The 144,179-nt window shown below is 38.3% G+C and overlaps 2 long non-coding RNA genes across 2 annotated transcripts; both read left to right on the forward strand.

The window, feature by feature from the left end:
- Window positions 1-10,163: 10,163 nt before the first annotated feature.
- On the forward strand, window positions 10,164-27,227 carry LOC129737316 (uncharacterized). Its single transcript, XR_008735036.1, has 4 exons — window positions 10,164-10,222; window positions 22,777-25,497; window positions 25,764-25,931; window positions 27,135-27,227. It is a non-coding gene; the product is annotated as an uncharacterized LOC129737316 (long non-coding RNA).
- A 2,472-nt stretch (window positions 27,228-29,699) lies between these two features.
- On the forward strand, window positions 29,700-88,905 carry LOC114016601 (uncharacterized). Its single transcript, XR_008730649.1, has 16 exons — window positions 29,700-30,314; window positions 31,305-31,384; window positions 46,154-46,226; window positions 46,647-46,808; window positions 54,045-54,124; window positions 54,611-54,705; window positions 56,017-58,021; window positions 66,890-68,916; window positions 70,340-70,463; window positions 70,567-70,628; window positions 75,228-75,381; window positions 80,237-80,418; window positions 82,728-82,816; window positions 85,331-85,456; window positions 86,395-86,529; window positions 87,004-88,905. It is a non-coding gene; the product is annotated as an uncharacterized LOC114016601 (long non-coding RNA).
- Window positions 88,906-144,179: the final 55,274 nt, after the last annotated feature.

Genomic DNA, 144,179 nt, shown 5'->3' on the forward strand with positions numbered 1-144,179 from the left:
TCATTTCAATACTGGAAAACAAATGCTAATATTAGAGTAACCTGAGTTTAACCTCACAACACTGCTGTAAGGGGCAAATATATCATTATCTCCCATTTACCAGTGGTGGCCTGAAGCATAGACAGATTTTTTTGTGTCTGGCCCAAGGTCATGTAGAAATGCTGTAGCAGAAGTATAATGAGATGCAAGATCTTCTGAGTTCTATTCTAATACTTATTAGCTATCCTTTCTATGTCATTAATGGTAATGGGAGGCATTTATACTTACCTAGGAGAACATTAGCCTGAAGAAATGTTTTTTTCCCAAGCATGGCAGAATAGAATCTTGTACTTTCTGTGATGGCTGCTCTTGATCTTAGCACAGAGTTATCTAAACCTGTCTGGGTTTAACCTCAGTAATAAAAAAATCAAAGAGGTTGCAAAGAGAAATTCTGCTCTCTGCAGATTAGCATTGTGAGGTTCCAGCTTGCTGTTGCTTCAGTGTTCTGAGTCACAAATACTCTGTTGGAAAGTAGAGAGGAATTTTCTTTCTACTGGTTTCAACTGCTGGCCTTCCAAGTCCACTTTAGAAATAGGAAATCAAGCTAGTTACTGGTGGCCTATGCATCAGCAGTAGCAGACGTTATGTATGTGATAGTTACTGTAGTCAGCTAATGTTCTCCTGGGCTGCAAGAGGTAAAACGACTTCTTGCTCTTTTGAAAGCTAAGAAAGAAGAGAAACAAGAGAACCCTGATTAATCAGTGTCATAAATTTATGGCAACAGACAGAGTCAAAGAAGGGGATTTGACAATCTTTTCCTATTGTTCTCTGTTGCCATTATTATTTGTTTGCCTGTTTGCTGTAGCAGAACAATGCTTTCAAGGCCTCTGCACTGCTAGAACTGACAGAGCACAGGGGGACACTTCTCCAACTTATTTAAAGTGTGCAGTTACTCCCATGAAGTCCTGCTAAGTACAGGGCTGAACTACACAACTATCAAAGCTCATATATAAGTTTTCAGTGCCTGTTCTTTGGACACCTGTATTCTTCATGAAAATGCAATTTTCATGTGCCTAAGATATAGATAGCTACTGCAGGCATGTCACAAAAGAAATCAGAACTTCAATTAAAATTTTATAAGAAAATAAAATCAATCTTAGATGGGCAAAATATTTCTTTGAAGCTTCACTAGGTTACTTTAAAAAAATATCTGTGAAGTCTCTGTATATCACAGGAAACTCTTTGTATTGCAAAAGATTGCCACTTACATGGAAATGAGACCCTTTATTCCAACACAGCAAGTAATGCAGTTCCACTCACTGACACTGTGCGTGAAAACATCTCTATGAGATCTTTCTGAGATGTGAGGCAATATTAAGGGGTGGGTTTGGAGTGGTTTTTGTTGTCTTTTTATTTTTCTGTTGTTCCAGTGACACATCATTAAATTCAAGTTTATCACTATGCTAAAATGTCTCTCCATCTAATTTGGTAATGGTAATGAAGAGGGGACCAAGCTCTTTGTATAAGACACACGTTATACACTAAATAAAGGTCGTTACAATCTAGTTGCTAATAAAACTCCACAGAAAATCAGTTGAATCATATAATTTATATGTCCTTGCTGAATCCAGAGAGAAAGGACATAATTCTTTAGTATAGTAATGTCACCCAATAGATGGCAGTATCATCTTTATAATAAAATACTTTTTTTAGCCAGTACAGAGACATTTGGGATGAATTTCAGCTTCTGGCTGCCAATTGACAAAAGAAATATGGGACTTTTTGTTTTAAAAAGTGGCATTATAGGAAAACATAGCAGAGTGCATCATTTTCTAATGGGACTTTTGTCAGTTCTACTTAATACAATCACAATTTCGTTCATTGGGAGTGTTGTTATTCTCACTAATCAGGATTAAAAAGTACGGCTTGAATAGTTCCAAATGATCATTGATTCCTGACTATAAAAGACGTTCTGTTTATTGAACAAAAGCTTAGACAGAGGAATCTGTACTCTATTATTAGGGTTAGAAATATGTATGCTGATAATGTACATGCATGTGAACACACATGCTCGTGCAAACACATAAGTGTGCAGTCTTCAAGCTGTCAGTTGAGAAAAAACATCTTTTTCTATAGGAAAAAAACGTTTCTAAATATACTGTTGTTGCATAGTTATTATTTTGGAAAGAAAGATGAACAGATCTACATATGAATGCTAGGAAAGATGAATCTATATAGGTCTAAATTCTTGACATGAGGCAAAGATGAACACTAAAAACATGAACACTCCAAATCAGAGATAACTTCATTTATGAATAATTTATAACTTTGACTACAATTATTTCCTAATTTAGAGGAAAATTGAATGTTAGGTGACTGATTTTCAAATTTTGTTTGAGGAAAATGCTTTAAACTCATTGACCATTCTGATTGCCAGCACTGCTATATTTAGAGCAAGAAAGATATACTATTTGGGCATAAAAACAAAAGCAATTTTGTGATCACTTTCAGAGTAGTCTTTTTTTTTCCCTCAGGTTGAAAATGTCATTAGTTCACTAGGTGCTTTGTCTTATTTTGTGTAAATGTTATGGGTGCTTCTAGTTGCTGATTCAGAAAATAATAGGATGTGGTTATGAGAACCACCACCACCATGCACAGACCAGTGTTATTGTTTTCTCAGTAATAACCAGACTACGTAACAGACTGTCAGCAAAATTATCCTGCCACATCCATTCTACTGAGTACACAGCTACATATGGATATCTGTATATGTTTTTTTTATGGTTCCTAAAATAGATCAGCAGCTTTTAAAGACAGTAAAATGTTAAACTTTAATTTGCAAATGGTGTTACTTTCTATCAGAAGAGCAAAGCTTTCTGTTCAGCATATCATGTGACATTTTATGTCCTTCCCCAATGAAATACCTTGACTTTCAACAGGGCACTTTGCATTAAGCAGAGAAACCCCTATGCACCCATAATTACAGACAGTTGTTAATTATTGTAAGTAGTGCATGATTTTGGAATTATTAAAACCGTTAAATCCATTCTGCAATACTGCTCTGATTTGAAAAAGCAATTTTCAAATTATGATAATTAAGATTAAAATATCATAATCTCTCATATTGACAAGTCAAATCACATAAAGCAAGGAACAGTTGGCTGAAGTCTTTTCTTTTTAAACGTTCTCTAAAAAATTGATCAGTTATAGTTCAAATTGATGCTTGATGCTTAATTAGTCATGTATGGAATTACTATGCAATGATTGTGGCAACACGCAAATAGCTGGTATACGGTATATTCTTAAGCTTATAGTGTAAGCATAGGAAATAAAAAGGGCAATCAGAAGCAAGATGAAACTCAGATTTGAGAAATTTGACAAATATGCGGTAGGGAACCTAATGACTGTAAGTTCCTATCCCCATCTTCTAGGAAAGCTATGGTAAGAATACTAATGAACAACTGAAATCATAGAGCACCAGAAATGTGGGAGGAGACTACAGTTCTTTGGCTGAAGGTGAGAGGGGGACATGAGCAGGCGTGCTGGGGGCTCTTCGCCAAGGTGCTTGCCTAGGTGTGTTAATGTCAGTATTGAAGGGGTGAGTCTGTATCCTTGCACTCTGTATCGCTGTGGTTTTGTACAGGAACAGTGGAAAACACAGAGTAGGGGTAAATCCTTCAGCAGAAGGGAAGGCAAAAAAGAACACTATTGCAGAGGCCATTTTAGCTCCCCAAAAGGTCCCTGAAAACCATTTGTTTTCAGTTAAGATGTGATGTAGCCCTCTATTTGTACAAAAAAGTGAGGGTAATTGCTTCGGTTGGCATTGATCCCACCAAATTTTAAGTACTTAATTGAGGATCCTAATTAAGAGTGTAGTTGTCCTAAGTTCTTGTATAATCAATAAAAAGAAGCTTCTAGAGGGCAATTCAAGTCTTGCATTAACTCAATCACTACAGAAAAAACAGTCTTTCTCCACTGAGTCTTAATCAGCTTTTTATTAACAAATGTTAGTTAGGTTGCTTCACATTAGGAACAGTAAGGGTAGACCTTTAGTTTTGAAAACTGGACTCGTTAAGTGGTTCATTTTTCCTTTTCATGCCGTAATGGAATTTGTTCTTTCCCCCATCTGCCTTTTCTATTGTTCTTTAAGTTGAGTTGCTCTTCACGTTTGGGTGAATGCAATGGTTTGACCCTGGCCGGACACCAGGTGCCCACCGGAGCCGCCTGTCCCTGCCCTCCTCAGCCGGGCAGGGGGGACACAGAGCGGAACGCTCGTGGGTCGGGGTAAGGGCAGGGAGAGCGCCCACCAGTTACCGCACGGGCAGAACGGACTCCGCTTGGGGAAATTAGTTGAAATTATGACCTTTCAAATCAGATTTCAAATTCCCTACCCTCCCTTCTTCCCGGGCTCAACTTAATGCTGGATGTCTCTCCCACCTCCCCCTGGCACAGCTGAGGGCAGGGACAGGGCGAATTCGGTGGGCGCCCCTCGCCCCCTGCCCTGCCCCAGCCTGCGGCCCCCCCACGGGAGACAGTTCCCCGGGGCTGAAGGGCACAGCCTGCCCCTCCGGGGGCTGCACCAGGGGCTGCCGGGGGGATCTGCTCAGGGCCTGGAGCCCCTCGGCCTCCTGCACCCGCCCGGGGGCTGCGGGGCTGCTGCTCTCACAGTCTCACTCTTCCCCCCAGCTGAAGTTGCCATTGCGCCATTTTCCCCCTTCTTAAACGCGCTGCCCCAGAGGCGCTGCCACCATCGCCCCGGGGCTCGGCCTCGGCCAGCGGCGGGTCCCTCTCGCAGCCGCCTGGCATTGGCTCTGCGGGACATGGGGGAAGCTTCTGGCAGCTCCTCACAGCAGCCACCCCTGTACCCCCCCCGCTACCAAAACCTTGCCATGCAAACCCAGTACAGTGAATTTACAAAAATTAAAACGTTTGGCTAGGAACATAATTTCCAAGGAGGAAAAAAAAAAAAAAATAGAACCAACAGGAAACAAAATTGCACCATCAGTGCCTTAATGCATCTGACGAAATCCACTCTTGTTGTGACGACCTCTAAACAGAGGCATGAAAGGTAATGGACACATGGACACCTACTCTGTCTTGAACTGAGCTCTCTCAGGGTATTTCATCCTTAAAGTAATTTGTAGTTCTTGTTTTCTAGGAATCTCGTGATTCTGGGTTATATATGCACACTGAACTCTCCCATTCACAAACATAACCTCACTGCAGATAATAACCTGTGATGGAGTTATTTCCTATTTTTGAGCAATTACATTAATCATTTCTTGTATTCCCTGCTTCAAATTCCCTGCTGTTATCAAAGCCTAGAGAGTCTCAGACCTCAAGAGAGGAACTGCAGACAGACTTGACAAGATACTGACATCCGTCTCAGCTCGATGTTCAGCTGGGGAGATCAAGAATTTTCTGTTCCCTGCCTTTAGCACCGAAAAAGAACTTTAGGTTTGATGTGAGGTTTTTGAATTGTTTGGACCAGGCTGGGCTTTCACTCTAAGGTCTAGCTCAGGTTGCTTAAAGTGGTACAGGCATTTATTTTATTTTTTTGCCCCCTTAACAAAAGAAACAGAACATTATTTTTAGATGCCTGAAGGGTTGGCTGTCTGACTCACAAACCAACCCATATAATCAGCTTCAGAACTTAATAACATTTTTCAAGTGAACAGGGATACAGGCTGCAAGATTAAAGAGAGTCAAATGCACATAACAGCTCACTTCAACTCTGCAATCAGACAGGTAATTATTATTTCTCAGGATGCCATAGTCCAGCATTTATAAAATTTAAATATTAATTTTAGAAGTCTTAATTACAGCAACCAGAATAATTCTGTTCAAAATAGTCCCAAAAATAACTTAGCAAGAAGCTAATAGCAATTTACCTGATTGAGGAACAGGTAGAGATGTAATTAGAAACAGAAAGTGCGGTTTGCTTCTATTTGCATAGTAAATAGAAAAAGAATTTGCTCTTTTGGGGGAAGTTTTTACTTGGTTTTCATTACTGAAATAATAGGTTATCAACAAGTCACAAAAAATAAGGTTCAATTGATGAACATAAACATATGATTTGCATTGATTTATGCCTGATCTGTGTCTCTTTTATTTATCTGTAAATATCAGGTAAATAGATTACAGTATGTAAACAAAGATATTTTACAGTCATTCCTTTTTCTGATATACGGGAATAACATAATGTGCTAATTTGCTTCTCAATGTAAATCTAACTTTAATCATGTCCTTCACCAGGAAGTAAATACCGTGTAGTTTTCTCTGTCTGTCTCAGACAGTGGTTGTGCAAGGCAAGGTCATGTGCTGGTTCTGTGGCTGGCACATCTAGGGAATTTTCTTGTCTTCGTGCTGCTGCTGAGGAGCTCTCTATACTGACTCTCAACAGCAACCTGATTGAAATGTATTGTTAGTAAATTCGGCAGTATTACCAACCTCACTAATACAGAAGACCATGCTATCATAAGTACATAACAAATAAGATTAATTGATGAATACTGTAGAATATAAAGACTGCAGCTGCGATCTGGTCCAACTGTGCTGGGTTCCATAGACTCTGCTGTGGAGACTTCATATTATAAATACAGAAAACAAGAACATATACCCACATTTTACAAAATGACAAACCCAAGTCATATAAATTTTGAATAATTTGTTTTACGTCATACAGAAGACCATTTCTTGATTATTTTCTTAACTACACTGTTTCAGTCAGTTCAGATCTTTCCCCCTTTTCATGCACTACATGGAACTATCAGTCATTTTCCTTCCCTTCTTTAGATAGCACAGTACATAAGCTCTTCCATTTTTTCCTCTTTTTTCCCCCTTTTTTTCCCTGTAGTTGTCAGGGTTTACCTTTCGGGATGTCATTCACAACCCAATGACCCCTTCTCGAGTTACCAAAGCTGTTATGTGTCTGAGCTGGTGCGAGAATTGTTGCAATACTTCACATTAGTCGTAATTTATCTTTGATGGGTACAGGGAAACTATTTTATGATAAATGGCTTGTATCCGTTTATCCAGCGTAGAAGTTTGCTGTACAGCAGAGAGGATACTCAGAATCTTATAGTGTTAGAGTTGGTGTTAGGTGCTCACTCAACAGTTCAAGAGGGTGCATATTTATTCGCCTGTATTACCCAAAGAGAAACTTTACTTGAAGGAAAATCGTTATGTCTGAACTTAAAGATTCAATACAGTGGGCTTGGGGTTAGAAAAAGAAGACTGAGCAGGTGAAATACTTTCTAGCTTGGCAATTTTATTATTTTGCTGAGATTCAAATATTTGCTCCAGGAAGTAATTACCAAATGCAAGGTAGAGTAAGACTTGAAGGGTGTGAGAGAGAACAGTGAGCAGGGGACCCTGGAGAATGGAAAAGGGGGTTTGGCCCTCGAAATTAAATCTACTGCTTTGTGCGTTAACAATAGACAGCTGGGCCTTCTTCATTGCTTTTGTTCATCATGACCATCAATTTTATTCTGGGCGTGAGATATTTAACGCATTTTAGCAACTGAATCTCTTAATGAATGGATGTTTTCTGATGAACGCGTTTAACTGGCAAATTTCTGAGTGCCTATAGACACTAGAGGGGGTTGCTTCAGTACTATACAATATCAGTATACAACCCAGCAACCTTGACCATGCTCCTCCCTTAAAAAAACAATGGTCACTTTTTTGCTGCAGCTGAATTAATCAGCATAGACTCAGTGGAAATGGTGGCAGTAAATTGCATAAGCTATGTGTTGCCCCAAGCCTTATCTGAATTAATCTTCTCTGAGCTGTGTGCCCTGAATTTAGATCACCATACTGGCCTTTTTTGTAAATACTGTAGAAAATGTAGAATACAAATACTGTGTGGAATACAATATCAAAATAAATGACCTGTTGACTTATCTTTAACACAAAACATGCCTCCTAAAAATAGGAGGAACCTTTCATGGCTTTGGAAATGGCTTTTCACGATCCCTGATAAATTAGCCCCTCTTTCTGGAATTAGAAACCAAGTGAACGGTGTTGATCACCCCCAAAAAGTGGCATGCTTTACCATTGGTCAGAAAATCACTTCAAGACTGAGAAAGCTGCATATGTTACCCAGATTAGTTTACATAGCACTCACTTTACAGTGGTATCCTATTTTATACAGGTGTTGAAACAACTCGGCAATGGAAATAGACAGAATAAATATACCATCAAACATAAAAAAGGAGTAGTCACCAAAACCCAAATGGTGACACTGCCTGAATGTACCATCTGTTTCCATTGCATTATACATTGATGCAGAAAATTGATATGCAGTGCTATTTCTGGGTAGTTTCTCATTTGCTTTTGTTAAAAATGGGCCTCGCTGAAAACCATCATGCTGAAACCCGCCAGAATTTGGAAGGAAGTGTTCAAACCAGCCTGGGGTGTTCCAGCCCGAGCCTGGATCCACAGCTAAATGGTGCAGCTGCTCACATATGTATAGTGTGCTGAACCACAACATTGGATCTAGACGCCACACAGCTTGTCAGATGTTCAGGCTCCTGGTCCAAATTGTCCACTTTTATTTAGGACTGTAACAATTGAATCATTATAATGACATAAGGGTTACCACCTAGCTACATTAAATAACCATATAATCAGTTAACTCAGGCAGCCAATGTGTAATAGCAGCAGTGTGGTTACCTTCAAGCAATACCAAGAATACAAACTCAGTTGTCTTTTGACTTAGTACGTGCAGGACAATCAAATCACTAGAACAAAACAGGATCACAGTTTGCCATGACCATGATTGTGATTAATCTCAATGTAAATCACCATGCCAAAGTAACATTTTACCCTACAGCTAATGAAAACTGAGTTACAGCTTCCTAACTCTGTATAATAGTCCAAATCACTTGCAGGCAGAAATGGAACAGCCAAATAGTTCCTCAGACCTGAGCTGGTGACATATTGTCTCTGTTGGAATCTCTGCTGGGTACAAGCAGATGTAAATGAAACTCCTCTCTGATATCCACTTCTTTCCCTGCATGACCTGTATTGGAGAGGCTTAAGAGACAAGAGATGCAGGAACCAGCCCCAAAAGCTACATGTCTGTGGTGGATATGTCTGTCCTCATCACCAGATGTATTTGTGAAGCAAGCATTGACATGATTTTGCCTCACAGCACAAGGGGCTTTGGAATGTCTACTTTATTCCAAAAAGCACCGTGCTATCTTTCCTGTCCTCCGATTATTCTGAAATAAGATTTTTCTTTGGTTTAGTACTCTCCATTCATTATTATATTTCTTTCATGAGCTTCTAGGAGGAAGAGAAAGGAGAATTCAGCAAAGATTTCTCAAAGAAACTTCTTGCTTTACTGTTTGAACACGCTGTAGAGCAGGGGTGCTAGAACCAGTGTGAATGCAAACCTTGATGTCTTGTGTATTTGTGTTTCCAGAATGTAGACAATTTTCTTAAAAAATACAAACACAGACAAGGCTGAATGTCTTTCAGAAGCATGGGATGTAAAGTAAGGGTTTATCTGTACAACTGCTGAGAACTATGACAATAATATCCACACCTACGCAGACCAGTGGAAAACGTAATTTTGACTGTAGGCCAGCAATATACAGGGGATACGGGTTCATGTTGACTTATCACAGAAAAAATTTGAATACATTACTCCATATTCCGGGCTTGAGCAGCAGCCTGGGAGGTGCTGAGCATTAGACCCAGTGTGTGGCTCCAGACTGGCAGGAGGAGGAAGGAAAAGGAAAGGTTAATTTGTCTTTCCTATGTTCTCCATCTTCTCTCTCTGTAGAACTTAAGAACTTGGATTATAGCTTTTTTTGTTATAATGATTGTATTATATGGGATAATGTGAACATCCAGATAAATGCATGCATAACAGATACTTGAAAGTTACTCTTTTCTATTCTGTAAAAGATGCGGGTTACTTTCTTTGTATTATTTCTTAATGAAATGGAACTTTTTCATTTTAAAAATCACAACTGGCATTAACCTGTTGATCAAGCCACTGCTTTTTAAAAATGTGAGGTCATAGTCATCAAAATAGTTCCACAGTAATTATATTCTATTTTTATTATTTATGTTGCCATGCCTTGCTGACAGAATGCCAGAGAATGAAGAGATCAAAATTAATATATTTATTGAGAAATTTCAGAATCAAGCCTGCAATGCCTTTACTCTACAGGACCTGGCAGTATGGAAGACATGGTGAATTTGGAAGCGGAGATACAGTGAATACAAGGTAAATTTAGCATTTGTTGTAGATATCTAATGTTACTCTACCTTTATGACAAATGAATTCTAAAGGGCATGCCTTGCATAAAAAGAAAGTATAGTCACTTTGTTCTGATTGTATATAAGGTATTGGATAACAGCATGAATATTGCCATTAGGAAAATGTGAAAGAAACCATGGCATAATGAACACAAATTATTGTAGATAAATTGGTAGTATGATTTAGCTGCAGGTTTGTGACAATATGAGGGACCTCAGCTGTTTGACTTAAGGCTGTAATCCCAAATGGTGTTGAAACTCCTGTTGATTTTAATGTTGCTTATGTGTCACAGAGTCACTATCAGATTTTACACCACATTGAACTTGCTGCAGGTGTTCTTTCTGAAACTTGTGCTTGATAATCTACTTTCTGGACAGCACAGAGTATGACAACATCACTGTCAGTCTGTTTGCAGTCTATGAGATATATTCCTCTTTGGGAATTTTACAGTCCTATTTCAGTTCCACCTATAGGGACGGAGATGCTGTCTGCTTCAGAAAAGAACTTGATGAGATTTCTGCCTGCTTGTTAAACTGTGTTTGTAATCACAGGTTGGGGCCTGCCTTGTGTCTTTACCATGGCTCGCTCTTGCTTAGTTGTATCCCTTGAAGCATTTCACTGTCATATCTGAAAGATGTGAATATCAGAGAAAGAACTTGGTTTTGCAGTGGCTCTCCTCCCTGCACTTACTAGTGCTTTCTTTTGTAGGTACACTGGGCAAAGGAAGCATAAACCTAACTAACAGACCTCTTTGGACTGTGTGCTTCTCCCTTGTTTGAATATTCTGCTTCAGTGGTATCACCTAGGTTAGCTACTGCCGGAAAAGGAACAGGTTGCTCACGATTTTCAAGGATCTGACTCACACTGCTAGTAACCCTTCAGGGGGACAATGGAGCACAGATCCGTGAACATTTAATTAAATCACATTTATTATATTAGTAAGTTTTCATATGCTGTTGGATCTGAGAGCCCGAAAATGTTAAAATATGAAACTAGATAGTTCTATTTACTGTTACATATACCTGTCTGTGAGCTATGAATACTAGCTAACTCCAAGCAATAAATGCATGCCCAGCCTATATCTTTGTCTAGACAAGACACATTTTAGACTCTTATTCCTGTTTCATACTATACATTCCTTTGGAAGCAAACCAGGAGTACAAATGGAAGCAAACCAGGAGTACAAACCTGGAACAGAGACGGATGGTGTTTGTATGATCATGGAGTGCAGCTGCAGGTCTAACCCACACTGTAGACAGTCTCAAGCCAGTATAACCAAAGATAGCAGATTGCAAGTTTTTTTTAAAAGAAATGCTCTTTCATGTCCCTCTCTTCCTTTTTTCCAAATGTTAGTTAGCAGGGCCTGTGAAATTTTTCTTTGTATGCCATAAAATTGAAACAAACAAACCTGGTACCTTATCACAGCTTGTATGGTCAACTGATGAGGCTTGAGGCTCAAGATATAAAGGACCAGATAAACAGAGGTGTTTCAGTTATTGAGGAGTGAACAAATTCAGGCATTTAACTGAAAAATGGCAAAATACCCAATGAAAGATTTCTATTGGAAGTATGTGCTTTTTATGGATACTCCCAATCAGTGATTTATTCAATTAAATATATTGTGGACATTGCAGAATATGCTTTTGAAAGGACTGATTATCAGAAGGCCTTTTCTCCCCTTGGTTCTTTGTAAAGAGCACAGGGCAATTAAATGTATAAAAATGCAAGCCTTTCTAGTTTATCTGATGAACACAAACAGTTTCCATCCCCCCTTTTCACAAAGTCCTACAACAACCAAAACATGAACGTTGTGAAGAACTTCTTTTACAATAAACAAAGTATAAGCAGAGAGTAAATTAATTGTCTAAGGTCACAAAAAGAATCAGTGATGGAGATGTCAATGAAATTAATGCTTAGCATCTTCACTTTTACATAGATGTTATTCAGTCTTTTATATATGTATATATTTAACCTGATACTGTCCTGTGATTATGAGGAAAAAAAGAAAAATCAGCCATGTTTCCCGCTCTAGATTTGCTCTTAAAATGGTAGCCATGTTACATTAAGGACTCAGAATCTATAGCTAGTTAGAGATTTTTCTCCTTACTAGAAACTCTAAAAATAAAACAACTTTAAATCAGTGCTAAAGCAACATTAAAGTGGTATTGATCCTATTGAACAATGAAAGTGTATATATTTGTGGTTATCTTATCCATCAATAAAATATATAGACAAAAGAAGCTTGCCATCCTCGTAGCTGTTGACAGCAGAAGCAAAAAAGTATTGCCAAAACAGGGACTTTTATTGATCATTTATAAGCTAATATCTTTCACGGGACTGTCAGTCACTCTTTCACCTCCAAGATACAGATGTGGAAGGGTGGACGTTTTGCTGCCAGCTGGTGAGGAGCTGCCAATTTATTCCTCCCTCTTGCACGGGAGTTACATCAACTTCTGGAGTGCTCAGCAGCTAGGAATAGCTGCTCAGTGTTGAACATTTCAAAATGCTCAATTTTCTTCTTCACCAGGTGTTTTTTCCCACTGAGCCTGCAAAAGAGTTGGAAAAATAAGGTCTAAAGTAGATATAGTTCAAGCTGAAATAATCTATACAATGTCTTTAACCATTTTCCAGCTCCTGACACTCTCAAGACATACGCTCTTCTCTCAAGACCAACATGATGGCTCTCCAGCTAGCCAAGGGTATGCCACTTAGCACTGTAGCTGATGGTGGCATCCTAGGGAATGATGCCACAAGAATTTATTACTGTTTCACTCCTGTATAAATGATCTTTTGAAAAAGGTGTTTGGGTGAGAAGTTGGGAAACCTTGTACTACAGCCGCATTTGTTCTACAAAAGAGGTAACGAAAAAAGATTTCAGTTTTGCAGGCTGTCAGAGTTAATAGCTTTTACAAGCATTAAGACAACACCATGAACTTGAAATCTGGTCATTCTTAGAACTGTTAAGAGCATCTTACCTACTAAAGAGTTTGTCAGCTAATTTCTGTGGAATTAGAATTACACTTTCCTTTTTTTTTTCCCATTCTACCATTGCAGGGAAGAGCACAGAAACTACAAAACAAACCTATTATACATGGGCTGAGCAAGGAAAACAACTACGCATAGTCTGTCAGCAGAAAAAGGTAAATTGCCTTTTTAACAAACAAAAAAATGGAGACATTATTTTCTTGTTAATCTCCAAAGGCTATAACAATGTTGAGTTACATCTAATAACATGAGGAAAACAACAGTTTGGGTGTATCTTTTTAAATTTTTCTAGGATTATCTACTAAAGAAAAATATTTTTGTCTTCCAAAACATACTTATGTAAGTGATAGTAGATTTTGAAAATATGTAGACAAATACAAATTTGTCAATGGCCATAGAAATGGAAGCATTGCTGCTTTTGGGATGTCTTTTCCCATACTTAAACTTTGGGGAATAACTGATTAAATACTAAACAGTATCACCTTGTAAGGATACTTTAACAAATCTGTTTATCTTCCAAGGACATTAATATGTATAATGCAAGGAAAGAATTCCTAATCTGAACTGTGGAAAGTGTAGGCAGGTAGAAATCCATGTCTTCACTTTTTCCTTAAAAATTACAACTGGAGACATTATTGGAAAGAAAAAAACCTCAAAAAATTCTTTCTGGGTGCTAAATGGTAGACACAGCACTTATTGGGGAAAATGCTAGACACCTTGAACAGTCCAAATAACAATACAATCTCTGTCAGAATAATGTCCATTGCCTTTAAATTCTTTTGGGTTTGAATCCTGAGTGACTGTCTTGATTGTTATTTTTATACCCAGTCATTTGTACCATGCTGAATGGCTCAAGTTAATATTTCATTTTTATATGTCGAATATAATTTATCTTGATTAGTATCATCTAGTCCTCCTTTACTTTGAATGATTTATTATGATACTTCTTCAGTGTTTGATTAGGTAGCATTTAACACTGAATTCCAAACCTGTCATATTGTCTCTTTTAGGGATGATCCTGCAAATACTTACAACCAGGCATCATTTATTCTGTGTAGCCCAATTAACTGTGCTAGGAAGATACCTGGTAACAAGATCTGTGAAATGTTTGTCAGACTAGAACTTTAAATTTTAAGTATTCCAGACCAAAAATATTGCATAATGACACGTAAATGCAGAATTTACTATTTGCATATTATTTCACATTACATAAGTATGCTTTCCATTATATGATACATTATAGGTTTGTGAGAGAGAGCACAGTTGAAAAGTGACATTTCTAGAATTTAGGAAGGGGCTTAATCATTTAGCTTCATAGTTATTGCACAGACTGTGTTTTCATAATCTCTGCAGTCTTTAGAGATGAACATTTGGGCCAATATTTTAACTCTTAAATGTCTTCTATGTTTATTGATTACATTAGTGCTCTCTTCTATTAGTAAATAATTCCATTTGTATGCTTCATTCATGAACTGTTTATGTGCACTGAACTCTGACACAGTCATCAAATCAAGTGATTAGTGTATTAACTCCTTCTGTGTCTATTCATAGGTATCATTCTGCCCTTTTCTGCTCAATGATAATTTGAAGAAGTTGGAACATCACTTTTATATGCCTTTATGTCATTAATATCAAAAGTAAAGAGGTGGAGACCCTGTCTAATTCTTAATAGCTTCAAAAAGATCTATTAACAGTCTGTTCAATATCTTTGGCCAAATCTCTGCAGTTGTCAAAGGGAGTACAGCTTTGTATAAAATCTGTTGATTTATCCTAGCCAAACATCGTGCCCATAGCATCTGCACTGTCTATTTTTTGTACTTTAATGTAGTAGTAAAAATAGTTTCCGAGCTAGTGTCCACAGCTGGTTCAAAAATAAACAGAGGTTTTAAATCAGATTAATAAATACAAGTATGTTTCTGAGCACGTGTCAAATTTTGAATAGTTATGCTCCATAGCAGGCTACTAATTTTCAGTCATGAGCCTTCTAGCATCTTCTACTGAACAATTGTACAAATGTTCACGAGTCTCAGATGTTTTAATTCTTTGAGATGGATCAATTATGCATCTAAGAATTCCTCCTGGACATGCCATGACAAAGGGGGTGGGGATGAGGATTTGTTATTATTTGCAAGAAGATTTTCAGCCAATATGAAAGTTGAAACACTGCAGCAACCACCCGTCATCCAAATCTGAGAACACATAAACCAAACATTTCGCCAAAAATAGCCTGACAATTAGTTTTCTAAACTGTTCCAGGAGATCTTACGCACAGCAAATGTATTAAAGACAATGAGACTTTGCTTATGAACAATTTACAAATCTAATAGAACTAGGTTGGTAACAAATGTTACTCATGCAAAAGAGAGCGATAGCTCTATTAAATTCCAGTCATCAAAGTACACGGGAAGTTCTGCAGACGGCCCTGCTTTTCAAGTCTGTCCTGATTTGGCTTCTGCGTAGTTAAATTACAACTGAAATTAAACAACCTGATTTACAGTTTTTCTGGGTAGCCCTAGGCTTTTAGCCATGTAATGAGTATTTCTTGGCTTCATGAAGTATAGGACTACACATACAATCACAGAACCGTAGAAAGGTTTGGGTTGGAAGGGACCTTTAAAGGCCATCTACTCCAGCCCCCCTGCAATAAGCAGGGACATCTTCAACTCGACCAGATTGCTCAAAGCCCCGTCCAACTTCACCATGAATGTTTCCAGTGATGGGGCATCTACCACCTCTCTAGGCAACCTGTTCCAGTGTTTCAACACCCTCATAATGAACAGTTTCTTCCTTATATCTAGTCTAAATCTACCCTCTTTTAGTTTAAAACCATTATGCTTTGTCCTATTGCACAGGCTCTGCTAAAACATTTTCCCCATCTTTCTTATAAGCCCCCTTTAAGTATTGAAAGGCCACGGAAAGGTGTCCCTGGAGCCTTCTCTTCTCCAGGCTGGACAACCCCAACTCTCAGCGTATAGAGCAGTTCCACAGACCTCCACCATGTCAAACACAGGAGCTTTGTGCTTCTCTCATGTACTGTTTATGGACAGCTTCTGTGGTTTTGCACATGAGATTATAAAACCACACTGAAGATGGCTCTGTTAGTATGTAGGAAAATTTTAACATTGGAAATCATTTGTGTATTATCTGCCTTGTCAGTTAAGTGCTCCTGATCTTTAACAGTAGATCAGAACATTTCCTTTTTCCTATATTTTTTGATACTGCCAACTCTGATTCTTTTCTTCCCCTGTGATTTTGATTGTAAATTTCCTTACCAGTTTTTCTTCCTGCAGTTGTTTCCATACAGGTCTTTTTCAGTAAAGGGAAAATCATTCTCAGCTGTTCAAATGTTGTGAACATTTTCTGAGCACTATTTTACTCTGTTGAAATGTTCTGTGCTATTTGATGCTCATTTTTAGTTTCATCCATTATTTTTAACTTGTTTTAGCAATCATGATGATTTATGTTTTCCTTCTGCTTTCCAAATGCTTATTTCAGAGACAGATTTTATTTTGAATATGGTTAAACTTATGGGAACATATACCAGGGCTATTTTGTACACTCCAGTTTTCTGGGGAAATGTGGAATCTTTAACCTGTTGCTGCTCTTCAGTTACTACAGTTCCTGCATTTTGGTGGTATCTAGAGACCCTGCCATGCGTCAGAGCTCAAGCTGGTTTAACTTTCATTTTTATGAAGCGAGGTTTCTGGGCATCCAGTCTTGTAAGTCAATTCTTTTACCTTTTGTGGGCTGTCTTGGAAATTGCACAGCTTCTAAAATGAGGTCCAGTGCAGAGCCATGCAGCTCCAGAGGGAACACAAGGAGGAGTTATTCTGTAAGAGAGCATTGCCGGAATGCTCAGAGGGCTTGAGAGCACCATCTAGGCGAAAAGACTCAGAACTAGTGGTTGGGTTTTTTTTTTCTCTAAAGGAGGATAGAAGAGAGGTACAGTAACAGTTTTCAAATATGTAGATTGTTTCAAGGAAAGAGCTATTTTTCATATCCACTGGCACACAAGGAAATAATGGCCTGAAATTGCACCAAGGAAGATCAGTTTAGACAGTCAGAAAGCCTTTCCTAGTGCAAGGAGAATTAAGCACTAGAATGGGTTACTCGTGGAGGTTGTGGGACTTTCCTCACCGGAGGCTTTTCAGAACAGGTTATGTTAAACATTGTCAGGTGTGGTTTTCATAGAGTTGTTAATGCCATAGGGTTGTGCCGTGGTCCTCTACAAGCAAGAGTAGAAGTAGATCAATTGATTGGGGAAAATACTGCTCAGACACTGAACCTGGCGGCATGTATGCCAGTCTGAGCACATGGAATGAGCAAACAGATGGTCTTTGTACTGGCCTTTTACAACTGCTTGCTACAGATTTCGGTTTGAGTTACATCTGACTGGTAAAGACAATGAAACAAATTTTTTTTGTTTGGGAGAGGCAAAGGATTTTCTGAATACCCGTTTTATTTCTGCAGTTTCTGTAGTTATAATTTGATAAGTACATACATGTGTGTACAAAGGGCTCATTTAGCTGTAGCCTCAGTTTCTATAATCTGGGTATAGACAGCACAGTTTATGTTCTGTCGTGATCTGAGTAGATGAAGGAAAAGCTAATAAAGCAAAGATGATGAGGTGATATATATATATATTAGTCAATACAGTTGGTTGTATTGGTCAATAAAGTTGCTTGTAGGGGTCAAAAAGTGTGTACTTTGGTGTTTTCACCTTTTGAGAGACTTGTTGAAAGGCATAGCTTAACAGGTCTCTGTTCTTCTCAAATTAGTTGTTACACAGTGCAAATCAAATTTAAAATTCAAAATTATTAATGGCTAATTGAGGGCTACTGAGAGATGAAAATGTCCTAGATGGTTGCAAATTGTCCCAGTGTCACTGTCTACTTCTCTGCTCCAGTGCTTTAAAATGAGTCAGTAGTCAGCTTTAATTTGTTCAGTTTAATTAAATTCCACCTGAATAAATGTGTTGCACAAAGCTGAAGGAGATGCTGAAATTTCCTGGATTATGTATGCAGTTGAGATCTAATTTGATGGTATGCAGCCTTAGAGTGTAAGCTACTCTCTTCCACGAAGGTGAGCACCCTATAAATACTTAAACAATAATTTAGATGATCTTGTAAGGAAAATTACATAAAGAAAGCAAAGCAAAATTGCACGTAGAATATTTTTAAATATGCCATCATTGGTCTTAGCATAACGAAAGCCATCAGCAGATCAGAAGTATACGTCACTTTCAAACAGAGTCCCATTAAGATTAGCAGCTTGCTTACTTAGCCTGATACTGTCCTGTCTACTCATTACATTAATTAAACAACTAGTACTGTAATCAGATAACATAGCATTTTCTGCTAAGATGTCTTGCCTTTGGTAGAATGACATTTATGAATTATATTTGTGTATATGATCTGTAATGTAAGGAATTCAAATAAACGCCAGGTCACTGTCCTCTTTCTCACTCATTGCAAAATGGACCAAAAATACTCCCCCTCTCCCAAACCTCCTGGCCCACAGCTAACTCATGAGCTGTGAGATTGGAAAAAAAACAACAACAAAAACCCCAAAATAACCCCAAATCCAAAGCCAATCACAAACCACAAGTAAAATTAGAGGATGTGTTTAGTTCAACAAAGGATTGTGTTGGTACATCCTCAAATCATGTACAATCCTACTGGTCTAAAACTCTTATCAGATTAGTCTCTTAACTGTGTTCTGGCTAGTAACATCCTTCTCAAAAGAAGGCAACCAAAATGGGAATAAATTCCTTATAAAATCTTTGCAGAGAGTGTTTGATTTACTTATCAGAGATCATGCTGACTGACTAGAGTAAAAGAATGGCATACCTGTATTTTGGATCACAAACGGTGCAATTCTTGTATACGGTTCATAAGGAATAAGCAGATTAGCATTACTGAATCTGCCCAACAGTCCATCCAGAGTAGGGGTGCACAGGAAGTTTCTGCAAAACTAAGCCTAACTGGCTGATGGAAGCATGTTATCCAATTTATCATACTGGTTTAGGCAATGAAGAAGCATCGTGGATCCACATCATTCAGGTAGCCAGTGCTCACAGAGGCCAGGGATAAATCTTGTCCTTTCACAAAACAAAATAGATTGTTCAGAAATTCCTCTTCTCTTGTGTTTTATTTAACAATAGTAACTCTTCTTCAGGAGCTGCATACAGTTTATTCTCTTGTATGATTTTACAGTACATTACTGTAACTTCTAAGTCAGTGTAATTATCTTGAGACCTTCCTTGCAGGGAAATTCACATGGACTCCATTTCCTCTCTACATGCTCCTAAGGTAACATTCCTCGTTACTTCAATTCCACTGAACAGTGTGTTCAGATCTATACCTTCCTTTCTTCTGAATCCTTGCTTTGCAAGATCTGTTTAGTCTAGGACAGTCTTCCAAAGGATAAACTTCATTGCCTGAAAGTTTCAAAGCAGTTGATCAAAAGTAGTAGCAGATAAATGACTAATGATTTAAGAGACTACTCCCACTGTATATGTTTTTCTGAATTCCTGCAAGTAAGATATTTCTGTACTGTGTAGACATAAATAATTGTTTATTATATTTTCTCATTATGGTGATATTTTCATTATAATGTAAAGTTAAAACTTGCCTCATCTTCTACCAACATTTAGAGGTAGTCATAACTGTTTTAATATTTATAAAATTTAGAAAATTTAACAGCTGTGGCTTTTGTTAATAAAAGAGATATCCTAGGTCCTTTATTTTTTTCCACTTTCTGACACAAAAGAAGGAGCCTAAGATACGAAAAATTATGTTGCTGTAAAATCCCACATGTATTTACATAAAGATAGCAGCTGTGAACTTAATTTTTCTCTTATTTTCTAGATTATTTTCATATGTGGTAGGCTTTGGAAATCCTGATATGTATAATCACACAAAATTTCATAGAAGTCTTTATTTGCACATTGAAAATAAAGTCCAAATTACTGAGTCTAAGATTTGTAAGGATTTGGTCCAAAGACGAGCAACAAGAGTCTGAAAATGGGCAGCACTTGCCGGTAACAAGCAAAAAGCCAGGCTGAAGAAGGGTCTAGGTTACTCACAGATAAACTCTGGAATATCTTACACATCCTGCTCTGGGTTCCAGTGCCTTCAATGTGGTATCATGAGATGTGAGAGAGAGCTCAGAATATCAGTTCAGAATAAGCTGAGCAGACACACGTACAGGCAGCTGATAGCAGCAGTAATCCCTGATACAGCTCAAACCCCACCTTTCTTCAGGCTACCCTTTCGACTGCTGGAAGGTGACTCCATCCAGCTGGGATCCAAAGCCTGGATATCATAGAGCCAGAAATTTTCATCCATTTTTTGAAAGAATTTAACGTGCATTCACTTTTTATTTCAGCAGAGACCAAAAGAAGGATTAGTTTTGATAATGTGCCCAGAGATTAGCAAACACTCTTGGGAATCCACAGACTTATGTTTGAAGGCTCTAATCCGCAGATCATGTCTCCCAGGAAATTTTCCAAAATGCAGGTTTACACAGTGACTTCCCCCTTGAGGTCTCTTTAGCTTACTGAACCTTGCATCCCCTTCCATGTAAATGCCATTCTGCCCACGGTGGCACTCCTAGGTGTGACAGGAAGGTTAAAAGAAAGGACTGGCTCTTCCCAGAGTGCTCCAGACTGACAGCAGCTCGGAGGGGAGGAGTACACTGTCAGCATCCGTGCAGAGAAGGGCAAGTAAGGAGGGTCGGGGGGGCAGTCTGAAATGTGTTCAGCTTTCATTTTAAGTTTGATCATATTTGGAACATTTCTGTAACCAAAAAAAAAACCAACCCAACTCTGATATCATAAAACAGAGGCTGTCATATTATTAATAAAGTATGCAGCTTAGGCAAAATAAGTACGCCTGGGGCTAAGCGATGACCCCCTCTTTCCTCCAGTGCAAGATTTTGCAGCCTTTGTGGAGTCAAAATCCTAGATTTGAAAAGTACAGGAAAAATTTCTTTAAGAAATTGCCTCAACAATATGGACACTGTCTTTAGCCCTGCTACAGACGGGAAAGACTGGAAAGGCTAATGGAGTAGCTAGCGAAGCAAGAAGTGGCTCACTGAAGCAGATGATGGGCATAATACTGGATAGCCTTGCTACCTAGTTGGGTAGGCAATAGAGCCCTATGATTTGAAAAATCACAGGTTGCAGGTTGGTATTACAGGGGGAGGCTGGAAGGCAGCAAGTGCTCTTAACAGTTGCTTCACCAAGAAAACAGTGGAAAGACTTTAAATACTTTGCGTAGAGAATAATGGATTGATTTGATTACTAGTAACAGAGATCAAATTAAATTCCTAGAGTAAAGTAATAAATATTAGGTTTAGACACCATTCAGAGATCAGTGAAAATTAAATTGTACTGGTGCTCAGAGAGCTCTGTTTTTCAGTATTTCCCCCCCAAAGGGCTGCAAGCTTTTGCATTGGATTAGGGTAGCTGCTCAATCCAAGGCACATTTCGCTGGTTTGCTCAGGTGAACTGTATTGTCACTGAGCTACAGACTGTTCCTCATTTTCTGACATGACCGTCAGTTTTGTTCTTTATGGAACTATTAACAAAAATGAGAAAGAATATATTACTCTGTTTATCTTCCTATACTTGGTCCTCGCCCTTCAATACAGTTTTGTCAAGTCAATTCATTCATTCTTTGAGTAGGGAGAAGTGGAGCTCACTCGGTCTGTCTGCTTTACTAACTGATGTGGGGTTAGAATGGATTGCATCTGTCCTGTCCCTAAACCTGTGTCCACACTGTGTTTTATCAGCATGAATTTGACACTGGTTTCCTTTCTGAGTTTCACTGGGCATGCTGGGAGAGCTGGCTTCTCCACCTTTCTTGTTTCCACCAGGAGAGCAAGGGATTGGAGTGACCTGTCTCTTGAAAGAACCCCTGCATCAAACTAAATCGGTGATACAGCTGCACCCACCAAGCTCACAAGCAGTTTCATTTAATTTTCCTGGATTTTTGGTTTCTGGCTCATTACAGCATTAGTGGATGCTGGAAACTGAAGATTACCCTTGTTACTGCCAGTGAAAGCCTGGTGGAAGAGTGACACGTGTTTGTAATAAGATGGTCAAACTTAGCTGGATGTCTTTGGCACTAATAAACCACAGCTTTAACCAGCTCAGGACAGAGTATGCGGAAAGGGTAAGGGCAAGTATTGAGGTACCTGCAGGAATTTTCTGGGTATTAAAACAAAAGAGAAGAGAGACTTCAGCAGAGGCTAGAAGGACATCTTGAAGTTAAGGTCTGGCACGAGGATTAGATAAGGATGAAGCATGGAAGTATGTGGTTATTGCTGACCAATCTGTATTTTCTCTCAGCTATGTACACTTTTTGTCTCTAGTACTTGACATAGCAGGCTTCACTTGCAGCATGCAGTAGTTAGTGTAATACCATACACCTGCGCCAGGCTGGTGTTCTGACACTTGGTATATTTTGGAAGTGTTTGAAAGGCATTTTCTCAGTATGGTACTGTTGCATATTTTTTCTTCCTCTTCACAGTGTCATCCAAGGACTGTTGAGATATGTGGAACATGAGGATCTAATGGTGGTGTCTAAAAATATGTAGTTCTCTGCAATTTGTGCCCTATTACTGCAGCTGTGCACCATCCCAGCAGGTGAAAAGCCAAAGAGCCAGTCTCACAAGAAGTTGAGGATGCAAAACTTGTTGTCCTGGCTGTTGGGACAGGAGAGATTTAAGGCGTGAGTTTCTTTTTCCTATATTTATTCCTCAGTCATTACATAAGGCCCTGACTGAGCTGCAAACACACAGAAGAGTTTAGGTTTTGTGGCACGTACTTTTCAAGCCCCCCATCGAATCATCCTGGAGGCGTCCCAGTGTATTCATTTAGCACAGCTGTGTATCGTGCCGCCTGCCTGCATCCAGCACACCCCTGGGTGCAGAGAAGCTCAGTCCCCTGCCAGTGCTTTGCTGGATGTTCACGGATGGGGGCACACGTAGCTTAAGGAGGAGGTTGGTGACATGCCCTCCACCTGGGACAGGACAGGGAGAAGCGGACAGAGGGGGCACAGACAGCACAGATAAATTTCAGGAATTCAGGGATGTTACAAGAAAATCATTACCAGCTGATTTTAGTAAAGGTCAGTGTCTTCTATGTTTACCCTGGTATAAATATATACGTCATTGCCACTCACTACTGAAAAGAGAAGTATAACAATGTTCTAATGCTCTAATTAAGAGAGTAATTTTCTAGCAATGCTTTAAACAGCTTCCTTACTTTTCTTTCTTTGTAGTCAGTTAATAATCGTGACATTTTTCTTGGCTTTAACTGTGTCCCTGAAGGCATGTTAAAGACCCCCTGTGATTAAAATAGTGGGAATCATGTTACTGAAGTGACATTAACAGAGATATTTATTAAAATTTGGCCCCTGCTGTTTGTGGTTTCTCAAGATTATACTTCTTTAGCAAATTTTAAAATAGAATTACATGATGCCTGACAACTAGAAACTATGCTATAGCCCAAATGTTAAGTGAGAACTAGAGAAGTAATTATGGACTGTCATAACACCTGGAAACAGAAGTGCTAGTAGATTGTTTAATGTTGCATTTAACAGATCATTGGTTTTGTTGCTGATGTAAAGCGCGTCTCTTGGCATGCTGTGATCGTACACAAAACGATCACGTGGTACAATATGCTATTGTAATGTTTGTTAGGTATTTGCAGGGCTTATCTGTTGTTCCTAAGACTCTGGTGGAAATATGACGCAACTTCCTTTGAGACTGCTCATGTGAACGGCATGTTCAATAAATACTCAATGTGACATGTATCAGAAGAAAACAAAATTGCTACTTGACTGCAACCATTTTATGCTTTCTCCTGAATCAGCAGCTCCATGTTTGTCTTGTAACTTACACAACAGTTCTGTTTTCACCTCTACTGTTTATTTCCCTTTCAGGCAACTGCAAAAGCCAGAAAATGGCCTTTGTGATAATGCCACTGAGGTTTAGAGCACTAAAGCAATCTCATTATCAGTTTACATCCCCCGTTAGAAATCGGAGATTGTTCAGCACATCAAACAGTGGAGCGGGGGCATGTAATGTGCAGCCCAAGGGCCAGATGAGACCTGCTGAGTCATATAATGTGGGCTCCAGCTGCCCTCTTCCTGTAACTGAAGGATGGGGACAAAAGAGCAGAACTGCAGGCTGGCGTTGCTAATGAACTTGAACCACTATACATTATTTTCCATCTGCATACCAAATATGGTTATATGCACTTATAATACATGTCTACAGTTTATATGCAAATTGGATGTGGCCCTTGGGCTCTTGGTAAGTAACCTGTATAACCTTCAGGTCCGTAGAAGGTAAGCCTCTTGCTAATGCTGGAATTGGTGCATGGGGCTAGGGGCTGCCTTGCGGCGTGAGCCTGGGTTGCTCTTTGCTTAAAAGCAATAGAGGAGGACTAATAGAAACCACTTTTGTTCATCTTCCACGCTAAACTCTTTGGTACACAGGCAAGAAGGGAGGGAAAGAACATTCTGTGGTTCAGATACTCGCTGTATAAATTCTCGCTCCCTCAAACCTGGGATCTCAGCAGCCATGTACATGTAAAACCCCCACCATATCGGTGAGCCTCCTGATGGATCTGCAAATGACATTGCATTGTCAATTTTTTATGCTGTGGAAAGAATTTTAATTATTTTAATTACTGTTTCAGAGTTACTGGGAAATAAACTCAGTATCTATCATTACTTCATCCAACTGTGCAAATGAAATATATAATTGATATAAAATGTTTTTGTCATACGCAGTTTGAACAAAGATCTATGATAGTTTAAAATTCAGTGGATTCTTCTGTGGTAAAGTTCTATTAATGCATTCATTAACGAGAAATTGCATTACAATGTCTGTGGGGCTTACTTCAGTGAAAGAATGATTTCTTTGTTGTTAATTTCATCTTGATGTTACTCCCCTCTATTTAGCTTCCCCAAAATGACGTTTTTCTAAAAATCAGCGCTAATATGGTAGTTAACCTTTCTCGGTGTTATTAATACTGAGATACAGTCATACAAATAATAAAAGCTTGAAACCCTCTATTTTACCCACTGTTGCTAAAGTTCATCACAACTTCAACTGTATTCTTTATTTCACAGATCTTCCCTTTAAAATAGAAATAAAGACCTTGAAATTACAGATGAGGGTTGGCTGACTGACATATATAATGTGAAGATTCTTTTTACATGGAAAGAAGGCACATACAGGTATTGTTGATGCATTTGTACCAATTTATCTTACTTCTAGCAAGGTACAGAGTTCTAATGTAATTTTTATTATTTCTTTTGTGATAAAACTAATATTCAACAAGATGTGGTAGAGGGGTTATGTGAATCTGCCACCCTGAAAGGTACACAAATACTTTATTCAAAATAACACTCAATTTTTTATGTATTTATAATTAATGTATTAATTATTACCAAAAATGCCACAAAAGAAATCTCTTTTCTCTTTCGTGGGGATAAAATCTGAGTGTGACCACCCTTCTGCAAATTCTGGCTTTGCTTGTGGAAAGGAAGGTGTCTGTGCTGGGCCACTGACCTCTGGCAAATTATGGGTAACAGATGCTAGAAGATATATTTCTACAATGTCGAACATGAAGAAGGTTCATCGACATTGACTTGCAGCACCACTTCAAAAGGTGAGGTTAAAGTGCATTTTTTTTTTGTATTCTGGCAGATTTTATTGCCATAGATAATTTCTTCATTGTCTCCTGTGCAATTGTCTTGAAAATGTACACATTTAAAATTATTAATCCATTTTAGGTCTTAGTTTAATTTCCATTTGTGAGGTTAGGGGTTTCTATTTTCTAGCTGTTGTTGACAGTCATGAGGGAAGAAAATCTACAATTTCCTTAACAGAAAAGCTGAAATTCTCATCCAGTCACTTGATTCTAGGAGCTCAGACCAGCTATAGGGAGATGCTTGATAATCAAGTCCCAAGAATTGATATGGTTGCCTCTGTTACAGGACTTTCACTGAGAAGGAAAATAGTTCCAGTGTATTATGAACTGTAAATGAGTATAGACCCTGTGTTGTCCTAAATCCTTTCTGAGCAGCTCATAAGAAGAAACCTTAATGCTATATGAATAAATCAGCTGGGGATTTCTTTCCTCTAAATAAATCCCAGTGTCATAAAAGAATGTCACCTATGTATCTAATAAGAGCATCATTGATGCTATATACCAATGCCTTAGAGCAAGGCCTGCATTTAAATGACCACAGTCTGCTCTGCAATAAACTTTATGGCAGAGACAACTTCTGGGCTCTCTGAATTATCCATGTTATCTGGCTTTAGACTGAATGATGCTTTTGATGTACTATGAAAACGGTAACAAAACCCTCTAACAAGCCAAACCAACCAATCAAACAAAAAACAAATCAAACCCCCACCTTTCATTTCCTAGAGAAAATCTCAGGAGCTATCAGAAATGTTATGAACTACAGAAGACCAGGTGAATCAGGGAAGTGTACTGTTCCTGAAAGGTTATGTACAACCATCCATAATTAAAATTCTTATAGAAAAGTACCACGCCACTGAATTTTTTGGTCAGAGTATGCAATTTGCAGTATGCAGACATGTTGGGTGGCCAGTTTGCTGCCATCAGTACTCAGCACTGTATTTTCGTTCAGATTCTTAGAACTGAAGCACACTCCGTAGTTCCGAGTTAGCTTTTAAGAGGCAGAAAAAATGGCCAAAACATAAAAGACTTCAACTGGCTATATATCAACCAGTCAACAGCACAGTGCAAAAAAGCAGAGAGACATTTTATTAACATTTCAGGCAGTTCTTGTTCTACTATTCTAAGAAGAGGCTATTCTTTATTTATCCTTTGTTAATGTAGGAGTGATCTTGAGATGCAGCAGTAGTACAGCCACCAAATACAAGAGGACACATTTTCATTGTGTTTAGCAGTCGTAGATGTCATAGAAAGAGGGTAAGTATTAAGAACTAGCATAGTCCAAAAGCCCCTCAAATTAAAAACAAAGGATGCAAATTTCTTATACATGAACATGCCAGGAAAGTGACATTGGGAAAGTAATGTCTACCTCTTAACAAAGAGGGCTTTTTGAAAGTAAAAGTGAAGAGATATAGCAAAGCAATAAATACAATGGAGACATCAAAAGAACCCATCAAAAATGATTACATCAAATCAAAAAAGATTAAATATTTTAAGGTGCAAGACAGATCAAAGGCTTCTTAAAGATATCAACCGTGTGAAGCCTATGAGGAAATTAGGATGCTAAGAAGCAAAGACAGAAATGAATGAAAATGTACATACCACCATTTAAAGTGGAAAATGAAATACAGTATTCTAAGGTCAGCCAAAATATTTGCTACTAATAATCCTTTCATCTTTTATTAGCTGAAATTAAAATATAGAATGCATAACACCTGAAAATTCATGATATGATTGAATTTGCCATCACAGTTATGCAAAAGAAAAAGCCTAACCTATTAATTACTTAAACTTCTTTGAACATCAAAATAAAAGTAACGGACAAAAAGAAATCAGTGACAGGATATTTAAACATCGAGAAAGACTCTGACTTGAATTCAGCAGAGTTGAATGAAGTATTTTACTGGAATAGTTAAATTGATGCCAGTGCTGAAGCTAGCCCAGACAGAACTAGCTCAAATATCTATGCTAGAAGAATAGTTTATGATGTAACCATATCGGTGAAAAACCTGCATTATGAACCATCTGTTCTGTGAAAACATATTGGTTCACTGAGGTGATTTTGCAAAATTTTATTTTGTGGAATTGTCATTTTCCCTTCCTACTTCTTACTTCAGAATAGGCCTAAGTACTGTTCAACCAGGAAAAAAGAAAGATACACAAATACTTACCTAAGAAGGTGTTTTTAAACACAAATTTTCTTTCTAACCTTGTGTCCACAGCTCCAAAACCAGGAATTAGAAAGTAAAGGGATAGACTTTCAGGCTTATAGATAAAGGTTGACGTGACCTTTTCCCCATTAGGTTTTGTAGACCAGGCTTCCAAACATTTGTCTTTTCCAAGTGCCCAGAATACACCATTTGAGGGTCTTGAAGACACCAGCTAGTTCCTTAGAACTTGGGTCATGACAGGATGCTACTTTGTGTTTCTCACTGGGACGATACATGTGGGTTCCAGGTTTCTCCTTCCTTTGTGGCATTCTGTCTCTTTTGCTTCGATGGCTATGTGGTTTCTCGGGATGTGATGAAAATGAGCCTTCTGCAAGAACAATGAAACGATTGGTGTTACTCATCAAAGCAATGGCATTGGGCAGGCAGGGAGGAGAAAGTTCAGATTTTTTTCTGTTTCAGAGGTACTAAGAGTATGTGTGTGTTTTATAGACCAAGGGACTGCTGGAGAGGGACCTGGGAGCCCCTTGTAGAGGCTGACACAGTATATAATGCTCTGTCTGATAATAACCAGATTATAGCTCCACAATTCCAACAAAGAAACACAAGCAGAAACACAAGCGGTATGAAAGTGAGTATCAATTTGCCCATTATCTCTAATGAAATTAAATAATGCATATGGGACCACACGTTTGAAGAATAAATACACATTAACATTCTTAACGGTGTAAAGATTAGGGCAATATGACTTTTTTAAAAGCTTTCATCCAGGGAAAAATAGCTTACTGCTTGCTTTAAGTAAGATTAGTTAGAAAAATCCTCTAGTACATCTAGAACAAAGTCTGAGTGGCAACAGGCAAATATTTTAATGTGGAAAGATTTTTATTGGTTTTAATTAAGCAATGACATTTTTTGTTGAATGCCTTAAATCTTTAATTACTGCCCAAAAGCACTGAGCATGACATGAGTTATTTACTGAGTCACTGTGAAATATAGTTCAATATTTTTTTTATAAATACTTCATATAGAAACAGCAGAAGATCCTCACTGGAAAGAATGGTGATTTTAAGTAAATATAGGTGTTTCAGGGCCTTTTTTGAACCACAGGGGAGTCATCTGAAAGATTCCCAATGGCTTCCACAGGAGCTGGCTCAGATCTTTAACGAGCTTTAGCGCTTGTAGCAGTAGCTAGAGAAATGTTTTCCTGTGACTAACATTGGCCCAAACCCCAGATTCTGTCCTGAAAGGGAAGCCCTGAATATGGTGTGGGGGTGGGGGTTTTGTATTTGTTTGGGTTTTTTTAAACGGTGTGGGGAAGGTAACACCTAATGTAAATCTTGGGAAAAGTTTCAGATGACAACGACAGCAGCTGCATGCATGGATGTAATGTAGAACATCACATGGATGAGGTTTTCACAGGAGTTCGACACTCCTCTGTTTCACAGTATTGTTGATTTATAGTCCAGATCAATTTTGACATGGCCATGAGACACACAGTACTGTACCACTAGTAATGAGTAGGTATTTATGAACAGCAACAGACAGCTAAGCTGAAGCAGGTAAGAAAACAGACATTTATGCTAGAGGTTTGCCTTTCATCTTTCATAAAAAATGGAAGCAGGGCCTCCAGCTGAAGTGTACGAATCAACTCTGCTTAAATTTTAAAGTCTATGGCCTACGTAGTGGGGCAAGCAGAAGAGGGAAGGAAGCAGCAGCAATGCCACTGTGTGCATGAAGGTACCTCGTGTGAAAGGTGGTGCATCTTTTCCAGGCTTTCCACGTACTTAGAGGAAGGAAATGATTGTTTTCCAGGCTCACTAATAGCCTGCACCTGGTTCCTGGTCTAGATTGTTTTCTGGAGAAGTAGATTTCTCTCCTCTGAATGTGTCTTCCCTCCCCGAAATAAGGCAATTTGTGATTACAGTAACCAAAGGAAAGGAATGAGGTCAGAATACACCTACAGATGATACAGATCCCAATTGGATATGCAAAGTAAACATTTGAAACAGCTGGGTGAGCGTAACATACGATTTCCTCCCCTGCATTCAGAGGAAAATGAGATGTTGCCTGCAAAGAACGAACTCTGTCCAGGAACTGTAATGGACACTTGCTCTCATCCTTCAGATAAGGTGGAAGCAGCCAGACAATCCTCATGAACCAAAGCAGTGAAAACTATGTAAGTGTATCCACTCATGTTTTCTGATTTTGGGGACAATGGTTTTACTTTGTGCAGGAAAGAAATGGTTGCTGAATATGAGCAGTGATCACCAGAACAGCAAAATTTGTGACAGAAAAATGGAAGCGTAGCTGTGGTTTACCCTAAGAAGAGTAAGATGTGATTTTTTTTTTTATAGGCAGTGCAATCCCATTGTCATACAGTACATATATCTGAAGTTCTTCTGAGGAACGTACTGCAGGTGTATCTCAACAAGAGTGAAGAGAACGTCTAGGTCAGTTATATTTTTAGAGACTAGACTTAATGAGGATGAGAGCCCAGAGCAGCAGGAATTGGGGAAGGAGCCTGGAGCTGAGGACATTTACTGCTCAGGTGGCCGAGAGCTGGGGGATGCTGGTGGTGGGGACTCTGCACCCTCTGCACTCAGCAGGGCAGACTCTTTCTCCAAAAGGGTCACCTCCTCAGTACATCTAAGTGTGACAACTTGGCTTTGCCATCACTTTTCTCTAACACATCCCTTCTGATAAAAATCTAGAGTTTTTGTCTGTAGGAAAGGGAATTTATTCTGTTAATCACAGACTAAATCCAACTGTTCCTACTTCTGTTGGCATAAGCCCAGGTGGTAGGCCCTCTGAGCAGAAAATCTGCCAACTGGGAAGTCATAATAGGAAAAAAACATCTGCTGTTTTTCATGTTAAAATCATGGGTGTACTGTGGAGCTCAAACCATGGTCTTAAGTTTTCCTTTCTCTGTAGAAAGCTTAACAGTATGTGAAAGTGTCAATACTGCCTGATCACCACACAGAACATACCTCCAAAAACACCTAGGGCTTATTTAGGACTCAAATATACATCTCATAGATGGTCCAGGTATGCATTTTTAGCCTCTAGATAATGTTTACCAACTCACACGAGAATAAGCAGTGGTTGAAAAGGAGGAACTTTAACCTATGCTTCAATGAAGTGTTTTTGTTTTTGGTTTTTTATGTAGATGTTGCTTATTGAGTTTTCATGAAAGAATGAAAAAAACACATAATACTTGATGAACAAAGGATATGCAACATTACAGAGGTAAGAAACTTGCCTCCATATCTCTAGGGCTTGTTAATAAGGCTTCCCATCTGACCCTCCCTGTCTCACAAACCTAACGTATTCAGCCAAATTCTAGACCATAACTTCCATGAAGAAAACCACCTTATCAAAGGCCTTGGCAAAAATATGTGTAATTCTGTTTGACATCCTTCATAATTTTAGAACAGTAACTCCTGATTAACGATGACAAAAAAATCAATTATTTGAGACATTAAAATCTGCTATGTAAAAAATTTCAACAAGAATACATTCTGAACTCCTTGGGTCTATGTTTGTTCAGGACTTTCAGCTTTTTACAAGATCAAGTCACAGGTATAAGGCTGAGCACTGCATCTTGTACCTACTTCACTTAAAGGAAAAGAACCATCTAGAAATCTTGATAACGTTAGCAGAGAGGAGACCAAGATGGAAGAGTTACCTTGGATTGCTTGTGCCTTATGCTGCTGGAGATATCAAGTTCATAATTGAAGTGATAATGTAGGTTTTTTCTTCCATGGGGAAAATGTTACTACATTGCTGTGTGAGTAACTTGTCCCCAACCAATTTTCCAAACAATATCTAACATCGGCCTGTGAAAGTTTCCTCCATTGAAATTCAGTATGAAGTTCACTACAGCAATGGTATCTAGGGTCTGATCGCTTGTGCACTGAAATGAAATGATAGCCTTCTGTTCATCTCATTATGCATGAAATTAAGATAGAATCCAGGAAAGATATTGGCGTTTCAAATGTATTCTTGTACTGGAAATGTGCTTCTCTCCACTACTCCCACAACTTCCTTGTACTTAAAATGGTCATGTGTAACATCCTCCAATATCCAAATTTTCAGTGAGAGCCAAGAGGAGCCACATTTCTTGTTATAGGGATGGATGATGAAGAAAATAATACTAACATTTTAAAAGCAAAGCTTTAATTATTTGTATTTCTTGAATATGGCCATCAGTCTTAAGTGATTATTTTCTACTGGTAAGTATTACCATTTGCTTTTAATGTGGCCTATCCAACACTGTCATAAGAGTTTCACTCCAGCTATGTTCCATGTGCTCATATTCAAGTTCTTCATGTCACCATTGTGTATAGGAAATTTTGGTTTATTTTTATGAGACAGAGACCAAAATATTTACTAGGTGGGATGGAAACAAGCAGCTATCTAGATAGTTGCTAGTGTCTGTAGTAGTTAATTCCACAATCTTATACTAAGTGTAAGTAATTTGCTTTTCTTGTAAAAGTAAACTTTACTATTAGCACATAAATATATTGTGCCAGAGGTGAAAAAGCTGTTGACTACATTTACCTCTGAACTTTGATGCATTTTATAAAATTTTCAGGTCCTTCAGGCCCTATAAAGATAATAGCTGAGAATTTAAACCGAAGCACTTGCAGTCACTCTGATTTCAGTTTACATTACAATTTCATGAAAAACAATATTGAGAATTCAGTTTTTCATTCTTTCAGAGGCCAAGAAAATAAAAGCTTGGAAAAGTTTTAGGACATGAAAACAAAACTATTCCCGGTCTTTTGGCTCTTACATACTTTTAAGCAAACAAACAAAACCCCCATTGGTTCGCACCACCAAATTTCACTGCTTTCAAATGAGGGTGTATCTTTGTTACCTCTCGATTCAATTTCCTAGCAGCAAGGGGGTTTGGTGTGGGGTTTTTTGGTGCTGGGAAGAAGATGGAGTTTCTTAGCTGTATCTGGATGTTACATTTAACAGATTTCAAGACAGCATTTCCCTTTTGTAGAAACTTTCTCTAATATCTGTAAAAATAACAGAAACCTTCCAAAAATTGTTTGGTTTTGCTTCCTGCATTAACATCTCTGAGCATGTTTGTGTGAGTCACAGGTTGATGACCTATGTCTGTCTCCCAGTGAAACAGTTTCCTATTACAAAATCTATCATCGCAGCTGGCACTGACACCATTTCTTGAAGTGTTATCTCTGACATGAAGGAACAGGCAAGGAACTGGTGTCCTCTTTTTGTCCCTGTGAAATAATAGCTAATGCCTGAAATACAAGCACAGAGCAGTATTTGAACACTTGCTTTATTGCTCCCTGTGTGACCTTACCTTTGAGACCTCTTTTATAAAGTCCACATGTCTGAGCACATGAGGGTAAAATAAAGATGAACTATAGATCACTAACATTTTCAGTAATGTTGCTGTTCTTCCATTGAGAGAGTTGTGACAACTGTTCAATGCCTTTCTTCTCTTTGGGGCAAATGTTCAATGCCTTTGTGAAATAGTACCGTGAGAAATCTACACAGCATGCCCACCCCTGGCACACTTGCCCTCAGCATTGGATAATGACTGTGCACTTCATATAAAAATTAAAAGCTGCAGAATGTAAGAAGAACATGCTTGGCTTACCTTTGTCTGTGTAAGAAGGTTTTCAAGGTTAACTTTTTCAGAGATGGGATAAGGAGAAATACCTGTTTGTGTTCCTTGACACTTACTTTCAGATGCTTCAAATCTTGCCTAGATGTGACTACTTGAGCTGAACAATTTTGGAAAACTCTACAAGTATTCACTCATTAGCATAGAAAAATATTTGCTAGCCTGAATTTAAAATAATTATGAACTATGTCTGTGAAAAAAGTTTGGCAGAGAGGGGTTGCTTTGCATTTATTGAAAATTGTCCAGTTTGCCCAGGTTCATGCAGCTAAATACAGACTTTTTATTTTTCAGCATCGCTGTTCCCTGAAGACTTTTTCTAGCCTTCACATGCTTCAGGTTTTGCAATGACGATGTTGGCTGCTCCTGGCTGAAAGGGGAAAGGAGGGGAAAGCTGCCTGACATAGATGGAAGGGGGGAAAGTAGGTCTCCTTAGAAGAGAGAAGTGTGAGAGAGCGGGCAGGTGAGAACCCAAGGTAGAGGATATTGTGACAAGAATGGGGAAAATGAAGCTTGTGCCAATACAATTTTTTGGAGTGACATCAGGTCTGTGTGCCTGACTTCTAAGTTGTCCAGGCATTGCATTCAGTGTGTTGTCAAGCTTCAGCTAATAAATCCTGCTGCAAAATAAATGAGAATTAACCGGGCAGGGTACCTTAGATAAGATAAACCAGGTCTGGGACCTAGGGAACTCAGTTTATCGGGACAATGAGCTAAGATAACAGGGAGTCAGGCTTTAAGAGGTTCTAGAAAATAAAGTAGGTGAAAATGGAATTAAACACTGCTATGTAGTCAGGAAATCTAAATGGAAATATTTCTGATATTTATCAATGTTACAATGTTGAAGTTTGCAATATAATTTTTTTCTTTTAGCACTGGATGTATGAGTATATATGCATATGTCCCTTCAAATTCAAATCTGCTGTAGCATAGGCTCTTTCTGTAACTTTTAAAGTGAAAAGCAGATTTACAGAGTATCATATAATTCAGGATGGCAGATTGGAAGCACTGTAAAATCTGGCTTTATCATCGTTTCACTATGTCGTGCTATGGAACTGCTTGGTTTTATTTCCTCTGCATGGCACTATTTATTTAATTTCCAGGAGTCTTCTGCCTACACATGGTGGTTGCTGTTTGATGAGGCAGAGAGATACAGACATTCACTGGAGACAGACATACATAGCTCCTTATTGAGCAATTTATATTTGCCTCTAAGTTACAGGACCATTCAGATTAAAAGAATGCACTTGTCCTTTGTGTATGAAAACTATCATTTTTATAGAACATACACATATATGCATTTGTGCATGAGGTAAACAAAAAGCATTGTACAAATTAATCACCCAAAATATTCTAACTGGCTATCCCAAGAAAGACTGTAAATAATTGACTAAGATTTCTACTAATAATTTAGAAAAGGGACTACATGTTTCGTGATATATCGGATAAATCTATATTTAGGTTTGCAAATAGTAGCTCTATTTCTAAAATTTTGATGTGCTCCTATATCATTTGAGAGGGAGTTTGATATAGATATCCTCCTCGCATGTCTTTCAAATATTGATGAGTAGTGTTCTCATTCTTTTAAACACGAATATTCCTAACCTACAAAAGGTAACGATAGAAATATCATTCTACATCTGAAGGCAGAGAGCATCTTTGGAAAGAAAAGTCCATAAGGACCTTTAAAAACAATATAATGTTTTACTGCTATTTTTTTCAAAATATTGGTACTATATACTTCTACTTTTGTACCGTATATTTGAACCTTAATACCCATGTAATATTACATATTATCTTATTATCATCACTGACTCCCACTGTAGCTAAGTTCTAAATAAGTTCTAGGATTTCAGTCTGTAATATAGGTTATGCAGTGCAACATACTCATGAAAAGTATTCACATTCAATACTGATAAACTAATATTCACCAATCAATTATTAATAGAATGATGTCTCTATCTGTACAGCAGGTAACTTGCTTATGGCATGAAAAGCAGTGGTCAGTGCTAAGTTAATGTTGATTTCTATTGTTTCAACCTCTGTCAGTTTAGGACTCAGCTACTTGGGAGCGGGATCTTTACCGCAATCTCTTAGATTTTCATCAGAAGTCTGACTTGGGGCTGATATGGTCCAAAATTAGATCTAAAAAAAAGATTTTTATGTAAATTACACCTGTTAGAAATGTATCTGTATTTCTCAATGTTTTATCTCTTCTTGAGGGCATGTTTGCCATGAGCTCTGAATTCTATGTTTTCCACTTCAGCTTATTCATTGTCTGTTCTTGTTCAGGCAATAGTTGGCAACTTTGCCTCCTGTGCTGTGCCTGGGAGCGTGACTGTTTGGGATGTATATATATCCTAGATTCTCTGTTCAGTTGCCATCATGTTGCCATACGTGGCTAGAAGCAAAAGCCTGCTGGGCTGCTGGATGTAGTGACACTATCAGTTCCCAGACAATAGTCACTGCATGCTGTTTCTTATTCAGGAGCTGCAAAAGCCTAATTAATACGAAGGGTGCCGTTATAGACATTGCATCCCAGAGAGAAGCCTGGGAGGTTTGCCCCAAATTATTTTTTGTTCTGTGGATCTACACCCAAAATAGCACCTTTGGGTCCAAGTTTAGGGGCTGTGTTTGAAGATGAACCCTGTCAAGGAAAGCGCTGTCTAGTGATTGTAATATTTATAGAGAAGACTTTATGTTTTCTACATCGTGTTGTCACTGACTCTCTGACTTTGTGCTGCGGCACTTCTGTGAGACAAAGAAATTGTATATAAAATACCAGCCTTCTTTCCCAGGGTCGTTTAGGGACTCGGTGCTAAAAAATTGAACATAACTTTTCTGAGGCTAGAATCAATACACTAACTACTGCTCAAGTGGTGCTGGGAGGATTTTACCCAGTCCTAGGGCACCCAGTGGTAGGCAGAAAGACAAAATGCTTAGGCTCTTATTTTTGCAATAGGGATAAAATGGCCTCCAAGATGGTGTTAAAAAGGTCCTCTTGAAAAGTTCAGATTTCATAAGATTTATATGAGATGTATTGGCTTATTCAGAACTTTAATTAAAAATTGTAGAAGGTCCTTTAGTTCATTAATTGAAGATGGTTGCCTGTAAATGAGAAATTAATTTATGCTTGTTTTTAATTGTTGGATGCCACCACAATTGGTGCTGCATAAAAATACATACAGTACATAAAATGTGAATTAAAACAAATGAATAATTATAACCACATCAGCCTAAAAGCAGGAGGCATTTTAATATCGGTCTTGTAATGGTGCATGAATTAAGAAGGATTAATTTTTCTGAGACAGTTCAGAAGTATTTAGCCTTTATTCTGCCCTTATTTAAAATGCCTCATATAATACATCTCAGTATTTTACATAATTTAAGTTTTCCTAAGACATTTTGTTCTCTCTGAGGTTCTTCAACATACTGAAACACTCCTAAGATCTTAGATCTAGAAATCATCATTTTTCCAAGCAGTTCATTTATTCTTTGGGTTTTCATTCATAATCTGCAGGATCAGTGCCTGTTATAGATCAGTTTCCTCAGTTAGGGAGGTGCTTGTTTATGGCAATAGAAGTACAATTAGCTACATAGATTGGTGTAAGGACATTCCATAATGGTCAGAATGTCACAGTTATCAGACTGTTTAGCATGAGGGTGTCATGGAAAAATGCTTATAATCTCTTCTGTAGAGTATTATTTTGTTTATTTGGGTAGCAAATGTGCAGCAGAAAGCAGAGCCTGCAGTCAAATCAGAAAGACAAGATTCTGTGGTTCTGTGTTCTTAGCAAACAGAAAACGTGTGTGAACCATATGCATGTTTTAGGACACATATTACAGAGAGAAACTGGTGCAGCAGCAAGGCTGCTGACCATTAGCAAAGTATTGCACAAACTGTGTAATTCTGAATCTTTGTGCAGTGACTGTTCAACTGGAGTGAACTATATAGCTAAAAATAAGGCTGTCTAAGGGCTTTTCTAGATTTGGCTCGGATTTTTTGTAGGAAGCTCATGTTACTAAAAAGTGAGGCCCTTACAGGCCTGAGTGTATTGTAGCAAATAGCACAGCTGTTACAGTAATGTACCTTAGTAAATATCAGATTTTGATTTAATAAACCGAGCAATAGAAAAGGGGAAAAACAAATTCAAAGTCTTACCAATTGTAAAAGTTTCACAAGAAAGCAGAAGTTGTATTATCATATTAATGCCATTATTAAGGTTTTGATAAATGCTTTACGTATGAATATTAACACAAGATAACCTGGATTCAAGATATTCACAGAGCATAGAAACACCGTCTCAGCTTCCTGAACGCATCTGTCAGTGTACTCTTTGATCCTGCTTTGTAATATGTCTTCTATTTCAGTTTTGGGTTTCTGGGCCTTTCCTCTACCGAGTCTTTTCACATATTTCAAAATATGTGGTAGCTTTGTGATGTGAACAAACATCTACTGGGATCAGATCCTTTAAAGTATATATGAATAGTAAATTAGTTAGATGGAGCTCTTGTATGCCTGAAAAGTGTTTCAGTTCCCTCAGCATGTGAGCTTTCTCTACATTAGAAAGCAAATCACAATCAAAGAGCCTTACATGGGTTTTATATTTTGACCTTGGGCAAGTCACCGAGGCCCTCTGTGGCTTGGTTTGAAGCTCAGCTTCCTGCATGTGCAAAATGTTAATGTTCTCTGCATTAAGGTGTACATTCATCTTTTTTTTGGTTTTTTCCTATGTAGAAACTTATAAATCCTAGAGCTGCCTTCCCCCCCAACCCCTGCCAAAGTTCGTAATTTTTTCTTTTTCTATTACTTTTGCCCAGAGCTATATGCACATTTTGCACATGTGTTTTCAATCCCTATCTGGACATTTCATCCTTATCTGCTGCTTTAGTAGCAGGAGTTCTTCAGTTTACAGCACAGGGGTCCTGAGTTTAGCCTCTCTACTTAAGGATAACTCTTATTGGGTTTTAATCTTGGGTATAACAGCTTCAGTGACCCCAAAGTTCACAGTCTGCCTCTGTTCTTTGGCTATGAATGCTACTCTTTCTCCTATGGGAAGAACAGCACGCTTCCCCCTGCCTCCCCTGGAAAAGAATGGTGTGACCTGAGAGGCTGTTTTATAGCAACTGTCTTACTCTTAAAACTATAGCTGAAGTTTTTGTGCACAGTTTTGCATCCCTTGGGGTATTATGAGGTGATTAAACTGTTGAACTACTGCCCATTTGATGGTCCCCCAGGGTCTTCCACTCCAGGGCACTGTAGGATTTCTTGACTTTAGGAAGTGCTTATGCTGCTCTTACCTTTCTTTCTGTCTTGCCTTCCCCGCACCTCCCCCTGCCAAGTGTTTCTAATAGCAATTATTCTTTTTCAAAATGTGACTTTAGAAAGAGGAAAATTCTTTCTCTGCTGAAGGGATAAAGGCACAGTTGTCTGCAGGCTTTGCTTAGCTGGCATCACCAGCGCCAGAGCCAAGCCAGCCTTCTGCCAGACAGCAGCTCAGACATTTGAAGGAGCCAAAGTCTAAGTACCAAAAGGGAAATAGGAATCCACTTTTCCTGACCGCTCTGCCAGCAAGTAGCAGAAGCATGTGGCTCCCTATCTTCACAGGACGTGAAGGACAAGGTAAGTAGTTTGGGCATGATAAAAGCATGAGAACAACAAAGCTGCCAAGCAGATCCTGAGGACAGAAATGTGGGTGATACAGGACCTTGTCCCTTTCAGATTTTGCTGCAGAGTATTCTCAGGAATAAGCATGTTTCATCCCTTCCCAGAGAAATGATGCTGCTTGCTTAAAGAGCACACTGGTTATCAACCCCAAGTCTCGCAGAGGTGGGTAGTTGTCGCTGAAGATTGCCTTTCCTTTCCTTTCATGGTTCCATTTAAATGGGAAAGGTAACTGCTGTTTATGTCAGGTTTCTTGTGGCTGAAGCTCTGATTTTTTCCTAAAAATTAAAGCAAACAAGTAAGAGGGGGTTATTGAAATTTATGAAGTTAGGTATAGGGTTGATCAAGAACCTTTGTTGAAAATGATGCAATCCTTTTTCTTCTTTGCCTGGACAGGCTTCCTGGAACTTCTAGTTTAGCATCCTGACCTTTTCTCTTGTCTTTTAAGCTTTTCAAATATTCTTCTTCAGTTTGGGTACAGTTTTTAAACTTTCCAACATAGTTGTCTCAGCTGTGTCAGTGCACAAAGGAAATAATCCTCAATCTTTCTATCCCAGCTAAGAAGATATGTTGTGCCTGGGATCAGGTGTTCAGGCTATGACTGGCCAGATGAGTTGATCGGTGACATCATGCCTTCTCTAAGGGTTGTTTTGTATAGTTATTGCTTTCCTTATTAGCTTCTTATAATTCCTCTGCCTCTCAGCACTGCTTAACTTTATGTTGACTTTTCAGTTAGTTCTTTTAGCTTTTTTCTGACTCCAGGGACATCACCTAATTTGAGCAAAAGTACTTTTTTGTATTTGCTCAATGCCTTTGGAACACAATTTTTATTGATGGAAAAAAGTAATGGACAAAGAATAAATTATAAGACGTTGTGCTTTCTTTCATTGGTGCCCTAAAACACTGGATGATAAACAGATATGTTTGCTTGTATTCAGAGATCAGTTTTATTTCTTTTCATTCTTTCAGTACACAATGCATACTGATGCGTTTTAATTAGCAGAAAAAATACATATAATGCCATGGAATAATACTGTCATGCATATAGGAAAACTTTGCTTAGTTTGTGTTTTTCTGAGGTAAACACAGGACTTCGTTATGCTTTTTGCTCTGAACGGAAAATTTATTTTAATTATTCTACCTTAACTTGAATTGTCAGTTTAAATTCACCTGCTGAGTGCTATCAACTGGTGTTGGCATCTGTATTCGCGCTTGAAGATGTCCATATTCATTACCGGATTTCTTTAGCTTAACAAAGCTTGGAATTAAATGCAACCCACAAAGCAAGCATTTGTCATTCTGCGATGCATTGAGAGCTAGCACTGCTAAAGGAAAGTATTGTTTCAGGCATTAACAGTCCAGTCTGATTATGGAACTCTGTCCGTTTCTGGTGGGAACCACTGCAAGAACAACATCATTACCATCTGTGTCCTCAGCAGAGGCTTCATATCTGAACATTTAGCATTTCAAAAATCCTACAGATGTTGATATTGCATTATTCATTTAGTTAGAGACTGCCACAGCTGTGTACTTTCCTGTATATTCTTTCAAACAATCTGGCAGCAGACTCTAATTTGAGCAGTGCAGAATACAGGCTGCAATTTTGATGGGTATGACTCTGGTATACATGATTTGTGCCTATTTGGCAAACTTACAGTCTCTGAAGAAGCAAAATGGAGTATTGTCACTGCACTTCAGCAATTTCAGTATTCCAATGACAATTTAATGGATTGAAAATGAACATGCCTTGTGTGCATCTGAATGTTCTTGTGGTACTGAAATTATTTTGGAGAACCTTTTCAAAGCAATACATCAACTTGTCAATCAATAGATTGATGGAGTGAAAGAAGTGGAGTATCAAAGAAAGCAAGAGAAACAGTGAAGGAAAAAGGAGTAAAATAACAGAAAAAAGGAAGGAAAGAGATGGAAGAAATGGAAGAAAATGTGAAATGCACTGCATATTAAAAAACTGAAAAGAAGGAAGCAAAATGGAACACAGAAAAAAAAAAAGAAAAAAGAAGAAAATTAAATTATGAGGAAAGGAAAAACTCAAGAGTTTGTGACAAAATACTTGGTCATGTATGGAAGGACTTTAAATACCATCGAGTTAGCTACTTGAAGACTTTAAATACCATCGAGTTAGCTACTTGAAAATGTATCAGATTCAAACCCACAGTTTCTAAAATATTTCTAATGCATACCTTGGTAAAAATACTCTGCTTTTGCTATGACTGCAAACCAGAAAGAAAAGGAGATTGGAATCCAAATTACCAAATGTCCACTGAATAAGATTATTTCCCAGGAATCAGCAGAAATGGGTACAAAGCTCTTTTTTTTTTTTTTTTTTTTATTTCTACTCACAGAACCTGATATTGGAAGTTATTCAATTGCTTGAATTTGAAGCAATTTTTTTTCATAGCTTATAACTGGGGAGTCAAATCCCAAGAAGTTCTGCAAACTACGAAAAATACTTTAAATCTGCAACAGTGATACTGAAAGTGAAAGATGACCTCATCTCAGTGGTGTCTCCCAGAAAGAGGGTTGGTGCTTTCTGAATTTTTAGGGACTTAACTCACCTTTTCTTTTTTTTTTTTTTCATTAGTTAAATGTTAATCATCAAAAATAACAAATTCACACATGAACATTGGATGAGTCCTTTGCATAATCTGTTTGAAGAAAGATCAAAGTAAGAACATCCTCATCCTATCACTCTGAGTTTCATTGGGTGATAGCAATTGAAATCAATGTTCAAAATGCAATGAAAGGGTAAGAATAGTCATCTCTGCAGCTGCCATTTAAATTAACTGTCTCAATCTGGGAAACATTTACTCCTTCTTACATGGCAAAATAGCAGCTTTTGTTTGACTAATGCAGGATGGACAGACTGTAGGAATATGAATTCTGTGGGCAAGGGGTTTGCAAGGAAATGCCCACAGCTTTTTATGTCTGTGTGGCTGCCACAAGTTTTCCTTCATTTTATCTTCTGTGCACTGAACAATCAACGTGGGAGAGGAGAGCCATGCTCACAGTTTGAAGCAGTAACTGCTTCATCTTCAAGACATGTAGACAACTGGCTTTTTCGTAGCTCCCCAGAAGAATGGGAAGCCAGTTTTTCTCTACCTAGTGGCATTACCTTGTTCTCCTTTGTTCTTATAGTTCTCTTTTTCTTAGGGAAAGACTAGTCTTCTGGCATGTTTTAGACTCTGAACGGTTGGGTTTTCCAGGGTCAGAAAGAAATGGGCTTCTCACTGGACAAAGACACATTCTTCTTTTCAACTCCTGCGCAATGGCTGAGGTGCATAGTCAGTTTGAGAGGCAAGGTCGGGACTGTGCATGGCTTTAAATTTCTTTCACTCTAAGTGAATGCCACTGGCTTGCTTTCTCTCTTCTCATCCAGACACCCCTGGGCTATTAACACCACTGAATCCTTGCTCTGGGACTCTGCAGAGAAAGCTCAGTGTCAGCACCCTACAGTTGTGTGCAAGTCCTGTAGTCTTACTGGACTGGACTCTTTAAATAGCACTTTGTGATCATTACAGAGGAGGACCACACTGTTTCACATCTCTCTACTTTTCCTTTGGGGTTTGTTTAATAAAGTTCCCACCTGTCGGATTAAATCTATTCCACTTGTCAGTGTCTTACTTATCTAGAGAAAAAATTACCATTTTTTGAGACAAGTGTAATGAAACAGCTGTTCAGCGCCCAGCAACAGCCAAGCCAGTAGAGTTCAGTTTGCATGAAGAACTGGAGGAAGCACAGTTGGTCAATAGTGGAATAGAACAATTTTATAAAATCAGCAGTGTTTTCACCTTGAACTCCCTGTCCTATTTGGATTACCCAGATGGATTGCAAAAGAGTGGCAAAAATTAATTTGCAGCATTCTGTATTGCTGCAGAGAGACAGACAAAAATATTTAGTTATGTTTAGAGGACTGGATTTGCTGGTGTAAAGGAAAGCATGGGAAGAGTAACTCATGTGTTTTTGATGCAAGAACGCATTCAGATTAAAAGCAGCATTTTAAACCTGTAAGAAGAGCAACAACTTACACAACATAGTTAATGTGTGAAACTCATTACCAGAAAATATTAACAGTATTCTTGGGAAAGTTTGGTCATTTATAGCAATAACAAGGTAACTGACAGTAACTGATACTATTAGAACTGTGATTTCAGATTGATCATATAGGGCATACGATCTTAGCTGTGAGGGTTAGACACATAATTTTCCTATGGAATGAATTATCTCTTGATTAGGTATTCTCAATTTTTCAATAATTTCTCTGTTACAGGAATGTTTGCTGCTTGAAACAGATGGTATGGACAATGGTAGAGAGGAGGTTAAAAGTAGCAGCAGTGTAATATGGGACATAGAGTTGCTTTCTTATACATAGCCTGTCTAATGAACTCCTTACAAAGGAAGACATGGGATACTTTAAAGTAGTTCCTTCCTTTTTTCTAAACAAAAAATAAGACATTTAAAATAAATGTTTATACCTAATGGTCATCTTTTGTAAAGTTCTTGCTGCTATTATTGTTGAAAACAAGACTATATTTTTTTCCATATTTTATAATTTTTTCTAACTGTGAAGTATTATGATATCAAATATAAATATTTTGTCTTCATTCAGATTATATGCTCATTGGCCACTACCAAAATTATTAACCCTCGGACATTCTAATATACCTTCCAGCACTTTAGCTGCAAACCAGTGTGAAAATGAAAATATGATGAAATTAGATAATGATGTGTAACATTTTTCCCTAATACCTTCTAAAACCAAATTTTTCTTCCTTCTTCTGCTTTTAAAAAAATATTTCTACTCGGATTTTTAATGTTTCCCCTTGATCCTTAGCTATCCATGATTCTTTGATGAAGTCTAATTTTACCAGCATTTTGTGCAGTAACTTTTTCTGAGTTGTATTAACCAGGAGTGTACTTTGATCTTTTCTTTACATGTCCATACTTCTTGACATCAAACAGCAAAAATCCTGGAAGCCCTAGCCGTAAAAGAAAAAAAAATCCCCACATTTTAAGCAACCATTGAAATTCATGGGGCAAGTTCAGTTTTTACTTGTGACATTATGAGAAATCAAAAGTTTCAGAGCCTAAAGACAGCTGAGATAGGAGCTAGAATGTAATATCAACAATACCCGTTGTGGTTATTAGGAGACAGGGAAAAGGATCGGAAGCTACATAAACAAGAAGCCCCCAAACAATGGCAAAACACAACTGCCAGAGAGAGGGAGCTGTGGCAAATTTGTAAGTATAACCACCCATTCTGATCCTAACCCTACAAATGCTTCTTGCTCAACAAGCATATTAAAAAGGGATTTGTGTAGGGATCTAGCCTCATAAATATGATCTCAAGTTTTGTGTTCAGGCTGTCCCTTTTCAGTCTGTTTTACCTATTTTCAAACTATTACTTTTTCAAAACTGCCATTGCCATATACTGTATCACTTATACCAAGCAGAAACTTGAGGAAGGCAGCTGTGAGAAAAAATGGTTTTAACTTTCTGGAAGTGTTATTAATTCAATATATAAAGTGAGAAAATGACCATTATAGAGTTTTTCTCAAAAACTGAAGTCCTTTCTAATTGCTTTAGAAGCATTATATTAAAAACCGATATACTTTCAGACCATCAAATTTTCTGATATTATAATTTTTAGAAGTTACTTTACTCACACAACGGAAGGACTAGGGATACTGGGTCAGATTCTCAGCTGGTTTAAATTGCTGTAACTTCAGTAAAAGCAGCAAAGCTATGCCAGTTAAAGAGAAGGTCTGGATGTGGTTAGTGTTCTTACAGTTACAATAAGGCATGTGCTTTTGTTGTTATTTATGTTGCAATTGTTCCTAGGAGCCACTTATTACCAGGCCCCACTGGGCTGGAGCACCGTGTACAAAGAACAGAAAACTCTTTCAATGCAATGAGAAGTGGCACTGTCTTTTGTATGTAGGTAACTAGATTGCATGAGCACTGTGCTAGGTTTTCTGCAAATGGTTGTTTCCTTCTTTAAAATAATTAATCTCAGTCGTGTCTCTGCCTCACTTCAGGTGTGCTCTGTGCAGAAGTTCTCACACTCTGTAGAAGTTCTGTAGGAAACAGCTTCAAAAGCAGTTTAGAGGGAAAAGAAAGCTCTTCAATCCCTCCATTTGTTTAGAAAGAGCTCAGATTTACATTTAAGAAATTCTCTCTTGCTTTGAGATTTTATATGTAGAAATGGGCCGATTCCTTTAGTAAGGCCATGCAGTATATGGCTATATACAATATTCTTTAGAATAGCTGTGGACTATGAATTCTTAAGCTAACTCATGCAAGTTTGTCCCCATCATAGAATGGTTTGCGTTGGAAGGGACCTTTAAAAGTCATGTAGTCCAGTTGCCACCCCGTAATGAGCAGGAACATCTTCAACTACATCAGGTTGGTCAGAGCCCCGTCCAACCTGGCCTTCAATATTTCCATGTATGAGGCATCTACCACCACTCTGGGCAACCTGTTCCAATGTCTCACTACCCTCATCATAAAAAAATCTAAAAATTTCTTCCTTCTATCTAGTATCAGATGATGCTTTTGAAAACAACTGGGTTTTGTTCATAGCTTTTCGGGCTTGTGCTTCTGTAAATACCTTATTTTGTTCTCTCCATTGCTGAAAGTGAGGGAAAATTTCCTTTCCATTTTCATTTTCCAGAAAATATATGCTGCTCTGCCTTACGAACACCCAAAACATTCCAGACCTTGGGTTTTTTCCAGTATGTTAAAGGGTAAGTCTGTAAGTACTAAGTGAAATTTCTGGAGCTCTGGACTCTGTCTTTTATAAAAAACACAGCTCCCTGCAGGATGATCAAATTATATATCTGATTTGCTTGTCTGAATTATGAAGTAAGAAAAATTGCCCCAAGAGGTGATGAAAAGCTGCGTGGCTGATAATACTGGTCCCGTGTCAAACAACACTTGGATGTTCCCACAGTCTGTAGCAATGCTTCAAAATCTTTCAGGCACCACATCCTCAGTGTCCCTTCAGTTTTCTGTATGAATTATGGATTTTTGTGTTGTGGAAAACACTCCTGCTTTAAAGTCTTGCAGATTTTATTTTTTCATGATTGTTTTTAAAATTGTCATACCTTGTTAGCTGCAATATTAACATTAAACCTTTTTTTTTTTTAACTATATGCAAATTGCAGCAGAGAGAAGAACCTTGTGCTAATGGAGCAGACCTATCACCTCCTAAGACATGAGAAGTAAATGAAAATGTAGCTAATCACATCGTTATCCCTTGTGTAAGCAGGTCAATGCAAAAAGAGAACAAGGATGCTAGAATATGCTACAGTGGAATGTATGACAAGGTATGTAGAGGGATATTTTTACAGCATCTTTCAAACTGAAAGATGTCTCTCAAGTTTAGGCTCCTGTGGAACCTAGTAAGGAACCTGTACATTCAATGTCTCATTAAAGTAATAATTTTATATTTGTAGTATTTGGGTACTTTCTTGAAGCAGGGCATAAAGACCTTGCCTTCACTAAATTTCCCCAAGATTTTTCTTTTAAAATAAAAAAGAAAAATTACATTAATGAAATATTCAACCCAGAATCTCCCTGCTGCAGTTTTAGATTGTAATAAATGTACTCGGTTTTAATAAAGATAGTAAAGCTTTTGTAGTTCCGTAGGATTTCAATTATAAATTAACATTAAATAGAATGTTAAACTTTGAGTAGGTCATATCCTTTGAACTTAATGGCCCGGGTCCTTGGCTGCTAGTAAGGAACACACAAGGTACCTAAGGTGAAGGGTATTTGAGGATGTCTTTCAGGATTTCTTACCAAACTTCTTCTCCGTACAGGACAAGGAACCTAGAAAACTACTCTAAAATATGGCCATGGCCAATTGCAGTTACAGTCATTGCAGCTGAAATATGGGTGGTAGACTTCATGACTTCTTGCTGCCTCTATTTTAGGATGATCAGATCTCTTTGTTTATAATGTGGGAGTAACTTCACAGATTACTTCTAGGAGATATCCATGATCTCAAGAAATTAGCAAGCAAAATTAATCAACAGCCATGCTGTTTTGAGTACTTCATGTTACAGAGTAATTTTATTTTTTTTAATGCTGCCTCTAAAATTTCCTTGCATGAGTTTTCATAGGTGAAGTCAGCCTCAGATCATCTTTATGGCAGCATAGGGCTGTGAATGATTGGGTCACGCATCTTTTTAGAGGTGAAACACGTAATGAAATAATGCTCATCACCAGAATTATATAAAAGGAAATCAATGTTTAGCTTCTCCACTTATTTTCATTTATTTCCTCACATGTCTTATGTTTAATATGCCTTTGTTAGGTTTTGGTATTAGCTTTAAAAAATGTTTATTAGAACACTAACGCTGTCTTATGTACATCACAAAATATATTCCTTACATGACTCCCACCCCCTTTTTTTCCCCTCTTTTCCTCCTCCTGAGTAATTGTGTCATTGATTTGTTCAAAAGTAGGCTCATAGGTAACTAGCAAAATGTGTACACACGGTATTTCACAGGTGAATGTACTAGAGCGAGAATAATTTTCATTCCTCACGTGTTGTAGTCTTAGTGCACTCTGCTGTCAGCTTGAAGTTATTAGCATTTTTACAATACACCTTATCTAGACAAAAAAAACCCCGAAGAAACACAACCACCTACTGATGCTGGAAGTGTATTTAGTTGCTAAATGACAACTTGTTTCTCATCTTTTTGTTTCAAAATCCAGGATAGCGAATGGCTCTGTTAATCCCTCAAACTGGACTATTTCTTTTAACGTTTTGCTCAGGTAGCTCTGTTGGGGGTAAAGTGGATGGGGCCAGAGAGCTGGAAATTTGCAGGTTTTATTGTTACATTTTCTCCAATGAAGTAGGAGGTTCTGATCCTAGCTCTTGCATGAACCAAACACCTGACGTTAAGGTGTTTGAAACCTGTTTGGATTTTGCAAATCCATCATGGAAACTGTCCCTAACTTGTCGCCCCTCAGGATTTGATGATGCTTTTTACTAACACCCACAAGCATGATTTAGGTGGACTAAGCTCAGGCTTTTCTCTGGGAGGAGCGTGAGTGTGTGCCCCTTGCGAAGGAAGCTCTGTAGCACTAAAGTAACTCAGAAGTTAGGGTAGCAACAGAGCTTATTGCTCTTGTTATTATTGTTATTATTCACTTCTGGGGAAATTTTGAGTAGTACTGCTAGGATGCACATCACTCTCACCTCTGCTTAACCCAGGCAGACTCTCACCCCTTTCCACACAGAGGTTCTTGACCCCACATAAGATATCCCTGTAGATCCACACTTACAGAAGGGTGCATTAGAAATGGCTGCTTCACGCTTCCATGTTAGGCAGGGTCCTTGTGTAAGAAGTTTCTCTGTTCAGCAGGGATGCATTGTTCATAGTTTACTTCAGCTTGAAACTTAAGTGAAGGATTTGCCTTCCCAAAGATGTTTAACACTCTTCTGGCATGCCAATGTGAAACTATTAATCAGTTATTTTCTGTTTACTCGTTTTGTTCCTTTACTGTAAGGAACACGGTGATAAAGGATTTGCCAAAAGTATAACATTGTCTGTTGTCAATATCTATTCTTGAAAATATCTGAAAATGCATACTTTCCTGCGGCTTTTAAGACAGAAAGTCTTCCATTTACACTGTACAACTGACTGGAAGGGAAAATGGGTTGCAGAATTTATCCTGAGGATAATCAGAAAAACGGGGCACTCTGCTACATTTAAAAACAGGATTCTCTAAGGAAGCAACTCTGTGGAGCAGGTAAAATGTTAATTTATGTTTTTCTTGTAAAAAAACATATTTTATGTAGGTATTTTTCCATCCAGAAATATCCATGTGCCTTTCTGTTCTACTTGAAGGATGGGTTCACTGCAGTGTGGTAGGCTATATCTCCGAATACTCAGTGTTTGCAATGCTGAGAACAGGAATTTTCACTGGAAATTTTACCGGTGCTTCACTGAGGTCTTTACCCTTCTGTTCTGCATAAGCCATTTGATGTTCCTAGCATTGATGCCATATCAATCTGCACAAAAAGTGCAGCATTTGGGAGAGTCCTGCAAGGCTTCCATTGAAGCTGGAACTGTTTTTCCTACCAATATCATAGAGCCAAATCCTAAATAATGAAGCAGTATTGCAAAGCAATGAACTATCCATTGCTGTTTTGTTTCAGAAAGTAACATATATGGTTTTATACTTCAGTCTATTATGTACAGAATGTGATTTTTTAGTTTATTGCTAATGGCTTTTAGTTGCATATTTTTCTCAGCAATGGCTGAAGCTCTATCTTTTCAGAGATCTGCTGTATATGTAGTGCAAGGTGTATACACATCATCATCTTCACAGCCATAAAAAAATAGAAACATGAACATAGAAATACAGAAAAATTGAAAAGACCCTTGAGATCATTAGGTCCAACTGTTAACCCAGGACTTCCGAGTCCACCACTAAACCATGTCCCTAAGCACCACATTTATGTGGTTTTCAAATATCTCCAGGGACCGTGATTCCACCACCTCCCTGGGCAGCCTGTTCCAATGCTTGACCACTCTTTCAGGTCGTAATTTTTTCCTAACATCCAATCTAAACCTCCCCTGGTGTACCTTCAGGCTGTTTCCTCTTGTCCTGTCACTAGTTATCTGGGAAAAGAGACCTACCTCCACCTGCCTACAACCTCCTTCCAGGTATTGTAGAGAGCAATAAGGTCCCCCTTGAGTGTCTTCCTCTCCAGACTAAACAACCCCAGTTCCCTCAGCTGCTTCTCATAAGACTTGTGCTCCAGACCCTTCACCAGCTTCATTCCCTTTCTCTGGACATGATCCAGAACCTTTTGAAGTGAGGTGCCCAAAAACCACTCTTCAGGCTCGGCCACCCAGCCAGCTTTTAACCCAGCGTAGAGTGCACACATCCAAGCCATGAGCAGCCAGTTTCTCCAGGAGAATGCTGTGGGAGATGGTGTCAAAGGCTTTACTAAGGCCCAGGTAGACACCATCCACAGCCTTTCCCTCCTCCACTAGGCAGGTTGTCTTGTTGTAGGAGACCAGGTTAGTGAAGCAGGACCTGCCTCTCATAACCCCGTGCTGGCTGGGCCTGATCCCCGGTTGCCCTGCACGTGCCGCATGATGGTGCTCAGGATGATCTGCTCCGTAACCTTCCCCGGCACCGAGGTCAGGCTGACAGGCCTGCAGTTCCCCGGATCCTCCTTCCCGCCCTCCCTGTAGATGGGCATCGCACCGGCTGACCTCCAGCCTGCTGGGGCCTCCCTGGTTTGGCGGGCCTGTTGGTAAATGATGGAGAGCGGCTCAGCGAGCTCCTGCGCCAGCTCCCTCAGTGCCCTCGGGTGGATCCCAGCTGGCCCCACAGACTTGTGCGTGTCTAAGCGGAGCAGCAGGTCACTGGCCGTGTCCTCCTGGGCTGTGGGGACTTTGTTCTGCTCCTCGTCCCTCTCTTCCAGCTCGGGGGGCTGAGTGCCCTGAGGGAGCTGGTCTTGCTGTTGAAGCTGGAGGCAAAGGAGGCATCGAGTACCTCAGCCTTCCCCTCACCCTTTGTGTCAGTGTTCCCTGCCGCACCCAGTAAAGGGCGCAGATTCTCCCTGGCCCTCCTCTTGTTTCTCACGTACTTGTAAAACCAGGTTTCGTTATCTTTTACAGCAGTGCCCAGCCTGAGCTCCAGCTGGGCTTTCGCCTCTCTAACCCCTGCACAGCCCCGCGACACCCTCACAGCCCTCCAGAGCTGCCTGCCCTTCCTCCAGAGGCGGTGACCTCTCCTTCCCTCCCCCAGCCCCAGCCCAGCTCTCTGCTCAGCCAGGCCGGTCTCCCCCGCCGGCTGGTCTGTGGGCACACGGGGACGGGCTGCTCCCGCACCTTCCACGTTTCCTTCCTGAAGAAGGTGCAGCCTGCCGGGAGCCCTCGGCCCCTCGGGACTGGCTCCCAAGGGACGCCGCCGGCCGGTCTCCTAAACAGGCCAACCTCAGCCCCTCCGGCAGCCCAAGGCAGCGGTTCTGCTGACCCCCCTCCTCACTTCTCTGAGAACAGAAAGTTCTAGCGTCTCATGGTGGCTGTGCCCAAGTTGTCCTGTGCCCACCACATCGCCCCCCAGCCCTTCCCTGTCTGTAACCATTCGGCCCAGTGGGGCATCTCCCCGTGCTGGCTCCCTGACCAGCTGTGCCAGTATCTTCCACACACTCCAGGAACCTCCTGGGCTGTTTCCTCTCCGCTGTGCTGTATTTCCAGCGGACACCTGGTAAATTGAAGTCCCCCATTTCCCAGCTGTAGGAAGTCTTTAACCTTCTCACACACATGCTTTGTGTAAGGTATAAATTCTCCAATGTGGAGACTGTGTGTGCAAGCACCTCAGCACACACTTTGTAGCCTTTGTGTGTCATCGCTGCCTGGGTCAGCAAGAGAGAGCAGCAACTTCTTTTCAGGTTTTAAGTACATAAGTCTTTCTGTGAGGTCCACATTTCAGCACACAAATCTTTGTACAGTGAAGTCTTAATGTCCTGAATTAGGTGTAAAGACATCAGGGAGTCGCTCTGTATGCACTTAGGCAGCGAAGCCTGACCAGTTCCTGAAGACTTATGGGCTAAAGTGAAATCTCTGGGGAGATGTTAGATCTGTGAACAACCAAGTCTTTCTATGAATCAGACCACAGCTTATTGAGGCATGATTACCTTGATGCACAGAAATTGCACAGCAATAGATGAAAGTTTGATGTGGAGTCCCCAAAAGAAGGATATTGTCATGTGTGTAGGTTTAAATGCCCAGCTGAATCCCGAAGTCAGCGGCAAATTTTAAGGAGACAGATTTCACACTCTCTCTTCTCAGTCGCAATCAAACATCACTCTCGGCGTCATATCTGCTGACTATTGATTTTCTTTTTTCATCTGCTTAGCTGATGAAATTAGGCCTGTGTCACATAAACAGGACAAATGACAAACTTAAGCCTGGTGGAACCTGGCGGTATGTTTTCCATGGACAAATGAAGAGACAGGTTTTGATAAGGCTGGAATGGCACTGAAACAAAAGCAGTGTTTTATTTACTAAAAGAGCAAGTAGTGCTACAGGCATCATTGAATGCTTTTTAAGGAAAGCGAATATGGAGGTTATATGAATTTTAATGTCCTGCACAGACTGAAGGTCATAAACTGCTAAATGTTTTCTAAGTTGGTAATCTAGTTGTTTTGTGCAGATTATAACAAACATCTGAATATCCTTATAGGCAGGTACATTATAGGTGCTGTCATCTCCTAAATATTTTCTTTTTATTTTTTGTTTTATTTTGATTGGGGGGTGGGGGGTTGGAGAATTGTTTCTGTTCAGTAACATTGTCTTCCACAGCTAATATCTGGATATTAAATGGCTTTTCACTCATTCTAATATTCTTGGTATACTAAACAGTTACTGAAGCTTTCTAGAACCACTACATGCATCATAGGGATATTTAGCATCATAAAGTAAATGGCTCTGAAAATGAATGGTGATAAAATTTTCGACTTTCCCAATTCAGTTTTAAAGTACTCCCAGAATTTCTTTAAAGGCTTGTTCACCCAGCTCAAGAAAAAGTTTGCCACTGAGACCAGTGAGTTCAAATACATATACTATTAGTTATTGATGAACCTCAAGCCTCAAATATATTTTTCTCTAGCTTTCTCTCCCACCCCTTCCAATTTGCATGTGTTTTTAAACCAAAGAATCTCAGGAACAGGGAAAAGCAAATAAATGTATATATTTCTATTATTACATTGTATATCCTGCTTTCTAACTAAAAAAAAATAAATAAATGGCATTTTGTTCATGCCCTACTTTTAATTTTCTATTGGTAATTAAAATAGGTGGTTATAAATATTGTGTCCTTTGAATCATTAGTAAGTTTTGTTTTAGTGCTCGTCAGACAATCTTGTTAAAAGACTAAAGTCATATTGTCCTTTTTGTGCTAGGCTTGTTTTCCATAAATTGCCAGAAAACAATTTATTCAGTTTGTCTTTCTTCCAGTAATTGATTATGCGGATATTATTTATCGTACTGCTGCAAGCACATCTTTGCATAAATTGGATGTGCTTTATCATTCTGTGTTACATTGTATTTACAAATGCTCTATTTTCTGCTCATCATTGACGACTTTATTCCATGGTAAACTTGTCTTCATTAGAAGGGCTTAAGCATTACTGTTCATTTATCAGCAAGGGAATTTGGAGAAAAGCCCCACCATGTTTTCTATCTTTAGCAAATTCTTTTCCCCAACAAATACGCTTTCAAATCCTGTAGTGTTTTTTTCCCCATATGAAAATCCAATAAATAAGAAGAATGATTTTTCTTAGCACCTTTACCCTGTAGGTATTTCTTTTAGCTGCTATTAAAGTTTGCAAGTGATTTCAGTTTTACTGTTTGAATAAAAGAGCCAATACACTAAGGAGATGCAGCATGCCTGGCATTTTCTGGAGTCTTAATGACTGTGTTCGTCAGGTCATCTCTGTTAAGAGAATTAAGTTCCCAGACTAGCAATTTACTTGGTTAAAGGAAGGGTTGGCTGGGTATCTACACTGTTTATTGTCTTCTTCCTAGTCATGAATACTGCCCACGCATGATGTTTCAGAATTTGACTGCGTCCAGGGAATGCATTCACAAGTATGATTCATTTTCAGGTATGGAAAAACCTTTTCTCTTTATAGCCTTTTTCTTCCTAGCTAAGAAAGTATTTTGTCATTGCTTTAGTGAGATATAATTACAGTAATTCATCTGCAGTGAAAAAATTTCAGGTTTGAAAATCTCATCTGTGATTGCACAGGCATAAATGTTATGTTAAACCATAAAAGCTGATATTAGTGTAAATAAGGGCTCAACTTCCTGTGGAGTGAGAGGCATTGGCTACCTCCACTGGAATTAGCAGGCTGTGAAAGTGCTTATAAATGCACAGACTCAAGCCCCACAATGTGTATGTCAAATCATAGCCCTCTCTTGCTTCTCTCTGCATGATAATGGAGGACCCAGCTGCAACTCTTTTTACTTCAGAAAGTGTTTCCAGTGCCAGCACAATCCCTGTTCTTTACTGGGTACCAAGAAGTCTGAGGAAAAGTAACAGGAGAATCAATGTGCCATCTGTTATGTTGAAACATTGCTGCTATTTTCAGCTGTGTGGCATCTCCAGTATGGAAGCAGTGAGAAGGAAATGGGTCTCCCCCCCCCCCGATCATTCCAGCATGATGTGCACACGTGCATGTATGAAGTAAGGATGTCTTCCTTTTAGAATTATATTATCAGACGAGAATAGAGTACCCACCCAGCGCACTGTCCCTGAGCTTCTTCAGCAGAAATACCTTGTGACAAAAGGGTGGAAAGCACGAGACTATTCCTTATGCCATCGTTGAATACAAGCTCATCATTGCTGGCACCTTCAGAGATGCCTGCATTACTAGACAGGAGGAAAAGAGAGGAAGGCACTGTGTAGTCCACAGAGTAAGTACTCACACAACCTATAGGACACCTGGATTGTGTACTTCATACTGTATTAGGAAGAAGAGGAATCAAAGAAAGGTGTGCTGCTTTATTATTATATTCCACTCTTTTTCTTTTTTTTTTTTTTTTTTTGTTTTGTTTTGTTATATTGGAGTAGATCTCTCAGGGTATCTTTTCCTTTTTTTTTTTGTTATTTTTGCCCGAATTTTTCGAGAATTAGAACTAGTGTCTGATAAATATCTAAAGGAAACAGGCATAATGTTGTAGCAAGCAGTTACGTGACTTATCTATCTTTGAATAATGAGGCTTGAGCCATAGTGTCTTCTCTGATATTTTCTACATTCCAGTGAGTCACCACTTGGTTTGCTGGTTTGTGAAGTTGCCTTTGGGTATACTAATTCAACATGTACATTGCATATGGAACTATTTAAAAATTCTTCTTTACAGGCCTCTATAATCACCTTGACAGTCTTGCTCATGTGCATGTACAATTGGTTGTTAAATATTTGCTTTTATTTGCAGCAGATTTTTCAGAATCCACAATCTTTTTGAAATACTCTTTTTAAGGAGAAAAAAACTCCAGAAACTAAACAACCAAATGTTTGTAGATCACCTTTAAAACAACAGGCAGAGCTGCGGACTGTATATGTCATGTATATAGATTTATATATAGGAATAAACATTTATAATATATAGGACATTTGCATATATAAAGTATATGTATTTTGGTTTCCTTGATGTCACATAGGATGCCTCCACATATGCTTCTTTTTATATGAGTTATATTTCTTTTGGTGGGTGCTTGGTTGTTCCTGTTGCAGGGCTCCAATACATTTTTTCTGGAACATTTCCCCTTCCACCCCTTGCTGTTTCAATTAGTTTCCCGTTCCATAGAAAAATGAACCTTATCTGATATGAATATGGAACCTGTGTAGTTAAATTTTGGTTTCTACAAGCAATGATTGCTTGCTTGAATGTTCACACAAGGAGAATCTAAAAGAGACCCAAGCGTAGCTGGAATGAATTAAGATTTAAATTTCAGCAGGTATTCATTGAAAGCTTTTTTTTTTTTACTTTAAAGGCATTCAGTTCTTCTGATGGTAAAGGATTCACCTAGCTCGAAGACTGTCTGGACTTTATTGCTAATTGTAAGTCACTGTGCAGGCTCACCAGCCGTACAAGGAAAAATAAAGTCCCTAACCATACATCTTCTCTTTGCATCCCCTTCCTTGGGGCTTGCTTTATTTCCAAAACCACAAACTCTAAACCAGAACAAATCAACTCAAACTGCTCGGTAATAATCACCCGAGGCCCTTCCAGCCTCAGCCAGCTGGGAGAAGATAGCACGCAACCTCATCTTATGAGATTTTCTTTTGTACCAACCTTCTCAGTCCTTTCACACCACCACCAAAAACACTGCTACCTGTCCAGTAACCCCTTATATGCCACATTTGCTTTAGCCCACAATACACTGTTCTTTTGCAACAGCTGCGTATGCCGAGTACCGTGTTTTCACACATGTAACTCAGATTCCAGAAAAAAAAATAATGAGATCCCTTAAAAATGAATCAATATTTCAAAATAGGGCCTTTCATAACGTGAAACCTGAAATTGCAAGGACTCATGTTGAAGGGAATGCAGGGACTTTCTGGGAAATAGTGAGACCTGGAGTAAGTTGGAGTAACTTTTGCCTTGATTAATTAGCACATTACTACTTGCAGTGATTTTTAATTGCAGGAGTTTTAGGTTTTAAAGATAACCAGTATACCATTATAATACTATATGTGTTCATCTTACCACACTGGAGGAGGAAAACAAACTTAAGATTGCACACTCTCGATACTATCAAACAGGAGAAAATAATACATATGTTTATTTATAGATGTGAAGCTTTTGGGATATGCAGAATATTGAAGTATGAGCACTTACATTTGTGTGGACATGTGAACCATTGATGGTGTATCTTTTGCAAACTGACAAGGAAAAACTTTTTTCCTGAAGCTTTGCTTTCTTTGTAGGAAGGGCTAACCTGCTGCAGTATTTTTAAAACACGTGATGGATCATTTGAGTTGTTCTAGAGAAGAGCTATGCTGTCTGTCAGTTAGATGGTAATACAGAGCCTGCACAAATGAAATTCACTTGGAGTTTTATTTGCCTCTGTAGCAACTGAACAAATATCTCAGAGACTGAACTTGTGCTACATAACTGGTAGTCTGATTTCTTCCAACAAACCAGTTTCATTGAGCCAGAAGGTCAGTGCGGAACAAGTTTATGACGGTGCACTATGAGCATGTTGTAAATAAAAGCTGATAGATTTCAAGATAGGTAAACTGCAGTGGAGGATTGCGTGATGCTCTATTGCCGGTACAGCATGTAAAACCTGACACTGTTCTACTTAGCAGCAGCAGTTTGTTACCGAAGAGGTAAAACCCACAGACTAAAAACCAAACCAAAACCACCCACAACCTCTGAAAATTAAAATCTAAGAAAAGATTGTCAAATCAAATATTTAAAGCTAAAAAAACAAACAAAAAAAACCCAAATAAAAAAACCCCAACAAATAAAATTAAGCTGGACTTGAAAATTTATTAAGTCTTGCTAACTAGACAAAAAGAGAACTACCATATGGCACTTACTGCCATAAACCATTAATTTGGGGCCCAGCTCTTTTGAAAACTCTCACTGGCTAAATCAGGTCTTTCATTTCAGCCTGAAATCTAGAAGGTGGTTAGTACCCTTGCTTTCTGCCTCCCTCTCCTTTTCTTTCTTTTAATCTATATGGCTGATTTTTAAGTCCTGTTGAGGAATGCTTTCTGCAGTATTTAACAGCAGAGGAAATGGAGACGAAGCAGCTCACCTGTGCCTCCCAAAGTGAAGCTGGAAGGAGAGAGCTCTGCAGCTGATACCGTGTAATGCAGCCTTTGAGCTTCTGCACTGTCAGTAAGATGGGACCTGACGACCGGGGAGGGGCGGGGGGAAACCCATGGTTTTCTGGCTCTGCCCCTTTCTCCACCTCTCTGCTCCAGGGAAAGAAAAGGACTATCTGCCATGGGATGTGTTTGGAGGAGGAGCAAGAAGATCAATTGGTATGTAACTACATTACAGTGTTAATCCTATTTGCAACATTTTCTATAACTAGGTTTCCTAGGCATCGGGCTAGTTTTATAGGCATAATATCTTTTCATGGTATTACATATAATATAGTATATGAAATATAGCATATGCCTGAGATGGTGGCTTAGCAGGATCTGAGTCACCAGTATGTTCCCTGTCACTAAATTTAACCTCTGTTGGAAATGTTGTCAAAGTAAAGACTTGGAATTAAGTGTTTTGAAAATGAGAGTGTGATCACTAAAAGTAGCTGGCCTATTGATTTAAACAGGAGCACAGTTAGGTACTGATGGTGGATTAAGGGCGTATTTTGATAAAGCAAGAAGAAAAATAGATAAAGAAAATAAGAAAATGTAGTAAAATAAACTGTAAAATGGATTTTTTCCTATTGTACAATTTTACTAATAGCACGGACTCCATCAGCAAATCTTTACATGCTACTCTCGGCAAACTTGGTGCATGTTGTGGTTTCACACTCAAAGCCATATGGGTTTCAAAACTAAGCAGGAGGTTGTATATGAGAGCATGGTCCTGCATTGCCCCTTTGCAGGGTCTGTGGAAGGTTTTGGAATTCAGCAGAGTCAGGCACCAGACAAAGGGGTAGAAGTTTTTGCAAACTTCTGAACAACAAGGAGTACTCACATGGGTTTGTGTGGCAGAGACTGAATCTCTGGTGAACAGCTTGCTGCAGTTACAATTTTAATGAAAACTGAAAGCTTAAGTGCTACCATTTTCCATATCGCTTTTCCCCTAAAATGATTTATTGACCACTTATACATGATACATTCTCCTGTCGTGAATAACACACTATATATTTATTTTCATGAATAATGGCTACCATTTTAATTGATAGTTTCAGAGGAGTAGATTTATTTCTACAATGAATAAACCTGCTCTCAATATACAGCCTGTATAAATTATTTTAGTATGTATTCCAGTTGTCCTTTTGCAACCCAGTATGCTTCTAATCCGAACAAAAATCAATCAAATAAGATCTAATACATCACTAACCAGCAGCTTCTACAAAGCACATTAAGAGATTTTTCTATAATGTTTTTAAAATTTGTCTTAAATGGTGTTGCCAGGAGCTTTCACTGAACCAAGGAGCTTTTGACTTGGCTGATATATCTGTCTGTAAGATGTCTGTTTCATTCCCTGTTAGCTTATTTGTCTTTTACTGACATCCTACCTGTATACATATGACATCTCAATTACTTTACTCAAGCACAACATCTCAATTATGCTACCCTTTTTTAGGTAAAAATTTAAAATTCAGCTATGTTAATAATCAAATATTGATTCCTGCAATGCATGAGCTTGTACGGGCAGATGATGTATTTTGCATTCGCTCCTAAGTACGAGAGCAAACACAAAGAGTCAAGCCTATGAAGGATTCTCTTAACCAAGAAGGTGATCACAGTTCAGAACCAAAATCCCCATTACTTGCAAATGATCTCGTTCTGATATTAATGTTCAAGTCGATACATGCTGTGTGCTCACAAATATGTCTCGATTGTATGCTGCAGGACTACAGATCTGTTAAAGGAATAAACCTGCATGCATTCTTGTTTGTAGTACAAAAACCCAAAGCTGGCTGTGAATCATTTCGAAACAGAAATAAAATGTTACAAAGCAGGGACTAGCTGTCTTCATGAAAAACAAGCAAACAGAACCCTAACCAAACAGAAATTCCTGAACAAATTGCATTGCAAAACATTGGCCCAAATATCTTAACAATCTATTCACCTACCGGTAATTTTAGAGAGCCATTATTTATTCTTCAAATTCAGGAATGATACAGTTCTCTCTTGCCCTTTAATAAGGATTTCCTTATTGTAGCTTGACTAGAGTTTTCTTAAGGCATTGCTTCAATCCATATGTAAACATTTACATAGGGGATTTTACATCCATTCAGAAATCCCAGAATGAAGCACCAGTACTGGAAAGTTTAGGCTGGGGTATTTTAATATTTTTCAGTATGTTGAGAGATTGGCGATGGGAACGCTGTCAGATCTAATGGGTGAGGGACAGAGGGAAGAGTTTGTGAATGCACTGTAAATGACATGATCCAAATTTGAGTTCCCAAGAATGAATTTCAAACTGTGACATAGGTTTTGGCAAAGGCAGAGAGGTAGAATCCACATAAGAGAAAAATACATTTGGGTGGGTGCCTTGTCTTGAGTAAGGTGCTTCACCATCTACTACATCAGTTAATTAAGTGCTAAGTGGCAATAATATTTGGAGCCAGGTTCTACTTTCTATTCATAAAGCACTTCGAGGTGTTTTTTTTCCGTTGAAAGACACTGTTGTGGGGTAGAATGTTAGTAATGTATCAAGATGTTTTAATCACAAAAAGTATCGCTTACAGATCTGGCATTCATGCCAGATGTGCTGTATAATGGATGTACAGCAATTTAGCATTTACTGTACCTTATTTATAACGTTGTCTCTGTTTTTGTATATGTTTCCTTAGCTACAGCTCTGGTATTTGAATGAAAATGGAAGTACAGACTATATAAGAATTTGAATAGCTTTTATCTATGTCTGCATTAACAAGCAATTCCTTTTCTTACTCTAAAATAAATAAGTCATTTGCTTGAGAAAACAGAAACTAGAAACTGTAGTTTTCTATTTGTGTTGTTTAAGCTATGAAATCAAGATATCTTTTAATAAAATACTGCAATCAATTAAATTCAGCTGTTGAGCTAAAGCAAAGACTGATGAAAGTCAATCAAAAGACACTACTCGCTGCAGGGAGGCAAGTAAAGCAATAAAGAACTAAACCTAAAGCTACATAGTTCTTTTTGTTAGGTAGCAGTAATTTGCATTATTCATTTCACCCTGGGGAAAAAGAAAAAAAAAAACCACACCAAACCCCTCCAAACCAACACATGAATAGATTGAAAGGATGGAATGGAATCTAGCTGGCAAACAAAGCAGAGGTAAAGCAAGGGAAGCAAAGAAAGCAAAATCAAATGTAACAATGCTACCTAGGTGAGTAAAAGAAATACAAAAGGGTTCTAGAAATATCCAGAGAGAATAGAAAGAGACCACTGAAAAGTAACAAAGGGACTCCAAGATGGATGAAAAATGTTCAAAACTACTTTTCCTTAGTTTTCAATATAAAGGAAAAAGATGAAAGTGGAGAATATTATAAGCAATGGGCCAGAGTTGTGCTAAACTTGCCACAAGGGCCCTATTTTCTGCATTCTTTCTCACGCTGAATAATGCTTATATTGCAAGTAGCCCCCCGGCTACTCAACAAAATGGAAAAAAGGAAGTGCCACATAGTATAAGAATGACAAGTGGAGTTACAAAATGTAATGCAAGCATGCTGCTCTGAGAGCATCCTACTGAACCTCTCACTAAAGCATTCTTCTACGGAGATATGAAAAACGTTATCTGAAATTAGTATTGATGGAAAATAATTTGTTTTCCCTTAGTTCAAATCCATTGTGTTTGAAACAGAAGACCACTGTTATAGTGCATGATGTCTTTCACGGTGCATACTAACACTCAAGCACTGTCAAAAAAGACATGGAGGGCATGCTTGAGGATATTAATGAGAGACAAATGAGGCACAGGCCATGCGTTCCTTTAGATCCTACTCAGAATATACTTTAAAAGGATTTTTATTTAAAAGAGTAAATATATTGCAAAAGAATACCTTACAACAGTGATGTGGATGCATACATCTTCACTCTGATACTTTTGGTTCTGTAGAATCTGCTCCCCACCTTTTAAAAAAAAAAAAAAATGCTTCATGAGGTCTTGTGTATTGATTGGAGTTTATCTGGATGGAACAAAAATGATGTTACAGGGGGAAACTCTAAGTATTATGCGGAGCTGAATGACCTACCCTGGGGATATCCAGTTAGAGAGTAATGGCATTTCCCATTGAAACTTTTTTAGTAAAAGATTCTAACAGACACACATAATGAAGAATGTAAAATCTGCCTAAAATACAAAGTGTTTTGACAGCATGGCAACACTCCTTTTTGGTATTTTTGGATCAATGGGATTTTTCATTTTATAATTACTTCTGAAAATGAAAATAATTCAAATCCAAGTAAAAAGTGTACAAAACTGAAATTTCAAACAAAATGTTTCAGTTTTATCTAAAAAGAATGTTTGATTGACCTGAAACAGTATTCTTCTAATATAATTTCATGGAAGATTTGTACATTTTGGGTTTTCAGTTAGGTTTGTAATGGGAAAAGAAAATCCATGTGCTTTCTCATGAAATAAAAACCTGAGTCAGTATAAAACTCTGCTGTTGTGTTAGTATGTGTCTGAGGCTATTGAGTAAGTAAATGAATATAAAGAACAATGAAGCTGACTCTACTCAGCATTGGTTAAAATGACACTGCTCAGTTAAAGAAAACAATACAAAAATCTGTAGAATAAGATTCCTTTGGCTCTGTTTTTGTAGTCTCCTTGCTTCTTCAGTTGGTTGAGGAGCTTTAAAATATTATGAGATGAGATCTCTCTTTGCACAAGTTTAGGAAAAAAATTTACTACTACTCCTACAAGTGCATGCGCAAGCAGACACAGATGGGTAGACAGATGTATGTATGCTATTCCTGTAAGTCTGCTAGAGTCCAATACTCTCTGACTGGGTTCTTTAAAATATTCCACACATGGAGTGTAACTTTTAGTATCAGATTTACTTGTTTGAAGACGTTTGGTATTACATGGGATTTCTGATTTGTCAGAATGATACAGAACATACTGAAATCACAATACAAATGTAAGTTACACTTAGCAAAACACAGTAATTGCAATAGACAGTTCAATTGCAATACCAAATTGGTCCCCGTTACTGGTCTCTACAACGTGCTCACCGTCACAGTGCTGGGTGTCCCCAGTCACCAGGAAGGAAGACATGGGTTGAAGCAGCTCAAGCCCATTGCTCTCTTTGGAAATTCTAGTGTTAAAGTGTTCAGATTTATAGCCCGAGTGGGACTGAGGCACCTAAACACTCCTCCCAGGCTGGTCTGGCTAACTCCGGGAGGAATTCACACTCTTGATGAACTCTGATCCACTCCATCACTGATAGCTGTTTACCTAAAACAAAGACCACCTTCTGCTCCCCTTTGTATTGAGATTAAATCAATTTTCTTTGCCCTGCTGTGATCAGTCACACCCAGCATTGTTCCCAGATCTTCCCAGGCACAACGCCCTTGCCCATCTCCTCTGAGCCACCTTCTGTTGTTGGGGTTTATTGGTCAGCCACAAAGTAAAAAATGCTTGGGAGATCTTTTGACCATTTCTTGGACTCCAAGTCCAGATCTACAGGGACTTCCAAAGGTGACAGTATAAGATAGTATCATGTAGGATTTGCTCAGTTTTTGCTTTCTCTTGATTGCAGGAGCAGCTGTTTGTGTCCCCTCAAAGGCCGATGGGCTAAAGAGCTCCAATTCATGCCACAGTGTCATCTACACTCTGCATGGGAAATGTGGGAGAAAGGAGGACTAGTCAAAGATTTTTTGCTACAGTTTTGCTTTTATTTTTTATTTATATCGATTTGCATGTATCCATAATAAATTCAAACGTTTAAAGCAAAATTTGTTTATAGTCTGCCATTTTACACTGTAGATTGAATGTTCCCTTAGCTGTGAGTAAGAGTCATGCAAGCATATCTACCACAACTAAACAGATTCATGCACATACGAAGCATGGCAATTCGGCATAGGTATTAAATATTACATATTAGGAGGATCCTAGAGTGAGTAAATGTGCAGCAAGAAATTAATATCAATCTGGAATAAATCAATAATAGTGGTCTCTATAACCTATTTAGTTAAGAGGGGACATGTAACAAATTGCTTTCTCTATATTATGTTTCAAAAAAGAGGTCACACTGTGAATAACGCTGTTATTGACCAGTCATAAAACTGACTCAATTTCTGTGTCTCACATAAGAGGATGCACTTTCTGCCCAAGATTTGGGACTGATCCTAAGCTGATTTCCCGAATAGAGAAAGACTTCACATACACGGTCTGTTATTAAAATGCAAAATTGATAAAAGTGAAACCTAAATAAAATGTTTACTGATTTTGACATATTTATGCATGAAAATTGTAGGAAAAGGTGCAGATAGGTTACACAGTTTGACACGCTTAAAAAAAAAAATAAGGGCAAGGAAACCTAGTTGGATTTCCTTCTTATATAGGTCACAGAATTTCATCAAATCAGTCCTGCAACAGGACAACAGCTCTGCACAGGCTATGGGCTATCTTTTGATTTAAGCTTTTCTAAATTAAGAATGTGCACTCTCTTAAGCAAATAATTCTAAGGGTTTCTTGCCTCTTTTGGTAAAAACACCCAAGTGTTTTCCAGTCATTAGATTTTCTTATACTATGGAGCATGCTGCTATTAAAAACGTTATCCCCATTTAGGTTCCTGTAGATCAGGAGCAATTCATCTGGTACCCTTCTCTGTGTTAACCGAAATAATCACTCAGTCTAAAATGAGTGTTCCAGATCTTAGATAATACTTGTGACTTTTTTTCTGAACTCTTTCCAGTATGTCAACACTCTAAGCAGAGGATAAAGACTTTAAATTTAAGCAGTGTAATTGGTTGCCAAAGGTAACAAACTAAGGAATTAGTACCAGTCAATAAATGAGGTATTTATTTTAGGAATGTCAGGCATGTGGCTTTCAGAGGGGAGGCTGCAGTTAGATACTGTCAGAGGAAAAAAAGAAATCCAGTATAATCTGCATTCTGATGTCTCCATGGAGAGTTTGGTGTGTAACCCATGGTACCAAACAGGCCTGATCCAAACCGAATTGAACAGCTTTGGATCAGGTCTTAACTGGATCAGGAGGTTTTATGTAAAGCTAGGGAAACAACCAAGGACTTTACCAATCTCTGGCAAAACCAGAATTTTGCATGCTGTTTTTCACTGCTCTTGAAAGCTCTAAAGACAGACAACAAGAATGATGAAAGGATTAAAGGATAAAGGTATGCGTGGAACCTGAAAGAGCTAGATGTATGCAGTTTAAAAAGAAGGCAGCTTAAGAGATGCACAGCTACTCTAAATTCCTTCGAGGAACTAATATATCATTCTACAGTTCCTCTGGGAATAACCACTCCTCAACTTATTAAAACACAGGATGTACACAAAGAAAATAATGTGATGTGCGCTCTAATGCACATACTGTCCTTTTTATGAGAAAATGCCTCCCCTTTCTTCTTGTAATCTATTTCTCAGTTGGGTCACTTTCCTAGTGTTTTGGTTTTTTTTTTTTCAACTCAGCTCAGAGCTTTGCAGTCGAGTTCAGTAGGAGGGAAGTATTTGCAAGTTATAAGCATTAGTTTCTTTAAAGTCTTGGTACCAGTATACCTACAGTATAGAAGGAAAAGAAGAATTGGGGTATATTAGGGAATAATGAAACATCTCTGCTCATGATAAAGAGCAGAGCTGAAATCCTGGTCCCAGTGAAGAGTATGACAGAATTCCCATTGAGTTCAGTAGTGTCTGTTATTGAATTTTTCATTAGCATTCATCATTTTTCCCCCTCAGCAGTTCAACAATGGCAAAATAGTCTGTGTAATTCATTGCACATACAAAATATGCATATAGAGCTCTTGGCAGAACAAGCTCTTGCATAACGTAAGAGCCACATAATTCATTTATATGATGCAGTAAGGGATGGGCAGCATATGTGCATATATACATACTCACACTACACCCCTTGTGGGTATCTAAAGCTACAGGATGTTCTGGGGAGGAAAGAGCCTAAAGCCAGAAATTTAACATCTCATGTGTTGATGCATTATTACTTATTTCTGTGACATATGTATATACGCTTCAAAGCTCAGTATTTTTATCCGTCATAAAATATGCCTTCTTATTTCCTTTATTTATTTTTCTTGATCTTCCCATTAAGAAAGTAGGCTGTGTAAATGACTATAAATTATATCAATCCCATATAAAAATTATCCTCAGCTGTTCGTCTCAGGTACTAGGTGTAGGTATGTCTACCTATGGATACATAAATACGTATAAACATAAATAAAAAATATATACCCATCTTGAAAAATTAGAGATATTTGACAATATAGTTATTCTGTGACTGCTTTGAATTCTTTTTTTAAAGTCACAAGGAAAGAGCTCCTGGATTACAGGTTTGCTAAGTCTTAGAGCCAATACCTGGGTCTTCAATCTATTTGTAAAAATATTGTACATGCCTATTTTTTTCAGGAGGATAATCAGCTGTAGCTCTTTGGGAACCCAGTGGATACCACTTTCAAAACAATATTCCGCTGCATTTTTCCCTACTTTATTTTCGCGCAAGTGGATATGCAGTGGTGTATACACTCAAATCTCCTGCTAACCTTCCTTACCCTTTGGTCTATTATGTCTCCATAAGTATAAAAATATCCACCTAATGCCGAAGTCTAGTATATGTACTTTGGCTTTGCTTCTCATGACATCAGTCATTGAATTCTTGATCGTGACAACCAAATCTCTGATGATAGCATAGTTACGGTTTATAACTAAAATAAAAACTATAGCAACTTAAAGTACAATAAATATATATATATGTGCATTTTTTTTCCTTAGCTTTTACTACATTCGTGACTTCTAGCCAAACTGGTGTTTTAACAGTCATTAATTATAAGTCAGTCATCTGTCGCAAAGGCATTTTACATACTTTAGAACAATACCTGAAAATAGGCAAGTCAGGTGTTCATTACTAAACTTAACCTTGACGTGAGTTCCTGAGCAGTCATTAGGGCCTTTTATAAGTATTGTGAGTGACTCTGAGTATTCCTTAAACTTTCCAGGGTGCAGTTTGTTAGTTAATTTCTATTTGTAATAATCTGCCTTAGGAGAAGTCACATTGGTCCAGTGGGAGCAGCTGTTCCATTTGTGCTTGCCCAAATTGTTTGACGACTTTGGAAGAAGATGCTGAAATCTTCATAAATTTTCTGTCTTGCAAAAAACCAGCAACCTACACATGTTTTTCTTAGAAATAAGCATTGGCAGGTAATCTTAATGCTTGACTCTGGGAGTGTTTCAGATCTTCTACTATTCGGGAAAGCAAGACTTCATCAAGGAGAGCACCACTGAGCAGTAGTTCAGAGACACCAGAGGTAGGCTGCGAGAATGATGAGGCTTTGATAGTAGGTTGAGAACAGGACTGCTTCTGATACTCACATGAACTCTTTTAGCATTGACATGAAGATCTTTGTATCATGGTGTGCAATGATCAGTGTCTCCCTTGATCTTTCTACTTTGCCTGAGGTATGTGGGTTTTAGAAGGTGTCCCCAGTATCATGGTGTGATTGCACTTGGGCATGGTTTGGGCAGGGTTTGGAGGATTTGCCATGTTCCACGTTTTCTCAACATCTTTCAGCTGAGTTTATGTATCTCAGGTCTGCTTACAGTCTGGACAGTAATACTCAGTACTGCAGAGAAAGATGAAAACACCTGTGCTTGGTAGAAGCTTATGTACGATAATTGAGTGAAAAAAAGGGTGATCATGCCATACTCATAACACATGCAAGCATTCAGCCTTGAATGAAACTGCCTACTGCAAGAGCTGATTCACATTTTAGGCTGTATTTCTTGGCTGTGCTTGAATTCTTCCTCCCAAAGAACATCTTCTCCAAGCAGCCCTAAACAAAGCAAAAGGTGTTGCTGCAAGATCAGCTGGTGTGGAGAAGACCACCTCTACCTTATTATCAGGAGCAAAAGTTACTCCCAGCCCCTTGCAGCTCCCCTTTTACATCGTCTTCTCTCTTCTGCAAGAAATCAAGGACTGCTGTCTTATTGCTCCACAGTGCTGAGCAGTTACATCGGAAGAGTTTTATAGATGAGAACATAGCTCTTTTTAAGGTAAAATGCTTCTGCTTCCACAAAAGTAGCATCAAATTTATATAATTTTAAGTGCTCACAGCAGTAATTCACTCAGCAAATATTTGAGTGTTTTCATTGTATATCTTCTCATTCATAGAGCTTAACTTTTCAACAGTTCTTGACAGTCATTTCCTCTCCTGGCGTCAAGTCTTTTCTTCCTCCTTCCTTTTTAAAATGGTTTGAGTATTGTATGTTTGCTGGTTTTGAACAGGTGAACTGGAAAATCAGTGAAGTTGTCTTGGGCTTATATAAGAGTTCCTACTATTTTTGTGGAATGAAGGAAAACTGAGGAGACTGAGTGGCTTTACATAGCAGTAAAATAAAGTTCACCACAAATATTTTAGAACTGTATCTGTCAAAAGTGTTTTGTATACATTTTTTTAAAGGATGTAAAGATCAACTGCATTTCTGTGGCCAAAAAAGAATGCAGTTAAATATACAGATTTTGGGTGGTACATGCTAATTCTGTGAAGAGCCTGAAGGTGAGTTACAATCCCTCTTAATAAGATATATTTTGCAGGTTTGTCCATAGTAAACGCTTCAAATTATACTTGAAGAAGGCTGCTATTTTGTAACTAATGATTTTGTTTAACCTGCAGATAGATAAGTGATATAACTTCTGAGGCTTTAAAATAAGTTGGATACTTTAAACATATCCATATCATTTCTTTTTGAACAGATATAGGACTTTATTTAAGTCCTGTATGCTATAGAGGATTTTGTGTGACGTCCCTTTGCTGGGTTAAACTTCACTAAAGGAGCACCTTTTTTGTTGCAACAGTGGCTTGAGTGAAATGGCCTGAGTGTGCTATAAGAAGCTTATAGCAAAACACCAAGTGCTCGGGACTGAGGAATGGAAATCAAGGCAGTAGTAGAGATGAAGGTCAAATAGCACCATCTCAGAGTTAATTTGCCACTGCCTTGCAACAGAAGTGACCATGTACAATGGCCTGCTAAACTTCTGCATTGCTTTCACTCCAGGAGCATAAATGATTGTGTAAGTACAAGGCGGTCATGCTCTTTTTTCCTGATATCCATCACTTTCCTTCACTAACTCCCTACTACCTCTCGGCCCACATTTGACCTAGACAAGGGGCTGCACCTTCCTCTTAAGCTTTCCTGGTCTGTGTGTGCAGTAAATGCAGTCATCATTCCCCTCCCGGCCCCTCACAGGCATACCTCAGGGTATTCACCTGGGCCTGTGCCACAGATTTTTTTGTGATCAAGGATATACAACAATAAGCATTACATCGCACAAGAATACATAAAACACTAAACATTACATGACACAGTTGTACAAAGTTAAGCAAAAGCTAAAACAATTCAGATAGTAGGCACCTGATTGTTAGATAATTTCTGCAACAGCTGAAGGAAATAAAACAAAGCTGCAGGCAGGCAAGGCAAAGTCCACGCAAAGCCTGACAAGTCCTAGGGCCAGTGTGATTAGCTTCACACAGAGCTGGTGGCCACACCATATTAACTGGCTGCAGGCTGTGCCGATGCTGGCTTGGCGCGGCAGCTCTTCACAACCCAACTTATCCAAGTGCCCAGTCGACAGCTCCTCACAGCCTTTGACCAGGGTACCGGCACTGGAGGAGACCTTGCACTGACCTTTAATTTTTTTCTTACAATAAAGTTGCTGATAGATCTTTGCCACGTATTCATACACTTCTGTTTAGAATGTGTTTAAAGTTGTAATTCACTGGCACAGGTTTTCATGTGCAAAATACGCTATATAAATATCTGAGCTGATATCCATGTAGAAAATGTATACAGTGAGTATTATTCTCAGCCGCTTTCTATCTACCTAGAGGCATGAATGCCAAGAATACTTCAGATTACAGGATTTATTGATCCTAATGTAGCTGCCATATTCAATCAAAAAAGGAGTAAATAGGCATCTGTGGACTGATTCTTCTTTAAGGTATTCCTAGTAGCATGCACTGGTAACCATTGCATAATAATTACTTCCCAAATAAACAGCTGATTAAGACTGACATTTGTCACTCATGGTGAATATTACTGAACTCTTCAGGGGACATCACTGAAGTCAATGCGGACACTATACAATGTGATAAAGTCGTGAAGAACAGAACTGTATGGATATTTACTAAGTAACTGGTCTATTGAAAGATAAGCACTTGTTTTGGAAGATGAAATGCCTAGATAAGCATTAGACTTTTGAATTCCACTAAAGTGAAAAGCACCAGAGGGCTTTTTATGATCTCTTCCTTCTAACGGGAAATTTAGTAGCAACAGCTGACAGTGGCATTTGAAATTCTTGCTAATAAGCATTATATCCTGCGCTGAAATATATCTTTACAGCTACTTAGAACTGTCTCTGTTAGAAGTACTCCTAGAGTGAACTGCAGTATAATATACCATCTTAAATCTAACAAAGTTTTCTGTGATCTCTCCAGCCCCCCAAAAGCAAGAAGCATGCAAAGGCTAATTTGTATGACAGTGCCCGATACATAACTTAGAAGCTTGCCAAGGTTCATCCAGTAGAGTGCCCTTACGATAATCAGGAAATTATTTGAGAAGGTATGTACAATGTCACATTTCATTATTTATTGATGGCTAGCAACACTTTTAAAGAAATAACATGCCTTCCATTGTAATTGTATATTTACATTTCTCTTCACAGGAAAAGTCTGTATGTTTTAATTGTTCAGCTTGCCAGAAGATGAACCAAATCTGGCAGACAAGGTAATGCAATGACTAGGTCCCTACAAACTCCTTCTACCAACAGCATCTTGTAGGTTACTATCCTTACTCGTTGTCTTTCCAATCTTACTACTTCACAGTTTGAGTAGCAGTGACTGTTAATAGCTTGACCTATCCGAAGGTACAAGTGTGTTTCAGCAGAAAATTATATGCCAGAGAATATATCACCTGTTGCACTTCTTTCATAGCTTAATGAGCAGGCCTCACACGGTAAATGTCAATATCATTTTTGCATAGATTCTGCAAGGGTATTTGCATAGATCTGTTCTGGATAAATGGAAAACTCTGGAGCTGAAAGAAAGGTTGAATATTTTTCTCTCCAGTGAAAAAGAAACCAAAAGGTGGCATTATGAAAAAGAAAGAAGACATCACAAAGAAAGAGATATACAGTATATTTTACTGAACATGTTAAATTCAGTATTGATTACCCATAATGTGCCACGGTAGTTTCACAAGAAAGGAAATTCATTGTATGTGTAAAGCTCCATGTCAGCACAAAACTTCCTCTAATATGACAGTGACCTTCAACTGGTTGTAGTACTCTGCTAAAACGGTAGTGTTATGTAAAACCTGAACAGACAAAACTCTTGAGGTAACTTCAGAGGGAATTTCATGTAATAGAACATGTCCCTGATTTTTATGATTCTCTGGTACCTCTGAAGTATTATTATTGCATTTTACTGGAAACCAAAATTCATGTCAAAATGATAATCTCACTGTAAAATCAAGACAGTAAGGATTGGGAAGTGTCATCTGCATAATCATATGATCACATCATCACTTCTCTGTTTTCTTGAGGGGGAATACCTGTTTGATTGAACTAGCCGTATCAGTCCAAGGTTCAGAAGCTGTGCTAGTCCAAATGAGTCAAGTTTTGAATGGAGGGGCAGTGGAACCGGTTACTTGGAAGGCAAAATATGCGCACAGACGGAGTGCGCTGGAGAGGTACACAAGAGGCCATCGCAGTTCAGACTAGTACAGTTTCCCAGCAGGGAGCCCCATGTCTGGGTCATGCTCTGTACTGTTGAGATGATACTGAGATGTGAAACTGCAGGGTTTGGCTTTATGAAAGTAGAAGAGCTGTCGCTGTCTTCTGCAGGGTACTTCAGAGACAGATGCACAGAACTGTAGTACTGTGGTACATCCAGAGGATCCAGCTGTATTCCCATTGCCTTAACACTGGTGACATTAGAGGTAGGTGGTGGAAGATGCTGGTGCTTCACCTCTGGCGGTAGCATGAAACTACCACTGAAGTGATTTGTAGTTATATGCCTATGGACAGCACAAATTACAGGAGAGAGATATTTTAAACATGTTATATCTCCTCAAAATCTGAGTGTAACTCTATATGCTGAAGCTGAGTTGGTCCTGCAGCCAAAGGGTGCTCCTTGAGCTAACAAGCCTGTGAGGACTCCTTAAAGAAAAAGTCGTGGAAGATTTCTTTAATGCAGAATCCTACGGGTTGTCCTAGTAGCTAATGATACCCGCAGTCACTGCAGTTCCCACCAAGCTCTCCCTGACCTCACCAAGGGCTTTTTTTAGATAAAGTTAACGTGCAGGACTGAACACGCATTCCACTGGAAGCTGCCTTCTGAGTCCTCCTGCCAAGGTCCCTGTGGACCCATAGCAGATGTCAAGGAAGACACAGGCATTCAGCAGCATAATTCAACAGCCCGGGTAGGTTGCCTGAAAGTTACATTCACTTGCCTGAACCGAGAGATCCTAAGAATCGCCCTATGCTAGAAAACAGTCCCACCAGCTCCAAGTGAAAGAGAGCTGCCCCTGTGCCCTGCCGTAACCCAACGAGGTGGCCCGTTTTGCCTGCCTGCCAGCCAGCAGCATCGTCCTGGGAAAGAAATAATTAAATAGGAGAAGTTGCTGGATCAAACAACCATCAAAGCCCTCTCAGAGTCCCCGGTAATGAGACCTAAACCACAGCCTGTGTCCCCTGCCAAGCCCCTGCCCCAGCTGCAAGCTCACACGGCCAGGCCAAGAGTTTAGGTGAGCAGCACACAGGGCTTTGGATGACCTCTGCTGCAGAAAGAGCCAAGCGAGGAGACGGCTCCTCGAGCAGTGCTGCTCTGCGTAAGTTCAGCTGTGTCGCCTGTGCAGGTGGCAGCTGGAGCAAAATCTGATCAGCGCAAAGACAGTAGTTAGCTTTTTCACCATACTCCAGCCTCTGCAGGTCTTGTTCACAAAGGCAGCAAGGTGCAAGTTCTGTGCAAGGTTGAGAACAATTCCTAGCAAGTGCACACATTGCCTCAGGCTGCTCAGCTTGTGTGTGTTACACCGGATATCCATTTTATTCCATTAAAAGTTAATGCTTAGGTGCAACTAATAATTTTACAGCTGGCAATAGAAATAGGGACAGAAGAACTATAAATATTGTTTTCACATGGCATGTAATTTTTGCTTCGCTTCTTTCTTTCCCTTCAGTTCTCCTCCATAAAACTGTAATAATAATAATAATAATAATAATAATAAATGAAGAAGAAATAGTAAAATCAAATAATTTAAAAACAAATACACCAAAACAAACCAAAACCTTTCTAGTGACAGAAATACTTTCATACATGGCAAGATATGCAAATTTAATTTGCTTCATAGAAGGGGATGTTACTAGATAAGTGCTTCGCTATCTGACTGACAGTGTACCTTGACTAAATAGCTGTTTGAAGATATGAGGAGCTAGATGGAAGCAGTTGTCCTCAAGATGGCCTAAATACCTCATGCTGTGTTCATTAAGGACATCACTCAGAGTACTGTGTTAGGATTCGTGGGGTTCTTTGCTCAATTTGATCATCTTTAGAAGCTCACAAGATCACAGGCCAGACTCATCAAAGCAAGGGATAAAAGAGATTTTCCTTTGTACAGCTTGGATGTGGAGCTACTTTAAATTAAACAATATTTTAATAAATTTAGTTTTCATTTTGTTAATAGTTTTGCATTTAGTAGTGGATGAGTGGATGACTGCTAAAGCGAGTATGATATGAAAAGATAAGTACTTGTTTATATAGAATTTTCAGTGTTATACTGGAACTTTTGTGCTATTATCTGGTAGAAAATGCTATTAATTTGTGACTGTCTTAATATAATAGTGGGGTCTCTTAATACCGAGTTTTTTCCATACAAGATATAATTTGCATAAGATGATAGACTTCTGTTTGGACTTCTGAACTATAAAAGAAAATTATTAATTAGAGCTGGTTTTACGATTCTGTCATCTCAGTTTATGAGGACCTATGATTATTTAGACCAAAGGAACTAAAAGTGTGAAGGAAAATCATGACTGTCAAAGTTTTAATGGGGATATGGTACACAGAATGAAGTTTGGAGTTAGAGCATACTTGAGAAATGTCAGGACCCAATAAAACCTGGGAATGCCTGCACTGAAAAACAATCACTTCTTTTCTTGGAACCCATTATCTGGATGACATCTAGACTTTATTATAAAAGATGATTTACTCGCATGAGAGACAGCTTTTCTGTGAAAGTAAATTATAGCAGTTGAAAAATTTTTATTCGGCATTGATAGGCTATCTTTATATGTGGAATTGCTACAACAGTTTCCTTTGGGATTTGTAGTTTAGGTGTGTCCTTCTGCCATTTTCTCCAGAGACTGATTTGCCAGCAAAGCTATTTTTCTCTGTATTTATTTTTCCTTGGGCTGCAGCATGTTTTGGGATCTCCTAACAGTACATTACTAGAAATATTGTCACTGTCTGTGAAGGAGATTGGGGCGTAACTACTGATGCATGCTTTATAGTTAGGAAACATGCTGATTTTTCCCAATATGAATAGAAATTCTCAACACTGAAAATTCTACATAGAAAGATGTCTTATCCACGCCCTCCAAAAGTAATGTTTCGTTAAAAAGTTATCAGAAATAAAGATAACTTTATGGGGTTTTTTGGCAACCCTAGAAGTAACGTCAGGACTGATTCTTCTAAACTTGAAATGGAGAATCAAGTTATAGTATTCCTGTTACTTTTTAATTTTCTGTGCCTGTAAAGAATAATAAGGAAGTCATCTAAAGATTCCTTCAAAGTGCTTCTTACCACTGTATAATTATATATTTACTAGTTGATGACTATTCCTAAGTTTACTGGTGCTTAAATTACTGTCTGAGATGTCAGTAATGTTGATACCACATTAAAATCCCCTCTGAATGCTCGATTGACAGACAAATAATCTAGAAACTTTTCAGGCAAGTGCAACAAGTATCAAGAAGAAGCAATTGATTGTAAATGCTTTCAGACAAGTCATTACCACTGAAGATATTTGTGTATCAGTTGACATGACCTTTGAGACGAATGCTTACCCACATGCACCACTACTTCTGAACATGTGTAAATTATTCTATTACAACTACCAGTTAAGTGCATTTGTACACAGAAGTGTCTCTATAGAATAAATGTCTTTTAGCATTTTAAAGAGAAAATGGCAGGTTTCCTGTCCATCAGAGGAAAACGTTCTTGTTTGTCTAATTGAGATAGAGCATCACTGTGGAAGAAAGATGGTAGAGCAAGATATGACATTGCTTAAGACAGCTAAGTAGTAACTATGTCCACTTCTTTCTAGCAGCAATTCTTAATCCACAATGAGGACTGGGCATGTGAATGGCATCAGCACCTTCATTCAACACTTACACACTCAAAAGAACATATGAAAGGCCAAATTAGGATAAACTGAAGAGCCATCTGCTCTGGTAGCCGTTCTCTGGCAGAGATCACAGGTGGGTGTCTATAGAAGAGTGTGCGAAACAATATATTTAAGTATCTAGGAACCAAACCTTTTATTGGGGGCAGTAGGGTGGGTTGGAGGGGGTTGGGGGAGACAGAAAAGAAAACACACAATAAACGTCATCATCTATTTTGTCTTTTGGTAAATTAAAAGCAAGTGGAGACTTTCATTCTCTGGCAAGCACAATAGTTATGGTAAACATCATTGTTACAAGCTGCTCAGGCAACTGATGGTCTGAAATCAAAACCTCATTGTGGGGATGCTACTTTTTCAAGCTTAGAAAGAGTGAAGTTATTAAAAATACCATATTTATAATAAATGTCTTTATACTCATAATGTCTTTAATGGGAGGTCTCTTTCACCAGTCAAGCTATTTTCCCAAGTCCTTAGCTGACACTGTTGGTTCTGCATAAGCCTGAGAAACAATACATAATATCATAAAACCTGGGTTTTAGTACCCCAAAATCATTAATTCTGGCCTCTCCTGGGTATTTTCTTGCTTTTGTGTCTCTGTATCTTACCTTGAATATTAGTTTACCAAAAGGTTTTTTGCTTAATATGTGTATACAAGGCACACAGTTCACTGCACTCCTAAAGTTCATCAGTTTACTGTCAAATAAACTTTAATATTCAGCTTACTGCTCTTAGTATCTAGCTCTGGAATTAAGCACTGGTTTTATGGCTGCAACCTTTTAAAGGGGTAAATGTGCACTCCTATTCCCTTTCTCAAAATTTCTGTCATTTTTCTTTCTTGCATTACGCAGAATTGCCTTCTATAAAGAGTTTTGCTAGCATAACTTCCTTAGTGTCTGCAGTATTGCATAGCATGATAAGGCCTCATTTACATAGATGAAGTAAATTTCCCTTCTTTATTTGCTTTCAAAGCCAGTGGGAGCTATGTCCATATACCTGATGACATTATTTAGTTATTAGACATTAAGGAAAAGAGTTGTGGGAAAAGCAACAAATACAGTATGAAATTGGGGCTTCTCAGAGAATTCACAACAGCCATTTTCAGCAATTGAGAGATATTGGAGAGATTATTCTTCAGGGACCATGGACTATTTACAGCCGGAGCATAAAGGGAATAGGCAAAAACTACTCTGTTCACCTCAGCCTGTGCCTAGCCAGGGATTCCCATGTTTTCTTTGAATATCCATGTAATTCACCTGTATCCTTTTGCTGTTCACTCCACACCAAAGCTCAGCAGAAGGAGGCAGTTGAATGGCAGTACCACCCAGCAAAAGCTCAGAGCAAGTATTTGCTGCTGTGACCTGATGACAATGCAGCGTACAAACTTGTCAGGGAGGTTTTTTTAATGTATTTACCAAATACCTTTTACAGCTTCCAGAGATCCACAGAGGTATCGCAGTGAGGGTAGATTCTTCAGGCAGGTAAGGACAAAAGAATAGGGATCCCTTTTCTGGAAAGCTTAATTAAAGGCCCTGTTGTGTTACCCGTAGAATGAAAGCTTGGGGCTAACAGGCACCACAAATACTAGACCAGAGTCACTGCACCTCAGTCTCCCTCTGTGTCAGGTAAATCTCAGTCGGTTTTTCGGTCAAGTCTGGAGAAAACGCCAAGAGAGGAAAAGGAGTACAGAAAGCAGATCCTTGGCTTTCAGTTCCAGAACAGGATATGCAGGGCTGAATTTGAAAGGAGTGTGGTGGTGTGGTACCTGTGCGGTGGAATCTGGGTGGGCTGTGTCTCAGTCACTATCAGCCTGCTGGCTGCAGCATTAGTTTCTCTAAACCCCGTGCCTAACCCATGCCTTTTCCCAGTCACTCCTTCCCCATCTGAAAGGCACAGGTATGAAGAACACCTGAGTTCAAAGAAATAAAATGAAGGCGTATTGTGTGCTTGGGAGACATGCTTTACTGCCATTTGTTAATACTTTTGCCCGTTGTGTGGTACTGTCATCTAATGTCTTCCCCTTTGATAGTCAGAAAACACAATCTGGTGAAAACAGGGCATGCAATTTTTTATCTCAGGACCAATGCTGTCATTCCTCTTCAGCTTAAACAGAATTTTTAAGTTGAAGGGGCTGTGAATTTATGCTGTAATTGTATATGAATTGTTTCTTACTTAGATGTGAAATACAGGAACACAGTAGCTGTCTTCAACATGTGCTGCACCAAGCTTGACCAACGGTCAAAGCAGTGGTTTGAAGCAAAACAAAATGAGGTATTCTTCTGAGAACAGCAGCATGTGAATTCCAGTTTCTCACTACAGCTGAAGTGTAATTCAGTTTTCTGTTAAACCCATACAGCACCATCTATTTAGACAGAGCATCATGGATACCATCTAATGTTTCAACAAAGTGTTGAGTGAGTTTATCCATGCCCAGCTCACTCTTTGAGCTATGCTGCCTCTAGTCTATCTGTCTCATAAAGATTTTAATACAAAATGCTGACACAAAGAATTTCTTTGGAAGAGATTAATCAGGCATGAAAAGTACAGCAACAGTTATAGATGGATCTTTCTGTAGCTGCTGCGATTACACTAATTTTAATAGATGTTGAGTGTCTTCAAAGATCCCATCATTAGAAAGTCTAGATCTTAATTTGGTTTTTGCTCTTTTCCAAGTGAACTGTGAAGAAAGCCTGCAAGTTGTTAGTATAACGGAGACTGCTAGATGTTCCTCTAGGAAAGGAAGATCTTGTAACTTGAATGATCAGCAGAAAAGTATAAAAGCTAAAACACAGGTCAAAACATTTGAGGACAGGGCATAAGGGGAACCACACCCAGCACAGAACTACAGGTAGAGAGACCACCTGTGGTACAGGGAACTCTACAAAGAGAGATGATGGACAGGCAAAGTTGCAAAAAGTATTTTCTGCATGTTGTTACTTACAGAAAATGGTGCTTTGGAAATATAACTTCTACCATTACCTATGGTTCATCCTGCTAAGATGCTGAAACTTGTTTTTAACGCTAGATTACACAGGCAAAGGCCAAAAGGGGCGTAGACTAAATGTATTTCTGTGAGGAAGGACTATGCATTTGTGCCTTTTTCGTGACTGACTTTGGTGTCTCAAGCCTGGTGATCTCCAGGTGAAATTTTTCTGTATTCGGAACACTTATATGTGCTCTGCCCTGTATGGATTTTGTGTGTTTAGTAAGGTGTAAGTGAAAGCTGTAACCTGAGTTTGGGACTTTATCAAACTTCTCTTTTGCAGGCTGGCTATTTTGCTGAGTTTTGTAGAAGCTTAATTATCTTTGGAACTTTAACCTTATATCAAATTCTCAGACAACAAACAAACTGACATGCACATGAATAAAAATGTATTAGCATGATAGAATGTAAACTTTGTTTCTGGAGGAAACAAAGAATCAGCCTCATACGCTACAAATCCACTCACCGCAAAACATCCTTCTGGTCAATTAATTAGCACGTTTAATAACTTTATTCTTATTTTTGTTATGAAATCTTATTAATTAATTTTCTAATGGCCTGTTATTAATATGAATTCTATATAACAAATCATTCCTTCTCACGTAGTTTGAATTGTTTTGTGCTTTCTTTTGTGCTGCTCTCTTATTTAAATTATTGACAGATGTTCTTTGACCTACCTTCTGGTCTTCCTCCACAGCCTGAAGGCTTTAGGTTGTTGAGCCATACTCGGTAGCTCTGGAAACTGCAGTTGCTTTCACTTACGTCATGATGCTGCTTAAACAGTCCTGTTGCTGCAAGAGACCACTTTTATTGCCTGATGGGTCAAGTATTTAGATCATCACGGTTATGAAACCACATTGTATAATGACTCAACAAGTAGCTTATATTTTCTCTGACAGGACTGTAATATGTGGAATGCCAGTGTACGTTGTCCTCCTCATGAGTCTATTTATTTTGCTTCATAAAATATTGAAAAGCACAAAGGATTCTGCCAAAAGCAACTTTTCTCTTCTCCTAAGGGGTCCTCCTTGGATTTCTTATAAAGACTGTAGACAGACTGATTGAACTCAGTGGGTCAGACCCCAATAAACAGCAATGCAGTAGAGGAATGAATACTTATTTTTCCTCAAGGCATTTTAAGAACAAAAGACACCTTAAACACACAGTACTTAGTGCCTTGATTATCAAAGGCTTGTGATCAGAGAAAATATGATTATGTAGGCATGAAGTGAGGAAACCACCCGAGAAAAAGCTCACAGTATAAAAGATCTATTGAAACAACACTTTATGGACATTTGCTGCGTGCACTTATGGCACTACATCAATAAAATAATAACCTAGAAGGAGCTGTCTCCCATATTTGTTTGCAAGAAATATAGGAACAGTGTTCTAAAGAGACTTGTGTGTATAATAAAAGATAATGTGTGATGGCACACAATATATTGAACAGAAAGGTTGAAAATAAATCCCAATACTCTTATTTTACTTTTCGGCATTCCTCTGTACATTTCTGAATATTATTACAATGGGGTATCAAATTGTATTTATTTCTCTACAAGCCAGCTGTAGAGACTGGTAATGAAATGCATGTCTGCTTCTTTTCCCAAGTGTTCCTACAAACAGCAGGAGAAGGGTACGTGGGTATGCCTGATGCACTTTGCACTGAAGTACGCTGGGCTTCAGCACTATGACTGGGCCTCCTGGGTCTCTGCAAGGACATACGCCATAACAATAGAAAAGCTCAGGAGATGCTTAGGAGTAGAGTTTCTTTTCTTCTGCCTGATGATGTGGCCTGCCGGTCAAAGGCACTGCTGATAGGGCCAGCACTCTTATTTACATCTCTGTTTTCAGGGCAGGATTTGTGAATAGGGTTCTGCATGCAGCTGCATTTCTCTCTTGGTTTTATTATCTCGAGGTTAAAACTCACATCTGTTATTTCCATGTCGAGTAGGAACTACTGAAAGCTCCTAGTCTGTGTCATACATCAAGAGGGACAGGCTTCTGCTGTAGGGAAATCTGGAAGGCAGAATTATCTACTGCATCCTGGGGTCTCTTCTAAGTTCTCAGTGAAAACAGTATTTTTACATTACATGCACTGTCAGGATCTCCAAGAGACTGATTATCTTCTAAAGCGTGAGTTCCTTTTATCTTCTAAATACTTGTTTGGATATAGCAGTTGTGTGACAGAGAATAACATTGGCTTTACTGAAACGAATACAGACTTATAAAAATATTAAGAAGCCTGGACTCTCCTGCCTTCTCATGTTAAAAAGCTTCTAGGACTCCACACAGTGCTTTTCAAGGGATGTTCTTCTGACACACACACTCCTCACGTGTGGCAACTGACCTAAAAAATGAAAAACAAGTAGAACCCAGGTTATGAAGAGGTGCTGTGATTTCAAAAACACACCCTGCAGATCAGGGGCAGGTTGTACCTACAGCCACCTGCCCTATCCAGTGAGCATTCTGCCTTTCTTTGACTTGAGTTTGCAGTTTACTGATTCTGACATTGGGAATTTACTGCCTCACCTGCAAAAAACATCTGCTGGTGTGGATTTCTCCCATGCCGGACATAGGAGGCCAAGGTGCATACCAGATTCTGAAGGAAAAAACCCACCTTAAAATGGAAAGCATCCTGCTGCATATTGGATTAATGCGCTGTCAAGAACTATATGTGTCAGTACATCAAAACCAGAGAAAACAGAAACACAGTTTTAAAAAATCAGCTTGTGGTATTTTCTTTTTTCAGACTGTAGTGCAGGCCCCTCAGTCCCGGAGAGCTATTAGGCTGGTTTTCACTTTTCCTTTTTTGCTGGAAGATCAGTATGTGTGGACCTTCTTCCAGTGCAGGAAACCTAAAATGGGCTTCCAGCAAAGCAAAGTAGTGCTCTTACTTGATCGTGCAGGGAGTCACTGATGGAAAAAAGCAAGTCATCCAGTGCTCTGAAGTGTCACCACTGTTCGTTAGGACAGATTAGTCTGTCAACAAACTAGAAGTCGTGACACAGCTATAGGAAAACTACACCAGTTTCTGGAGGTGCCCAGATATGTAGATACCATGACAGCTCTAATTTTAAAGTCTGGGCTATTCTGTGTCTCCATCCCCTTGAATTTAAGAGTAATGGCACAAGAGAGAGAGTAGTACATTCCTTGCATGAGGCATCATCTGTCTGTATGAAGGATTCAAGACCCCCTTCTCAAAAGGGAACCGGGGTGGGAGTCTCGCAGTATGGGGATGATGACTGGTTGAATACTGCTTGGTCAGTCTCCAAAAACCTAAAAATATGCTAGCCAAACCTATATATGTTTCTGGAGTCATTATACCGATCTGGTTGACCTGCTGTTTCCCATCACTAACTCCTACAAACAACTTTATGTTCAGCCCAGTTACAGAGTCCCAAATTTCAGCCATTTTTTTGAAACCTCATTTGAAAATGAGATTTAAATTTTCTTTCAAAGGGCAGAAGCTATCTTTTATCACACTTAGCCTCACAGAAGACCAATTTATTTATTTTTTTCCCCCAAAAAATGGCAGTAATAATTAATAGCACATCTCTTCAGGCAGAAAACATGCATGGAAAATCTTTATGATAAACATTTAGAAGGTTATGGGTATGGTAAAATGGGAATATCACTGAAATATTTTCAGTTCTTACATAACCAGTGATATTGAGCACACCTTGCTATTGTATTTGTCTTTATATTTCTTCATATCCACAGGCTCATAAGATGTAATTCTTTAGTCATATAAATAGGTATATATAATACATATACATTTTGCGCATTCTACATTTTAAATATTACAAGCTCTTCCATAAGTTAACATACCTCTCTGCATACTAAAATAACTCTCTTTTTACCATACTTTTTCACAGGCACACAATTTTAAAGGTGACGTAGATGGAAATATTAATGTTAAACAACCTTTCAAGAAATCTTTTTTATCACTGGCAAAACAGAGGGTTTAAGCTTCACCCTAAACACCATTATTTACAACAACAGTAAAGAGAAGTAGCAGAGAAACCTCTGTAATGCCTTTCAATGATATGGTGTATAGTTTAACAACAGAATAATAATCTGGAACCAGGAAGTTTATTAGTAGACATAAAACTGTTGATTCCCTACTAAGGCTCATGCTAATGTATGTAAAGCATGACAAAATAAGCCATCCTGAAAAAATAAATATAGATTCTTCAGAAAGCACTTATTACTTACAGTTACCTATATCAAAAAATGTTGCCATTTCAAAATGAATGCATTGTCCTTCGACCTCTAGTAAATAATTACTGACTTTTGCACTCACAAGATTTGTTTTCTCTTTCAGTCTCTGCCTGCAAAGGTTGTTTTTGTTTTTTTTTCTCTTTCTTAATGATTAAACTTTAAATACTTTTAAATAATAGAGTGAAAAGGAAATAAACCTATGCTTATCTTTTCTAATGCAGAGTTAAGCGCTATATGTACCACCAGTGCCACTGAAATCAACAGAAAATTTGTGGAACAAGGAGATCAAGACCGATCCCTACCAGAGAAGGTAACAAAACTAGTCTTAGTAAAAAAATTTTTGGCAGAGCAGGAATACCCATCTGACTCTATGTTTTTCAGTCATCTTTATTTTTTTCCTAATATATTTTTCTTTATCATCAACCATTTAACCTCCAGAGTGTTGTCTGCTAATAATACTGTCACTTTTGACCTCATCTTACCCAGTTCAAGTATTTTTCTTACTTTCCATTACTACAAATGTTGGTTCAGGATATTCATCATATTGTCAAACCCCACTGAAATCCCACAATAAAAGATGTGGCTATACCTAGCTAACACCTTAATGGGGAATCAAAATGAATCAGAGCCAGATGCAGCGGCTAAACAGCCAAGTTTCAGTCTTTCCAATGTGCAAAGCAGATATGCCTATATAAAAATCAGACCCCTGTACACTTTGCTGCTCAGTGAGAGGTGCAGCTTTTCAGTCATTACTGAGATTTGTACATGTAATATCTTGATTGCAAGTTTAGAAATCACTTTTTAAAGTTAATGTTATATGGCGTGAAGAAATGTGTTTTAGCACAGGCATTGCAGTGAGGCAAACAGCTGATTTTGTAGGCAGCAGTTTGAAAGTACAGTATTGGCAGTTATAAAAATCTTGTTTTGACTTGTAAAGTGAGAAACTCGCTATGGACATCATTGAGGGAGAATAAATAGAGTAAACCAAGGTGTCATTTATAGACTGTCACTTCTCTGACCATAGCCAAACATTAAAAATGAGACTTCAGGATAAAAAGCCTCCAAAATACTACATGAAGTAAAGCATCTACAAAAGATTACAAGGAAGAATTGACATTATTAGAAGGATACGTGCTTTGATCAGTGTTAATGAACTGTACATGAAAGGTATGGATTTCAAAGAAATGATGGGAACCACAATGCTGGAGGAATGTAATAATGTGTCAGGCTTTTTGCCACATACACTCCTCACTTAGTAGAAAATGAATTATTTCTATGACTGGAAACTGTTATTTTAAGATTGTTATTTTTGAAGTGCTATTAATTATTCCTAATAAAGTTATTTTATGGTGGATACAAGCAAACAAACTGCTTCATTCTCTTTTTTGGTGTGTATATTGCTCTCTGAGCTCTGAAATCTGCAATACAGCTACAGTACAGCATCCCCAGAGTGCCAAGTCAAATGAGTCTTCCCATAAACTTGTACCAATTGATTAATCAGTTTTCTTAATAATCACTTGCTTCCACTCTGAATAAAACGTTCGGAAACAAGCAGTCTCAGAACACTGGATTAAATTTGCCTCTCTGAGGGCACAAAAGAGATGGTTCGTATTGCTGAGAAAGCATTTGCTCTGGAGAAAAAGTGGATGCTGATCTTGCTCTGTCCTACCTTATGTGTTTTCCAGTAAATGGCAAAATGTAAATATACTTGCAGCTCCTTGTCAAGAAATACTACACATGAAAGATATTACTGGACCTCAAAAAAAAAAAAACAAAACACCAAAACAAAAACCAACCCAACCACCTTCCTTTTCCGTTCATAGATCATACACACAAACTAATATTTACAGCAATTTTATTCAAAACCCTTGACGCATTTCCTTCAAATTTCTTGGCCTCTTACTTACTTCTCACTTACATGATCTTTCTCAGATATACCTCTCCTTAAACTGCAAGGCCATCCGTAGTGTTTGTCCTATCACTGACACAATTCTGAAGGTTTCATGCAAGTCTCAGGTCTTGTCATTGCCCTGATGGCCACCAAGCAATTTACCCGTGTGCTAACTCTGACTCTGTTTTTAGTCAGTACATGGTGTTACTGACCTTCAGACATGCCTCTGCAGCTTTGTAGAGCAGAAGCAGAAACATTTCCAGGGGCTGATGCCCTTATTCCAGAGTTCAGCACCACCAGTGTGAGCAAAATAAAAGCCTTCCATGAATTTGCTGCTAAGATGTTTCTCAAACATCTTCTGGCAAACCTTATGGCAAAAGCAAAAAAGGATTTTTTAACACTGAAACACAAAGCTTAATAAAACAACTGTTGTCTTTGAAGAGAGAGGCTGACAAATGGATCAGTGAAATATATAGTTATCATCCGTTTGCCTTTAAGGTGAGGTCTTCACACCTTTCAGGTAATAAACTTTACTAATTCTAGTCTGACATGAAAGCTGCTCTGATCTAACAGCACTTCCAGTAAAAGGGAAAATCCCATTGTCCCCTTCCTTTACTCTCTTTTTCTTCCTCTGCTGTTTTCAACTCTACCATTCTGTCTTCTTCCCTCAGTCTGGCTGGACTGCACAGCTAAGCCTCTGAGACAGCTCACCAAACCGTCAGAAACCTAACCCAGCTAAAAAAGTGAATCACTTCCATGTGAAGCTGATAAGGAAAGAAAAAGACTTGACTATATCAGTGCAAGAGATTTGCTTTCATTCTTCACACTTCTATTTATTTTCAAATATGTAATGTTAAAGCAATTCCTCTGTCATATTCACTTATGACTGTGATGATCAGCCATCTCACGTTATGATTTCTCCTTTTCTTCCAGAAATAGTTTAGAGCTCAACTGCTTCACATTCAACAAACCTTCAGGCCCCTCCATGGAAAGTTATCAGCTGCAGGATTCAGTCAAAACAAGGAACCAGAGGCTTGTGCTTTGTGAGAAAGCTTGAAGGTGGATAGCTTAACCATCACAGAAAAGCATATTGCAACAAAAAAGTTCTTTTCATGTTGTTCTTTTCTTCTTCCTTAGGGAGATCTCTGTAGCTATCAGATATTCTAGCTGAGTTTCAGTGTCCATGCTATTAAGCATATAATATGAAAGACCTTTAATTCATCCCGTCATTTTCAGTGAAACAGCCACTGAAAGCTGTTTATTTGCCCTCCTAGCCTGATTTTACAGGAAACAGGCACTTTATCACACAGCTTTTGAATAGAGGATTGTGATAGCAAAACCAAATACCAACAGACAGATGAAACAGAGGAACAGTATTTTATATTAATAAAAGCAGGAGGATGAGTTCCTGCTGATCATGTTTACTGCTTGTGTGCTACTTATTTGAATAAATTGTTTCCATGGAGGGCATCAAAGAGCACTGGAAATTCAGGCTCGGATTGCCAACCTTTTTTTAATGTTACATGCAGTATAATTCCTATGGTTGTCGCTACTAATTGCTTGGTGCTGGTCACTCAGACACATGAGCAATAAGAAAAAAAAAAACTATCGACACAATTCATCAGGTGTGTTAGTTTGGTAGAACAGTTTGTTTAATTATTGCTGTTATCAGTTAATTACAATGAGAAATCTTTAGACATAAAGGAGAAGGAAAACCTACAGTCTCATTTAATGGCTGATTACTGTTACTGTATAGAAAAGTACTACTGTTTTATCTCTATTTTTTCTCATAAACCCTTGTGTATTGGAGAGAGGAGAAAAATGAACCAAAATACTTCATAGGGCTCAGCTAACAGGAAGGAGTTTAAAATGTCATAGGCCACTTTTGAAAGAGCATGCCAAAATATAGCCACGGACATTCAAGGCTACTTCAAGAAAATGTGTTGTTTACCATTCTGTGGGTGTTGAGTCCATGCCAGGTTGTTTCTTCTTTTCAGGACTTTCAGCGGGTGACACTTGACCATTTACTCTGCATTCCCTGTGCAGAAAAGGAGTACCAGAAGTGCTCAGAGACCAGAGCTAGAACTTGTGGGACACCAGGACATGAACTGCACCATGGATGGTGCTTCCAGGTGAGAAGCACCTACAGCTACTGGGTAAATTGTTAAAGCTGCAAAAATTTTTTTTAAAAAATAATAAAATCACACCTTATCCATAAGCATTTTACTTCCTTGTTGCTGGAAAAAAGAGGTGTACTAAGGTCTCAAAGTAATTGACAAGAGGTAAGAACAAAGTCAGAAAGCGATCATTTTATTAGTGACATCTTTTTTTTCTTTGCCTTTTAATCTTGGCTGACAAGGTTGTTGAAAAATGGTACTTTCGGGTAGGATGTAAGTAGGCTGTAAGTAATTCTTTCAGCTCACTTCTTTGTTGAAGGAGCAAATCCACACAGTGAAATCGTTGGAAATGTAGTAAGTGTAATGTATTAAAGATGATCAGATTGTTATTATTTTTTAAAGGGACAGGTTAAAGAAAGTTACTCCTCTTCCCTCACCACTGTTAAATCATCAGTGACGTGGCCTCTGTCTCCTCCCGTCTCATTGCAGTATAACAGTGGCTAAACTACTAGGGCTATAGCAGAATGGGAAAAATTGAGAATATCCCAGATCCTGAAGAAGACCAGAGACAAAAGAACACTGAAGATTTGCACTCAGATAAAATGCCTGAATGCCCTAAAAGTACCATTCACAGGAAGAAATGCAAACTGATTGTTGAATAATGTCAGCAAGTTCCTATGCCAAAACAATATATGAAATCACGTTACTCATTCTGTATAGGAAGATAGTCCTCCTTTGTCCCTCCACTCCTAGACAGGTGCTAGTGGGAGCTGGCTGAAGTTCACATCGTGTTACTTTGCTCTTCACAGTTGAGGCAACTATTCTAAGCTAGTCATCTAGATTTCCTCTGCAGGCAGTGAAGGGGGAGCGGAACCTTTACTGCACAATTTATCCCATTTTAAATGTGTATCTAGAATGGGTCAGAGGAATAACAGAGGCGAACAATTAATCACTTCCAGATGGCCAAAGCTCAGAGAGAGATGCCCTTATGTGGTTCTCTTAACTGGATGACTAAATACAGGTTTTAGGCTTAAATGTAGCAGTATCTTATATGCTTTTTCAGCTTTGGTGTTTCTGCATCCCTCAGAATTATGAAGTATTTACTTAATCCTGGAGGCAGGAAATGTAACAGGAGGATAGACAGTTTGATCTGGTATTTTCACTTTTGATATGGGATGTGACTGGTATTGGATGGACTATCGCAGCAGAAAAGAAGAGCTTAGTACATAAAATGGGTGGAAAGTTCTGCACGTTATCATATGCACTCCCTTTAAATCCCAGGCAAATCACTGGAGACTGATTTTTCTGCTAGGAATTAGCCATAAAACATTCAGACATGAGTAGTAATTTCAATGTAATTGTCCCTTGATTGCTGGTGTTCCAACCGTTTTTTGATGCTGTTTTCCAGTGGTTCAGAATGAGGATATTTGCATTTTCTATTTTATTTGTTTTTAAATAAAACTGATTTGTTAAGTATAACTGCATTTAGAAAACTCAAACTTCAGAAAAAGCCAGATTTAAGATTGCCTTTGCCCAATTTTGAATTATCAACATAGAGATTTTCATAGGCTATTGCTTTATTTTTTTCACAGGCCAACTTTTTTAGTCTCAGCTGAATCTGTGACTCTGCTGCATTTTTGTAAATAAAAACTTTGCTATGACAAGATAAGCACGCAGAAAATGAGGAACATCTTTCCTCTCAAAAGTCTGGTTTAAGTGACTTGCTTTGAATCATAAGGTAATCTTGTGACAGATAATGATATAAAATACAATTTCTAAGTTGGCATTACATTGCCTTAACTGTAGGAATAAAGCCCATTGAAAACCAGATTGCTGTTTCAGTCTTGGTATAAAACTGAAATTATAAACTTGCATGATGAATTGCTGAGCGGCTGAGAACAAAAGATTTCAACTACATCAGAAGGAAAAAGTACTCTCTGAATTTATTATCCAAATCTTCCATAAAGTTAACGACCTTACAAGAAACATTTTTTGTCAAATAAACAATTTTTGTGCATAGCAATTCTACCCAATAATTTTAACAAGTTCAGTCTTTTAGTGCTCTCAAGTCCCACAGTTATTAATTTTATAGCTTCCAATATCTGAAAAAGTAAGATGAAGGTCTTGAATATAATATGATTAAGTTGACATCCACAACTATTTTCAGGGCATCAACCATCTTGTTCACTGCCTGAACATAAAAATGCAGGTTAGGCTAATACAATTAAAGACTTTATTATAATGCCTATAGAAAAGAACCCTGAGTTAAGATTAAACAGACAACTTTCTTTATGGTATTTCCCAATTTTGAGTGTGCTTTTTCAGTATTAGTATCTTAATGTAGTTTTTGTGTCCTGTGAAAAAGTAAAATAAATAACTGTTTAAAACTTCCTTTTCTACTTAAATGTAGTCATTAACACGTTACTTTCCTAACAGCCTGCTTTCTCCCTTCTCTCTGAAAGTAAAAAGCTGATGTATTAATGAGGAATTACCAGTAATACGATGACATGTGTAATTCTGTAATACCAAGAAATGATAGGCTTTTGTATTGACACTTTTAACTTTGTACCAATGGTCACAATTAATAATGAACATTTGTTGAACAAGATAAAAATCGATAAACTCGCTGACATATGGTAACCGCCTAAAAATGTGTTATAACTGATGTATGGCAATTGCATTGTTTGTTATTGATAAATCAATAAATAATATATCATCACAAATGTTCCTCTCAGTTCTCATTTGGATTAGATAATGAGCAATGTGATAGACAGAAAGAAATTTTAATTAGCTAGACTATTGAGAACAGTTGACTGACTTGGACTTGGTGGTTAACACTGACATTCAGCCACTGCTATACCACTACAAGCTAGAAGGTAAGGATTACATGGAAAACTGGAAATACCTCTGGTGCCAGCAATATATATAAGAGCAGCTCAAGAGAAAATTTAAGTTCAATTCTGAAATAAAAGTCATTAGTTGGTCAATACCCCTACTGATTTGAGTAAGATATTTTCTTGAATAATTTGTTTCTTGTCAATGTAAATACAGCAACTCCAGTTTTATCTCCAGAACTACATCGATCATATAGAGTAAAGGATAACATGTATAATCTTGACCACTCATATCACTGGTCTTGTTAATGGCAGCTACATTATTAAAAAAATATAGAGATACAGAAATAGGATAATTAAGCAGGCTACAAGATGTGGCTAAAGCTAACTTTTGCACAAATAAATTATTAATAATGAAGGAATAATAAATAAGAAAGTACAGGAATGTGAATGTTACTGCTCTGGTTTGTTTCTCAAGACTTGGAGTTGGATAACCCCAAAATATTCCAACAGTTTTAGCTATAAGCAAAGACCAGCATGCTTATTTCTATTTGTATCTTCTGTCAAATAAAGTTCTTTAAAAAAAAAATAAATCTAAAAGTAAATGTCTTACAGAGCTTCTTCGGCCTTCTGACCTACAGGGAGCCTTTTGAAAGTCTAGTTACCTGTTTTTCTCTAATTTCCTAATGTACCTCACCAGTGTCAGGGATGATGTACACAGGACAAATCGTTGCTTTAGGTATGGGGTTGCTTCAGCTCTGCATTTCCTGCTCATAGGTTTCCTAAATCTTACAGTTAAGATTTTTGTTTTAAACTTCAGAATGTTACAGCTTCTGAAAGAAAGGGACTATGGCTAGCAATTGACTTTAATGGGGCTTAAGCGTGTTTGAAAGGCTTTCTTGAGTAAGCTCAGGGACTTAGACTTCTTGCTACTTGAAAGCTCAGCAGGGTTTAACTCTTCTAGCCTTTCATTGTCACCTTATTTCTGTTAGAAATCCCAGCACTTCAGTGTAATTAATTGTGCAAATGAATACTATCAATGTAAAGATAGTGGTATCGGGCCAAAAGCAATGGCTGTATTTCATGCGCTCCCCAGAAGTGACTATCCACCACCACAAGAACAAAGAGAATGAGGTCAGAGAAAATCCCTCATTTCCACTTCAAATGAGAGCTAGCTATAAAGAACGACTTTAGCCTGCAGTTTCATTCCTACTTTTAAAATTGATCAAGGAGAGTTCTGTTAAAATACTGTACAATGATATTAGCAATATTAATAGGAAATAATTATGAAGAGAAATAATACCTTTTCTTAAACAGGTCCTGATATAAAGTACCAATACTGCTAATGTAAAAGCTTAGCCCTCTTGGTATTCAGTGCTACATTAAAAGAATTTTTATTAACTAATTCAAGAAAGAAGTATGATGAATGTCTCCTTCCAAATTCTATCCCTATCTTTCGTTACAGTAGTATCTGGTAATAGAAAGTGCTTCTGGCAATACTTATCTGCATATAATCCATAAAATTTTTAAGGTATAAAAAGGTCTGTATGGAGGACAGCTACTTGATCCATACTAAGGATATCATAACATTTTGCTGCTTCAATTTAAAATTAAACCTAACAGTTCTACTTCTTTTGATCTTATAATCAGGAACTTATAATATATATGTGGGACAAATTCTCAGCAGAGGAAATTGTCATAGCTCCATTGACTTCAACAACAATTTATGTAATCTGTCAATCTGACTCTGTATCTTTAATCCATCATTACAATCTCAGAAATTTGCCTCTCAGACTTCTCTTTATCACCTTTGACTCCTTTTTACAATTACATATAAAATAAACAATTTCATTTAGTTGACATTGTTTCTGTAACTGAAACCCCTACTTGTAAAGTTCCCATGTTCTTACAATTTTTTGACAAATAGGTTGTCAACACACGTATCATAATAGCATGCTAGTAGTACAAATGTATCTTTCCCTATTACTATTTACTTTCAGTCTATAGTAGTTTTCTCCAGCCCCAGTCAGGATCAAAGCTCTCTTGGCCTAGGTAACTATTCCTGGTCTAAAGAGCATACAGTTTAAGAAATGCAATGGGTGGAATGTTGCTTGTATGAATTACGAATTGCAGCATTAGCCATCTGCAGCCTGGTAACAAATAACTCCAGAAAACAAGTCTTGGCATAGACTTAAATTTCCTATGTTAAACAGAAAATCTGGGAGCTAGACAGGGTTGAGGCAGCATCGAAGAACAGATGCTTGCTGATAGTTGCCTATGGCTCTGATTCAGGAACATATTTAAACACAGAGATATGCTCAAAGGCTTTGCTGCATAGGGATGAATATAAAGCTGTGCTTAGAGCTAAACACTGGCTGAAGCGTCTTGCTAAATTGTGTATCTAAGAGCAGGATCTCTTCCACGGTCATGTTCTTTAGGACTGCTCTGGTGACTGGTGCTGGGATATCATCTGTTTTGATTATTTGTCCGTTATCTGTCAGGATGGGAAGCTTCATCAGAAAGGAGGTCAAAATGTTTTGATTTTTTGATACTGTGATTGTGTTATTATATTAAGCCAAGGTATACCATCTCTGATTCTGTCAGTTAAACTAGGATAGAAATCACCCTAGTCGTAAGACTAGCAAGCTATTTGTTTCTCTTTTCAAACTACCCTTCACCTGAGAAACAATTGTGCCAACTGCATCAGCTTCAGCAAATTCAAAAATTGAGCTGCACATCGGCACATCTGAAAACAGCACATTATTACAGTATTTTACATTCTTTATTATGTGCCAAAAGCGATTAGGTTGGTATTAGAATTATTAGTCAATATTAACAGAAATTTTAAATGGTTTATTGTGCAGTGGTTCTCTTGAACACTGAGTAGGAACACAGCCTGAAGCTATCTCACATAACTTTACTAACCCTTTCAGACCTGGTCTGAGGGTACGTGAAGCTGAATATCTGCTATTGCAGTAGTTTTCACGGAGTTCGAACTACATGTCAGTCACTCTTTACTGGTTTTCTCATCAGTTCTTCTTACTGACGTGAGAAGAGTCATATTTTAGAAGATTCAATTACCAAGTTGCCATGATATATTTCAGGAAAATTTTATTTCATTGTCAACTGCAAATTATTTGAGGTGCTTTTCTCATATACTTTTGGAGTAATAATTCAATATCACCCAGGGACAGAGAAATAGTAGAATACATGCAAAACCATAGGAATGTTAAAAACGAGAAATCTTCTTTCTGAGAAATTTTTTGCTATCTGCTTAAGTGATGTTCTTATGAATCCCCTATCATTCAAAGTGTATTTTTATATGAATGAGAGAAAAGAGACGCATTTGAGAGCATATAGAGATGGCATTTTTATACATGCCTTAAAATCCTAGGAATCTCCATTTCAGCCTCTCCCACTAACGATGTCTTGGCCGATAAACATAATTTCAGGTAACCTCTGTAAACAGCTCACCTTCCATACCTGAGTATTTCTATTATTGTCAGCTTTAGCAACTGTTCTAAAAGTCTAAATTCTCCTTTGTGATGGGTAGCAAAACTTTTCCTTCCAGGCTTAGAACCTTGAACACTGGGCTGGGGCAGCCTAAAGACGTGAAATTTTAAATTCCCTCGCCTTCTGGGGATCTAGGAAAATCTGTCTGGTAGAAGGAGTTGTTAATTGTTAGAGCCAGAAAGATACCTGACGCTCATCAAGCAGTCAGATCCAGATGCTTCCTATACAAGGAAGAAAAAGGGGCTAGTGGGTAGCGCTAAGGGAAGAAGCTGCCTTTATCTCAGGAGATGCAGCTGTCCTGTAAACACTGAGTGTGTAGTGCCATCTGCTTAATGACTGAAGTTGCGTTTGTATCACAGAATGGAAGAACCTTAATTTGAGGACGCTGTTTGCTCTCTAAAGAAAAAGTAAGGAAGGGGAAGCAGCCCTCGCTCTTGTAGTCTGCACTGTATGTTGCATCATTTAATTTTTAAGCTCCAAAAGAAGGGAAAAGAAAATAAGGAAGATAAATGGATTCTGTATAAAATATGGAGCCTCAGAAGAACAGAGTGGTAAAGATGAAAAATGATCCAGGGAAAAAAAACAGTAGTGGCAATTCAATTCCCTGTGCTCAGCAGTGGTTTCTGAAGCTGCATAGCAAACCTCCAGAAAGAATTGGGCTGCCCAAGCAGACTGACTGAGATGAGCAGAGGTTAAAGTCTGTGAAAGGCAGTGTTGTGGGCTCTTCTTAATGCAAGAGCTGGATTTGAATACAGACTACCTTTGCCTTCTTGCCAGAAGTTCCAACCTCCATACTGGAATATTGCTAGCTACAAGCCTTATTCTGCATGCTATGCAAGCGTTTTCCCTTTGTGGGAAGGACTAATGCGTCATTTCTTGGGTAAGTTAGTGCAGTCAGCTGTAGTGCAAACTTAAAGTTCACCAGCTATTCTAAACTACCTCTGTGTGTTTGCACTTTGCTTTAACAATGTCCATGCAGACAGTTAGGAAGAGCAGTCGGTGCTCTGTAAAGCTCTACTCTGACTGTGTGCCAGCTTTCTGGAGTAGAAAAGCCTGGAGAAGTGCTTGTTCTTGTCAAATGCTGAAGAATTCAATATCTTTTAGGGCCACGCTAGAGAGAATGATAGATCATCTCTGAAAAAAAGATTAGAATCTAAGATGTTTACTGCTGTGTATTAAAGCATAGTACCATTTTAATTTTTTGTTGGAACCGAATTTAGAAAAATGCAGTCTCTTCATTTTGCCTCTGTGAGAAAACTCCAGTATATTTATTACCTTTATTTGAAAGCAAGTTTAAGAAAGATTTCAAATGCTGTGTTAAATCTTTATTGATAAAAATTGTACGGTATAATCCCTGCATTCAAGATATTGCATATGACAGCCCTGAAATTTAAAGCTGGGCAGTAGTTTTTGAAAGGATAATACTCTATCTCGTGCCCTAGCAAAGAACTGAGCTGAGGTGGAGGGGTTGGTTATAATACAGTTATACGGATATAGCATCCAAAAGCTGGAATAGAAACTGCCAGTAGCTAAAATGAGACATTAACATGTTTCTTTATTGAAAGAGGTCGTTTAGGGAGCCTTACTAGAAAGCTGTTAGGCATTCCTGCAATGTGAAAGTTCTTTTTTTCTAGAAAAGTGGTAAGTTAGAAGTAGGTATGTACTGAAAATGCATGTTTACTATAAACAAGCTGTGAACATGCATAAAGAAAGGTATTTAAAAGCCATTTTGCTTTTAAGGCCAGTTCTTCAAAATGTATAGCATTTTAGAAAAGTAGTGCTAAATAGTGGATCTAGTTTGATTTAAAATGAAATGCAATGGCACAGCTGGAGACTATATTCTATTATGTTCTCACACTTACCTTATTGAAAGTCTTTTTAATGCCCTCTTTCTCTAATATACTTATTTATAATTTTCTCAAGATTTTAACTCTACATGATTGCCTCAGTTAAGATGGGATTGTGAAGACTGCTATTAATTGTGCATACTCTAGCCTGTGACTAGTGACTAATCTAGAAAGTTACTCTAATTTGCCTTGGTGTCCTGTACTTCCAAGCATTCCCCTCAGAGTGAGGACTAAAAAAGAGAATGGCAACAGCTTGTCCTTTCCCCTTCCTTTCTGTCTCCTCAAGATATGCACAAGTACTGTGCTAAAAGGTCTTGATGATCATACCGCAGTGCAACACACCTTAGGATTTCTGAGTTTGGGAATGTTTATGACAGTCCCTGACATCGCTGTGATTAGACTAACCATATTCTTTACCCTCATTTGGTAAACCTTACCCAAAGGTAGCAATTCTATGTTTCTTTTAGCACGCATACACGCCCACACACCCTTAAATTAGCTGGTATAGATGCTCATTGCATTTTATTGTTATAGTTTAAAAGACCCTTATATTCATCTGAAAGAGAACAAATATTTCATGCAGAAAGTTACAAAATTAGGCTCATGGGTCTCAGTGTTAGTCGTCTTCTGTAGTAGACAATGCCACCATATCCCTCCGCAAAGCACATGAACAAGCTCCTGCTTCAAGCCAGGAATGTTTTCTGCTCCTACTACTTGTGATAGAAAGGCTAGCACAGAAACAAAACACTCTGATATTTGGAAAGTATCTCATTTTCAACCTAAATGTACTCACGGCTAGTACATAACTGTTCATTCATCTCCTAATGTTGTCTTTCAAGCAGTTTGATTCCCATTGCGACAGCTTTGCTCCTGATGTACACATAGAAAGCAAAATATTCTTTGAACTTTCAGACTATGAAGCTAACTGTTGAGCTTTCTCAGTCTCCTCTCAGAACACTTATTCTTACTGTAGTAGTGATTCTTCAAGACTGCACTTGGTAGTTTTAAAAGTGATCCAGGACTTCTCCAGCAATATCAGTCTTTTTTTCTAGGGGTGATATTTTGCCTTCTTGTGTATTGACAGTTTTGAATCATCAAGTCATTTCATTGCCATTCTCCTGCTTTTCATGCTTGAGTTACCAATCAAAATTTTACATCAGATTGGTTCACAAGACTGAGCCTTGACAAACTCTTGCTATTAATATAATTTCTGCCTAATGCTTTGCCTTTCAATACAACCCACTGTCATTTCTCTCTCTTGTGGAACCTTACTCTGTAACACTTCTTTCACGTCTTCGATGTCTCTAGTTAGGCTAAGACTAACGAATAGTTAATCACCTCCCACATGTCCTATCACAAGATTTAATGAAGCACAGATGTATCTAATGCACTGGCATCGTTCTTAAGCCTAACAAAGTTTTTAGTTTAGTATAAAAATCTCTCTGCTAACAGAAAATTGAGACCAGTCAGACAAATAAGTCTACAATTATATGTGAAGGTGACTTTAATACTCAGAATGAGAGAAGAATTCGGTGCTTTCTCAATTCTTTTTTTTGATATGGTGGGCTTTTTTTCCCCTCTCCTCCTCCTAATTAAAACTATCTGCTTTCACAGGTAAAGGCACCTGACTAGAAACCTCACTCTGCCCTACACTTGAATTAATGGCATTCATTTTCCTGGGTGGGGCCTAATTAATAAATAGCCTGGTCTGTCTATAGCTAGCCTTCTAGCAAACATAACCACCTCTTCAGAGAGCTGCCAAGTTTAGGTAAGTTTAAACAATAAAATGAAAGCTGGTTGTTCAAGAGAGATGAAAGTGTGTGAGAAGGAATATCTGTTTTGTGGCTTCTTACTTCTTATCTGCCATACATGCACGTTCATCTATTTTCAGAACACTTAGCTTTTTTAAGACAGTATAACTTCAGAGCCATTTGCATTTTTGTTGTAGTTTATATTCCCGTTGTGTAACTGTGTTATTCCATAACTTATGTTTGAAAGCAACTGTTTTTGTACAGAAACTCATGAGTTTTCTTGGTTACAGTTGGAATTTTGGTATCACTAACCTTAAGTGTTTGATTTTTTCATAAGGCAGCCTAATGATTTTTCTTTGAAGGCTTGTGATCCCTTATTTTAAAGTAACTAGATTTATATTTTATTACAGAACTTGGTTTGTTGGCAGATTTAGTCAAATGTTCTGAGCGTACCTTTGATGGGTTGAACAGGATAAAAGAGTTTCACAGCTGTCTTTGTAGAGGATAAAGGGCAGAGGCTCAGCTTCATTTTTATTCATAAGGTTTCAGTGATGAGAAATGAGGTTCTAATCCTGCAACTGGAGTGAGGGAACCATTTTGCTTGTGGAGTTTCTTACTGAAATGTGTGACCAGCTCAGAGCAATGACAAAAAAGAGCTTTTTTCCCTAGCTTCCCAACTTTCATTCTTTTAATGTTATACGCAACCCCCTAATGCTACTCATAATGTAGCAGGTGCTGACTTTAAGGTATGTAGGTAGCACTATTAAAATATAGAGTAAATATTGTTGAATAATTCAATCTGGAGAATGTACAGAGATGTGAATGAAAGATTTGTCTGACTTAAGCCTGTGCAGTTAAAATTTGTATCTTGAAAATTTTCCCTAATGAAGACTAAACAATTGTGCGTAGTTTGTGTGTTGTGCAGCTGAATTACCTCTGGAGTTGAATTGCTCTGCACTGAAAGTCTGAAAAATGGCAGAACTTGGTAGAAAGAGCTTTCACCTTATATCCTTGTCCTTGGCTTTTCCAGCAGAAATGGGGAACAGGGACGATTACCTATGGGTTTCATAGGCAGTCAGAGTATGAATGATGTGTATTGGTTCTGAGCTGAAAAAAAATCTCAAGCAGGTTTCACCATTCAGGAATCGGTCACTGCATTATTTTACACTTTAACTGTGACCCAGGGGAAGTATTCTGACAGATGTTGAGTATTTTCCAAAGCTTTTGACTCTAAAGTTCTATGGATTTTCTCATTTCCCATTTGCTAAACTTAAAGTAGTCTGCACAGTTTGCATCAAACCTGCATGCTTTCTCGAAAAAAATCCTGCTAAAAGTACTGTTTTAGCAATGAACATTGGTAACTGAATTGGGTTTACATGGCAAAGTTTTGAAGCAGAGCAGGGGTGGGCAGAGAGGCTGCAGGGTTGGTCTCTCTGAGAGGCTGGGGCTACTCAATGCTGAACAAGCTGGCTCCAGCCAACTCTAAAGGGGACCCACTTAGAGGATACAGCCCTCTTAAGGTGTCCTCCACCTGAGGACACAGCTGAGCTCATTAGCAAAGGTGGTGATGTCTCTCTGAAAAGGTATTTAAGAAAGGGCAGAAAGCACCAAAGAGGGGAAAGAAGGCAGTCCTCCACTGTGAAGAAGGACAATCCCACCAACCTGGAAGGACTGTGGGCGGTAGGTAAGCTCACCCCAGAGCAGGTATTTTCCCAAAGGAACTGCAGCCTGTGGATGAGCCTACACTGGAACAGCTACACGTTTGGGAAAGGGGGTGGAAAGGCATTCTTCCGAAGTGTATAAATATTTGCTTACCAGTTACCCTTATCAGGAACTAAATATTTATTATAATATGAAATAAATTTATTTCCCTGAGTTGAGTCCATTTAGCCCAGGACAGTAATTGGTAAGTGATTTCCCTGTTTTTGTCAAGCCTTGAGCTTTCTTGCTCCTGGTCTTTATATTTTCTAGCCCCTCCCTGCTGAAAAAAGAAACTGAGTGACTAAGCATAGCTTAGAGCTTTGCTCTAGGTGTGATTGAGGCTAGTTCAATTCTAGGTCCTACTGGGCAAAAGTGGAGGTGCACTTCTTATCATCCATCTCTGCTAGAGGAACAGCTGAGCAGCATCTCCTCATAGCGCAGTATGCTTCCTCTGACATGGTTTAGAACAATATTTTGAGCTTCCCTGAAGTCACAAAAAAAACACGTCCAAGAAATTAAAAGCTATTTCCCATCAGCGAGAGAATCGATACACATAAGGGAAAACATCAGAAAGACTATCAGTTTTCAGTAGCTGTGAATAAGTACTCACATCCAATTAACTTAGAAATTATTTCTAAATGAGGCCACAAATCATGAGTTCTGTGGTAACCAATAAAGGTGCTGTTGTGATTAGGTGATGTACAACCCGTATGATATTAACTACTTAATGCAGGTTTGCCTTTGCAACTAAGGTGATGATTTACTTCGTAACATGCAGCTTTTTTCATTGATTCTTGATGTAGTCACTCCACCAGTTGTGGGTTTTTTTGCATTTCTAAGGCACTAAGGCAGCTGTGTGGTCTGTATTTTATTACTTGATAGAACGTTAATTAGAAAAGTTAATAAACTGCAGATGAATTCAGTAATCCGTTCATTGAATAGCTTGAACATTTCTACTTGCTGGGGATGTCAGTATTGCCAGAGATATTCACATAGCATTTGTACAATGACTGTTTCTCCAAACATGCATAAACTTTTATCAAAAGCAAATCAAGAAAAATGTCAGTGCTATTAACTTGGGACGGGCTTAGTGTGTTGCCTCTCCATGCAGTCATGAAATACGAGTGTAAGGTAGAGAGGTGAGTCCTAGAATAGAAAGAAGCATGGAACCACCATGATGCTTCCTCACCCTATAAGAAACCCCATGGTCAAAAATATGCTAGTATACCTGTGCTTTTAAGAACTGGAATCTGCGTAGATGATGAATGTTCATGGTTTTCTATCTGTAATCTTTTTCTTTCTCTGTAATTTCTGTGATGATCAGAGAATTTTATCTACCATGCAGAACTTTCAGGACAAGCTAAAGAAACTCTAGTTGCTTAGCAATTTCAACTGTTTTGTCAGTGTTAAGTGTCTTACTGTGACAAGTTTTGTCTGAGATGCCAAATTCAGTCTGGTTTTATCTGAAAACATATCACAGAATCATTTAGGTGGAAAAGACCTTTGAGGTCATCTGGTCCAACTGTTAACCCGGGACTGCCAAGTCCACCACTAAACCATGTCACTAAGTACCGCATCTCTACATTTTTTTAAATGCCTTCAGGGCTGATGATTCCACCAACTCCCTGGGCAGCCTGTTCCAGTCCTTGATCACCCTTTCAGTGAAGAGGTTTTTTCCTAATATCCAACCCAAGCCTCCCCTTGTGCAACTTGTGGCCATTCTCTTGTCCTGTCACTTGTTATCTGTGAGAAGAGACCGACCCTCACCTGCCTATAGCCTCCTTCCAGGCGGTTGTAGAGAGCCATAAGGTCCCCCCAGTCTCCTCTTCCCAAGGCACTCAGGATGATCTGCTCCATAACCTTTCGCAGTACCGAGGTCAGGTTGACCGGCCTGCAGTTCCCTGGATCCTCCTTCTTGTAGATGGGCAGGACTCTTTCTTCTTCTCCCTCACCTCCCTAAAACGCAATTGGCTCAGCCATGGTTTATCAATTTCTATGCTTCTTTGTAATGCTTGGCATTTGCTAATATATTCATATGTTTATTTTTTGCATGGAGTGTTGTATTCTGTTTTCTGTAGTAACTTCATAATTGCTTTCCTCTGCCTGAGTTAACTGAAAGCTATTAAACATTGAGCAATGCAGAGCTAGAAACTGCCCAAAATAATGCTGCTGGCTGGCTTTATTCCCCCTTGCTGGTAACTATTTTTTTCATGAAAAAAAGAACCAAGGAAAGCCTTTAGCTCTTTCTCTTTTCTGAAGAGTTCACAATGATGGGGGTTTTAACATAAGAACCCATTTTCTACTTAAGGCTTTTTTGTTTACTGTATTCATGACACCATATGCTCTTCAGAAAATTGCTCAGAGGGAAGTGCCTAATAGAGAATGTTTCATTCATTGTCTAGTCTTGAGGGGTAATCAGGTGGTGTTACCTGATCGCTTTGTGGAGACAACCACTTACCATTTGGTTGGGATTTTGTAGGGACACTGTGAATACTACTTTAATGCCTCTTTAAGATGAATACCTTAACACTCTAAAGGAGGAGGACTCTTCTCCAAAAGCGAACACCTCTGCTGCTTGATTGGATAAGGTATTCTTCTAGACAGGGAAAGATTTAGATCTGACCCTCCTTAGCTGGAGGGGGAAATTGGCTAATATGTTAAGTCAGTGTTTGGGAGGATCAAATTTAAAAAGGCTACTTCTGTCTCCTTATCTAGAGAATCTGGAGGATTGACTCAAGTGCTCTATTTTGTTTTTAAGATGGAGAGAAACAGTGGATGTGCAAGTACTAGTAAATTGGTATCAGCACAGCACTGAAACAGCTTTCTTTTTTCTCTCACTGCACCCCTGTATTGATTATTTGCTCTTCCTGGTTGTATGGGACCATTTGGGAGATGATGTGAATAATGTGAATACAATTAAAAGCTCTGCCCATGGAAGAAATGTTTGTGGAATGACAATGTCAGTGGTATGCCATATGAAAAAAACCTGGGAATCTGGCAATTGTGACGTAGAGAAACTGAGCACTTGATACAGGGTTGCTGAGCCTAAAAGTCAGGGATAGTAATACACCTTCTGTTCCTAAAAGCTTAAAGCTCCTACAGAAGTATTTAGGACAGCAAGGAATTGGGTTTTTCCCCACGGTTGTTAATCCCTTAGGGTACTAGACGTGACTTTTTTTTATGTTTTGTTTTCTTTTCTCCCCCAAATGATCATTTGTACTCAATTTCTTTGCATCTCAAAAGCTAAAATTTCACTGTTGTCCTGTAAGGCACTAAAAGCTTGAAGAATGTAGTAAGTGCTTCACACAGTAAAGGGTGATGACAGTATGATGATGTTGTTAAACATTTATTTGGGCACAGTTATTAGGAATTTCATGGGAGAAAGTTAATCTTACTCTAAACCAAGCCTGTAAATCGGGATTAGCATCTCGTAAATTCTTACTGCTATGGTCATATGGCAGTTGCATCTGAGCTGGGCACCCAAGAGGAAAAGTTTAGTCTTATGATACCTTAAAGACCCTCAAATTCGGTTCACCTTTCTGAAATTCTTCTGAGGTATTGTTTCTGCAGGTGGGGCATACTGCCATGAGTCTCTTGTTAGATAAATAAAACTAAGACTTCTCCAACCACAGAAAGTGGTGTGTTGTTACTATATGAGCCAAAAGCAAAGGATTCCTCCAAAATACTTATTTGACTTTTTGTTTATTTTTTAAAAATACTTTGACTCGGTGATTGCCTATGCAAAATTACATTTGGGAATCAGTTTTGTTGGGAACTTGTTAGTTCTTAAGAAGGATGTGCCAATTAATTTTCTTTTAGAGAAGAAACAACTTGCCCTTTCTTGGAATTACGCAAATCCTTCCTGCAGCTTTTCTTCATCAACTAAAACCTCTCTGATTTGACCTCCTACCTCACCATAAATAACAGAGAAGAGGGTTCAGCGAGTCAGAGAATGACTTTATGAGTGTGCATTTCTGTTTGATTGTCCTATTTTATCAGACTACCATTAAAAACAAAACAATAAAAAAGCCTGTCAGCCTGGCTGTCTCCACAGCTGTCTATATGCCTTTCCCAGCAGTGCTGGCTGTCAAGCTCATTATTCTTCCTCCGAGTTGGTTTGACCCATTCTCGTGCACTTTTGCTAGGCTGATGAAGTTTGTGGGATCTTGTCTCTTGGGAAATACATTTAGAAGGATAAGTTAATTCTGCTTCTCTCCAGCAAGCAGTTCTGCCTGACTACTCCAGGGCCAGTATGTCTGGGTAGTCTAAATTGCTTATTCTGTAAGCAATAACGTTTGCAAGACCACAGCTGAAACCCTCCCCTTTCCCTATTATGCTGCTTTGTACCACTGTGTTTTGTTGTGAATGATGAGTACTTAAGAGCCTAGGAACCACTAAGCAATAGCTAAATGAAGAAAAGAAGGCCAGAAAACTTGGGTTTGGCCTTGGTTTAAAAAAAAAAAAAAATAAAATCTCTGTAGCTGTTAGTCCAGTATGCAGGTTTGAGAAGAGCTATTTACAGTCTCGGCTCGCTAACACAAGTCAGTGTGGAAGTGCGATTTTTAATATGTATATAATTACTATACATGAGTATAGCAATTGGAGAAAGTTAGTGCTACCTCACATGCTGTGTGATTAGAGATCAGTGCTAAACACCTACAACGGAGGAATGAAGGTCAGGGTTTTGGAGTTGCTCATAGTCAGACGCTTTTCGTTGTCTCCAAACGTACATGAGTTACTGGGTTTGGATTTTTTATTTCTGATTTGTTGGCTGAATTAAACTGAGGAAAAAAAAATCCTTTCTACTCGCTGACAGAGGGATGCACTTACAGAACATCAGTCTTGGGTAAGGAGAAAGAGTGTTTGTACCTCTGTGTTTTTAAGAAAAGGCACAGAATAAAGACTGATATGCTGGAAGCTTGCTTTTGAAAGTATGTGCCTGTGGTGGTTTGACCATGGCTGGACACCAGGTGCCCACCAAAGCCACCCGCCACCCTGTCACTGCCCTCCTCAGCCTGTTGGGGGGGAGGAAAAACAATGAAATGCTCCTGGGTGGAGACAAGGACAAGGAGATCACTCAGCAGTTACTGTCATGAGCAAAACAGACTCCACTTGGGGAAATTTTAGTTTATTGCCAGTCAAATTGGAGTAGGGTAATGAGAAATAAAACCTAAATCTTACGACACCTTTCCTCCATCCCTCCCTTCTTCCCGGGCTCAGCTTCGCTGCCGATGTCCCTCCCGCCTCCCCCGCACGGCGCAGGGGACAGGGATGGGGGGTCAGTCCCGCACATGCGGCCTCTGCCGCTCCTGCCCCCTCACCCCTGCCCTGCCCCAGCCTGCGGCCCCCCCACGGGAGACAGTTCCCCGGGGCTGAGGGGCACAGCCTGCCCCGCCGGGGGCTGCACCAGGGGCTGCCGGGGGGATCTGCTCAGGGCCTGGAGCCCCTCGGCCTCCTGCACCCGCCCGGGGGCTGCGGGGCTGCTGCTCTCACAGTCTCACTCTTCCCCCCAGCTGAAGTTGCCATTGCGCCATTTTCCCCCTTCTTAAACGCGCTGCCCCAGAGGCGCTGCCACCATCGCCCCGGGGCTCGGCCTCGGCCAGCGGCGGGTCCCTCTCGCAGCTGCCTGGCATCGGCTCTGCGGGACATGGGGGAAGCTTCTGGCAGCTCCTCACAGCAGCCACCCCTGTACCCCCCCCCGCTACCAAAACCTTGCCATGCAAACCCAGCACATGCATTCAAAAATACCTTCTTTAAACTGCTTGTTCTAAGTCCAATTCCGGGATCTAGACAAGCAGTACATTTGTGTCTGCACAGGACCACTCAGGATAGCGTGTGCGGTACCTAGCCGTATGGGCTCCATACCTGGCAGTGTGACACAACATGCTTCACCTATACTGAAGCGCCACTAAACCACCTGCAGTTATAATACATTTCTGTTGTGCCTTATGCAACACCCATACACTGTGCCAGACCTCTGCAGGGAGAATTTAAGCCCATTTGTTAAACTATTACATTATAAAACTGTTCTAATAGTGGAAGGCTTCATTCAGCTCTTTGCTTTAGGCCCTAATGCACAACATTTGTAACTGTTCATATTTTTGGATCTGCTTGACGTGGGGGAAGCTTCTGGCAGCTCCTCACAGCAGCCACCCCTGTACCCCGCCCCCCCCACCCCCCGCTACTAAAACCTTGCCACGCAAACCCAGTACAGTGCCCAAGAGAAGTGATAGTAAGTTTTTTGGTTTTTTTTTTATTTATTTAAAACTCATTTGGGCTTGTAGCTGTGAAGTACACACCTGCTTCAATCATTCTGGACATTACTAGTAGGATTCTTGGTTCCATGTAGTAACTTTGAAAGGTAAAATAATCTGTAATGTAAAAGTTAAAAAATCTCAACTTTGGGTGAGGGAAAGTCTTTACTCATTAGCTATGAAGTTGTTATGGATTAAAGGCAGATCTTTCTTCTCTTTATTAAAATATGCAGTGCCCATTGATTTTAATGGTCTGATAAGTTCTGATTCAGTAATTGCTGTAGCTTCTGTTTTTCAGTTATTCCTAGGGGTTTATCACTGCTGAGACATATGGTTTAGCTGTTCGAGAGAACGTCTTTATTACAAAAACTGAATGTCTTGATTTGTGATCTAGTATTAAAGTATGTATGGTCTGCGTTTGACTAGGTGAAGGAAATACTGGTCTGGCAAGCAGAATTGAAAACTAAATGGTGTATCAATAAATGGCTTTTACTAATTGTAATTTTTTTTTAAAGTTACAATCATTAGGCTCCCTAAATAAACCAAAATAAATGGTTAATTAATCGAGCTTAAATATTTAATTAATTAGTTTTTACATAAACTTTTTTAAAACCTCAGTAATATAAATCTTAAAGACATCCCCCTGGAAACAATATATGTTCTGTTTTCATGGGGAGTGACGTGTTAATTGCCTGCAGACATCTTGTTGGACTAATAAGTAAAATAACCTAATAACTAATTGAAACTCCATTGAAATAAAGTCATTAGGAAAGTAGTATCATATCTAAGTAAATTAATTCCGTTTTCTATCCTGAATTATCTAGCTGTGTGCTTTGATCACAGCTGAATTGGATCATTAACTAATTAAAAGTGAAGCCAATTAATAATTGTGAACTCTAGTATAAAGATACTTTTTTCCTCTTTAATAAGACATTTCAATAAGGAGTCTTGGCTCTTTGAAAATTTTCTTCTGCAAATGTTTAAGAATATGGGTACGACACAACTGATGATACTTTGGTCAGGAACAGACGCTTTAGACTACAACTAGTTAGAGAATTGTCTGGCAAAACAAGAGTTTTGTTGCAAAATACCTTTGTTACATCTTTGAGTTCAAACGCCTTGCAAAACCACAAGTCTTTCTGTAAGATAAAATAAAAATCCTAATAGCTTCCTAACCATTCTCACATTCGTTCTGCTGGAAAATTTAGGCTTTTAAAGCTTTAGGCAGACTTTGCTGAAGGAGGCTGGGGTCATTTGGCTCTGGCCTGTCCTGTATGACTCAAGCTCCCTACCATGGTAATGTGTGGAGTTGAGCCAAGAGCTGGGGTTCACTGAACATCCCGGGTCCTTGCCACAGGACTGACGATCTTGGGCATCTAATAATGGGTCAGGTTTCACAGCTATTCTGTAGGGGATGTTGAAGTCTCCCTGGTGTGGAACTGGGTGCTCTTATCTTGAAGTTTAATTTCTGCCTTTTGAGACTTAGGAACAGAGGAGCTGAGGACCTAAAAAATCTTGTGAGGGGGAAAAAGAAAGGCTTATATGTGAGTGAGAGATGCTGTGAATTTCACATCTATTATGCTGAAAATTACTTCTCTCTGCTTCTCTTCCCACAGTCCCCTCTCAAGATTTCATGCAAAAGGGACATTGTATTTTTTGTCCCACAAGGGGAAGAAGGGCATTAGGATTTCAGAGTTTTCTGCAGGAAAAATCCCTCCTAGGCAGTTTTCATGCATGCAGCTGAAGCTTGTTCTGATGCTGTGTGTGGTTAAAGGACAACAGAAGGTTGTCTTGTTATGGTGGTGGAAGCACCAGTTCCCTTCCTGAGCTCCTTTGGGAGATATCTTTAGTTATGTTTCACATTCCTGTGCCAAGAACCTGAATTTATGAGAAAAAGAACCAGCAGATTTGGTTGTTAAATGAAGAACTGAGAATTTGTAAGTTTCCTGGCATAGAAAATCACCTCTGTGTAAACTGTAGTGACAGCTCTGCAAATTCAGTATGGTAAACTGGATTGCGTTTGTTTTTTATTTTTCCATTACCCTTTTCGGTTTTAAGATCAACAGGGGAAAGGTAGCAATTAAAGGATCTACTATCTATTTTTTTTTTCTTTTATTTAATGTTTTGACTGGTAAAGGTTTTTAAATATAGAAGTAATCTTTAAGTCAGTAAATTCAAAATTTCAAAATTCATTCTTCTTGAATTTTGGCTCTTCATGGAATATGCTGGTTTTCAGGGAGTTTCAGGTGGCGATGTGGTGTTTCGAGTTAGCTGCTGAAGACTGAAATGCCCCAAAGTCTGCATGCTGAAGTGGGACCTACCTAGGCTCTACAAAAGAAAATTTTGTGAGAAAAGATATGTCAGATTCTGTACCTATACACTACAGAGAGGTATGTCCTTTCGCTGAAGAGTCACAGTTCAGATTCCTGCCCCAAAACTGTGGGCCTAAACCAGTTGTTTCTTATGAGAGACAGAATCTTTTCAGTACTCTTACAATGCAGGATGCAGAGCATTGAGAGTTTGCCTGGTATCTAAGCCAAGTTTGTAATTTTCCACAGGAAGAAGTTAATTATCAAGTTTAGAGTACTGGAGTCTTTCTGTTGTGTGTTAAAGCAGCTGCATTTTGCATGGGATAAATACTATTTGGTTGGAGAACATAGAACCATAGAATCATTTAGGTTGGAAAAGAACTTTAAGATCATCAAGTCTGTTAACCCAGGACTGCCAAGTCTACCGCGAAACCATGTCCCTGAGTACCACATCTGTGTGTTTTAAAAACATGATTCTGTATGTGAGGATACAGATACTTCAGTGAAAACATTACATAAATACTTAAGGAAACTGAAAGACCAGTTCAAGATGGACTACTAGCTGTGTCTCCTATCTTTGTCAAATGATGAACTAGAAAGCTGAGATCCTTGCAAGTATTTTAAACTAAAATAAAGGAAGCTAGATGTATAGATAGACTATGGAGAGGGGGGGAATACTTGGCATGTGGCTTTCTTCTTTCCTTTTAGCTTTTTAAGACAAAAAAAAAAGACAAGGGTTAAACCCCCCTCCCGCATTTATCTTTCTTGGGTTGTTCAAGTCTCTGGTCTTTTTAGAACCAATGCCCCATAGTTTTCATTAACTCATCTGTTCATACCCTCCAAAGGTACAGGAAACGAGGCAAACTATTCCCTAATGGGAGCCTTCTGGCAGCACTGTGTGTCAGTCTTTCTCTTCATGAAACAAATATCTTCAGGGTGCCTAAACCTGAAGCTAACCTTGCAAACATGCAAGCATGTCTTAGATGATCTGCAAGATTGTGGAAGCTTTAATTAAAAGCTACTTTTGCTCAAAAGCTTTGCAAATTTCCAGCACTTTACCTGCTTCTCCCTGATAACATACCTTCAGTGGTAAACCAAAAAGTAGTTAATTTTCCAGCTTTGTCTCTGTAAAATGTGCTTGCTATCTGCTTTCCCTCCAACTCTGAAGTAAGCACCTTTCCTATTTACAGTGAGTTGATACTGTATATGGTGATAGATCTCTTTCCATGTTTAGTGATGGAGGTTGACCGGATCTGGAAAAACATGTTCTGACCCTCTAGCACTAAAACTAATGCCAAAATAGTGAACTACATGAAACAAGATATTATTAAATGCATGTTGCTGAAAGAAAAAAAAAAATAATCATGTAAAATGAGAACATCCATGAAGAGTTAATTGGTGCAGTGGGAGACATACATGTCACTTAGGTACCATCTAGTCTCAAAATGAGCCATAAACAGCACTTAAGTGGTAGGTAAGATTTGTGCTGGCCCTCTGCCTAGAAGTAGATTTCCATTTAATTATCAACGTTACTTAATTGGTAGGTCAACAACCATGGGTCTGATTCAATTATATTTACTGTCAGAATGCCAGAAACAAATGACTTCACAATAAAGTATTGGAAAAATTAAATAAATCCCTCAGAACAAACGCTTGTCCTGTGGAATTCCTTTGTCGTGAAAAAAATCTCACTGCAATTTTTCCTCTTCTTTTGAATTCCTTTGAAGTATTCCTTTAAAATAAAGAAATCTGACATTATCACCTCTGTAAAAAACGCTGGTTTTAAATAGAGCTGTTATGAAGTAGGTAGGCAGTTAGGATTTGACATATGTGAGAAGTAACCCACACTTAGCAGAAAAAAATATGTAATTTAATGAGGAAAATACTCTTGTATGCCCAGCAAAACTACTTTAGTATAAAATGCTTTACAAGAACAAACTACAACTTAAGCTGGCACATATTTCTTCCATAACTCCAAAATAATTTCCCAAGGCAGCAATTTATGTTGCTTGTTTAAAATGCAGCGTGAATGATTATGAGGTGACAAAGACTAACGAGACTTCATTGTTACTCAATTGGGACTTATAAGATTGTGCATTATGTGAAAGACTATTTAAAGGAAATACTATTCAAGAAAATTGGAAAAAAAATCAATGCAGTAAAGCTCATTAATTTTAAATCTGAAATAGCTATTAATTCACATGGTTCTGCTTTCAAAGTCATGAGAAAAAAATACTGTTATCTTGTTAATAAAACTGTTGGAATGATAAAATGTAAAGTTGAATTTATTTTGGCAAGAAATAATTATTTTTACTTCAATTTACTGCTGAGTAGCATTGTTTCCACAGGACAGAAACTTATTACAATTGTATACACTTATTTTGTGCCTGTCATTTCTTTCTTAAAAAATTCTGTGATTCTGAAAACCCAGAAAATATTTTTCCATCCACAAATACTCCATATGGTTATATTTCTGTGTTTTCTGTCTCAATTTATGAGTTATAATCTTACTAATGCTATGTAACAATTCAAATTTTTAGTATTTTAAAAGGTTTTTGGGATGCTTCCCATTGATATATTTATTTTTCAGCTTCATTCTTTCTAAAAACTTTCTTGGCAATCTGACAGTGCAACTTTTTTTTTTTAAACAGATTTATTTCCTCTTAACCATATAATTTTGGCATATTATTGTTGGGTTCATAAGTGTAGGAGTCTTGACACAAAAAATCTGACCTGAATGTGTCTCCAGATATGTTGCCAATTGTTACTTTGTCTAATGTTCTAAAGTGTAGATACTTCTGCCTTACTGTCATCTAATTTTATGAAAACATTTTAATTTACAATTGAAATCAGATATAAGTTGAAATTAATCTACTACATGATGTTTCATCAGGAAAAACTCAGTTAAAATAGATATTATTATTTTTCTTATAACTTCATTGGTGATTTGGTACAGAACATTACTTCTGATCAAAACTACAGGATGCAAAAGAGTATTATCCCTTAATAGTTAATGACCTGGTAATTTGAAAGATAAATTTTACTTGGAGTATAAATAAACATTGTTCAGGAGAAAATGAGGGGAAAGAGGAGCTGGTATGCTGAAAATATTGCTGGCAAAAGAAAACACGCCTTGTTTCTCTGGTGTTTATCAGGCTCACCCTTGTGATGCCCTCTCTTAAGGGTGATACTGCTAATATTTGAAGGGGCAGCATCAGGATGGTGGGGTGGGGTAGAGGTGTTGGGGATGCCTTCCTCAGTCTCAGCTTGTTTGGGCTTATTGGGATGTACCCTCCTCTCAGCACACATCCTTCTCCCTGGTACGCAGGGAAAGTCTGCAAGTTACCCCAGCACCTCCCTGGGCACCCACAGGGCTGCTGGTGGTTGCTTGGGAATAATCTGGAGAGGACCAGGCCTTTTTGACCCCTAGCTGTGCAGGAGCCAGTGCCTGCAGAGGCAGCACTGATGACTTGCCCACTTAACAGCTGCTATCACAGCTAAACCCAGCTTTGGCCATGGCAAGATCATCCCAGCTCTGAGGCCTGTCCCTGTTGGATCTGTATGGTGTCTATGATCTTTTACTAGCAATGCCAAAAATGTTATTTACTGGGCTACAGCTGATTCTGAAGTCCAGCCTGGATGGTTGCTCCATGAGATGTGAGAGACCTTTGTTCAGACTCCAGCTTTGAATCTGTCTCCAAGCTATAGGTGTTCTGCATTCTCTTTTCTCTCTTTGGTTTTGTGCGCTATTGGCCCTACTCCACTGTAGGATAAGGGGCAGTTTTAGGGTGGTTCTTTCAGATATCAATGGTATTTTAAGAAAGGCAAAAATATATTCTGTTGTTAGTGGCCTTTCGTATGAATCGTCTCACTAACAAGGCTGTGATTAAAGCTTCATCAAAATCACAGCTCCAAAAATGTTGGTGTTGACTGTGTAACTACTAGGATTGGCGGGGGGGGGGCGGGGGGGGCGGGGGGAAGGTGGCATTTAATGAAATGTTTTCCCCAAATATAATTTTGAACAAAAACCCTAGAGAGGGGAGAGGAAAAGGGGAACTTCAACATGACATAACATTCCATTCTTTTACATCAAGCTTTCAGAAAAAGACATTATGGCTTTATTCTAACCGCTGTTGCTTTTAAATGATTTATTTTTTTCCTGTTCATGTTATGAAATGACTGCACTGAAAAGGCAGCCTTCAGTTGTCTCTAGTGGACTCTTTTTAGAGGATACTTTGAATCATGAAAATCCTTTTCAGTTTCGAAAAGCCACTTTTCTGTATCTCAGTCCTTTGCAAAACAATTTTTGTCCTTATACAATGCTAATTATGTCTTTAGCTAGAAAATACATAGTGTAAATTTCTCAGAGAAGGAACAACCTTAGAGTTTGAAAATAATGTGTACAAATACAGATCTAAGAAATAGAGTTTTCAAAGCTTTTGGTATGTCTGAACAGCTCTTGAAGTGTACTTTTGAATTTGCAATCGCTTTCAGTACACTACACTTGTCACATAATGCAATTTTAAACTTGAAGAGCACTGAATGAGGAAAAAAAGGTTACGTACCTTCCACATTTAAAAATAGCTTGTATTGGTCAGATCCAAATGTTGTCTGGAAACAAGATTATTTAGGTCCAACATAGACTGGCATTGCTAATAGTGCTCAGAGACACTGTGTTCTAGTTAGCTCAGTTTTAGAGTTCTGTATTCTGTCACTACAAAAAGTAGTACGTAAAACCTAATGAAAGGATATATAATTTAGGGCTATAGACAAACACATTGATAAACAATCTCCTGCAGTTTCTTAGTCATATGGGTTGGATGATTTTTCATTGGTTTCTGCAATTAAGATAAAAAAAGCTATAGGCAGCATCAGCTGCTGTAGCCAATTAAGTGCACGAGTAATTACTTATAAGAGGATAACTTCCACTCTACAGGAATCAACCTTTCTGAAGAGCCTGCTATAGTCTGTTATGGATCATTCTGTGTCTTTTTTTTTTTTTTTTTTTAATTTCCTTTCAGTCTTTTTACTAAAAGAAAGAACTGTTGAAATATAGTTCCAAGAAGTTATCTTGTTGCCATTGGATGTATCAACATTCTTGTAAGTCCATAGTACTCACGGTTATCTTCTTGGTTATCCTTGTGGCCTGTCTCTGACATCCTGAACGAATCATGACCGAAGTCAGGGAAACCTTGTTTGACAGAGATATTCTCTTAGGGCTTTGCCTCTGGATAGGTTTGAATGAGGGTAACCCAGGGCCTGGGCCCCTTTCCTGTGATAATGAAGCGTGATGAGAGAAAGCCCCAGTTTCCTGGCTTGACTTGGAGTTCCCAATCTATCAATTAATTTCACCCACCTCCTGTCTTGGAAGTTGAGGCACAGCAACTTTTCAAAGTGGAGGAGAAAGCAGTGGTGAGATTAGTGACTCTTTTGGCTTTTTTCCCCCCTTCTTAAACGCGCTGCCCCAGAGGCGCTGCCACCATCGCCCCGGGGCTCGGCCTCGGCCAGCGGTGGGTCCCTCTCGCAGCCGCCTGGCATCGGCTCTGCGGGACATGGGGGAAGCTTCTGGCAGCTCCTCACAGCAGCCACCCCGTACCCCCCCGCTACCAAAACAGAGTTTATCTGTCACTCCTTCCCCTGCAGGGGAGTGGGCCCTCACACCCTGCCCTGCTCCAGCATGGGGTCCCCCCCCATGGCAGATCTTCTCCGACGCGCCCCTTCCCCGGGGCTGCAGCTCCTCACAGGCTGCCCCAGGCAGGTCCCCCAGTGGGGCGCAGCCCCGCAGGCCCCGCCGCGGGGTCACAAACCAAGCCCTGCCATGCAAACCCAATGCAAGGCCAAGGGAGGTAGACAGTAAAGACTCAATTAACTTCTCCTCCGTCTGATGAAGCAGAAATTTGTGTCTTGTTTTTTGGTAGAATGTATTAGCTGGCAGCTATAGATGGACTTCAGTGGGAGAAATATGTCTTTTCTCGTCAATCTGCCCATGTACAACAAATAATTCATTTATGGTACAAAAAGGAGATGAGATGCTATGACTTGTCAGACTAGCAATTACCTGTGAGTAGGGAGGTCCTGAGTTTCAGATACTGTTTCAAGAAGCTCGTATTCTGTTTCTTTATTGTTTAATGTAAAGTACATGACTAAAATCCTTTAAAAAACACAATGATTTGTGTTTGGTTTCCCTCAAAAAGCCTTGTTTTTTAACTTGACCAACCCTTTCAGTGAATGAGGTTTGGCTTTAAAAATCAATCATAGGACTTGGAACTAAGTAGTGTTTCTTTTTGGCTCACCTAGACAAACTATTTAATAATCTGTAGAGAATGGAAAATGTACAGGTGTAATTTACACGCTACAAAGTAGGCGAGAGGAGTGTGCAAATGGGAGAAGATAAGGGAACAGATATGGAATCCACCTTTCACAGTTGGTGCCAATGCCAGCAGAAAGCAGGATCCCTGTTATCTCTGTTCCATCAACATGTTGGAACACTGGGAACTCACCAAGTTGCTCTTCTGTATTGTGAACACTGAGGTCCCAGCCATGCGCCCTTAACAGCTTCACTTGTCTCATCCCTTAGTCATCTCCAGTCTCTCTTGAGCAACTTCCCATGTTTGACTGTGGAACGAAATCAGACATGACTTTCCTGGCATGCAGAGATCGTGAGAACTTTCTGATGCAGTCATCCATCTGCCATCCTCATTCTTATGTGGGATGCTTGTCATGTTTTAAGTGAACACTTGATCTCTTTAGAGTGGGATGTGAATTTTGCTGAAAGAAAAGTATTTGTCTAATGTCACTTGTTTTTATGACTTTAGCAGGCTCATATAAGACATCTGTCCTTTCAGAGCACTTGCCTAAATTGGTAGTTTTGTTGTTAGTTGCTTGTTCATCTGAGTTTCAAAGACTTCAGAACTACCTTTCATTCGGCAAAGAGGGTCCATGCTTGCTTATGAGGTATTTTTTTAAAAGCTATTTTTAAAGAAACCATGGCAGAATAAAAAATTATTTAGGTCAAGAGGAAGATGTTACAGTACTTGTAATTGTGGAAGTAAAAGCTTGCAAGAAAATAATCTTTTAAACAACTGTTCAAATATCAGAGCGTAGAACTACAAGAACAAAATCAACAAGAGATTGCCATAAAGGGTAATGCATCCATCAGGCGGCTGGTGAAGGGTGGAAACATCTGTATTTCTTTGTCAGAGCACTTGGAGTATTTATACTGGGTAAAGCTGAAAACAAGAAAACCCCCCAAACATTAAATGAAATACTTGGTTACTGCTACTAGTAGCCAGTTAGCTAGCTGCAGCATTATTACTGGTTTTAGAAAAACGATTCTTTCTGAAGATGTCCACGTAGATATTTCTGACCAGTATCCAGAGATACGTATGTATATCCTAAATGCTTGATGATAACTTTCCACTTAAACAGCAAGGATGGTGTTTAAATTTACACAGTTCCAAATTAAATAGGAAACTAAATATTTAATGCTACCGGGTTTCTTGAGAAACTGAGATCTTAGCACATCTCATACTGTATTTTCTGTCTTCCTTGTAGGTATGATCCTTCTGGTTCTGTTTTAAGTATTAACTCCACAGATGTGCCATGTTTAAAATCTGTTGCTAAGTTCTGTGTGTGCGTTTGAAGTAAAACCTTTTTCACTAGGAAAATTCCAGCACTGACTGTAGCAACTGTACAACTGCTTTATAAATATATTTGCTAGTACAGCTGCACATGATGCTCTAACCCAAATGTGTTACTCTCCATTGGAAAAGCCTCTTTGAAATATTCAGACTGAACAAGTTCACATAATCTCACATTTCCCCTTCCCAAGTTGAACTGTTATTTATTAATAGTGTATGTCAGTACTTATTTTTAGTATTTTTTTAAGTTGTCATTTAGGGATCTGAAAATGTTGATTAGATTCAATACTTTAAGTACCATAATAACCAAAAATATATTAGCAAAAATACTATGTTCATAAACATTTTGGATATTTTTTTTTTTTGGGGGGGGGGGGGAGGGCGAAGTGAAAACAAGCAGATGATTTCACAATGTAATGATTTTTATTCTCCTGTTCTGCTGATATAAAATGGCTACTAAGAGCAGTTTTGTGTTACTTAAGTAACCTTTAGGTATTCTAATGTATTTTACACATTGCACTGCGTTAATTCCTTTTAAAAGGCTAATTAGCTTTATCATCAATGTCATAATTTCAACTGAGTTAGACATATTATGTTTAGTTATTACAGAAAAAATATCTTTTATCTCTGATGGATATTAAATACTAGTTTTATGAAACTGCAATCACAGTTGTTTGGCATATTAGTAACACTTTATTTTAATCATTTTAATAGCACTGATTGTAATACTCATTTGGGATTCATGTAGAACTAACATTTATTTCCATAAAGCGTTTCACAGTAATTGAACATTAGTTCAGTTATGAATGCTGGATTGCTGCCAGAGTATTTCTTTTTTTTTTTTTTTTTTTCTTCTGTTTCCTCACTGTTGATTTTGTAAACCCATCTTTCTGCTTCATTACCAGTGAGATCATTAAATCTAAGGCAGGATTCTTAGCTAGCATAAATTGGACCTCAATAGAACTATTCTGATCAACACTGACGATCTGGATGCTCATTTTTGCTGTATTTTAGTAAATCATGGATGACTTTAATTCCAGACTCTTTTGTGACTAAGTAGACTTTTTGTAGACACACAAATGGAACATATTTCCAAATACAAATCAGAAAAAGATCATACAAATGTGTTTATGTACTATCTAGGGGATCTGTTTCAGGTTACATTTGATTCTACTGAAAATATCCCAAGTACAAGGATCTGAAGCCACTTGTAAAATTGCATTCACAGTCAAATCACCTTTTATGATGCTAATGATTTCAGTAATAGCTTTACTGTTCTACAGCAATTTATTAAGCGGTTGTTGAGACCTCTTTTGTCCTTTTGCTTCGAAGAAAAACAGGTTGTTCACAAGACAAGTATCAGTACATTTCAAGTTTGATTCAACAGTAATATGGAAATTTGAATAGTTACAATTTTAAGTGTAGGGAAGAACTGCTTATAGTTGATAGATTATTCACATTATGCACAAGATGTTTATGACACTGGATAAAATCTCTTGCAAAGAGCTTTCAAGAGACCAAACGTTTTCAAGAATGTCTTATGCAACTGTGATATACAAAGCCTTGCAAGAGCACATGGATTGAAAAATGGGTGGCATTTCAATAATACTAGTTATTTATTATGTAAATAATCTACTTGCATTTATTACATACAGTGAGTGGATAGGTAATTGTTACATAGAGGTTGTTAAAAAGGATGGGTTTGTTCTATCATTCACAGGTATATTAGGGTTTGGTTTTTTTTTCAAAGACTCATCTTATGCCTCAGGTACAAAATGAAATACAACTTTTGTGAACAGACTTTACAATAACAATTTCTACAGCAATTAAGTTTCTGTTCCACATTTCCCCTCCCCTTTTTCTTCTGTTTTAGAAAACTAAAGCACTGGCTATCTGCATAAACCATGTGATCAACTATGGAAATAACCCCAGCAGTGATATTAAAAGATACGAAAATGGTGCAACAGCCTCTAACATGAGCAGAAACTTGGATTTTGTAGTTCATGTAGTTTTACTGCAACCCATGTTGTAGCAAATGCCGAAGTTTTCATTTTTTCAGAGATGGGTTATTTAGCAAACAGTAAATCATTACAACTAATGAGACTTGTTGAATGGCAGGTTCACTAGGTTTCTGAATATAACCCACTTCCATGGTTCATCTGCCACTAAATACAAAAGGTAGACACAGTTTTAAATATTTAAGTTCATCTTGAATATTTCACAACATACTTGAACTAAACAGTCATTATAGACTTTCCAGATGAACCAGGGGCAGGCTTGGTTTACAACCAGAAGTTCTGGAGTTTTCCACCTCTTGCCAAAGAGCAGAAAGCCTGGCTTGGTCTTGAATATCTGTTATGCACCCATCAGAAAAATATCCTTTAATATCCTATATTTACTTAAAAAATAGCAACATTAAAGAATTTATATTATTGCTAAACTTTTTTTTTCTCCTAAGCTAAAAATTAGAGATTTGATCAATTGGATGAATCAGCCTTGGATTAAAAAAAATAATATGCAATCCTGTTACTCTCTAGCTTCATAAAAATCTATTTTTTCATTAGGTGGCTTTACCCTGTCCTTCAGTAAATGGAGAAAGAGAAAATAATTTCCTATTAAAAAGTGGGGGAAAAAATTACTTCTCAAAATGTTTGCAACTGTCTTTTGAGTCTTGAGGGGGTTTGGTGTTTAGCATTTTGTTTTGGTTTTCACCTGAATGAAAATAACTGACCTAGTCAAATAAGTAGTACACTAATGGAAGTAAAAGTTTGGACAGGTCAAGAATCTTGAATGAATGCAGTGTTCAAAACTCCTGTAATACAGCCATTAGTGAAATCATAAAATGGCCAGCAAGAAAGGGCATTTACTAGTACTGAAGACATTTTTGGTTGATTGAACTAGGAGGAAAAACATATATGGACATCAGAAAATAAGGGTTTGTTGCTTCAAGTTAAACTTCCAAAATTTAAAATCCATGTCAAAAAACAATTAGTAGTAGTGCATTTGCCTCTTTGCTATGGTTGTGGTGTTTATAATCTGGGAGGTTTTTTCTTTTCTTTTATTGCTATTATCTATTTCCCTGCATGTTTGTTATTACTTCATTTTTGAGAAACAGTATATTTTGAGGCATTATCCTCTGGCAGGTTTTAATTTTTACAGGGCATACGAACTAGCTCTTTTCTGGAGAATGTCAGACTGGCAGCTCACTTATGTTCTCTGATCCGTAATGGATATGTGAAGGTCCAAACCCATTGCTCCTTCAGGTGGATTTGAACAGAGTGTGTGTTTAGGATGCTCAGTTCAAAAGATATGTAGTCTAAAGTGAAACTCTGAAACTTTTGAAGTAGGGATGGCAGTAGAGTGTGCTCAGCACCATTTGCTTCAATCTACTTATCTACTGTTCTGCTGAATTGCTTATGTCAGCCCAGCCTTTCTTAATAAAGAGTTTGAAAGTAGAATGGCAAAAGTGATCAGTGCTACTGATACACTGACTGAATAATATGACGCCGCTGAGTAGTAATAGTGGGAAGAGCCCATGAATAACTGAACAAATGCTGCAAAGGGAAGGAAAAAATCTTCTCAGGCATAGGTACAAGCAACTGATGAAAGAAGAAGTCATTTAATATGGATGCAAAGCAAACAATCTGCTTGACAATGAATTTTGCTAGTATGCATAATAAATTTCCTAGAGCAATCCCAGCTGATTATCATTACAGTTAGTCCGGTCTAGATGGTAATACATATGAAGCAAATCTTTAGTGTCAAAGAGCAAGATGTGAGTTGTCATATTTTCGTGTAGTCTGGTAGTCATGGAAAGGGTTAAAGATCTCTGACTGAACTGATGCATTGGAAAGACCTCACGTGTCTTCATTAGACTTGTTTAATCTGACCACAGTTCTTAGCCCTTTAATATCAAGTTCTAGGAAAAATTAAAATGTTTTAGAGGTTTAAGATCATAAAGCCTCTTTGCCATAAAGATGACAACATAAAAAGCAATTAGAAAGCTGTCAAATGAATATATGTCTTCTAAAGCTCTGATGCACTTAAAAGAACTAATTATGAAGAAAACTCCAGTGCTGAATATAATGATTAGCAATATGCAAATCACAGACAAATTCAGGCAGAAGTCTACAGAGACCAGAAGTTTGCCAAATGACTTGCAAATGTAGACCATGATGGTTTAATACAGTATGTGATTCTTTTTTCCTGGAGCTAGTCTAGATAGTGGTCATTATGAAAAGGGCAATGGGAAACACTAATGTTTATTGCATAAGAGTGAAGGTACCCTCTTGCTTCAGCCATTCCGTACTCAGCAGTGTATAAAAGCCTCTTACTGGTAAGAAGCCATTTCTACCAACAGTTAAATGACTGGGGTTTACAAAAATATTATTTTTCCCCCCTCATCTGCCCATACCTTCAATAAATAAAAGCTGCAAAGAAATTCTCCGCATCCAAAAACATGGCAGATATTTTGAATCTTTCTGCTGCAATTGGGCACCATTAAATGTACCTTTGGACAGTGTTATATTCAAACATTTTAGGGCTAAGGTGGGACCCAAAAGGCGTTGGTTGGGTTTTGTTGGTTTTGGGTCTTGTGGGTTTTTTTGGGGTTTTGTTTTTGTTTTTAAAAAAAAAGGTAAATGTAGAATAGGATATGTTTTGGGGATAAAGGTTAGCAGGAACCTACTTAAAACAGTGAACTTTTATGTGAAGATCTCTGTTGAAAAGCATTAGATTATCTAGACAGGAGCCAGTGATGATTCTCAGGAAACAGATGTCTACTAAACTATTTTATACAAGGAAATAAAGCTTAATTTTGAGTCAGTTTATGCTGGTCTGGTCCTAGAATGGCCAGCCAGCCTGCCTGCCTTCAAGCTCAGTAAGGTCTACAACTAAGAATCTCTATTAAATTCAAGAAACTTGAGTATTCAGAAGTACAGCTGAAACCAAAATACAAATACTGGTAAAATACTTGGTATTTTTTTTCAGTGAGTAAAGTGTATCTGATACGTTGTTGTTTTGAAGTATGTATTTTGTAAAAATAAGAATACTTGTTATCAATGTAAGTCTTGCTTTTGAATCTTTAAGCAAAGTGCAAAGCTAAATCGCTATGATTCTAAAAGGGGTATTTTATTCCCCTTTCTTGTTCCTTGAGATAAATAAGCTCATGTCAATGGCAAGGAAATAAAGCTTATGTGCAGAAATAGCTGGCATGTCCTTTTTAGATGATAAGCAAGTGTTCATTTTTCTGTTTTTAATATTTGGATTAGAAGAGAGGTAGGACTCTGCTTTCTAATGGAAACTTAACCAGATAAATGTAGGCGCTCCATTTTAATACAGATGTTCTTAGTCATCCTGGTTCCTACATGCGGTGCAGAGCATTCCTGCCTTTGGGAAGAAGAGTCTTCCAAAGAACCTATAAACAGCTGAGAAATCTTCTGTAAAATTGGTATATTATCATCTGCTTCCCAGCAGGATTTCTCAGAAGAAGGAAATCAAGGAAGGCTTGATTTCTGCCTAAGTTTTTGAGGCATATGTTGAAATCAAAAAGTAAGACTTAATTTTTTACTATTCAACTTAGGTGTATGTTGTTCTCTTTCTCTATATTCAACTCTGCACCAGTGAAGAGGTGGTAATAAAGTTCATAAATTCTCATCAGTCATTAAAGCAAAAGATGAAAAGTATGGGTCACTTGTTATCTTAATTAACACCTACCTGGTGTTTTCCAAATGAAGTGTCAAGAAGTAAAGGGCAAATTTGTGTTCAATTAATGCATTCGAAATATTTCTCCCATAACGCTTCCTAATCCCCTTTAGAAATTCAGTGTTCATCTGGGGAAGAAATAATCTTCCCTGATAAATATGCAATGTGATTTTTTGCATATTGTACTGATTTAGGGTCCTATTCTGTATCCTTTGTGAAGTCTAAACATTCTCAATTTAATATAAAATAGGTCACGCTACATATGAGAAAGGGAAGCACGTTTTACTTTCTGAATAATATTTAACCTGGTCAAATATGTTCTGCAAGATGAATTGTATTATTTTCCGAATCAAAATCATCACTGTTAACCAAACTGTATAACATATCTTTCTAGTTAATGTTTTATGTACTTAATAGAACAAGATTTGATATTTAATGAGCAAACTATAGTTCAGCGTATCTACTGCTCAGTGCTATTCTTTGCAAAATAAAAACACAGTACTGACATGATGATTTTTAATATGCTTTAGTGACTAAATGGCATCTTAAACATTGGGTTGCTTTCTTTTGTAATGATGGTAAAAATTACATGCTTTGCTAGATGTATACTCGTGATACAAATCCAGTATACTGAAGTTCTTTGCTTAGATTCTTTAGCAGACTACAGTCGGCAACATGATAAAGGAGAAATACTTCTGAGGGGTAATCTGAAGGATTTTTATAACTATGTGGGATATAAACAAAAAATTAGCAGACGGCCTCTGCTTTTGCATCTCATAAGAAATGTAGCAGCCTGGAACTGGCTGCTTGGACAGTAAATCATTACGGATGAATCTTCACTGAAAATGGTGTTCTTATCTATGGATACATGAGATGCTTGCATGTAAATCATAATGTCTTTCATCCATTTTGCCTTCATTAGATCAAGAATTCCTATTCCTCTATCTGCAACACCACTGTATTTTTTGCATCTTTTTCTTCCTCCTGTTCCCTATCCTGACTGATAGTCCTTTAGGTCTGCAGTGATATTCTTGGCATAGGCTGTTAGACGCTTGGACTTCAGATCCTAATTATGGGCCTAATGCTGCTTTATTTTAGACTCTGCTGTGCCCTTCTCTTTGTTCCTCCTACACAGACACACACACACCTTGTTGCATTTAGTAACAAGTTGAATAATTGTACTTAAGCCATACTGATCAATTTGCATTTTCTGTGAGGGGAAAGACAGAAAATCAAACTTTTAAAGAATGTCCCTATACCTATTTGTTTTAAGAGACACTTGTTCTTCACTTTCCTCAAAAGGTGAAAAACCTTGGAGAAGTTACCAGGGACAGCAGTGGAAATCTGGAAGTAGAGATGGGCAGACCAAATAAGTTAATGATACAGATAATCAGATTGCCAACTGTGGTGCAATTGAGCTCGATGAATTTAAGGTCTTTACCAATCTAAATGATTCTATGATTCTTAAACATTTATGTTTACAATACTGTTCAAGATTACATTCAAATGTCATAGAAATCAATAGAAAGATTTTCAGGAAGATTTTCACTACCTACTGATAAGGGCACAAGTGATATGTATAGACTTTCCATTCTTTTCAGTGAAATTCTCTTCATGCACCAGTTGCTTTCTCAATTTTAAGTCCCAGACATCAGATTATTATTTTTTTAATGATGCTAGGATTACAAATGTGTGTTGTGTATTGTTATGGATGTTTTCTTAACAGACACCAGCAGTGTAAGGTGTGCAAAGAAGGGAGATTTGAATGGCTGTGTGTGGTGAGATCAGATCTCGTGCTAAAATGACATGGTATGTTGCAATATTCTTCAGAAGGAACAGGCTGAGTAACAGGGAGTCTGCAAATTGAGCAAAATCTTCCCTGTACTTAAACGAAAGCAGAGGATTTTTCTGGGAGACAAACAGTATTGTAGTACAGAGATCATAACTAACTGCATTAGCTAGTGCTATTTTGTGAATAGTTACATAGTTCAATCAATGACATAGTAAAATTCTAATTATTCACACTGTGCTTTAGCTAGTTTAAAGAACTTCATAAAATTAAGCTATTTTAACAGCAAGTGCTTTGTTGGACTTTTCGTGTTGTTTATCTAACCAGCAGGTAAGAATACAGGATGAGCTGAAGTTCAGGTTACAGTTAGCAGCAGAACATACAGTTAGTATGCAGAACAAGTTGGAACTGTCAATTCTCAGGCAGAAGGAGAAGGTAGCTGGAGCAAGTAGTGGGGGCAACATAAGTACTAAGCAGCCACAGGAGGTATTACCCAAAATTACTTTTAAACTGGCTATACTTCTAAACACTCACATGAGAATGAATAAGTAACATGATACAGGAAATACTACATGTTTCACAGTGGGTTCAGCAGAAACAAATACTATGTTTTATTACTAATGCAAGATTATTGTTCTAACATGTATTCACAACCTCTCCGGCTTGGCAAGATTAAGACAAAGTAAAGATCCTATTGTGTGAAAACAGTTTTATAAACAGCTTCTGAAAACACTTCCATAGCTTTGACAAAAACAGCAGATATCTGGTTTGCGTATGGATTTGTAAACGACACCTATTGGTTACTAGGTACAGCATGTAATGAGATATTGAAGTGTAGTTTTTGTTAATGTGGCACTTGCGGTTTTTCTGCTGTCATGTCAGCCAGAGTTGTAGCATTGTCAGACACTAATTTTCCAAGTACCTTGAAAGCATATGCTATATCAATATAGCCTGGCTCTCTCATGTCTTAGTTCATGCTAGAACAACCTTTCAAACTAAAACTAATTTACTACAGATTTGATCAATTTTCCAGCTAGCAAAGACTATGCATTACCTTGTAGATGTAAAATAAACCATTATGATTTATCTGCCCAAAGGTCAGCAGTTATTCATATTGCAACACATGCTCCTACAAACTAATATAACTTTCAGCTAGGTCTTTAACAGACTTGGATTTTTATGAATCTATATCACGGTTAAAAGGCATGAACAACATACTTGAACAGAGAGATTAAAAAAAAAAAAGGCTACAAATTATTTTTCTGTGCCTAGAAGAAGCCTGTATTTCACAGAAGGAAAAATGCTTCCAATTTTAGTAATCAACCACAAAATAAACTATTTCCACAATTGGACCCCCGGTCTAGTTGAAGTGCATCGCCACGGCTGCTACTTTGTCTGTTGGGTGACAGATTGCAGGTGCAACCCTTTGGCTCTTAGTTCAGGGGCATATGAGCACTGCTGGCACTCAGAAGCTGCTGCTGGTGAGCTGGGAAAGCCGGGGGATGGGAAGAGATCCTGGGCAGTCCAGTTGCACCAAAAGGCTGGAGGAAGGTGCTGGCAACTTACAGCGCTTTGCACCTCTGCCTTATTTCAGAGCTCTGCAGGAGTCGAGAAAGGGGTGCAAAGGAAAGGTGTTTACAAATAACGGTGCAATGAGGAATTAGAGGGGAGAAAGAAGGGGTATCGCTGTTGGGGCTGACCCTTAGCTCTGGTATGTGGCCTGAGGAAGATGGTGTGCAAACCTTTGAAGGAGAGCTGGTGGGGTGGAGGAGCAGACACTGGCTGGTGGTGTCCCCTGTGACAGCCCCAGAAGCACAGCTGATGCATGGTGGTGCCCCGAGCCGGGGTGCACTGCCACGGCAGCAGGAGCACGGGCCCTCTGAACGAAGGTGGGTCTGAATCCACCACAAGTTAAAGCTGCCCAGTTCTGAGTGCCACTGACAGACCAAGGATGCAGCCACCGCTGCGCCTGGCCCCGTGCCACCTCTGCTGCTGCGAGGGCTGCGGGGGTCCTGGCAGGGCCCACCTCCCGCCCGTTCTGCCCATGGCACGTGGTGAGCCACGGGTAGGCGAAGCCTGGCATGTCGCCTGGGAAGCTGGGGTGTGTGAAAGGCAGTAGGTAAACCTGGGAGATTTCAAGTCATCAAAAGGCTACCCTGTCGGAAAAATACAATGGTAGGTGGATTAGAATAACCTGTCAAGGGGACTGCTGTTACAGGGGTAACAGCTAGCGGGAGGGCTTTCACGGTGTTGTAGGGTGGTATTTTCACCTGGCTAAGTTAAAGCAAAAAAAAAAAAAAAGGGGGGGGGGGGTACGAGTGCTGAGGGGTGCCTTACTGAGAGAAGAAGGGGGCTTCTGTGGTGGTGGGCCCTCCCCTGTACCTCCAGTGCTTCGTGTGTTTTCTGAATTTTAGCTGCGCTGTGGCATGATGGCACAGGCTGCTGCTGTGCCTGCCCTGAGGTGGCACGGAATGCTGCCCGGCATGGGCTGCCAAGCCTGCGGAGAGCAGCCATCGGAGGGGAGCTGGACGTGGGGAGTGGGGTGGATAAAATTTGCATGGATTTATGACAAGAGCTGTTGTTACTGAGCTTCAAATCAAGACCTTGAAATTAACATTCAGTGTTGACAGAGAATAAAATACTATTCTGTCTGTAATAAATAAAAAAGTCTTGAGTCTTCCACAAAACATTCAAAGTTTTTGGGAGGGGTGTTTGTGTTTCTTGGGGGTATTACTGTTTAGAAGAGGAGAAAAAAAGGTTCTCTCTCACATTTTTGAGTGGCGGTGAGAAGCTAATCCCACCCTGTAAGAAGTGGGGAATGTATTTGTGTTGTGTGAATTTTGTGTGCCTAATCATCCCCTTTGTAATCCTTATGCATTTAAATATCATTAAATGTAAACAAATGAGACTGAGGAGGTTCTGATCATTCTCATTAGTTTACATATAATGAAAATAATTTGTTGTTTATAGTAATTAGTTAAACACAGCTTTTTAATTTTTATTTTTATCTTTAAATTTGCTTGGAATAGATGATTAAACAGTGATTGAGCAGACTTAAATTTGAAGCTTTTTAGTGGTGCAGTTGTTCTTGGAAGATGATAGCAAAATCAAGCCGCTTTGGGTTTTGTGAAGTTTCACCAAAGAAAAGCATTTCAAGTTGTTCATAAATTGCTGCCTATTAAATCTGACCTGAGTGTTAACTATTTCATAGGATACTACTTTTGTTAGGAGTACTGCATATGGCCCTAGAATGCTAAATGACTGGACTATGGAGATTAAGGAAGTGATAGCTCTTGTTCTAAATTGTTTATTGATCTTTGACATACTGAAATATGACATCTACCACAATGTCACAGCTGGAAGACTGCTGTGAGAAAAGAAATAATACTTTTGCTTTTGATATACTTTTAATTCAGTAATCCAGTTTCCTGTCTGTCAAGTGTGTGTGCTCAAACATTAATTTTTAAAGTGCTTACTTAACATGGGCAAATTAAATAGCTTAGCCTCAGCTTTTCTTGGGAAGTGTTAGAACCAGCTGCAGTCTTACTAAACTCTTGGTAAATCTGAGTCGTGCCTTGATGAGAGGAAAAAAGTATAGAGGAAGACTGTGGTTATGCCTAGGTGTATACATTCATAATAGCCGCCGAAGAAAAGTGATGAGACACACCACCACCACCACCACCACCATCAGTTTTTGGAGGTGTTTTTGCAGATTCTAGTCTGTCGAAGGCTGTTAATGTAACTGACTTGAAATCTGTAAAGCTGAAAACATGGAGCACTGCTACACTTCTGTTTGAAACTTACCCGTTTCCTCTTGCAGGCTGAGTGCCATTGAGACAAGATAAAGACTGAGTCTGCAGGTGTAGTCTAGACTTAAGTTACTTTTAATACCCATCTCCAAGGCGGAAGTGCTGTTGCTACAGCAATTATGGTGTTGGAGATGGGGAGGTATGAGATGCTGAATCCTGTCTTGTGGTACAGTCAAAATAGCTGATGTGGTATAGAGAGCAAGGATTTATACTTGGCCTAATTATGTTGCAGTGTTAGAAATGGTTTTGGTAAATCTGACTGTTATCTGTCATGAAAATCGACGTGAGGATTCAGGAAGAGAATGTTGTGCAATACTCCAGTATTGTCTCCTGTAGTTTGGCTAGTTGTTACATTTTTGCATTTAAAAATAATTGCTGTTGTTCTGAGAGAAGTCTTAGGGAAGGATGTTCTCCTCTCCCATTCCAATTTATAGGTGGCTGTCCCTGACTATGCGACCTATGGAGAAGCCTCCTTGTGTAATGCACGGGACCCATTAGCTGAACTAGCAATACAATGCAACTGATAAGCTTTGATCTCTCTTTCCTTACACTAGAATTTGAGTGCATGTAAGTAACGGATCATTGTCACTTCCTTGACTTGTTTTGATTTGCATTTGATATATTTTGGAATACATAAAAGGAGAATGAACTCCTTCACGGTGTCATAGCAGTTAGACGCTCTTATTCAATTCTCTGTCTAATTAAACTGACCCTTTAATTGGAATTTAACTAATGCGTCTGCTCATAACAAGCAAGGTAGGAAATTTATTTTCTTTTCTATTCATCCCTTGCCTGCATAGCTATGTATTGGAGTTTGTAAATAAAATTAATCGGATTTTGTGTAAATTTATATAGAAATATTTTTCAATTATCACGTGTCCATGTATGGTATTAAATATGTAGAACAGCTTTTGGAGGAAAAGGTGAAATATAAAGGAAAGGGAAAGTGCCAAAATAATCTTTTAAAGCTTTAAGTCAAAATAGGCAAATTACTATAAGCAATCAGTATTGATTTTAAAATTTTGTAATAGACAGTGACGTCTATAACTTGCAAGGTAGGCCTAAGACCTTAGGGCTTGAGATCAGGAGTTTCCTGTACTGGATCATGGTTTTCACATGGGAGATACTGGTGTAAAGTTACTAGGTTAACTTTACAGTGACTTTGGAAATATGATAGTGGGAGTGGAAAATCTCATTTTAGTGTTAAGACTAGTGTTTTTTTGGAATTGGCTGCTTGCTTGGAATTTAACTAAGGAATGTGGAAAACATATGCTGAGAAAATACTGTGTTGCAAATGTAAAGTTTCTGTTCCTGAATCAAGGACTTCAGAAAGATTAATGAGGGCACAGCTGCTTTTCAGCACTACATGAATGGGACCTAGAATATTAATCTTTATTCATTTTTCCATTTATATTTCAAGACAGTACCAGTAAATGAAACAAAACAGTGAAAGAGGGATAAAGAAATGGGGAAGGTACTTCCAAACTATGTAAAGGCGCCTCTACTTGTAGGTATGGGAACTCTGAGATACCTTAGTCCACTAAGAAAAAAATATGGAGAAGATCGGCAAAGTGACAAATGAAGTGATGACAGGTCGAACTCGGTTCATTTGATTTTAAGTAAAACAGTATGTACAAATTTCTGTTGCTATTTATTTCACCTTTTTCTTTCTTACCAAGGTATGTATCTTTTTAGGCCAAGTGTCAGTGGGGTTTCTTTAGTAATCGCTTCTTTTTTCTTTTTGTCATTGAATAATAGCTTAATTACCATAGCAAACCTCCATCCTAATTGCTCTGTAAACGAATTAGACCTCTCCTTAGGCAGTTCTTCTTTCTCTTCTAGTTTCATCACTTTTGTTCAGATTCCTTAAATTTTGAATAATATATAATTTTGTGCTATGAACAGGTCAGTCCCTTTTTAATTTGACATTACCCCTTTATGTTCTGCCTCATTTCTCCAGTGCATAATGGAGTGTTTGTCATTTCTGCACAGGGGAGAGGGCTTTAATGAATTGCACAGGGTGTGCTCTAATTGACAGTAATGCATTCTGTACATTTTTTAATTAAGTCTGTAGAACTCCCTCATCTAAGGTGGATAATTGTTTCCTGAATTATGTCCTTCTATTTTTATCAGTTTGCCTAATCTTAAAATTTGAATTCGATGTCATTTGTGTGACAATGAATGTGTGTTCTTTAATCAGCATGTAATATTCAATATCCTTTACTGCTTCAGGAGCAACTGGCTGATGTAACAACAACAACAACAACAATAATAATAATAAAAATACATATCCAGAAAAGATTTCAGAAAAATGTCCAAATGATTGATCAAAACACGGATGCCATTTTCCATTATATTTTCAAGTTGAAAAGGCCATTAAAAATATATCCTTGCCCTATTTAATTAGTAATTTCAAGATAGGTTAAATTCATCACTGTGCAGAGGGTCAGTAGAAGTCCAGGAATAAATTAAATCCTATTTAAGCCCTTTGGGCCTAATTCAAAGCTCTTTGAAGTCACTGGGATATTTTTCTTCGAGTTCAGCACAAATAACAGTAATTAATAATCTCAATTTAGGTAGTTCCTGAGTGAAACAACTAATGAAATTTGATTTTAAAACTTAAAAGTTTCAGCTTGGCTAGAATGTTTGAATGATAAAGAAAGAATGGCAAAAAGCTGAGGTGAGACATTTATATTCTGTTTTGGGGGAGACCAGAACAGGAGGTTTAGTGCAGCAGTTTTTGGACAAGTTGGAGGGGTCTGTAGTGCACACAGAAATGACATCAAAGGCTCGTTAGCATGGTTCCTGGTAGATGGTGAGCTGTCAGCTCTGATTTTGGTTGTGTGAAAGGCTTTTGTCACTTCTAAAAACCCTCATGGGTATTGAAGGCTGGAGAAAGCTGCTAAGAGCTTTTTTTTTTTAGTGTATGTTTCTAATTGTTTTAGTAATTAGTTGTTAAAGTAGAACTAGCTAAGATGCCACTGAGTGCAATTCCTATTTGAACCAGCTATAGCATCTTATGGAAGCTAATTAATTGTGAATTTTTAAAATCCTGAAAGACAAGGGAGAATTCAGAAACAGATAACAGTTCCTCTGTGTGCGTGTGTTTGTGTGTATACATTACATTTGCTTCTATGTATGCCTATCTGTAAAAAAAATAAAACCCCCAAATCTAATGTATTAAACTGCGAAGGCACTGCTAAAAAAATCAATTTAAAATTCTCAGCCTGGTCTTGCTTTAAGTTATATAAAGCACTGTAAGAAAATGTAGACATCCTATTGTTGATAACTTAGACCCAATACATTTCTTTTTATCAACGCAAGATAATTTATTGTAGTAAATTGATCCAGTAGTTCTAAATTAATACAAATTACTGGAATGATGAATTACCTGGAGTTTTGCAGTAAAATTAATCTTTACATTTAAATCGTCTCACTGGAAGAGCAGTTCAATAAAATACACATTTCAGTGGTAATATTAGAGGGGATTAAGTATGCTTAAAACATTGATATTTGTTTCTTTAGTATCATCCTTTAACATTTCGCTATTTGCACCTCATACTGATTCTAGCCAAGGCATGAATTTTAGCCAATACATGAATTCTTACGCTATTCACCAATTATGCATTTCAAGCTAGTCAATCAAATGATATTTTTTTTTTGTTCTATGCTAGTGGATTCAACTCAGGTTTGCATATACAACTGTTTCTATAGTAACTGGTGCACTTCAAAGGGGGAAGTATCAGTTTAATAATAAAGAACAAAATAGGTGGCATAACAAAATATGGGGTAGTGTGAGAATGTTATAAAATTTTATTGACAATAGATTCAGAATGTGGGGCATTTGTAAAGAATGCGTAGATGACATGCATGACTCCAGAAAATACTTGTTTTATGTGGAACGGTGATCATTTTAGAGGGAAAACAGAGGCAAAATGAACCAAATGTAAATATAATAGTTAGGCTGGTGCTTCTCAGCTTCCCCTTTTTTCTTGATGAAGAGTACCCATTCCATTGAAATACTATGGTAGAAAATTACTAGTTCTGTTGATTTTCATGGGGAAGATTTGTAAGATGAGGGATGAAGTTTTTGATGAGAGAATAGGCAGTTATGTGTATGTACCAGATTGGCTTAGCTACCTTTCTCAGGATAGATGGTGCCTGGAGGAAAGTCTAAGGGACTGATTTTGTTTGGTTTTTTTGAGGCATCCATTCTAATTTTCTTTTCCCATGTTCTCGGAACTGACTCACTGGATTTCCAGGTGTGGGCCTTGTTCTTTATTTTATTTTTTAATTATTATTTTTTTTTTAATGTAAGAATTTGAAAGCTTTAATATTCATTCTAGTATAGAACAAAAAATTGTATAAACTCAGGGTGATTTGGTGAAGCAAGGTAGTTGTTTCTTGCTGGTGAGGATACATTAAAAAAGAATGCTTATAAAAGAAATTCCAAAGTAAAAATCAGGTTTTATTTTGTGGTGCTTTATTGAGGCTATCTCATTATTTTTTAGCTGAGGATGTTCACGTTCCTTTGTCTGCACGCTTCTTTCATGGGATGATGTTTTTGTAGACAGGTGGCTAGAATTTTCTCCCATTAAAATTTTTGGGAAAACTATTGTTTAATTTAGATACAGATTTTATAAACTGCTTTAGGGTGGTTTGTTCCTTTTGTACACCTGAGTGCTAAGCACTTCTCTGAGGAACTTCCAGGACATCAGTTTCAATGTCTTCAAATGGCTTTTGCAGAAATCCACCGCACAGAGGGTATTGTCCACTAACAGTGAAAGTGTTGAAGACTGGCTTTTGACAGTGAAGTTACTGCTTGTTACAACAGGTAACAAAATATACTGTAATGGATTAAAAAATGATTAAGGCTTCAAGGTTGAAGTTTGGTTGAATCATACTGACATTACTGAATAAATGCTATTTATGCTACATGTTAATGGTGTAACACCCTGCCCTCTATGTACCTTCATTACTGTGATCTGAACAGAATTTAAGGAATATAGCCTATGAGAAGTAGAAAGAAGGTTAGATAAATATTATTTACTACTACAAACCAAGGTACTTCGAATGTGTTACACATTGTTTGTCTCTAGTAATGTGAGTTTCTGTTTAACAGTGTCAAAGTGTTAATTGATTTGTCTACATCAGGAAAAGACAGTTTCTTTATCTAACAGAACAGGTAGATACTCCACTGTTGTACCTATTAAAAGTGCTGAAAAGATACAGGATAAGACCTTGTAAGGTAACTTCATTCATAAACTTAAAAAACCCCAAATGCATGAATGAGTGAGCCTTGTATAATCATTCAAGTATCTTTTTAGATTGAAACACCCATATAAACCAGCAGATTTGTTTCTTCTCCTGTCAGTTTTTGATTTTGAAAAAATTTGGGTTATGTGTTGTGGGTTTTTTTTTTTTGTTGCATTGTTTGTTTTTTTTTAAGTATACCTAATCAATTTTAACAGTACATTTACATTTTCTACTCGCATTCTAACTTGATAGACTGTAACTTCCTCCATAAAGCCTCCAATTGCCTTTGTTTTAGGCCAGTCTTTCTGGCTTTTCCCCCTAAGGTGTAGCCCTTCCAAAGCCTTTTCTCCTAGAAGTAAAGAAAACGTGGAATGCTACTTTCCCTCAGTAATTACATGTTTATGGTTCAACAGTAACTTATTTGGGGATGTTAAATGTCTTAATTTCTTCTGGGAACTCTCACTTTTCTGGCAATTGCTACAAATTGATATCAGTTGTTTAGTTAGAACAGCTATTGAAATGTATGGTTGTCAAAATACAGCCTCATTCAAAAGTTTGGATTTAGTGTTCATGTTGTTTGGTGTAAACTGGAATTTTCTGCACTAGCAGCTGTGAGACTCTTCAATGATGATATAGCAATCTGATTTTTAGTACTGGAAGAATTTCTGTCAACTTGTGCTAAACTGAGTGAAGAGTTAATATTCAAGTAACACTTTTGTTTAGTTAGAGAGGAAGACCAAATTGTTAAGCCAACTCTTAGATCCTGTTAAATGGCTTAATGGAAAATAGGTGCAGTTGCAGAGACGCTAGTTTCATATGTTTATGATCTGGCGCTGTTGCAGAAGCAATTGAATTTTAGGAACTTCATTCTTTGACTTTGTTTGGCACTTAGTCAACCAAATAAGATTGGATAAATTAAATATAAAGTTTATAGTATTTTACTTTACTATTCAGAAAGAATAGAGTTGGCATGAGTGTCTTATGAAAGTCTGTGTTCTTCATGTAGATCTGTGTGCTGTGGTTTCCCATGTTGAAGTTGCCCTGTGCTTCAGTGGGCATGTGGTCGGTATATTCGGGTTCCTTTCTATATTAGACTACTAAATTAAGAGATTGCTCTTCCCTATTGCAATCCTGCAGGAAAACTTTACAAAGAACTTTAGGACTATGGAATTTTCAAAACTGACAAAAGTTGAAATGCCTGTGGGTAAGATTTGGGAGGTTCAGCTACATCCAAGAAAACATGTTCAAGTCTATTTCTATGCAAAAAACATTGAAATTCAGATTGATTTTATAACTAAGGATACAGTGTTTAAATTGTATCCATAAAGAATATTTCTACTTTGACATATGTCAACATAAAAAAAAAATTGGATTTATTTTCTGACCTTTTTCCAGGGGTATTATTGCACTTTTATAGTTTGAAATAACCATGGCTACAATTGCTGGAAGGGGTGAATGACTCTTTAGTAGTGTTATTCTTCCTTCATAAGGTCTAGTCAAAATAATTTTGAAAAATTACATTTAGTGTTTTTTTTATTTTTCTATTATGCTGTCTGAGCAGAACAATTATGTGATACTCTGTAAGACACTGATGTACATTTATCACAAATAATAATAATAATAAAAAAAATAATGGAATAAGTCAATGAACTTCTCCTGTCAGGAATATCACCTTTCCTGCTTACCTCTTCAACACGTTGCCGCAAATCCGTAAGATGTGGCTTCTCTGCCTCTTATGAAACCTCTTAAAATCCTCTATTTCTTCAGATACTCTGTCAAATTCCCGTAGACTCTTTCATATTCACAGGGCAAACTGCTCATATTGAGCAGGTCCTATGGAGAAAAAGAAAGATTGCCAGCAACGTGGACATAATTTCTCACACTCATCTTTGTAAGACGTTCTTTTCTAAGGATGAGTAAATTTATGTAATGAAGCTGATGGAAGTTCAGCCTTTAAATGCTTTGTCAAAATTACCTATTTTTGATTGAATTACTAACAGCTCAGGTAAATGAAATGCATTAGGGATGAAACTAAAGAAGGTACAATTTTTTAAGTGGGTGGGCCTGTTTTTTTTTTTTTTCAGACTATCCTTCTAAGAATTTTAAATTAAAATATACAACTCTGACAGTGTTCTTGTCAGGCCTCTTAATCGCAGTGATTATAGATTTTCTTGGTTGTTTTGAACCAAGTTTATCACAACTGTATCATTACATCTGTTTATTTTCTTGACTTTTTTATTTCAGCACATTACAAAAATAATTTATAATAAATACCTTTCACTTTAAGCTATTTCAAACATTACCCAATCTGTTTCCATTTCTGCCTCATTAATTTTTGGCATATGCTTTAAAATCCATTGTCAAGAATATATTGGACCCTAGGGGGTTATTACCCATTTTATTCTATGTTTCCTTAATGGTGGCGGGCTCTCATAAAAATTTCAGTATGAGATTTGAATAGCTGATTGAACAATGATATTTAGAACCAAAAGATAAATAATAGACAAATTGTCCATTAATAGTACACCACTTGCTATATTCGTTTTCTTTTTTTTTTTTTTAAACATTGAATGCAGATCTTGCCACTTTAAATCTAGTATTCATATCTTGGATCATTTGGGTGTCTTGCTTATTTCATAGTAATTGACTAAGTTTGTCTTTAGGGAAGACATGTTTATAAAAATTGGTAAGTGTTGTATGCTTTCTACTCAGGCCTCATTGGAATTATATAGGGGGTTTTATTTGACTCAAGGAAAAAGCATGATCATAAAGAGAATTCTGACTTAAACAGTGATGCCTTTTGCATACATATGCAGATTTTCAGCTGCTTTATAATGTTGCTTTTGATTTTTCCACCTTTGAAAAATGCACCAGTTGAACTTTGTCATGCTTAAAAATGCTGGAAAGTCATTTAATATTGGCTAAAGTAGAGTTAAAAATATCTTGAGAACAGCGCTTCCTCTGTACGCACTCTCAGTTAAGTTAGGCCTTTCTATTTTGCCTCTTAATATTGGAAGAAAAATGATAGACCAAATATTCTTGAATACCAGAAAAAGGAAAGATTGTGTTCTGCTACTTAAGTATCTAGAACTGCAGGGAGGCAGTTTGGGAGCCTTATACAACCTAGACTACCTTGCCATAATGATGCAAAGGCTATTACAACACTGTCTGATTCCTGTTGGGTAGCGTGCACTTACCATTTCTGCTTCTTTTCCCACTGTACCATACTTCCTTCTTCTATATCCAACAAAGTAAAGATCCTGTAGAGCTGATTATGGCGTACTGCAGGAGGAATGCTAGGATACTCGCACAAAACAGCTTTATGTTTCTACAAAACCAACCAGTGCACATTCAGAATATAGAGAGAACCTCAGTTTACATTGTAGTCTTATAAGGTGGCTGTCTATTAGCACTGATTACAGTATTGTGCTGAAATCCTGTGGGTTCTGGCTGATAGTCAAGATGCTGGCCTTCTGCTGCTGGATTTCTGCTGGACTTCACTGACAGATGAAAACATTTTGTTGTTTAATTCATTTTTCACAAGTATTAGTTTGGCCATATAATTGCATGTTTAGGGGTTTTTTTCCCTTTTAATTCTACAAGAACAGCCCAGCATTCTGTGCTCAAAACAGTCCTGAAAGTCTCTGCCCAGTGTGTTTTGGAGAGGAAAAGAATGTAGACTAGACGAATTTAGAAAAATTTCTTTGTTGAAAGGATATACGTGTTGCTCTGCGAATAGCTGAGGAGGGGAACACTTAAAGGAGTTGTTTCTTGCAAGTAGATTAACTTACTGTAATGGATTTTGGGGAATTTTACTGAGATGTTTTTGTTGTGCGGGGAGAAAATTATCTCAGGATGAACCATTGTCTGTGTATAGGTGTGTGCATGTGTACACATAGATTTTGTAACCAACTGTTGGCTGGTTCCAATGCATTTCAGTGTGAGGGGACTACTTTTGCTTCTTTCAGGCAAAGAGCGTGTACCTAGTTGTTTCAAAGCCCAGATGGACTGCAGTGACCACCAGTGTTGGGAGGCCTCTTTGTCCGTTTCTGTTGCTGGACACTGGTCCCAAATAAGTTGTAACCTTACAGCAAACTTCATGTCCCACAGAAACAACAGAGTTGAGAAAGCAGGGATTTTGATGGTACGTGTAGCAACCTGGTGTATATTATGGTAGTTTGTTGTTATGTTCATTATCCCTTTTAGTCAGAAGTCTGGGAAACCCTTCCATCAAGCTTAGATTTTAGAATCTTGCAGTGTTATTTCCTACCTATATGTAGCTCAAAATATAGTAATCTTTTCTTTACAACAAATTACTATGTCACTTCTGGTAAATAAGGAAGATGAGTTGTTACATTCTATTTGCAGCTATTTCTGGGCTTAGTCATGGGTTGCTAGAGTTACAAGAATTTTTCCTAATGTAATATGAAACAAGGGCATTATGTCCGGTTTCTTCAGCATACAAGAATGCTCTGATCTTCTGAAAGAAATGGATCACTTTGGACCTCATCTTGTACTCATTGGAATAGTGCTTCTGCTATCTTAAAATGGTGTGACCCACGACCCTAGTTATAGAGTATCACTCTTTCTTTCAAGAACTTCTTTTTATTTCAGTCACTTTTAGCTCTTCATTTCTTGTATTTCAGTGGAGGGGCACAGCTGATTGATTTGGTGTAATACATGACCTCCTGCCCTCTGGGAAGACTGTGAATTCTTCGTTGTTGAAGCTTTTCTAAGAGATATTTCCAGGGCTCATTTTAAATCTAAATTTGATTCTGTTAGCAGTCATGTCTGTGTGACAGTTTCATTTACTTCACATGCTAATCTGTTAGATAACATGGCATCTCTCACTGCCCCAAAATCACAGCATTCATTTATTAGCTTTACATTGCAACAAATGCAAAAATAGATTCACCTTAATACTGAACCTTGCCATTACGTTTCAGCCCCTTTACAACTAGTGGTGGTTTGGGATGATAGTGCTCTTTTAAGAGGTCTATAATCTCTGGAAGTAATTATCATTTAGTGATTCAGGAACAATTTGGTTAAATGTTCTCAAACATTTAAAAACTATCTTCTGTTTTTGTGCCATGCATAATGTAATTTGCATGAAAACAACACCTGCATATCTTTGTGAGCAGTTTTTCAGAGTTTACACATCATTCTTCCTATGCTGCATTGGAAACAACATTCAGGGATGCGGTCAAGAAAGTAGCAGATTTGATATCTGCTATTCTTCAAGCACCTTATTAAAGCACTAATTATGATTCTCATCAATAGATATGAAAGTATTTTATAAAGGAATTAAATACCAAAATTGATCAGGCATTTCTTATTGACCTATTTTCTATTGATGGGTGGGAGGGTGTTGATGTGTGTGGGTTCTTTTGTTGTTTGTTTTGGTTTTTTTTTGTGGGAATGAACAATATAGCTTTTTTTCTTTCAGGCTGATGTAACCTTTTTTCTTTTTTTCTTTTTTTTTATTTTATTTTCTGAAGTCATACAAAGAGGCACTGTTTTTGCAACATATAATTGCTGTAAGTGAGCTGTGTGGATTGTTTCTCTGGTTGTTGCACATCGCAGATGTTTCGCAAGTTGAGATGGGTGGTATTGAGTGAAAGATGTGCTACATTTCAGGAGATCAGCCTCTCTATTAGGTTCGATGGCAATGTGAGGTGTTTAATCTCTGCTTCAAAGAGCAGTTCAATGGATTGTGTAAACATTTTCAGTTTTTAAAGATGGGAGATGAAATCACAGGAGAGGTAAATTTCCTGCAGTTATGCATTAAGCCATTAGTTGACCTAGGACAAAAGTCAAACCTCTGTAATCCCAATTGAGTATCTTATTGAATATTCCACTGTCACATTTAGTAGCATCAGGCAGAAGAATCACATTGTAGATTTCTGTTTGGAACACAAATTGTCTAAATAAGCAGTCATAAATTTTAGAAAAACATGTCCTTCATTTCTCGCAGATCTTGACTAGTGGGATGTACAAGTCATTGGAAAACAGTGATGAAAAGTGATTAATATTGATAACTCTTTGGCTGCTGATACCTGAGATATTCAGATGCCTCTTAGCAATGCAGATGCTGGGAACTTTTGAAATTAGTATTGCTACAATTAAATTACTTGAAATTTGTTAATTCCTTGCCAATGTCGTGCATGGTTCCAAAGAAAGCATAATTTAATGATGCACCTGTAGCATTTTTGCTTTTACAAAATAGTAAAATAACATAGTTGCACACGGTGATAAAATGCAACCGTTTCTGTGATAGTTTTCCTTCTGCCAGACCTCCTGAATATTTGGCACTGTTCTTGCCTTGTAGCTGTTTAGAATTGGGAAGAGTTTTGGAATTACTCATGGTATTTGAGAGGACGATAAAAGTAATTTTGAGAAAGATAGTTTTGTCTTTACCAGCGACATATCATCATCTGTTGTCACAGAGATGTTAATGTTTTAGATTTTTGGTTTATTTTTTGTGTGTGTATGTGTACAAGTGGCTTAATGCTGGTAGTTTCTTCATCTAGCTCTTAATTCAGAGATCTAAAGAGTAGAGGCATAGAGGAGAATGCAAACAACTAGCTAATATACTTTATAACTGACTGCCAGCATATATATTCTTCTTATGTACTTTTTCTTTTCCCCTCACCTACTGTGTTAGCACTCTATGAGGTATAAGACATTAGCTAATGCTCAAACTGTTAACACTGTGCAGTGAGACATACTTGCTGAATATTGTATTTTTGTTTGGGCTGTGTTTCTCTTGAAATGTAGCAAGTGTCAAACAACAAAGGAAAGAACTAAGGCAGGGAGCAGGACGTTAGTCATTGACATCAGTAAAGCAGAATCTGATAGCAGGAGACTTTATGAAAAACAGAGTTGCATAATAACTTTCAAAATGTGAGAAAACACATTATGACCTGTGATGCTGGACAGATACGACTAAATAGATAGCACAGGCCTACAGCTTTTGTGTGCTGGCAGTCATCAAGATTTCTCACAGAAATTAAAGTTTCCTCAGATCTGGCAGCTACAAAATACTGTATAATGGTGATGTGGAAAACCTTATGACCCAATGAAAATTATGACCCTCTTAACAAATAGTAGCTCTCAGTGGTAGGTGGACAAGGAGTACTACTAGAATCTGTCCAAAACTGTTTCTAAGAACTAGCTTACAGAATATAAAGGCAACATGTTTTAAAAGTTTTTTGAGCAAATGTTTGCCTAATCTATGTGAGGAGATTACATCTGAGACTTGATCCATCTTGCGCATTGAATTTATTTCTCATGGAAAGTGAAATTAGACACTACTGGATAGTCTTGATACTAACAGAACTTATTATAAAAACAGAATAATATTTTTTAAAATGTATAGTAGTATGCTAAAAGTGTGGAGAGTTAATAATGACACCTCTTTCATGTACGTTGTGTTTCATATTGGCATATTACTTTATATGCAGGATACTTTCTTATGAGTCGCAGGATTTAGACCTGAGAAAATGACCAACTTGATGCTATTTAAATTTTTAATTTCAGAATAAGTTTTACTTCTGTGATAGCAATAGCTATCTCCTTTATATGAAAAGCAGTTTTGATAGTAGAGGCTCAAGTATCTGGGTCATCTTCAAGTAGACTAATTTGGAGAGCTGATTTGCTTGAAAATTACTTACACTCATCCCATCCCTTTTACTTTTTTGTTTTCTTTTTTCTTTTTTTTTTTTTTTTTTTTTTTTTTTGGCTGGTCTGTTTTTTAGCTGAATCTCTCTCCCTCTCCCTTCCCCCCTCTTCCCCCCTTCTCTGTCCTTACACTAGTGTGATAAAAGGGCTTGTATGGAATATGAGAGGATAGGAAGACAAGGATTGTGTTGCTTTGGCTGCCAGCGGCTAACCATGCTTATAGAGGAGATAGCGTGAAATCAGTCGTCTGCAGTGGTTTTAAGACAACTGGTGCTGGAAACTGTATTTCCCTACAGTGACAAACTGTTGAGAGGTTTTTACTTTCCATGGAGCTTTGCTTCTCCACCCCTTTATTTTAACTCAATCTAAAATGTAAATTCTACTATTACTAGCATGATTATTATGGCATTTAAGAGCTTAGAAATGTGTACATTCCCCTTGTGCTTACAGCCATTACTGAAAAATGGAAATACTAAAAGCCAAAATAATCTGAGAATTTTGCTCTGTTGGCAGAAAGTCCCATGCTATACCATTTCCATGCTTACACATTTATTGTGATAAACCCCTAATTTAATATTATTAAAGTGCTGTAATTTAAAGTTATTATTCTGGTGTTGCTTTAGGCTACATGCATGAATATAGTGGTATAGGTGGCAAATATATGATTTGTGGTGCTGTGTAGGAGGAAGTCGTTAAAACCATGGATAGGAAAAACATGTAATTCTAGATTAGTTCTAGATCTTACATTTGTGTGACTGAGGTGCCATATTTCCCAATCTACATTAGGAAGACATGTGAATAATATGTAAATTAAGCCTGATTTGTATGTATGTCTGGAGTGCTTGTTACATGTTAGTTATGGCATACAGCTAGTAGCTGATCCAGATAATATGCCTGTAGGTGTTCTGCAGTGCCTGTAATAAGTATTCTGTTAGAAAGTTTAGAACATGTCCAAAGTGTCTGAAAACCTCAGCTGCTAAAGTAGAAATACAGTTCAGCTTGACGGTTGTCCCCTCTAGGTCATACCTCTAATGAGAACAAGACTTGTATGCACTGTTGAACGAGAGCAGAATGGGGAAGTGATTAAAGAAATGAAGCATGGCAGTCTCTCTCTTGCAACGTACATTAAATACGAAATGGAAATGAAAATCAGATGGATTTCGTACTGTTTACCTTGAAGAAAGCCAAGCTGTGTGTCTCTGGAAGTTAATTTGAATATTAAAAGCATATATAAACATTGAATTTACTCTCAGCACCTAGTCCAAGCTGCTCTGTCCCAGGCCTCCTAGCACTTTGGATTACATACATTCTCTTATTCATCCAGCAAGGTTTCCATGAACATCTTTGAAGCCTTCAATAGCAAATTCTATGAACAGTAAGAACAAACATTTTAGTATCTTTCCAAATGTTTGCTAGCCATTGCACAGTAATCTGGTCTGACAAAAACCCCCTGTTTAATATCCTGCTATTCCAGTGGATTCTGGTGGTGTTTGCTATAAAGACTACGGAGTACCACTATTTTGCAAAGCCATGTGTTTTACCTTGCTTTGTAATGCTACTGAGCAATGAAGGAAAGAAAGGAAGTCCCAAATACTTTTATTTTTCCTTTTTCAATAACTAAAATGCTTGTATTCATTTACATGGATTTCACATTTTAGTAGTAGTACTTACATTTGACTAGTTTATATCTCTTGGAAGGATTGATAATGCATGCTAGTGAGAACTGCTTAATTTTGTAATTCACAAATCTAGTGACAGGAGGGTGGTGCTGATTGAACATAAAGAATATTGATGTGTTCAAGCTCAAAATTTATTTGTGTAGTATAAAAAATGGCATATGCCTATCTCTATAAGTGACATAGGCCTGTCTTTATCGTAAGTAGCTGAGCGTTGTTTAACAAAATGTGTTTGCAGTTTTACAAGTCAGTGTAAGATGTAGTAACCTTTCTACTGATAGTTTTTGATCTGTTTCAGGGATACAGAATTTACTACTTAGAATCATTTAGGAAACACCTACTATTCAGCTTCGTTATGTTTTTTACAGAGCTGTACATCACGTTTTACAGCCCAGATTCCAGTGGTTTTGGTTTATGTAATGATTTTTTTGGTAATAATAGTAATTTCTAAAATCATGCCCTATGGTGTGAAAGCACACTGTTTAAAGGAAGACGATGCTCTCAAATTGCACTGTCAAAACCTCATTATTTTTTTTCAAACAGACAAGCAATAGAATAAATGGCCAGTGAAGTTCCTGTAATTTTTGTTATTCGTGCTAGATTGGTACCTGCTGCTGCCAGCTAAGTACAAGGGCACAAGGTAAGGGGAGCCACAGGGCTGTCCTGAGGATGCTGTAGGAGCTTCTAACAAGCTCAGGCAGCTGCCCGTGACCCAAGAGTGCAGCTGCCCCCTGTTTATGGAGGGTCAAGCACTCTTTGAGCTGGTGCTAGGGAGAAGCCTATATAAAGGCCAGGTGTAGAGCACAGCTCTTGGAGCACAACCAACAGAAGCAGCAGTTTGTGCAGTAGTTCACATACAAAGCTATGGAGAAGGGGCCCTCATCTGTGGTCAGAGCAGCCTAAATGTTCTCAGTTATGATGGTGAGGCACCACAGGGCATGCTGCCCAGCAGCTGTTGCTGTCAAAGCAGTGGCTTTGACCCAGCCACAGCTTGAGATGATTGATGCAGCCCCTCTGTGTCTCGGACTGCAGAAACTGCCTGGGGCCTTCTCCCTGAGGCCAGGAGCCTCTGTCCAGCAGGTGGTGTGATGGTTTTGGGGAGCTGTGTTGCCAAGCTGAGGAGTTAGAGGAGGTTAGCAGGTTACGTAGCGTTGGAGAGGGTGTGTGAGAGAGGTGAGATCTTCTCAGAGGTGCAACAGCTTTAAGAGCCCCTGAGCTCAACTGCAGTGAAGTCTGTCCTTAGAGCAGTAAGTGCGAGCTCTGGGAAAGGTTAAGGGTGGAAGAAGCTGGTGACTCCAGGTCCACATGAAGGTTTGAAACTATGGGACAGGTTTAATACCCTCAGAGCTGAGGAGGGAGGTGGGTATGCTTTCAAGCAAAGCATCTGGACCAGCTGACCCTGAGCCATGCAAGAAGACCATCAGGAGGAAGCAGTGTGATAGTAATGGGCACCTCTGCTGTGGGGAATGGACATACCGGTCTGCCAATGTGATGGCAAGTCTAGAGGCAGGGTTCTGGTGGGCAGCAAACTGAATGTGAGCCAGCAGTGTTCCCTTGCAGAGAAGGAGGCTAACAGGATCCTGGGCTGCCTCAAGAGAAGTGTTTCCAGCAGGTTGAGGGAGATGATCCTTCTGCTTTATTTGGCATTGGTGAGGCCCCACCTTCAGTACTGTGCCCAGTTTTGGACATCCCAGTAGAAGAGAGATGGACAGAGAGTAGCAAAGGGCTACTATGATGATTAAGGGAGTGGAGCATCTGTCCTTTGAGGAGGGGCTGAGAGAGCTGGGATTCTTTAGCCTGGAGAAAAGAAGGCTCAATCTTGTCAATATGTATGCATATTTGAAGGGAGGGCGTAAAAAAGATGGGTGTAAAGAATTCATCTACATGCACAGGCGAAGATGAATGAAGATTGGACAAACTTGTTTGTAAGGATACGTAGACATATGGAATGTGAATCTTAATATGTTGTTATTTACCTGCCTCAATGGCAATAAGCAGGGAAGATAAAAAGCCAGCCTCAGCTTTAGACCTTTTCCATTTTTCTTTACACCTGGTGATCCTGTACTGGTAAAATGAAATATTGTCCCTTGCAAGCCTTCCCATACAACTTATTCCTCAAACACAAAACAGTATTTTGCAGTTATTTATATGCAGCCTCCTGCCTCAAGCTATGCAGAATTTATGTGAACACTTTTAGCTGGGTATCTGTTCATATAACCTTTAGCAATCAAGTTTTAAAGTATAGGAGAAAAACATACCAAATCATTTATGGGCAGGTGTTGTAAAGTGTTTAAGAAAAGAATTCATCAGAGCTTTGCAACCTGAAAATTAGTTCTCAGAACAAGTAATAGAAGGCGATTAACTTTTAGTTAATACACAGTTCTCTAGTAACAGCGTGGTGGTTTTTTTCTCCCAGTAGTCTGTTCTGGTAAAATAATAAGAATCCCTCAGGCGTGGTATTGTCTAACTGCTTTATACTGAATGTATGCAGGTATGTCTTACCCAAACACTACTCCTGGAGGGGGGTTTGCGTTGTGGGTTTTTTTGGTTGTGTGTGTTTTTTTGTTTATTGTTGAGGCCTTGTAATTCAGCGGAGATGTATATATGATAGGATTGAAAAGAGTTATTGACTACTGCTGACTGAATTAAGAGGAATGTAGCAACAGAATAATGACTTGAAAAGTTGAGAAAAATACAACTCTTTTATTGGTTCATGCAACTTGGAGTAGGCTACCTGTAGCTGGCCTGTTTGTGCTCTTTGAAAATTGTGGATTCAAAATTCACCACATTTTGACAGCTGTAACTGTTACTGTTCTGGTTAAGTTGACTCTGCACCTCTTCAGACCGCCACCATGGATCATAGAAGGTAACTGGCTTAGTGTAAGGAGCATAAGGTTTTGAAAATTTCAAAGGTATGACAATGCTGTAGGATTACGAGTTCCAAATAGGCATCTTGAAATTTCCTCTTTGACATCAGAGTAAAAGAATGGCTGTAGTGAATGTCTGGCTTCCTTTATTTCTTCCATCTGCTGCTAATAAAAGAAGACTTCCTTTGAAGTTTTGGGTGTATGATGATATTGGTAATTACGTATTAGCTCATCCTAATCTTATGAGGATGTCAAGCTCTCAGGAAAAAAAAAAAAAAGTCTTGCCTGTTGTCATTCAGGCACCGGAATTACTGCTTTGTTATTCGCAAGTATGAGGAATAGCATTTAAAGGGAATTTTTAATGTTTTTCTATTAAAAATTGAATCAAAGGCCCTGATGCTCTGAATTGTACAAAGGACAGGCAGCTTGAAGAATTGATGTCAGGCAGTTTGGTGAAAAAATACTTTATATATCTGTTAAATTTTTGGTTGCAAACTTTGCACATGGGAATTAGAGATGTATGAGCAACTGGGAGCAGATGTGCTGGGTAATGGCTGCCAGTGATTTGGCAAACCTTTTTTAATTTTTCTAACCTGTTCCATAGATACTGTGAATGTTGATAATAGGAACTGAAGTGAAAATTCTATACAGTAAAGAGCAGTGTTTCAGGATTGTAAGTCTCATTTAAAGTTGTCAGTGCTGTGTAAGAGTTTTACAAGAGTTTTACCCCTTCCTGAAATAATTGTTTAATCCTGAGACACGTTAAGCTGATAGCAAAAGAAGTTCATGCCCTCTTTGCTTGTGTAAAAAGCAGCTTGGCATATAAATAGACTTCTCCTCTGCTGTGTGGTTTTAGTTGCAGGATTGTGTTCTCTTTTCATTGTTCTGGAAGCTACAGAAATCACTGCATGGATGTGTGGCATTAGCTATTGAAAAGTCATAGTAAATATGTGGAAGTCTACAGAAAGCTTCACAAATTCAACATTAATATATGTAATATTTTCTTTAGCAGTCTGCAGAACAAGCTACCTGTTGC

The sequence above is a fragment of the Falco cherrug genome, chromosome 1 (genome assembly GCF_023634085.1).
Source record: "Falco cherrug isolate bFalChe1 chromosome 1, bFalChe1.pri, whole genome shotgun sequence".
Lineage (NCBI taxonomy): Eukaryota > Metazoa > Chordata > Aves > Falconiformes > Falconidae > Falco > Falco cherrug.